General features: G+C 41.8%; 3 protein-coding genes across 14 annotated transcripts; 1 reads left to right on the top strand and 2 right to left on the bottom strand.

Moving 5' to 3' along the window:
- Positions 1 to 21,083: 21,083 nt before the first annotated feature.
- Positions 21,084 to 23,474, bottom strand: RHOB (ras homolog family member B). The gene has a single exon (XM_064707780.1). The coding sequence runs from the start codon at positions 23,157 to 23,159 to the stop codon at positions 22,569 to 22,571; it is 591 nt and encodes a 196-aa protein (XP_064563850.1). The 5' UTR covers positions 23,160 to 23,474; the 3' UTR covers positions 21,084 to 22,568.
- A 26,396-nt stretch (positions 23,475 to 49,870) lies between these two features.
- LOC135444804 (b(0,+)-type amino acid transporter 1-like) lies at positions 49,871 to 63,161 on the bottom strand. Its single transcript, XM_064706869.1, has 8 exons — positions 63,089 to 63,161; positions 62,423 to 62,518; positions 58,921 to 59,706; positions 57,222 to 57,355; positions 54,373 to 54,502; positions 51,610 to 51,734; positions 51,096 to 51,183; positions 49,871 to 50,104 (listed from the first exon to the last, which is right to left on the bottom strand). The coding sequence occupies exons 1-8, from the start codon at positions 63,146 to 63,148 to the stop codon at positions 49,871 to 49,873; spliced, it is 1,653 nt and encodes a 550-aa protein (XP_064562939.1). The 5' UTR covers positions 63,149 to 63,161.
- A 10,804-nt stretch (positions 63,162 to 73,965) lies between these two features.
- PUM2 (pumilio RNA binding family member 2) lies at positions 73,966 to 142,443 on the top strand. 12 transcript variants are annotated; one of them, XM_064707772.1, is made up of 21 exons: positions 73,966 to 74,079; positions 96,137 to 96,205; positions 101,835 to 101,940; positions 102,220 to 102,407; positions 103,029 to 103,201; positions 106,191 to 106,461; positions 106,758 to 106,851; positions 108,673 to 108,798; positions 109,959 to 110,098; positions 111,785 to 111,923; positions 118,880 to 119,023; positions 120,040 to 120,321; positions 125,015 to 125,251; positions 131,430 to 131,697; positions 132,247 to 132,376; positions 133,926 to 134,060; positions 134,322 to 134,459; positions 136,144 to 136,269; positions 136,790 to 136,911; positions 138,601 to 138,793; positions 139,522 to 142,443. In XM_064707772.1, the coding sequence occupies exons 2-21, from the start codon at positions 96,155 to 96,157 to the stop codon at positions 139,651 to 139,653; spliced, it is 3,195 nt and encodes a 1,064-aa protein (XP_064563842.1). In that variant the 5' UTR covers positions 73,966 to 74,079; positions 96,137 to 96,154; the 3' UTR covers positions 139,654 to 142,443. The 12 variants fall into 12 exon arrangements, with proteins under 12 accessions (XP_064563842.1, XP_064563844.1, XP_064563845.1 ...); XM_064707774.1 differs by lacking the exon at positions 73,966 to 74,079 and adding an exon at positions 74,312 to 74,330; XM_064707775.1 differs by lacking the exon at positions 73,966 to 74,079 and adding an exon at positions 74,671 to 75,236.
- Positions 142,444 to 144,179: the final 1,736 nt, after the last annotated feature.

Below are 144,179 nucleotides of genomic sequence, written 5' to 3'. Positions count from 1 at the left end.
TGGGCAGGTTATTGCATACCTGTAAGAAGGAGCCCTTGACATAAATGGGAGATTTCACACAAACTAGATATGCTTCATCCCATGTCACTGTTAATTATGCTAAATGCCATTCCCAGGGAGTTATCCTGCTGGGACTATGCCTGTCTAGATCCATATCTGAGCCCACACAGAGCACAGCATCCTCAGCAGATGGAGATAGTGCTGGACAGCTGAGAGAGTCCAGAGTGAAAATCTGCCATGACCTGCACTGGATGGGAATGTGATTTTCTGCTCTGCTAAAAGCACAGCTCACGTGTGGCCCTGCCTAGATCCTGTATCTGACAGCAGGGGAAAGGGAGCACGTGTGGGAGCTGTCCTGGTGACTCACAGAAAGGTTTCTTGCCTGTACTTTAGGGGAGGGAGAGCATTTTCTTGTGGGATAGGCAAGTTTAAAAAAGGGGAGGTTCTTTAAACCAAGGAGATTGCTGCAGCATGTGGGCAAATCTTGGTTGTATAACACAGGCAACCATTTGGAACAAGGTCATGACTGTTCTTAGCAACACTGGTACTTTTCTACAGCACAAACCTAGTTCCAGCAGTATCCTCCTGTCCAGTCACAGGCAAAGCATGACACAGAGCAGTATTTAGTGAATTTCTTTTCTAATAACCCCCAAGAGCTTGAAATCTGGTAGGGTAAGGGCTTACTACAGTCCTACTGTTGCTGAAGGGAATTAAAATGCTTGACTCAAATCCAGCCTAACAGGCAGCAGATATAATTTCCGTCTCCTTGCTGGAGGTACATCCAGCTGTGCTGCTCCTTTGTGTGAGAGCTCTCTTTGTCCTGCGTGGCCCATCCCATGTAACAGCAAAGGACTCAGACCAAAACCTTTCAACCAACTCAGTGATCAGCTTCTGCAGAGGAGCTATTTCTGGTGGAGCAGCCTTGATCTCCATGAGCTGTTGGCATGAGAGAGGTTTGACTGTGTGAAAAGGGATAAAGGATCAAGTCCTGAAATATTTTGTCTGAAACAACCTGGGAATGCTCCTCCATGCTGTGAGCAACCCTGCACTCAGACATCTGAAGTAGCTGCTCTGACAGGATTTAAGTCCCCATAATTAGGTCTTTCCCATATGAAAACCCAAAGCACAGACTTTCAGTTTTAAATAGTCCTGGTCTGTGTTCACCCTTCTGCCTCAGTTCTCAGAGGCTCTGCTTTGTGTCTGTGGAGGCTGTGTCATTATCCACCCACAGCAGCAGCAGGAAATTTTCCTGGGCCTGAACCTAACTTTTGTTTTTAGTTCAGTTTCTGACACCTCGCTCCCACTCCTGTCCTCAGGAACAGCTCCCAGGGAGGGTGAGTCACTTCACAGCATTGGGAAAGCAGAAATGAGGAGCTCATCCTGGCTCCAGCCCTTTCCTAAAGCAGTTTGCACAGTTTGCAGGTGCAGTCCCTGGAGGACTGCAGCCAGCACAAGAGATTTTTCCCTGTCACTGACTGGGGGTCCCAAAGATCTTAGAGAAGGTCTGGAGAATTTTCTCCCTTTGTCCCAGCAAGGCACACACAAACACAGCCCACATTCCCTCTTCCCAGCTCAGGTGAGACTGCAAACAAGGATGTGTTAGGCCGCAGGGATGGACAGCAGGCAGAGCAGCAGCTGCTGGCTGTGGGAGCTGCTGGTGCCTTCTGCTGTGCTTTCCAGAGACCTCCTTCCTTCTCCCACTGCTGAGCTTGCTCAGGAGGTTTACAGGAGGTTTCATCCTCTGTCTCTGTCCTAGAGGTCTCCTCACTGCTGTGCTCTGCATTAATTTCCTGGCACCACCTCAGCCACAGAGAAGCCCCAAGGCAGAAGTACCTGGGAAGGTGGTGGTGGTGCTGTGATCACCTTTACACCCCTGACATGGTGACAGGATAGTGGGGAATCTCTGGTGGCAGCTGCCAGCTGGGAATGTGCTCTGGACAGAGGAGGCAGAGAGCTGGCAGCTGACAGATAGCTCCACAAGCAGAAGTAAGTTGATTTTAGAGACTTTTTAAAGATTGGAAAGAGCTAGTGATAAAGTCTAAATGCAATCTAACAATCAAAGGAGAGCTCATGTTTAAAGCAGGAGATTTGGTCAACCAAAACAGCAAATAATCACAATTTTCATTCCTGACACAAAGGGGATGTGTCTGTATGAGTTTCAGAGTGCTTCAAAGAAAGGTGAGCATTCAAATGTCCTAAACACCCATTAAACTGATGATTCTTCACAGAACAGGCTAACCTCACTGGCTTACTGTGCCTGCAAGAGTATTTGTCTAGTCATGGATAATTGTCAGAATATTTAGAATTATGGTTTGGAAAAGCATAAGAGACCTGGAGATCCGTCTGAACCCTCTGAACCTTCTCTTTTGCAAATGCAGGCTGGCAGCCTCACACAACTGGGTTTTCCTGTTGAGTCCCCTGGCTCTGCTGTGTGTGTTCCTGGCTAGACATGCCACAGGAGAAACCTCTTCTGTGTGAACAGGGCGGCTCTTCGTGCAGTCTTAGCCAGGAAAGCAAACAAAACTGAAAGCAAATGTTATCTGACCACTTCTAAACTTCAAAAGCATCGAAGGTCAAGCTGCTATGTTGGTATATAGATATATGCTAAAAAATAGCAGCACTCGGAAGGGCTGAGCAAAGAAGCTTCCTGTGGTTTGCTTTTCTTTTTTTCAGACTGGATTTCCTGTCAAGAACACCCAGAATGAGGAGAAGGGCACAATTGTGTGGATCAGGAGGAAGAAAGTCAAAGGTGATCCCTGATGAGGAGGAATTGTGTGTATGACTGAGCTCCAGGGCTCCTTTCCCAACATCAGCCTGGCACCAAAGGTGCTCCAAGCAACCCATGGCACATGTCTGCCATGCAGCTCTCTGACACACAGGCATTTCCTCACAGGCACTTCCACAACATCTGTGCAACATAGACCTGCCCAGTATTAATGTTATACATGACTGAGTAGGAGAGACTGAAAAAAGCACAGTGAAATTGGGCACATGTGTTCAAATTGCCATGTCAGAGACTGAAGCTAATTATGGAAGTGTCACTTTTTCAACCCACCTACTTGCTTTTTTTCTGCACAAAGTCACAATTCAGGCATTCTTTGCCCAATGAAGCATTATGCAACTTGTTAGTTAAGGCAGGTAGAGATTTTGCAATCCTAAATTCTGCCTGAGAGGCTTTCCTATGGTACAGGGCTTCCCTGGGCTCCTAATGGCAAGCAGCTGGCTTCTGCCATGTCAGAAGTCAACAATTCCCATCTTCCACGGGGAAGATCTCTTTTACAACATTCCCAAATGGCAACAGAGGACTAATCTAATACATACACAGCAATCTGACCCGCAGAAGCAGGAAAGTCTATTTTGTGTGAGCTCAAACTTTTCTGTGCAAGTGCTAAGTCACTAAGGGGTGTGTTTTGTTTGAGACTGGCAATTTCTGTTTGCAAAAAGATTGTGTAGTATTTTTGAGCCTGTGGTGAGAGAAAGGCAACTGATCTCAGGCATGAGAGCACATGCAACTATTTGTCATAGAATCATGGGATCACACAATTATAGAATTGCAGAATCACAGAATCATTTGGACTAGAAGGAACTTTAAAGAGCATCTCATTCCAATCCCCCCACCATGGGCAGGGACATATTCTAGTGGATCAAATTGCTCAGGGCTCCATCCAACCTGGCCTTGAACAGTTCCAAGGATGGAGTATCCACAGCCTCTCTGGGCAACCTGTTCCTCTCACAGGCACATCCCCTCAGGAGCCTCTCAGAGCTCAGCTGGGGTGTGGGTGGCACCAGGTCAGTGGCAGCAGCCCAGTCTCCAGCCAGGCAGCACAGACAACCTGCAGCTGGCTGTAACCTGCCTGGGAGGGCCGGTGCCCTCCCTCAGTGCTGCACCAAGCACCCTCCACCCTCAGGCCAAGCTCTTGGCTCCTCCTCACATGTTAGCTGTGCTCACAGACAGGGCTCACAAGCACAAACAGCAGCATAAATCCAACAGCTCTCAGGGTGACTGAGGTGTCTGCTGCTCTGCCCAAGTGGCACATTGCACAGCAGAGCAGAGATCTGGCCGGAAAAGGCTGCTTGAGACAGTGGAGGGTCAGCGTGCTAGGGCAGCCAGCCCTCCTGCAGAGTCTGCAGGGAACCTAGAGATGGGGACAATCTGATGTAATTGTGACCACAGGACTGCTGCCTTTCCCTGGAAAGACAGGCCTGTCTGCATGCCAGGCCCACCACAGCAGCAGGCAAGCTCAACCCTTACACTGTACAGACAGCTAGCATTGGACTCGAGGGCTTTGTGGCCACCCAAAGGTGAGGATTCAGCCCTGAATGTATAAACCTAGATGTTGCCTTGAAAATAAAGCAACAATGTACCCCCTCCTCAGGGAAGATGTGAGCTTTGCCATGGCTGACAGCACTGTCTTGTCAGAGGGCACCCTTCCTCTCATTTTTAGCTGAGACTCAGCTCTGTCCCAGATGTTTGCTCCTCCTTGAAGGCTTATGGAGAATTGAGCTGGGAAACCTGTACAGTTCCACCTCCAGCCTAGAAATGCCAGAACTGAGACTGCACCAGGTCTGACAGCTTAGCAGGGAGCAAAAGCACTGAAAATCATTTCTGTGGCTTTTCAGAAGCAGGCATGAAGGACATGACATGTTTTAGGATTGCTGTCACAGGGGGAAAGGCTGCCTTCATGTCAGCTTAATGCTGGAGAAGCCTGACCAGGTTTTGTTGTTGTCCTCAGCACAGCACAAAGTCTGTGTTGCTCTGCCCAGGTGAGAGGTGGTTATTCATTCACCCAACTTCAGATGCTGCAGGAAAGTCATTTAGCCCCTGAGCATATGCACATAAATCAGCAGCCATGTTAAAGAGTATGAGGAGTTTTTAAAAGCACCTTCTCTCCTTCTTGGTGCACAGCAAAGGCAGCACCAGCCTTTGATAAGAGCAGCATAGAAAGCAACAGCTGGTACAGGCATTGAGTTAATTCTTGGCTACCAGCTTCAGCCCCAGGACTCCACCTTGAACACAGCTTTCTCCTTCAGCCTGTGGGAGCAGAAAGAAAAGAAAACCAAAGTGTTATCCCAGTTTTAATGATCTATTGCTTCAAGCCATACTTGGGGGAAGCCTCAGACTGAAGGGAAACAGCATGGAAAATGCAAGGTGCACCTTCAGGACAAGGTCCCCAGTGCATGTGTCTTACTGACAGCCTGCTCTTGGATTATTTGCCATGTCACTGCTAATGTTACTCCTGCTGTGTCTTCTGCACTGCAGAAAATAAGGGTGGTCGGCAGAAATGAAGGTCACAGATGGGTAGCAGATGTCTCTGACACTTAAAGCCTTGGTAGGTGTGAGTGGAGATGGCAGAGTTAGGTGGAACTACAGCATTACAACACTTTCCCTCATCCCACTCAGAACTTATCAGCAAGAATAGCCTTAAAGCTCCCTTTGCCTGCAGGGAAATGTAGCTCTGCTAAAAGGAATATTTTTTACAAGGGCCAACTGCTTTGGTGTTGTTCCCACATTGGACAGCCTTGAAACAAAGTGCAAAACCAGTTCCAAGAGAAAATTGTTCTGTCTCTGTGCACAATCCAAAGGCCCACTGCTGAAAGCAGGGAACCCCCCAAAAGCCTTCTGCAGATTCGAACTGAGTTATTCAGGAGAGAGAAAAATGGTTATTTCCATGCATCAATTTCTCCCTGTTACATGGGCAAAAGGTGACAAATAAATCTCCATAATGGCACAACCACCTCATGGCACCCCCTCTTTGAGTAGAAAATCATCCCTTATGGTCTCTGCTTTGTCAGTGGCTGAGAACAAAATAATAGAGACACAGTAGGATGTCCCTGCCACCCAGCTGGTTTATGGCTGACCAGGGCTATTGCAGAAGGGATGGAGGGTTTATGGATCAAATCAAATCCTGCTTCTCCTTACTCAAGGCAACAAACCATCCTTACTCTGAGTGACAGAGAGGAAAGCTTCCAGATGTCCAACTTTTTGGCTTCTTGGGAAAATTTTGCCTGTAGAAGCTCATTTTCCCACACAATTAAACTTATGGCCTTTATAGTTTAGGTGTCATTCCCTCTATGGGAATTTCAGAGGACTGAAGGGAATATGAAAATTGAATGAATCCCTTAGGCCAGGGAGGAAGCCAAACCATGGTTGTGTGACAGCAATTTTCTTGGCACTCACTTGGATGTGAGGAAGATCTTCTAGATAGAAAGCAAGAAGTGCTCTAATACTCTTGGCAGTGTTAGGTTCATGGTTGGACTTGATGATCTTAGATACTTTTTCCAACCAAAATAATTCTATGATTGTATGAGTGTAAGAATTTGGCATCTACTACTGCACCCCAGAAAACCTCAGCTCTTCCAGCTGGTAAACTGGCACTCATCCCCATACACAGAATATAAAACAGACAGCAAAGCAGACCCTTTCTGAGGGTAGATAAGGCTTTCCACACTTTTCTTCTTCCCTCTGTTGTCACGGAATCATAGAATACTTTGAGTTGGAAGGGACCCACAAAGATCACATGTCCAACTCTGAAATGAATGGCCCATAGAGGGATCAAACTCACAAGCTTGGTGTTATCAGCACCATGCTCTGACCAGCTGAGCCAATCTCAGTCATGAAAAAAACCAACTCAGTACCTCATCTCCATGGCTTCTGTGTTTGACATTAAGCATCTATCTACATATCTCAGCTGAAGAGAGGTTTTTCTTCCTGTCAGACTGGCTATGTACAAAGGAAAGCTTACCCGGGCCTTTACAGATCTTCATTTTTCTGTTACACTTGCAATATCACCAGTTTCATCACTAAACCAAAACCCAAGGCATTTCTTGTGGCATCCAAGCTGCAAATTGGAATGTCAAGTAAAATGAAGACTTATAGGGTTGTAATTCCCCAGGACAAAAGAGGGGCCGATTCTACAAAGCACTTCTGTCAGCTCCATGGAAATCCTTCCAGCAGGCTTAGCCTATGAAGGAGGAATTTACAAGCTGGTGGTGATTAAAAGCCAGAATTCTGAAAATGGCAAGCAGGCCTTGCTTAAAGGGCTAATTTGATCCAAGGCAATAATAGCATATCTAATGGAAAGGCAGTTTGTATTCAATACATCATTCCATCCTCTCTCAAAAATGCAGGGATAAGCTCCACCACAATCCTGGATACTCATTCTGATCACAAGTTGCAGTTCTGTCACTTCACATCAGCACCTATTACCTCTCAGATTCCCTTCCAAGGAACATTTAGGGCCTGGCACATACCTGGTTAACAGTGCGAAAAAGGGGAGAAATACAAAACAAATGTCCAGATTCTGCCTTCCTTATATTCAGGTCCGGTTTCAGCACTGAATAAAGGAGCAGAATCTGGCCTTGGGGGTCTCAAAGGTACTGCAAGGCAAGGCAGAGCCTGAACTGACTCTACCCACTGCTAGTTTCCTTTGCATGTGACTGCAGTCATGCAGTGTTCCCCAAATAGAAGTTCATACCTTTTCACCTTCAGAGCGGCCTATTTCTGCTCTCTGGTACTCAAAAATAAGTTTCTCTCCATCCCAGGAAGGAGCCATGCTATAAATATCTCCATGCAAGTTTCCTAAGTCCTAATGTTTCTCACAGAAGGGTGCAGCTCCTTGTGCAGAAGCGACAAGCCTGGCTGGCTTCTGCAGTGCCTTTATTAATGTCCTTGTGCTGCTGTGGCTGCAGAGTAGGAACGGAGACATGGGCAGGAGTAGTAGCATTGCTGTAGCCATGGTGGTTTAGACACCAGCAAGACAAAAGTTAGGAAAATCTCTTCAAACTTAATCAGCACTGGTGGGGCCACACCGAGAGCCTTGGGTTCAATTGTGGGCCCCTCATGACAAGAAAGACATTGAGGTGTTGGAGCATGTCCAGTGAAGGAACACATTGAGGTGTGGAACATGTCCAGAAGGGTCTGGAGAACAAGTCTGATGAGGGACCTGGGTGGGGGCTCAGCCTGGAGAAAAAGAGCCTCGGAGGGAACTTCCTCACTCTCTAGAACTCCCAGGAAAGAGGTTATAGCAAAGTGGGGCTCTGTTTCTTCTCCCAAGGAACAAGTGACAGGACAAGAGGAAATAGTCCCAAGTTGCATCAGGAGAAGTTTAAATTGTACATTAGGAGAATTTTCTTCCCTGAAAAGGGGGTCAAACATTGGAACAATACCCAGAAAAGTGGTAGAGTCATCATCCCTGGAAGTGTTCAAAAGTCACGTGGATGTCTGTAGGGGGATAGAACATAAGTAACTAAAGGTAGCATAGAAAGTAATCTTACCCACTAAAGAGTTGCAGCTGAACCAATTATTAAGGATTAGGAGCAGGCCTGATGTTTACAGGCCGCAGCTGCAGTCAATCAGCAGAGTGTTATAAAAGAGTGGGTTGGTTGGCTGAGGGAACTGGAGTTAGTTGCTGCTGTGAGGGCAAGGATGAGTCAGTGCCTGGAGGAGCTGCCTGCAAGAAACATCAAGGAGGTATGAAACTCTGGCAATGTGGAACCTTTGCAATGTAATGGCAATAGAACTCTTGCAATATAATGACAATAGATGTCCTGCATTCACATTAGGTTGGGAACATGGTTTAGTGTTGGACCTGGAAGTGTTGGGTTAATGGTTTGACTCCATAAGCTGAAGGGCCCTTTCCAAGCTTAATGATTCTATGCACTTTAATAAATCAGCTCATACAGGAGGAGGATTTGGTTGTGAAAAGTGCATTACCTTAGTGTTTTTAGCTGTGCCTTACATTGGCCCTTCAGAAAATAAGACACCAGTTTTCTTAAGAACCTGTTAACTGATGGAAACATTCAGAATCACCTGAGGGGAGAAGGAACCTGGAGGGATAATATGTCTTGCCCAGGGAATCAGCAGCAAGCTCAGGAGTACAGCAGAAGCCTCTTAACACTATGCAGCAGTGCAATAGTAGACCACACTGTTCTTGCCTGAAAGGGGCTTATTAAAATAATTAAGCAATATAGACACTGTAGAAACACTGATGCAGGCACATATGAGATTGTAGCCAGTCCCACTGGGGAGAGAGACCAGCTAACTGCTGCATGGCACCTCCACACTCTGAGACACACTGGTAGTGCTATTTCAGGGATTTCTAAATCACCTCCCTGCTTCAAACACTTTTCACATGAAGCTAATCCCAGTAGTATCCATGAGCCAGGCCTGCCAAGAGGGATGCAGATCAGAGCAGATGTTCAGGGTGGCTGAGGCTGTTAGACACAACCAAGCCAATAATGAGGAACTTTTATAAGGACCATTAGCCCTACATCCTTGAGATGTGAAGAGATTGAGGGGGCATTTCACACCCCACTTATTTCTCCTGAAAAAAATGTCTTCACCAGCAAACCCTTTCAGAAGCAGCAAACCCTCCCACCAACACCTCAGTATGTGCTGCAGTGTCAGAGCCTGTGACTCAGTGACAGCTCCAGAGACTTTGAAATCAGCTGCCGGCTTAAAGGGACTGTGTAGAAACACTAGCTTTGGGTAATTCCAAGAAATACAAGCTCTGTGACTAAAAAAAGATGTTCTCAGACTGTTAAATATTTAGCTGCCAGCTGGGGTTACTATGGAGAGAGGTGCCTCTGTTGGTAAAGGACACCAAGGGCAGGATTTAAAGAGCCTGTAAGAAAGAAAAGCAGGTTGGACAAAAAATACATGTAAGTGTAAGATGGATGGATGGGCAGTCAGAAGTTCAAGACCTTTCAAGCTGGTCACTTGATGAACATGGTGATATCTCCTTTGCCTTACATTTTCTGGGTCCTGTACATAGCAGGCAGTTGGCTTTCAAAAGGAGAAGAAATACTGAGAGAGTAAAAGAAATTATTTTGTGAGTCAGCTATAAAGGAACGAAAGGAGAGGGAGAAGAGTCAGGTGTCCCTGGGACCTCCTTGGCCTCATTTACTTCTTATCTGCAAGGGTGAAAACATAAGCAAGGAGAGCTGAGAGTCTCCTCAGCCGTCCAGAAACCACACGGGTGAAGGGCAGGCACAGTGCAGGGAATATCTGTGGCCAGATAAGAGCTGTGCAGAGAGTCAGATAAAGGTGACATTTCTTATCCAGTTATCAAGCAGTCTGGGAGTTTGACAGCCATGCTATGTGTTTGGTATGAAAGGAGGGGACTCCCCAATCTCCTCCACTCTGGCTGCTCACTTCTAGCTGATAATCTGCCCGGCCTGGGGGAAATACTGCTGCCTTTGGAGGGGCAGAGTATTTTCCTCTGCTAAAAAACCACATCTAGCCAAAGCCAAGAAATAAAAAAAAAAGCTTGTACAACTGCCTCCAAAGCTGATTAAACTGTTGAGCAAGCTTCAAAAAGCACAAGCAGTGCCCTACACACATTTAATCCATGAGCTCACCTAGGAAGAATCCCTTTGTTAGGCCAGTGACTACAGCCTGAGCAGGGAGAGGACACACCTCGGCCTTGACAGTGCAGTTTTGTAGGAGTAATTTGTTGATCTCGAAACATGAAGCTGAGTTACTGAAGGTGTAGGAGGAATAAATGTTCTGCAGGAGCAGCCCAGCTCCATCAGTTCTAATCAGTAATACTTGCTTGCAGACTCTCACCCCTGTTTTTCCTTCCTCACTGAAAACAGAAAAAAACAAAGCTGCTTTCCATAAGTGACAGCTGTGGAAAATAAAGTGAATTGTTTTGGCCACAAAAATGAGTGAGCACCGTCAGTGACTCAGCTCCCTGTCACCGTCCCCAGTGCAGGTTTGGTGCCGCGGCTGGCGAGAGGCACTCGGCAAGGGGCAGAAGCTGCAGGGGGCTCAGGGTGTGCTGCACCCTCAGATGGACACAGAGCTGCTCACAGGAGCCCTGGAGCTGTGTTTCCAGGGCTGTGTCCTGCCCTGCACGTGTCCCTGTGTGCCAGGGGGACAGTCTGCAGACCCCTCAGCTGTCCCCCAAAGCCACGTCTGAGCAGAGGGTGGTGGGGGAGCGGAGTGTGCTCTATTTGTGTCTGCACTGCTCCCCATGACAAAAGATTCATCAGGCACAGGCAGGAGGGCTCCACGTGAAGCCAAAAGAAAGGCTGGAGGAAATACTCAAAATTAGTAGTTCTTGCTCGTGATGCACGAGGAGATGTTGGGCACGTGTTGCTGCATCAGAGGAACCACTAATCTCTCCTAGTGATGCCCAAGAGAAGAACAGGGACTGAAACCTCTCCATAGGGAGAAATTTTCCATCTGTAAAGGTGGGAGCATTCACCAGACTCCAGTTTTTTTAAGAACATTTAGGCAAGGACAGAGGACATTTACCTTCTTTCTAAAAATGTCAGACTCATGTATGAAGGGTGGAATGGGGAACAACAGTCATGGGCACACAGGAATGACTGTGAAGTGCACAAGCAAGATGTGAATCCTAGCAACAAACACAACCTTCTCAGCACAGAGGCTTAAATGCTTCCCATTGAGGAACTGATTTGATCCAACAGCTCCTCACAGTTTGTACAGACAGGAAAGATCTGTATTCAGTAATGTAGCAATATGGTTTTCCTATACCAGGGAAAAGGTCCATTAATCTTGGCATATTAATAAATGAACATCTATTAGCAACAAATAGCCTGGAGATCAGATTCCAAGTGCAAGGAGGTGATGCTCAGAGCCGCTCTGTGATGCTAGAAGGAGAGGTCAGGAGAGCAAAAAAAAAGAACCAAAATCTGATGGACTTCCAGAGAGATTTGGGTAATAAGGGACAATCACAGGGAATTAGCATGCCCTGGGTGTAGAGAACACATAGGTACCCCTGTCTGGGTCCAGGTGGGGTCTGCAGCAAGGAGCAGGGCTCTCAGAGCAGCTGCAAATGCCCGTGCAAAGGGGCAGGGCCAGGGACAGCAGGGTCCACTGTGGCTGGGGAGGAACTTCCAGGCTGGTGTGCCCAGTGGCTTGGTGGGTGGGCTGGGGAGAGTCCTGACCCCTGTGTCTGCTGCAGGGCTGATATCCCATCTGATCCTGTCCTGCCGGAGGGGCAGGGCTGGAGCAGGAGCCACAGCTGGAGCACACGGATCTCTCTCCATCCCAGTGACAACTGGGGTGCTGCCAGCACTGCACTTTCACACACAGAAATCAGAATTAAGTGGCAAAGCAGAAATCAAGTGAAGCTCTCCTGGGTGCTTGGCTGCTATCTGGGAGACAGAAGCATTGTGAGCACACCTCAGTTTTTGAGCTGCACAAAGCTGCACAGAAATAGGTGCAAGACCACAAGCCATGGAGTCTCATACCCTACAGGTCAGTGAGGACCCTCCCAGTGCAGGGCACAGCCACAGCACAGGAAAAGCCCTGTCACTGGACAGAGCAAGCTTGGAGAAGGTCCTCTCCTCTGCACTAGCACCTCGGCTCACTCATCTCCTGTCCCGTGTGGGTGAGGACAGGATTCTCTTGTCACACCTATGAAACTCACTCATCATCCCTCAATTTAAATAATGCCCTCAGAGTCTAGCAGGATGGAAAGAGGTCAGTTTTGCTCATGCACGCTTGGTGAGTACCTGTGCAACTGCAGCGTGGTGGGCAGGACAGTCACTGAGACATCCAAGCTGTCCCTCAAAGAAGGGAGACCACTAAACATAGGTCTGCTCAGGAAATAACCTTTGAAATGTGAGTTTGACCTCCTCCCAACTTTGTGAGTGACAGCTAAGTTTTGATGTACACAACCAGTGTAATTTTGGAAGGACCTCAGGAGGTCCCCTGCTTAGGGCTGGGCTAACATTGACATTAGTCCAGGTAAATTGGACTAATGGCATTAATTTCTTTAGAATTCACAGACAGCTTCTGTTTGACCAAACCCCTGCTTGGTGACAAATAACACACACAGCAAAGAAAAAAGACAAACAACAATCCTGGCTCCCACCGTGGGCTGAGCTTTGCATTCAGTGCTCTGCTCCCCTCGGACACAGCCCCACCTCTGGGTGAAAGGGCTTTGGCTCACAGGGAAAAGAAGGGGTTAACAAACCCCTCAGCAAATGAAGCACCATTAGAAAAAGCTGGACTGCTACTTTCTAGGATCTACAACCTTCAGCCAAGGGACTCAGCTTCCTGGGAATTGTTCCCAGAGTGCCACGGTTGCCCAGACAGTGTGACTGAGTGCTGGCATGATGCCTGTCACACTGTGAGAGAACTTCTAATCCTGGATTTCGGGTTTGGAGTTTTTTAGTTGATAGTTTTGTTGAGTTTTGTTCTTGCTTTTTTCTTGCTATTAGTGATTTTTATAGCATTATTTTCAGGCACAACAGGAATTGTCTAATTGGAGTTGTTTTATTAAAAAAGGCTGAAGAGCTTCATGCGAGACATCAGGAAATTCTGCAGGATATTCATCAAAGCCACAAATTCTGGAAAATTGAAATCCTGCCAGTATTATGGATGAAATCCCATGAACATAACTATGCGCACATGGTTTTGCAGACCTTTTATCCACAAAAATGTCCCCTATCTGTGCTATCCACAGTGTTGCCGAGACACATTGATAACCCTATTGGCCACAGTTCCTTCACCCAGAAAGCCTCAAAGGAATACACAGTCCAACAAATGTTTCTGGACAGGGAAGCAGTCTACACTCAACCCTTACTTGAAGTTGCTTCAGTGAGAGGGCAGTAGGTTTGAGAAGCTGGTGCCTGAAGGCTGGGTATGGCCCCAGCTCACTGCAGAGCATGCAGTGATGCTCAGTGCAGTGATGCCAAAAGGCGAGTCACTAACCAGGGCTGGAAGGGCCCACTGGCCTCCCCCGTTCATTTCATCCAAAAAGGCAACAAATTTTGGCATATGAGCACCTTCGGGGTTGCTTTTCTTCCTTTGTCAACTTTTAAACACAGCCACAGGATTGGCTTGCAGAATTAACTTGTAAGAATGCATATTTTTCTTGGGTTCTTTAAAACCATTCATGCACAGACTTAACACAGCCTGTTAGTGGAAGAGCTGCAAGCTCTGAGACCAGTGTGTGACTGCTTTATGGAACAGTCATTTGGGAATGCCTAATAAACAATTGTTTTTAATTTTAAACATCTGTATCTATAACAATAGGAGCAGCTGACGTGGCCCTCCCTGGTCCCAGCTCTGGCTGTAGTTGGGTAAGGACTGGCTGCAGCCTGAAAGCGATCTCGTCTGGCCCTGCTGCTTCTCATGCTGTAATTCTAGCCCTCTGCAGCTTGTCCTGGCTGATTTTCCCCTGAAACTTGATCTTTACACGGATCAAAGGAGCAAAAGGAGAAACAAGAAACTTTTGCAGTGAAATTTCAGCCATGGCAGCTTGAGCTGTGTCTCCAGTTCAATCCCTGCCACCGGCTGCTGCCTGTGGAGTGTGCTGCTGTGTCCAGCCTCTTGTCCTCATCCTGCCAGCAGAGTTTGCCACAGCACAGTCCTGTTGGGAGAAAAGTAACCTGCCAAAGGGAAACCTTGCCCCTAATCACATGAGGAGTTTTACCAGTGCAACAAAAATCATGCTGACATGGAATGACTCTGCTGATAAACTGACCTTCTGAGACAAACCAGAATAATCCCAAAATTTAACCAGGGGCTCAGGAGATTAACATCACCAGCAGAATCAATGCGTTATTTACAATTTGTGTGCTCTATGGTATTAGGGAGACCATCTCCCTGCAAGGTGACTGTGCACCAGCCCTTAGACAGAGGGTGTCCCCTGGCAGGAGGGGGCTGGCACCAAACACACCCACCCTCAGCTAGCTGAGGGCAGCTGCCCTGGGCTCTCCACAGCATTTGCACACCTTCAGCATGGTGTTGGTAGCAGTCAGCCAGGGAAGAAACCTTCCTTCCATGGGCATTTCTGCAGGGTGTGCAGTGAAATGGGGGTCCCTAAATCTGCCAGGCACCTGTGCCCAGCTCAGGGGCCCAGCACAGACTCCTTTGAATGACTGTGGTCATTAGTTTCTTGTGATCAGATGGAAGAACTATGTCTGGCTTATTCCTTTTCCTAGTTTGTGAGATGTAAAATTACAGAAGTTTAGGTTTCAAATACATGCTAAGGCTAAGGAGAGTAAAAAGTGGCTGGAACCAATGTCTTGGAGTACATATTACAACTGCACCAGTAATGTCAGTCTAAGAGTGCAAGTGAAACATCCTGCCATCCTTACTTAGCTGCTTCCCTGGATTGATGAAGAATTAAGAGCATTTTTAGATGAAAAATGTGCAGAGGAATGGCTTTTTATTAAACCCAGAGGTACCGCTGGAAAAGACAGAGAATCCCTCAGGAATCAAAGCCCTTCTTTCCAGTCTGAAATCTTCCCGGATGAATATAGGCTGGGAACACTTGCTCTGAATTTCACACATTTCACACGACTCTGTTAGATCTGAGCCCACCCAAGAGGAGAGGCCGCCGGTGTCTGGGAGCCAGGGCTGTTAGCAAAGAGCTCAGGCATTAGGCACACCTTCGCTAAATTCCTGGCTGCAAGATAATTACTGCAATTTGCTTTCCTTGTCACCACTTTACTGGTGTGTGTCTGTGTGTGTCTGTGTGTCTTCTTCCAGCCTCTCATTTCAGTAATCACTGGGAGTGTTTTGAGTGAAATGCAGCAATCACTGCCAATGCAAAGTGTTCTGTCACCATCAAGAAGGAATGAGCTCCCCAGCTGAAGGACACCTTATTTGGGAACACGTCCATAAAGAGACACGCATCCTCCTGCCCATCCTCTCACCGTGGGAAGGTGTGCTGGTACACGGTGTCTTGACATGAGCTCTCTCCCATCCGGTTTCCTTGTGCCTCCAGATGCCAGCATTTTACTGTCCCTCCAAGGGGACTGTCAGAGAAAATGGAAATTAATTGTGAGTACCTTTAGAAAGCAGTATTTAGAAACTTGGGAGTTTCTTTCAGACACTCATGGTTGGTTGGTTTAAACCCCCCCCAAAAGATAAATATATATCTTTGTCTTTCTGGTGTTCTTACACTTGCACACCAGACAGTGATTCTCCTCAAAATTTTCCAAGCTGATCATTTGTCAAAAGTACAACAAGTGTCCAGATACTCTTGTAAGAACCTTGAAAGCAAAACCCTGGATTTTCATCTTTTTATACATTTACACAAGTAGTGTGACTACATCTAGCTTTGCACACACCTTATGAAAAAACCCTGGTCTAAAACTGTTTTCACCAGATGAGGAAGTTTCCTGTCAGCAGGAAGGGTCAGGCTGCTGCCATCAGACCCCAGAGAATCCAGCAAAGCGGGACCAGATCCTGCACTCCCGACTTGTGCTGCTGCACCCAGGGGGAAGAGCCCCACAGAGCAAGGGCTGTAGGGTCAAACTTCGTGGTATAAAAGCCCCGCTGCACAAAAGCTTAGGAGCAGAGGAAAGGCTCTTCCAGAGAGCCCTGGCAGATCGTGCCTCCCACTTCCCCATGCCCTGGGGGCTCCCCACTGCCACCACCACCCTCCTGTCCCTGCAGCCGGGAGGGAAGGGGACATTCGCATGCAAATGAGGGTGATTTCCCACCAGGAAACCCCCTTTGTTTCCAAATCCATATTTACAGCCCTGCCAGAGCAAGCTTTGAATGCAGAAGCGGATGAATGACCTAAAAACAACGGAACTAAGCATTTAGCATAAAATCCCACCCACTGGTCCCCTTTACTGGAAAGCAAGATTTAGCAACACAGACAAAGCCCACACAGACTGGCAAGTGAGGAGGGAAATGTACACACCGAGTTAGTTGGTGCTGTAGGCACGGTCTGATGCTCTTACTCTGCAGCTCCAGCTCAGTGTGAGGTACCACACCAGTGCCCCCGGCTCCGACCCCCCTGTAACAACTCCACCTTTCAGCACCAGTTTGGTGATCATGGAAGGAATGCAGACATGCCCACAGCTGTTACTACACCAAGTGGTAAAAACTTCTGAGTTATGGATGGATAATACACTGCTGGCACATACACCTCTCCCAGGTGACTTTCAAAGCCTCTCACTTCATGGCCCCCCTATGACAGAACTGGAGAGAGGTCTGTCTGTCCTGTGCACAGTGTGCATGGCCACAAAACTGAACTTACCTGTCTGCTACTTTTCACAGACTGTGGCTTACCACTGGCTTACCACCCAGTTACCACTGCCACTGGGATCCAGCCTGAAGAAAACTTGCTCTCAACAAAAATATGGACAAATTCAAGGGAGGAAGAGGAAAGTGCAACTCATTCTTTCCTCGAGTAGCATTGAAGAAAATGTCCACCCATTACATCAGGCTGCTCAAATCATGCACTTAAAAACATAAATCATGGAAACATAGGGTGGTTTGTGTTGGAAAGGACCTTAAACATCATCTAGTTCTGCAACCAAGGAATAAAATCTGTGACTGAAATACTGTTAGTGACACTGATTTGAGTAAAGCACTCATGAAGTCCCTTAGAGTAAATTTTTTTAAGTCTTTTACTGCAGGGGTTTGTGTCAATTCTTTACTTGATGCCTTGAGAGCCTACCTAGAACAGAGGCTGGACAGTGTTAAGGGAATAAAGTAGGTATTTATTAAAAGGCTTTCAAAGGATACACCTTGGGCAGTACAAGAGCCTGGCTGTGGCTCTGCCCAAAAAGGATTCCGGGTCATGTGTTTTCACACTTTTATAAGTTTTGGTCCATTTACACATTGGGGTCAATTGTCCAATTACAGCTCCAGGTTATGCAGTCCCATTCTCCCAGATTGTTCTCTTCAACTTGCTGTTGTTGATACTTTTTGGGCCTGAAGCTGCAATGGTGTCCTTGGTTCTTGGTTGGAAAAGGGTTGTTTTGTCTGACTAAACTGTGAGGAGAACTTGCTAACACTTTATATGAAGTTCAGAGTTATATACTAATGCAGTACAGAATCTGGAAAATATGAAAGCTAAAATTTAAGGCATCATACTGAGTTGCTAAAAAAGATTTGTAACCTATCCAACATAATGCAAGGCAAATGGAGCTAAACTAATTTATTGTTGCAAACCCAGAAAGCTATTGAGAGGCCATTGCTTTAAAGTCTGCAATTGCACTTATGCAAACCCCCTGGAGTGTGTGGAGTTATGTAAGGGTTAAAAAAATTAGCAAGCATAAAGAGCCTAACTCCAATGCATCACAAGTGCTTCAACAAATATTCTGCTAGAAGTACCAAGGAGATTTAATTACTTCTTTCTCCTCCCAAAGATGACTTATTCTGTGTTTGACATACCCTATGGAGCATGCTTTCTACACAGAGATCCTCTATTTGATCATGCAAGGGCTACTTACAGCTGCTGTGGGTAAAAAGTGAAGAGCAAAAGATGTTTCTGACCTTCCCTGGGTGGCTTCATCTTCAGTCTGCCCTGACAAGACACCCTCACACTGCCAGAGGGTTCAGCCTGGAACCTTGTGGGAGGGCACAAGTGGTCTCCTCTCTTGAATGGAGAATGATGGAGATGATGAATAAGCCTTTCAGCAAGGTGCCTCTGAATTTCCAGAGTTTGCTGCTAAGGAAGTGACAGCACCATCACAGGGTTCTGGCTTGCATGAGAAGAAACAACTTTAGCAGAAGCTGAACTCATCTTTGAGCAGAATCAGGGAAGGTACAACCTTCCTCAACTTAGTCATCTGTGTAGTGTGTGGACACAGCTGGCAAAAGCCTCTGTGCCCAGCAGTGTGCACAGGGACTGAGTCAATGCTTGACCTTCCTTTGATGCTCTCACTTGCTCAGCATCTCTGCTTCTCCTGTCAAAAGGTTACAGCAGACAGATGGGGATCAGATGAATATGAATTAGAGGGCCAGATGAAGATAACCAGATGAAACCAATCTTCTGTCTGAATACAGGGTGTAGGTTGTCAGACACCTGTCCTGAGCTCAGGTGCCTGCCTGGCCCCAGTGGTGCAGGATCCTCTGGGTACACTTGGGGGGATGCAGCTGTGGGGTGGAATTGGTCAGTGTGACATCCCCATGCTGTGGGGTGACAGCCTGGCCCTGTCTGGGTGTCAGATGGAGGTGGTCAGTGTGACACTCCCACATTGTGGGGTGTCAGAGGGAGGGGGTCAGTGTGACACTCTCACACTGTGGGGTGTCAGATGGAGGGGGTCAGTGTGACAATCATATTGTGGGGTGTCAGAGAGAGGTGGTCAGTGTGACAATCACACTGTGGGGTGTCAGAGGGAGGTGGTCAGTGTGACACTCTCACACTGTGGGGTGTCGCCCTGGCCTTGTCTGGGTGTTTGAGTCATGAAGGGTGGGACGTGCCACACCTTATGTTTCCCCTCCACCAAAGCAAGCCCAGCAATGTGACACAAATAAAGGAGTTAGAGCTCTGATCCCACCATCTGACCCCAATGGGTGGACTCCCACAGTGATCTCACCCTCACGCCTTACTCAGCATCACGGGTAGCACAGAAAGGTTATGCTCGGCTAAAACCAAAATGTGCTTTCTTGCAGCTTTTCCCCCTTGGGCCAGAGGCTATATCCCTGACTTGGGCAAAGATCCAATTGGAAATAATGAATGTAATTACCTTGTAAGCACCTCGGTGGAAAATATTGGTATAGTTAATTATACAGGGATGCAATGCTAACCCATTTTCCAGTGTTTAAAATACAAATATTAATGCTTTCTCCTTTGGGGTTTTGAGAAGATTAGTTATTGCTGCAGTCTAACTGAATTGATAAGGTTTTCAGCTATTGCAATAATTTTAATGAAAAGGTTTCCAGTGTAGGCTTACCATCAATGGCTGGCATCAGGTGTAAGAGTGTTACTCTGCACAGAGCTGGGGATTTGACTGCCCCTGAAAGAATGAGGGCCCCTTTGGTCATGGCCCTTTAAGCATCCAAAACTGAGATCTCTTTCAAAAGAAGTTTCTTAGTGTTCTCAAACTGAAGATAAGAAACTCACACACTGACTATCCAGAGAACTGAAATTTAAATTTGAGTATCAGGAGAGTTGAGAAGGATATCCAAAACCTAGGACTTCAGTACCTTTCAAGAAATACTGATTAAACTGGCTATGTGAAAATGAGTCTGTCTTTTGTTAAGGATCATAGGAAACAGTGTAATAAACTCACAGCATGGACTGAGCATGTACTCCAATATTTTCACATTATGGCTGATTGACTTCCCAGGTGTTGAACAAGGAACCTGTTATTTCTATGTCAGTCTGCCTGGAAAGCCCATCACTTTCAGCCCTCTGTGAGTAAGTGAGCAAAAGCCACTCCATGTTTCCCTTGCTTTGGGTATTTGTTAACATTTGTTAACATTTCTGAACTATATGTACCCTAGCAGATATTCATAGGTCAAAACCAGAAAAAGCTCAACTCTCTTCTCACATCTCTGCAAAAATAGTGGAGAAGATCTATGAAAACAGAAACCTGTTGAGATTTCCCTTGAATATCTCCGAGAAAATTTTTCCAGAGAAAAAAAAAAAAATAGGAGACATCAGTACTTTGGGCACAAATCTTATTGTTCAGCAACAATCACATTTTGCATGAGACCAACTCCTCCTGCCAAGAGGCAAAGCCACAGGCAGCAGCAGCACAGGGCCTTGGGCACCTGCCCAGGCAAGAGGAGGGGACAGGCACAATGCCCTGCTGGGGATCCCTGACACGGAGAGGCCCAGAGTTCTCTGGTTGCCACGGGAATTAACGAGGCCAGCAGTTGGGAAATCCATCCAGACAGCTCTGAGACTTCTGCTTCAACAGAGAGCAGTGTTCGCCCCCCGTGCCCTGCTGCAGCAAGTGAAGCCATGCACTTCAAGCAAAGGGGAGACCACTAATAAAAACTGCTTTTATCTAAATACTTCCTTGATAAATAATCCTTACAGCTGGTGCTGCTTTTCAGTTTTGTGCCCGTTCTGCTGCACCAGCAGCTCACTGGGAACCCAAGCACAAGCCACAGAGGCTGCCCGTGCTCAGAGCAACAAGGTTGGATTAGTCACCACCTCGACTTTTGAGTACATTTCCATATGCCACACACAGAAAAAAACACTAAGGAAGCAGCTCCCCCAAAGGGAACTAAAACCACCATCCTCTAAAAGCTGCCAGACAGGTATTTCAGCCAGTGGGAAAAAGCCAAATAAAAGCATGTGTAGGCAAGGGGCAAGCTCTGGTCTAGTTCAGCTCTATCCAGGGGTACTGCTGCAACCAGAGGACTGTCTCCATGAATCACAACACTGCTCGCACAAGTGTCAGCATAGAATCTTTTAATACTTTACATAAAAAACTGCATACACTATAGTTTTATGTAAACATCATATACATCTCAGTTTTTGCCATGTCAGTTTATTAAAAACAGTCTCAGTACCACTGTTGAGGGAAGAGGGAGAAAAGGAAACAAACATAAATGGATACATTTGTTCTCTGAACCAGAGAAACAGAAAATTATTTTCACCCAGGTTGGCCACCTTGTGAAAATAAGTTTTAAATAAACCTTGATTCTTTAAATTGCCCTTTAGTACTAAAGTCTGATGTACTCACTGCATAAGTAACAGTGCTTTCACCCATTTTTTTTCCAAGGCAAAAATATACAGTGGTTTTATTTTTTGTCTTGTATTGAAATCAGTTTTAAACAAGACCCAGATGAGGTTACTGAGTAAGAATGTTTCCAATGCTACAGTGTTGTATGCAGATGATGAGTGCATTGAGTGTTTAATTTAAACATAAAAAAAATCCACCAAGTTGTGCAAAGTAACATCTTTTGAAAATAAATTTTTAAATAAATCCAAATCAACACACTTGCAGGAGACAACATTAAAAGTAAGGAGCAGGCACCAAAATCATAATATGGCAATATCATCCCCTTGCTCACCCTGCCTCATCTGTCAGGAGGTGGATATCCAGCAAGCAGGACAGTTCAGCTTTACTTTCTGGCCTGGTGGCTTCTGCAGCTGGAGTCAGTTCATGGCTCCTGTTATCAGCGGGCATCAGTCACTCAGGGCAAGTTCCTTTGCACAACACAAGTCCCACCTGGGCACCCCCTCCCCACCTCACTTCAAATAAGCACCCCCTGCACTACCCCAGTTTGCACAAGACAAAAAAGGTAACATATATACAGGCTTCGCTTGGGATGACCCTCCCTTCCCCTCCCAGTCTCGGTCTTCAGGGCACTAATTTCCACAGCAGGTCAGGCTCAGGCTGAAACACGTGAGGGAGAAGCAAGGATGCCGCAGGCAGCCTGGGAGAGGCAGCCCCTTTCCCCAGCTCGCCTGGGTGGAGGCACATGCAGGCAGGAGGCAGAAGTCCCTTCGAGCATCTCCGCTCCACCGCCCTCCTCTTGCAAAAGAGAGGAGGCTGCCCGGGAGTAGGGAGAAGCAGGTGTTGGCAAAGGGGCAGAACCGGGTGCAACGATCGCTCAGTCCAGTCTCAGCAGCTTTTTGTTGTTGAGTCCACGACTAACTCGCAGGGGTCAGTGGTAGGAGAAAGCTTCTCCCCACTGTTTTCCCAAGACTCAGGGCATGCAATCCCCCCCTCCCTCCGTCCCCACCGCTGAGCAAGCACAACCCTTTTTGGCCAAGGCTCAAGGAGCGTGCTCCCTCCCTCAGCCCCCACCCCATGCACAGCCAGTCCCTAGCGGAGGGGACGGGCAGATGCCGTGTGCGTGTAGAACCCAGCTCCTCTCCACCTGCCAACAGGTGACCCGGGCGCTGTGCCCAGCGCCGCGCTCCAGACACGCCCTATAGCACTTTGCAGCAGTTGATGCAGCCGTTCTGGGTGCCGTAGCGCTTCTGCAGGGCTGCCCGGGTGGCAGTCTCGAAGACCTCCCGGACACCCTCCTTGGTCTTGGCCGAGCACTCCAGGTAGTCGTAGGCCTGGATGCGAATGGCCATGGCCCGGCCGTCCTCGGTGCGCACCGGCTCCTGCTTCATGCGGGCCAGCTCGTTCCGAACGTGCTCGTCGTTCCGCAGGTCCTTCTTGTTGGCCACCAGGATGATGGGGACGTTGGGGCAGAAGTGCTTGACTTCGGGCACCCACTTCTCCGGGATGTTCTCCAGCGAGTCCGGGCTGTCCACAGAGAAGCACATGAGGATGACATCGGTGTCCGGGTAGGAAAGGGGACGCAGGCGGTCATAGTCCTCCTGGCCGGCCGTGTCCCACAGGGCCAGCTCCACCTGCTTGCCGTCCACCTCGATGTCCGCCACGTAGTTCTCGAAGACGGTGGGCACGTAGACCTCGGGGAACTCGTCCTTGCTGAAGACGATAAGGAGGCAAGTCTTGCCACAGGCACCGTCCCCCACCACCACCAGTTTCTTGCGGATGGCAGCCATGGCCAGGCTCGCCAAGCTGGCCTTGCCGTGCAGCAGGACGATGGCAGCGCCCTCCTCCCCGCGGCCGCCGCCTCCCGCTCCCTCTCGCTTCTCACAGGGCACCGTGGCGAGTCGGCCCGCGCAGGCAGGCGGGCGCGCCCTGCTCTCTTTGCTCACCGGCACCGCACCGTCGCACTCTGCCTCGCGGGAGCGCTACAGCCGCAGGCAGCGTCGCTGGCCCCGGAGCTCTGCGGTGGAAGCGGTTCCGCCGTTCTCGCCCTCACAGCAAACACCGGCACAACACCGACTCAGCACAGCCACTGCCGCAAGCTGCGGCCCGGCGCCGCTATTTAAAGGCGCTCGCGACTTTCTTAATATAGCTGGCCAATGGGAAGGCAAGGAGTGAGGTCATCCCCGCCGGAGAGCGCTGCGATTGGCGTGCGGCCGCGGGCGGGAGGCGGGGCCGAGGCTGGCGGGGAGCGGCCGGGCTGGGCCGGGGCGGCGGGCCCGGGGTCGCGGCGGGGGCGGCCGGGAGCTCCCTGGCCCCGGTGTGAGCCCTCCGGCCCCGGGAGATCTCGGCTCGGCGCCAGCACAGGGCAGGGCCGGTCCCCGCCGCAGTCTCCCCGCTCGGGATGGCCGGTGTGAAGAGGCTGGGCGGGCACCCGAGAGGAACGGGAGGCACCGCTGCGTCCCTGGTGCTGCTTTTAAAGCCCGGGCAAAGTGAGCAGAAAGTATTGCAGGCGGCTGAATAAAATGCAATTAATGCGTCCGCTGGGTGCTACTGGAAAAGCGCTCGACTTCCTTCCTTAAAAGAATCATCATGTTCACCTCTTGGCCAAAAGGGAGTGGAGGAATTGTAAACCGGGAGAAGCAGGCTCCAGTTCAGGCTTGAAATGAACTGGCCTTTGGGTCTCGGTTTACAGGGAATCGGAAGTCACAGCAATGATAAAATGAAATGGAAAATAAAGGGGCGCAAAGCGCAGCAGAGCGGGGTACTGGGAGGGCAGGGTGCGAGTCCCTCCACGGGAGGAGCTGCCTGGGGCGGGCCGGGCCGGCCGCAGTGCCGGGGACGCACGGACACCGCGGGCAGCGACGCGCTCGGTCCCTGGTGCAGCTGTCGCTGCTCAGCCGGGTGTCCCAAACTTCTCCCCTGCGAGCTTTCCCACACAGGCGATGTCCTGCGGCTACTCCCTTTCGGGGCTGGATTCAAAGTGTCTCGTTTTCCTAGCCAGCACTGGCATCAGTGAATAGAACAAAAATGAGTGGTTTGTACAATACTGTTGTTATTAAAAATTGTATTTTGAAATACCCACTTGGAGAGTGAATGCATCACTGAGTACATCAAATTGCCTGACAAGTTACTTGCAGCAGACTGTTACAGAAGGGTGTGTGTCAATAGGGCAAAAGGTTAATTTAATCCTAGACATTGAAATAAAATTCATTTTCTGTTAGATTTTTGTAATATCTGTTACTCCCAGTCAAAAGAGCACATCCCCAGACGCAGACGGATGAATTTGTACCTTGATCTTACAGGGGTTTGTACAGCATATTTTATGTGAACACAATAAATTCAAACTGATTTTTTTAAAGAATCCAGCAATAAAGCGTAGACATAGACATGGATATTCATCTGCCCCTGTGGCCTTTGAGCGGGCCAAATTTCTGGCGTGCATCATCCCTTTAAATCCTGTCTCAGCTCACAGGCTTCAATTCCTCACAAAACTGTGTGGAAATCATCCCCATGCTGCCGTGTCCTCTAGCAGTGGTACACTGGGAGCTTGTGCCTACTTTCTCCCCAGTCCCAAGCAGATTGATGCCGCTCAGGGAGGCGGACAGAGGAAATTTGCCGTGCATTCCCCCCGCTCCACGGACACCCCACGGACCCGCCACTCCCGCCGGCTGCGCCGACAGCGCTCACCGCGGGGCCACAGCGCTCTCTGGCGGCCGCGCTGCGCCCTGCACCGCTCTGCGCCTGCTCCGTGCGGCCCGCAGCTGAAATAACCCACAGCCGGAATAACCCACGGCTGGAATAACCCACAGCTGGAATAACCCACAGCTGCAGAAACTGACAGCTGGAAAAACCCACGACTGGAATAATCTGCAGCTGCAAAAATCCACAGCTGGAAAAACCCACTGCTGCAAAAATCCACCACTGCAAAAATCCACCGCTGCAAAAACCCACAGTTGCAAAAATCCACCACTGCAAAAATCCTCCTCTGCGGCGGCAGCAGGAGAAGCTGAAACTGCTTCATCCGGCGTGAAAGGTGCTGCTTAAATATACTTCTGATTCCGCTTGTATTTGACTTTTGAATCACACCTGGGTGTTTGGTTTTGTCTTTTCAGGAGCAAAACGTTTTGTTAAATAGAAAGAGGAATAATGCAAATGACCAGTTACTTTGATCAACTCATCTGTGCTGTGCCACGGAAGGCAGGTAAATAAGCAGCTTATTCATTTCAAAGCACGCGGCAGCTCTGTTGTTGCCCAGAGTGCCGCTGGCATTTACCGGTGCCTCAAGTGTCCCACATTCATGCTGCTTAACTCTTTAAAGGCTTCAAAGCAGGGTGACCTCATCCAAATTGTCTGCTGGTTCCAGCTTCCAAATTGTGCAAAGCAATTACTCCACAAATGTCCAGCTAGCCCAAGTTAAATCCATACCATGATTTTTTTTCTTGTAAATGAGCAGTACACATATATTTGAAGCAACCAATTATGGCCTGAGCCCTAACTGATTCACTTTTAAGTGAAGTCTCACATCTCTAGTCTTCCCCACATTTGCACTGAAAGCAAAGTGCCTGATGTTTCATCTCTCACCTTGCAGGACAGACTTCAGCAAAGGCTGTGTAACTCCTTGACCAAGGGTTTCAAATGCTTTATATGTATTTTTTCCAGAAGCTTTATATTATGAGACTCGGCCCTGGGACCAACTCAGGCTGAGATCACTCATTTCACTCTTCTGGGGTGCACTCTAGCAACAGCCTCTGTGGGGAGCATCTAAGTCACTGTGGTTATTACACATCTGTAATTAGTGAATGTATCCAGCTCATGTATTTTAGGGCTGAATTTTAACTTATGTTGCAGCTTTTAAATTTTCTGCGTGAATCTCCATGATATGCTGAACTATAGTTCTTTAAGCAGACTGAATCTTCTCTTCTAGTTATCCCAAAATGTGCACTCTCTAAGTACAGCATTAGTTCTGCTGCACCACATAGATCTGTATGATTGATGAAGAAAGCATGAAGTAGGAGAAAGAAGACTCCACTTGTTTGCTTTTATCAGTTACTGGAGATTGTTTCCAGATTATATTCCCCCCTGCTCCTCTTCTAAGCAGATTTTCTAAAGGGCATGTGTGTAACTCAGATAATTTGTGTTCAAGCATAAATCTGTACCAAAAGCACGAAAGCTCAGTGGGGAAGGCAATCTTTCTCCCTTTTGTGAATAAGTAGGCAAGTAAGTACATTGCCTGCTGTGGCATAACTTGCTGAGGGAGCCATGTGTCCTCTAATGGCACACAAAGTCCTGCATGCTGGCTTGCAATGCAGGCATCAGGCATCCTGCAGTCCTCATGCAGGCAAAGCTTCTCAGCAAAGTGAGGAAGGCAGGAGGCAGTGACATATGAGCAGTTCACAGGCTAGTGAAAAAGCTCAGCTAGTGAAAAAGCACAAGAAAAGCTCTGGGTAGATGTGAGAGAACAGGCAGAAATGGTGAGTATCTGTGTCCCCAAGATAAAGAGTTTGTGGCACACTTAGGAACCAGACCTTGCTGTGTGTCACTGCAGGTCCATTGCTTTCCAGCGTTCCTGGAGAAAAGCAGAGTTAAACTCTCAGAGCCCCAGTGGGATCAGTGGCCTCAGCAGACAATCCAGACTGATCTACCTGGAAACTGGAATGCCAAGGCACAGCAGGAGAAGGTGAAATGAACTGTGTGTTTTCATGCAGAGGTTTATGCTAAGTACAGTGCACATGAAAGCACACCATCCCAAAAATGAAATGCTTTCATGACTAAGTGCTGTATGGGATCCACTGGCATTGCTCTTCCAGGGAATAAGAGAGGTCAGTTGGAAGCTATTGGTTTTATTTTTTTTCCAATTCTTATAGCGGGACTATAAAATTCATAGTTTAATAGGACTCAGGAAATATGTGTTGGCAGAGTAAAATTATACCACTGCAGTAAATTAAAATGGCCTTTTGTCTCCAGCTGAGTTCAAATTAAATAAAAGCAAGTGCCTCATCCTTAGGCTAGAATTTTTAGGCCTACAACCCCTCATCTCAGTTGAAGAACTCTTCTGTAGCTGAATGAAATAAATGAGCTGACCACATAACTATTATGGATACTAATCATGTTACATATCTACATCACCAATAATGCCTTTGGAAACAGTTCTCTCCGCCGAGAGACCAAACTTGTCACCCTCTGGTTCCCTTTGTTCTCAGATTTTACTGACTGCAGACACCTTGCAGTCTTTGTCTACCAGGAAAACTGAGACAGTTAAAATTGCTTGTCCAATGCCAACAAGATAGTGGGACTTCAGTCTCTCTATCTGGAGTTCAAGATAATATCCTTAACAGTGGGAAGTTCTTTGTCCTTAGACTCTCCAGTGGATGCACTTCTTTCCACTTCTTTCAGGATGGTCAGACACTGGAAAAGGCTGCCCACAGAGACTGTGGAGTCTCCATCCTTGGGCATATTCAAAACCCAGCTGGACACAGTCCTGAGCAACCTGCTGTAGTTGATCTGCTCTGAGCACGGCAGGGTGGAGCAGATAACCCCTCCTCACCTCATCCGTTCTTTGATTCTGCAATTCATGTATTTCTGATGCCTCAGCAGATCTGAAAAGTGATGTTTGGAGGGTCTCTCTGGCAGGTGTGCTCCTGTTTCACACTCCAGCACTGTCAGCCCACATTCCCACATTCCACCAGGGAGTTTGGCACACTCAGCTCTGAGGTGCTCACACAGGATGAGTCTTTCGCAATAGGAACAAGGAAACTTCTGAAGTAAACATGTTGTGATTTGTTAATGATTTGTGTAATTCCCACTTCATTGGCAGTAAAGTAGATTTCTTTAAAAAACAATGATGTCATATGGTTCTCCATGTAGATTTATTTGTTATATTAAGATACATTAACCTATTCCTTTCATTACTGTGGTGTTCTTTCAAGTGTGGTGGTCAGTTCTCTCTGCAGGGGAACCCATGACTTGAGGAAGCTGAGGCAGCAACAATATTGGAAAAAACTGATCTGAGGGAAGGCAGTTGATGGTGGAAATTACTATCCTGTAAGTAACAAACTTCTATTTCATATAAATTAACCATGACTTTATGAAGACTGAGAACACTTTCTTAATTCCCACCTGATCACTGATCTGTGAGCAAAAGCAGCATGGGTGCACACAGAAGAGCTATTGCCATTATAGAATTCTACTAACAGATCATGGCAGGAAAAATGTCAATAAAACCAATCTGGAAAATTATTCACTACATTGTTTTGCATTCCATCTCACTCACAAAATTAAGTCATTCAATCTAAAAAAAATTTAAATCTGTTATGGACTAGGCACTGACCATAAACAGTATCTGAGATGATAAAACAGAAGTATAGGGTACTGCAGGAGTCTTGGTTACATACAGATTTGGCTTATACCTTTTTTTTTTATTTATAATATTAGGCAAGAACAGGGTAGTCACAATGTCAGAAGAGTCTGATGTCAGAGAAATTAAAAGATGGAAAAAATAGGGAAGAAAGGTAAGAGAGGAGTATGGGGAGGAAAAAGCAGAAAAGGGAAATGCCAGACTAATGGAATTTCTCTCCTCTCCTCATTCTACCCTTCACAAAAGCTTTAAAAAAACCCCAAAAAACAACACATCCTGGGAATACATAATTTTGTACTTCATCTTTATTTTCAAGGAGTGGCTGCTTTTAGGAGAAAGTTAGCTGTAGCTGGAGATCACCCCTGTGGTAGAATGTGCTTCCTCTTTGCTCTGTGCCATGGACACCTTCCCAAGTGCTATGAGCCAATGCTGACACTAGTGACACAGAGATAGAAGGGGAAGAGATGAGACTCATTCTCTTGGATGTGCCAGGGAAGGACAAAGTGGGTTACTGAGACCTCTGCCCAGTGTTCCACAAGGATGTAGGCATCTACAGATGTTACTTTAATGTGCTCCTTCGTGGACAGGACTGGCTTACAGCAAAACATCCTTGATTTTTGGGTTCTAGAAATCAAAGTGTTCTGCCTCACAGTACCTATATTCCAGTGGCTGCCGAGATAGAACTAAGGTGTTAAGAAGAAACTACTCCAGGCAAGGAGACAATTAACGCCACAGAAGGAAAAGCTTAGGCTGCCAGTGTTGGGGCATATGCTTACCTGGGCTGTTCTGCCAAGACAGAAGAAGGTGATGATAGAGGCCTGGAGATCATTAACCAAGTGCATTACGTGAGGAAAGGAGGAGAAAAAAAACACTGCAGGCACTGCCAACTTTTGTGAGAAGGGAACATTATTTTGTGGTTGGATTTCATCATGTGGAAAGGTAAGCAGGTATCTTTGTTGCTGTTGTGTTTGTGCTGTAGAGGCTGCTTATGTGTTATAAGAGGAAAACATCCCTTATCTGCAAAGCATCGCACTTGAAAGCTGGATTTATTTCTTTCTCCACCTCCAATAGAGGCTGAAGAGAACAATTCTAGGTTTGAGATGTGGAACCAGCCCTGAGAAATGGAAATGACCAAGCTACCATTATCTATGGAGGGTTTTTTAAAGCGAGTTACACAGAGGCTAGGACAGAAACCTAAACCAGCACTACTGGGACAAGCACAAGAACATGTGTTTTAGTGAATCTAATCCCAGGTTCCTGGTAGTAGGACTCAGTGGCAAACAGCTGTGCTGACACAGTTTCCTCCCATACACTTCCTTGAAGGGTGTCCTTAGGGAAGGGAGTCACCACACAAGTATCCAATAGTCTGCTTTGCTAATGGCAGCAGGTTTCTGGCTGGCAGAGCAGGTCTGACTTTCTCTAGGATTCATCTGTAGAGCTGGCCCAGGCTTGGTTCCATATATGCATCAGGAATGCAATGTATAGCATAGAGTACAATGGAGGCAGTGCTATCTCCACCTCTCTTTCAGGCACAGGTGAATAAACTGGGGTAAATCAGCCTGGATCTGGGGTAGGATAGTCCAGTTCATGATTGAATTCCTACCTTAAAAGTAGAAGAAAAGACTAGACTTAAATCTCTACACCTCTTTGTTCTTCTAAACTGAATGTATGTTAAATTTTTTTGTCTTTACCCAGCACTTGCAGGCAGAGGACATAAAGAAGAGGGAATGCCAGCAACCATGCTGTCAACTTTGCAAGTCATTAACAATCTGGAAAGAGACTGAGACATACTGTCAGCTTAAGCAGAACATCTCAGAGTGGCTCAGAGACGGACAAAAATGAAAAGATTTTGGGTGCAACTCCCCAGTCCTCCCTTCTGAGAACCACTGAGTCCTGGCAGCAAAAGAACTGAGTTATGAACTGAGATTAAAGGCACAAGACTGGAAGCAGACAAGTAATGAGAATGCAGGGTTTGAAGTCACGTGCTGAAACACAGAAATGGACAGAGAAATATTCTAAGGTAAACCCCTTCTGATCCTGAAGTGAAGGTACAGCACTAATTGAGTGTAACTGTCATGAACTAGGAAAACATGGAAATCTGTCCCTTTTTTGTTTTGCTCCTTCCTTGATGCTGGTGTCATCACTCTGGCAGCCTGGTTAAAGTTTCCCAGGAGGAAACAAAATGAGAACAAAGACAAATTTCTAAACTGATTGTGCACCTAGAGCTGTACACTTTGCAAATGAGCTTTTCCACGTGAGAGACATGGCAAAATACACAATTAAGATTTTTTTCTTACCCATCTTCCCACCATTATTTGTCTATTGATTATATCATGGGTAGAAATGCTGGGGCTGGCCAAGTATTCAGTATTGGATGGATTGCTGCTTTCCTCCTACGTCACTTTTTGGTAGCAGTTTGAAGTCCACAATCACACTGTGCCATAACAACAAATGCTTCAAGGATGACATTTCCAAAAACACCTTTCTTCCAAGAATCTCTGAGTGCTTTTCAACATGAATTACCAGCCCATCTCTTGGTGATAAGTAGGTGTTATTTCAGTCTTCAAACTGAGAAACTGCTGCCTAAAGTAACTGTGAATCATCTACTTCCTGGAGTTTTCTTTTTCCTGTTTTCCATACCCTTTCCCTTTTGTCTCCTGGGCCATTCTTAACCGCAATTTCCTCTCCCCTCTGTCTATAATAATCCCCTCGATGCAACCTGATGTTGTACCTAAACTTTAAAACTCTCCCCCCCTGCCCCCTGCATGCAACTTGGGCGTGTGTGTGCTGTGCATAAGTGCTCTCCTCATTCAGGTAGAAGCATCAATTGAGCTGTATTTATGTAGATAGGTTTAAATTGTTATTTCCATGCTCTATGTGCATGTGTGGGTGGGGAGGATTAGTCTGCAGATAAGTTAAAGAGCGCAGGTGTCTCAGGTGCCTCTGATGCGGAGCACTGAACCGGAGAGAGGCAGTTTTGCAAAGATTCTCAGCACTTACTGCTCCCCCTGCTTGGAAAGTTCAGACCACTTGGGTGAATCAGAGCTCACACTACCTGGTGCTTAGGAGGACACTGGGCAGCACATTGGCTGGTGTCTGTTTTCAGTCTAAATAAACAAGTGCTTTCCTCCAGAAGGGTGTTTTGTTCAAGATAAGGGTAACTGGCTTCACTCCCAGTATTCACTGTACATATCTCTGAATTAAGCTGTTGTTACACTGACCTTAGTTTCTGTTTCTTAACATTAATCTTTTTATTGGTTTTTTTAAAATAAGAAATATAAAACTGGCAATCTGTTTCCACTGTATATTCCTCTGCAATTGGAAAAGAGAAACTCAGGGGAGGTTTTTCATAATGTTTTCTTAACCTGTATAAATTCTCTTTTTTGCCACTTCTATGAAAAAAATCAACAGTCTTCCTCTGTATCTGTCTCAGAGCACTTCTTCAAAAGATGTTTACTATGTGGCTAAGAAATTGATTTAGCTGAAGTCCATATTTTAGGGCATCTGTCTCCCAAGAGAAATCCAGGCTGGATAGTTTCCTGTTCTGTATTTTAGCATTGTTCTGTGATCCAGCAGTCAGTGTATTATCCTAAGGCTTCTGTATCTGGGATTGCTTCTCTATTCCACCTCAGGCTATGTCTGTGTGGCTGTACAAAATAGGATGTGCATGTCTGCCCTGCCAAGTAGCTGGAAAGAAGCCCCCCCCCTACCCCATGGCAGGAGGGGGCTAGCTCACTTTTCCCATGTAGGAATGTGGCCCCTGTGGGAGTCCCAGTTGTTGGTTTCTATATGTGTGGATTAAAGGCACTTGAGACAGTAATTCATGTTCGGACTCAGATATTTATTATTTCTTATCAGTAGAACAGCCTCACTACTGTGAGTTCAGCAGCTTTTCTTTAGAAGGCACAAAATGGCCAACAATCTCTTGTTACAAGGTCTTTTAAGACTAAACTATCCAATTAAGAACAGACACCTAGATTATTTTCCCTTTTAACCCAATAACTGATCCCAAAGAGCTGCAACGTGGACTTTTCTACCCAATTACAAAATGCCACCCAAACCCATGAAGAAGGAGGAAGAAGAAGCATGAAGAAGAAACCCAGGACAACACCCTATGCCCTCCATTTTACTTCCATCCATAACATACTAAAAATCCCCAAACCTAAATGTCTCACCAAGTGATACACCTACACTAATCTATATAATCTATTTCACACTTTTGTGGATTCCAGTCTATCTTGAAGTTCAGGAAACTTTCTCCATGGATGAGAGTCAAGGTCAGTGTTCCCCTGGGGGTCAGGGCACCCCAGAGCAGACAGAGAAATATTCCTGGTGCCCTGGGTTTCCACATCCCAGGACCCTGTGCAGCCCCCAGTGCAGGGACACCTGCCAGGTGACACTGGGCTCCCACCCACAGCCCTGCTGGCATGGGCATTGTGCTCACTCATGGGAGGAACTCAGGCTTTTCCTGTGGATGAGCTCAGCCATTGAAGGATGGAAAGGAAAGATCAGCCACTGAAGAGCTGGAAAGTCTGTAGGAGACCGATATTTGGAAAATGATACATGCCTGTATCTTAAGCTTGGAACAAAAATGAATAGTGATGAATCCATACAGAAGCAAACTGCCAGCAGTCAATACCCAGGCTTAGCTTGAGCCAAAGTGCTCTCCTCTAATGTAAGTCATGCTGCCAGTGTTGGAGGGGAAAGGAGAAGAAAGAGAGGGAGAGGAAACTGTTTTATTAACCTTTTTTTTCTTACTTTTGTGTATTTAAATATTAAACATGAGTATTTATTAGGAAAATAAAAAACAAAGGAAAGAAGTACTATGCAACAGAAGATGGAAATTAAATGAAGCTCATCTATCATTCAACAGGGCCATTTCTAAGATGAAAAACAGTATTTGCTCCCCATCACCACAGTTGTCCAATTGAAACAGCAGGGGAATTCATACTATATTAGATGAATATGATGTTATACAGTACAATTTGAGATTTCAGTGAAGCAAATATGCATATAAATGATATTGATGTATTCAGTCGAAATAAGACTAAATAAATAAATAAAGTACATAACAATAAGAAAAGAGTATGTGAGAGCAATTTTCAATTTTCATTGCGTAGATACTTTATTCATTCCATGAAATAGTGTTGTAGTAGCCTGCTTAAGAATGTCATCAAGGCAGGGTTTGTAGACAAGCTGACTTTGTTGGGAAAAGAACAAACAAGTTCTTGGACACTTATGTCTTCGAACACCTCCTCCAGATCCTGTTTGATAAAGGACATGACTTCCCCCATAGAGCCCTACAGCCCATGATAAGCCAAAAAGCCATGACAATCTAGAATGTGTTTTGTGCAGAGATGTAGGAGGAGCCTGTAGGCTTCAGAGACATCTACAAAGTGATGCATCAGCAGTGCTTTAGCAAAAACCTCCCTGCACAGCACCAGTGCAGGGCTTTGGAAGGAGGAGCAGTTTGGAACTAAAAAAGCCTCATGTGTTCTCTCCTTTTCATTGCCTGTTTTGCAGATGCAGTGGAGAGAGGGTAATATGTCTTGCTTAGCAAGACCAATCTCCATTTTGCATCAGTTTCTTATGTAAATAGTCTTCCTAGTAGACAATCTATCAGTCTACCTACTGATTCATCTGTTTACTCAAAATTATCTTCAGACAGGAAGCATGTTCTCTTTTATGAAAATAGATTCTCTTAGGCTTTTGTCTCAATTTTCTTCATAATGTCTTGCCACTCAATCAAATTCATTTTGTGAAATGTACTGCATCTGTTTTAAATAATTCATCATCTTGTACCTCTGCAATCACTTGGAGAATGTCAAAGTTATACAAGAACCTGGAATTTGTTATTATATTTTGATGGAGATACAGGGTTGGATCATGGTATTCCTCCACAGCAACTCAGAATAGCATATGAAAAGGAGGAAAGACTGAAAGTTTTTGCCAAAACTAAATTCTGTGTGTCTCTAAGACCTTGAAAGATTAATCTCTGCTAGTGGGCTTGTCCATCACTGCACTGTTGATGTGTTCACATTTCAATCTGCTCAGTTGCCCAAGACATGTTTCATGACAGCTACCTCCTGTGTCAGGGTGGCACAGCTTTTGGAGAGGACTTGTCCCAGCACATCCCTCAGGCTGTGCCTGTTGAGGGGGCAGATTGGTAGACAAACATTCAGCTCATGAATCACACCCATGACTGGTTTCTGAGCAGTTTGGTGCATTGGGAGCAACTTTGCCTGCTCAGGTGTGGCTGAGCCAAGCACTGTTGCAAGGTGTATATGCCTGGGTGCTGGAAATGGGGGATTTAGCTGCCTCCCATCATCCAGCCTTGACTGAGAGGGAGTTTGTAAGCTTGAAGACATTAAAAGGAGCATTTTTTTTCTCTTTCAACCCTTTTGCTCAGGCAGTAGGACAGTCTTAGCAGAGACTTTCCTTGGCTCCCACCTGACTGCAGGCCCAAGTGAACAGGTCACTATCACAGGCTGACAAATCCAGTGGCCCAGTAGAGGCAAGGCTGCTGCAGGTCCCTGGCCCCAGGGCCGGCTGTCAGCAGGGCTCAGTGTGTGTTCCCAGTGGGCACATGAGCACAAACACACACTCATATCTGGGTACTCACGTGATCTGGTCCACACAAACACTCACACACACACAAACACAACCAGTTCCAAGGCCTCATCCTGTTCTGCTCTCTGGCAGATCATGATGAAAGCCCATCAATTTAAAAAATTTATATTTATATTTATATTTATATTTATATTTATATTTATATTTATATTTATATTTATATTTATATTTATATTTATATTTATATTTATATTTATACAGTGTGGATCCCTCCAGCCACTATCCTGAAACACTCAAGTCTGCACAGTAGCTGGTCCCTGAATGCTCTCATCTCCACTTGGCTCTTGCACAGACACACACAATCAGGTCTCTCAGCTGATTCCAGGCTCCATAATACCCCCAGGAGCTGGCCAGGACCCCCTGGTCCTTCCAGTAGCCAATACAGAGATCTCTGGTGCCTCCAACATCCTGACCAGGCTTATGGTTGCTTTGGTACCTTGTCTGCTAAAGCCTTTTATCTGACTCACCTGTTATTCCAGATTGACATTCACCAGTGATCCCCCTAGACTCCCAACACACATGTGCACACAGAGCAGAGTCTCTCACCCATGAAAAGCCTCTGAAGTGGAGCTCAAGGAGAAGACAAGCCCTTGTGACCAGGTGCAGGGCATGGCCAGCCAGACAAAGCAACCAACCAACCCTTGACATGCCTCTGGCCCCTTTTATCCCCTTATCATTGTGTTTTTCCACCCTTATTCCTTTCCAAACCACCAAGATCCCTCCCTTTCCCCCTGAATTGTTCCTCCTCTAAAGATCCCATAGTAAGTCTTATGCAATTCCAAGATGCTCCTCCTCTGTGTCCCATACTGTGTCCTGTATCCCTTGCCCCTCTCAGTCCACACAGCCTTTCCCTTTAGCTCATGAGCGCCCCAGGCTGAGACCCCAGGACAGCCCTGAGAGGGGCTGCACTGGGGCTCATGTCCCCTACTGAGGTTTCTGGCCTGTTGGGGCCCAGAAACCTCTGACTGCCCTGGGTGATTCAAGATCCTGGCAGGGGCCTCAGAGACCTTGGTACAGTGTCAAAAGCACCTGTGCCTTCGATTTAGCCCATGGAAACAATTACCAACTTTGTGTGAAGATTTATAAGCCACAAGAGTTTGAGTAGAATGCTAGTTTATTTGTCACAGGGTGAAAAAGTAGAATTTTGGGGTTTTAGAATGAGGGTTCAAGAAGCAAGATGGAGAAATCTGGGCATGTCCTGTCCTTCTTCTCTTTCTTCTTTTCCTCTATCTTCTGCTGTGATGGTGACACTTTTTAATTGGTTTAGAGTAGAGACAGACTGTCTAACATAGGTGATAGATATTGGAAATTATTGTAAATAAAGTACACATAGTTTGTAATAGAAAAAGTTAACACCACCCCAAGGGCAGTCGTGGTGCCACAACCCGACCTGCTGGACAGATCCCAGCAGGTCAGAGGAACAATGTAATAGATAAGAGAAAATAACCAACCTTGAAAAGCAGAACCGACGAATCTCGACTTCTTCTTCAGTCGTAGCGCTGGGTAAAAAGAGTTTCTAATACCTTGGGGGTCATCTCAACCACAGAAACCCAAGACCTCCCACTGCCTCTGATCCATATGTTCCTGTGTCACACTCCCCAGCCACCATGGGAAGAGACTTTTGGGTGTGCACACAGGCTCTGTCCATCATGGACAGCTGCCTGAAAGCACTTACCCTGGAGGGAAATGAAATGTAGCTGTGCTTAAAGCCTTTGGCAGGTTAAAGCCTAAATAAATATTTATCAATGGCCAGAGGTAGAGGAGAGAGATAATAAAAATACATCTTTTGGAAGGCTCCCTGTCCACCAGTTTTCTGTAGGAAGGTAAATTTAAATTAATGTTGCACTTAAGCATTGCTTTGCTTTTAAAAACAATGAATGGGCCTGGGTACATTTCCAGTGACCTGCTGTAAACCTGGCACACACTGCATCAGTAGGAAATTGCCAACAGATTATGATGCCCTGAAAATATGAGGGAGGCAGCTCAGACTTTTTCTTCTCTTCATCCCAGTCTAAGAGCACACTGGCTTCTTTCCCAGCAGCTGGAAATCAAGACCCACAGGACTTGGTCTGTCTCTGCCACGGTGTTCAGAGCATCACCATGGTGCCCCTCACTAAATCAACACTTCAACCTCATGCAGGGACCACAGAGGAAGGGATGAGGGACTGGGGATGAGTGGAATCCCACATCACAAAAATAAGCTTGTATTTTCTTCCAATGCAACCCAGACAGCTGGATTTTCATTATAATTAGAGAGATATGGAAAAGCCTCATGGTAACCCCTACCAGCCTTTTTGGACACACTTCTGTGATGACTGCCATATGGATCAAGAGATGAGACTGCAAACTCAGCACTGCCTTTTTGTTTTGTGTTCATGCAGTGACAAACATGAGGGGTTGGACCATCCCAGAGCAGAGGGAGGTGCCCCTGATGGTGACAGTGTTTTGTGATGTCCCTCGCTTGTCTGGCCACAACCCAGCTGCTTTAAGACCATGGCAAATCATTACACCTGATAAACTCTGTTAATCAGAGACCTCCCCAGATTCTCTGACTGTCAAGAAAAGACAATGATACATTGCCATTACTACAGGGCTTCCCTATGTGGTCATCCACCAAGACCCCTGGGGAAAGAGAGAGCCCTGGGACAATCTTTACTCACTTTGACTCATTGGGAAGCCACCCACCCAGTGCAGGATCTGGTCTTGGCACTTAGTCTGCTGCCTCATCTCAGCTACAAATTGGTGTTAAACATAAATGTTATTTATTTCTAATTAATTATTAAGGCAATGTGTAACAGCACTTAGGAAAGATCATATTGGTGTGTGTCTGGATGCAACCCAGCCCTCCCTAAATCACTCTGAAAGCTGACTTCCCTTCTGCTGTAAGCAGATTACTTCAGTCTCAGTGTTGGTACATAAGGAGAAGATTTGTCACCCTTCTGGAAAATCAATAGGCTCTTGGCAAACTGGCTTCAGCGCTGTTAATCATCCTGATGGCACCATCTGCCCATCTACCAAACTGCAGCAGGAGAACCACCCTGCCTGAGGAGCCTCTCAGAGCCCTGGCACAGCTGGGTTTGCACCTCTCACTGCATTTGAAACAAGCCCAGCTGAAGGTACAGGAGGATCCAGGGACTGGGAGTGCAGAGTTCATGGAGGGCTCTGTCATGTCTCCTCTGTATTTCTGTTCCATGTCTGGGGGCAGTGCCTCTGCCTGGTGCCCAAAGCCAGCTGAATGTTCAGAGGAAAAACAGAGGAGTCAAAAATGCTGAAAATTCCAGCACTTCTGGTGTGTGCAGCTCCCCAGTGCCACATCACATGCAGAGGATGGAGAAATCCCATGGCAGAGCTCGCTGGCTATGGACTGTCACTTGTCACCATATGAGGCTCGGTGTGAGTGCCCCACCTGCCCTGTGAGGAAGGGTCTCCTCCTCCTCCTAACCCAGCTCAGTGCTGCTCCAACAGACAGGAGCAACAATCTGTGGGAAAACCTTCTGTGCAGGGCCAGGGCAGGCAGGAGAGGCTGGACCGAACTCCAGGAAAGGATGCAGCAGATGACAGACAATCTATAGCACGAGCAAAGAGCTCTGGCCAGGCTCACAGGGCATGGCTGCAGCACCAGTCCTGGCTGCTGCCTCTGGAGAGGTGCTCAGAGTGCAGCTGCTGGCATGGGGAAGGGATGGGGCAGGACCCTCACACTGCTGCTGTGGCTTCTCATCCTGTCTGCCCAGCCTCTGCATTCCTCCGGTGGGGAATCAGCACGTGGGGCCTGCAGAGAGCCAGGCTGGGGATACGGGCAGGGATACGGGCAGGGGACATGGGCAGGGGCAGTGCCCGACTTCCTCCCTCTCTGTATTAATCAGTGCTTTTCTGAATCACAGACCTGCTTTGGCTGTGGGATATCAACTATGAGATTCAGAAATTAATTCAGCTTGGGAGCTTTGGATGACTCAGACTGCTATGAAAACACCCCAGGGCAGAAATGAGAAGTAGGGAAAATTCGCCCTGGGGGTATCTCTCAATAGACTTTAACTGGGGACAAATTTAATTTGCAGAGCTGAAGCATATTTTATTTACTTTTTTAAACTAGCATTTTAAATTGAAATATTCAAATAGGTAATCAAGATGCTTTTAATGGGTTGCTTTTATTGAAAGAGAGTTTGTTTGAAATTCCTCAACCTTGGAGTCCCAGACATATTTCCTTCCCCCAAGTGAATTCTCTGTTGAATTTCTCTACTGCATTAATTATGAAAATCAGAATTCACCAAATAAACAGACAAGATGACACAGCACTGATGTTAGGCTGCCCACAGCCTAACCCGTGATTCTGCTGGAAGTTGTCTGTAAGTCTCAATGGAAAAGCAGTATGCAGTAGTCATATGTGCTTTTTAGGAGTTTGTAAAGACAGAGCTCTTTCTCATGCATCACTGGGCTCCCAAAGATGGGGCTAAGTTATAACAACCCTTAGAGTTCACTTAACTCTGCTGCCAAATGTCTGCCTGAGAGGAAAAAAACCATACATTTTTGTAGCTGGAAAAATATTGAGGCAAAGGATTTGAAACACTGAGCCATATGGATTCCTGCCTCAGCTCTCTTAGTGCAGCAATGCTTCATTGCAATCAATAAATGTTTCATCATCATTTCTGGTGCAGGGAGGCTTTAAGGAGCCCAGGCTCCATTCTTGGCTCCACTGTCTGCTCACTGTGAGCTTTAAGCTTCGTGTCATGTCAGTCCAGCAGGACTCAGTGCCCTGTTTTCTTCATGGAATGCAGGCTGTGTGCTGGGGACTCCCAAGGAAGAATCAAAATCAGAATCAGAGCAGTTTGGCCTGGAAGGAACCTTTAAAAGCCATCTAGTCCAACCCTCCTGCCATGAGCAGGGACACCTTCAACTAGATCAGGGTGCTCAGAGCAACTGTGGCTGCTCAGCTTGACCTGGGATGTTTCCAGGGGTAGGGCACCCACCGTCTCTCTGGGAAACCCGTGCCACTGTTTCTCAACAACTTATTTAAAAGCTTTCTTCTTTATAGCTGAACTGATCCTCCTTCAGTTTAAAACCACTGCCTCTTATCCCATTGCAACAAGCCCCTACTAAAGTGTTTGTCCTCATCTTGCAGTACCCTTTAGGTAGTGGAGGTTGTTATAAGGTCTCCCTGGAACCTTCTCTTCTCCAGGCTGAACAACCCCAACACTCTCAGCCTGGAGAGTTGTTTGAGCCCTCTGATTATTTTTGTGGCCTCTTCTGGCCTCACTCCAATAGGTTGATTTCCTTCCTGTGCTGGAGCCCCCAGAGCTGGATGCAGGAGTGTGGGTGAGGGCTCACCAGAGCAGAGCAGAGGGGCAGAATCCCCTCCCTGGCCCTGCTCCCCACTCAGCTTTAGATGCATCCCCGGATGTGGTTGGCATTCTGAAGTGGTGTGGGGTGTTCAGGACAGCTCAGGGTGCTCCAGTCCCTGTGTGTAGGGGATGACAGGCAGCAGACTGTGGCAATGGAAAGGAGCAGGCAAAATTTTGACCATGCCTTCACCCTAGGAATCCAGGGCTGATGACTGGCAGCTGAAGGGAAGCTGCTGTACATGATATGAAAGAAACCCTGACAGCAAAATCTGGGGAAAGATGCGGGGAAGCTCCTTCCAAAAGCAAGGCCCTGTGCTGGAGGACCCATCTGGATCCCATTTGTTGTCCATTGTCTCTGGAGATGCATCAGATTGTTTGAAAGCTCCCCATGACCCACCCAGCCTGTGAGACACAAGAGCTGGATCTGGCAGTGTTTTCATAGACTAAAGCCTGGGATGTGACCAGGGCTGAAATTCACTTGGGGGAAGGAGTTCAGAGAGACCTGTGTGTCTTGCACTGGAATTTGAGAGAACCTCAGCAGAAAGTGAGGGGCAGTTTGGCCACATCTGCCGCCAATATGGCACTTCTGCAACAGTGGGGGTGATTTTAAGGCTTTGTGCTTAATAATGCATTTTTTATATCAGGTTTATTTTCTTGCTTTACTGATGGCTGTGCCTGGTCCTCCCTTACACCCCTAGCCAGTCTAAGCCAAAGCCATCCCCATAATATGCTAAGGTAGTGTTATGGACAGTGTGGATCCTCCCTTGGAAATGATGGTCATTATCTCAGGGGCAACATGGGTCACAGGACACTGGCTTGAGAAAATCCAGATAATGGAACCTAAAATAACCCTGGAGAAATTGCTTCTCTCTGTAGTAACAAAGAGACAATTGTTGAAGCGACCTGCTAGTATTCAAAGTGCTTTTAGGAATTAATTAGCTATTACTGATGGCATTTGTGACTGACTACATCTGACTGGGATGTTGTCTGAGCCATCAGCTAAAGTTTTTGCCCTTCTGAACTTCATTTTCTATAACCTCTTACAAACTGGAGCAGGTATAGTGCTTTACATGTATCATTTCCTTTGAAAGATTTATGATATGGGCTAGATATCTTCATTTCTGCTTAAAACCATTGAAAACACCTCTGTGGCTGCTGACACACCATGAGCATGAATCCAGGTATTCCCTGCAGGGGATGCAGGGCAAGGAGATACATCCTTGTGGACAAGCCCAGCTGGTGGACTGATAGCTCTGTTTTTCTTCTGCCCCAGGAGTAATGTGCTCCCCTGCTGTCCTGCCTGAGGGAATACTGGAAAAGGAAAACTGAGTTTGTTTGCCAGTCCCACCTCTTCTGAGAAAACTCTCCTGGAGAGAGCACTATCCCACAAAGCATTTCCATGGGTCACACTTTGCAAAGGTGTTCCAGGGTGTAAACTGCATTTATTTAAAACACAAATGTTCTTCTTCTGCACAGTTCAGGCATTGTATAGCAGAGTTATGCTGAGATGGTCTCTGGCAAATGGTTTAATTTTAGAGGAGACTTCTGTATATGTACAGCAAAATGCAGGTCCTAACTCACAGTTACAGCATCTTTGTGTTAGGGACCAACACATCTTAAAGAAATGATAACATTCTTCCACCCTTACTCCATCTGCAGAAAAAATATATGTAATTAACCCTTCTCCATTATCCTCTGTGTTTATCTGTTTGCACTCACCTTGAATAATGGAAAAGCCATATTCACTTTGTGCTCAGTTACACAACTTGAGCCTTGAGTTTGACTCTGTGGGTTTCCAGCAGGCCCTGAGCTCAGCAGGGCAAGGTCCTGCCTGCTCCAGGAGGCGGCTCCTGCTTCCCAACCAGCTTTGCTCTTAAGACAAGACAAAGAGCCAGGTTCTTAAAATGCACTATAAAAGTACCTCTAGGGATATCCAACTGCAGCACAAAAGCATTTCATCCGGATTTCCAAAATGGCAGGGTGATGGATATGTTTTGAATACAGTGATGAATAATTCAGTTTTCATGTATTTGCCTGACTTCACAAGGACTCATCCTGATTTCAGCCTGAAAGCTGCCTTCTTTTCTAATCACTACTGCTTCAAGAAAAAAGCCATGGCCCTGGGGACAATCCCTGTTCCAGGGCAGTTGCCGCAGCCCAAGAGGAGTGTCCCCAGTGCTGTTCAGCAGGTGGCTCTGCTGGGTGCTGCATTGTGGACGTCTGGGGTAGAGACACAGGGACAGATGGACACAGGAACCAGGAGGCCACTACTGCAGAGGGCAGGACTTGTTCCCTTTTATCATTTCACTTCTAGCCCCAGGACTGCCCTCTCCCTTGCTCCAGAGCTGGCATCTGTCAGAGCTGTTTGATCTCACTCTCCTGCCCCAAAAGGAGCTTTTCTGTTGCCAGTGGAGAAGCTGGCTCTGGGTGGGCAGGGGCTGCATGCAGCTGTCCATTGCAGCACAGTGAAACCCCTCCCTGGGCACCACCGAGCCCATTCCTCAGCTCTTTGTCCTGCCCAGCTGCAGGGGGGGAGAGGCTGATGCTGCTGAGCTCTTCATCACCTGACTGCCACTGCCACCTGCCACCCCCGCGGTCCCCTGCCATGTCACCTCCCTGCCCCTCAGCTCACAGGACCCTCTCACCTGCCTTGGGCACAGCAGACACAGGAACTTGCCTCAGCTTAAGGGAGACCTTACTGCTCTCTACAAGTACCTGAGAAGAGTCCTAAAGAGATGTGAGTCTCTTCTTTCAAGTAACAAGCACAGGATGAAAGGAAATGGCCTCAAGTTGTTCCAGAGAAGGTTTAGATCAGATATTAGGACATATTTCTTCACTGAAAGGGTTATCAAGTGTAGGGAGATAGAACATAAGTAAATGAAGGTAGTATAGAAAGTAATCCTACCCCCTAAAGAGTTGCAACTGAGCCAATTATTAAGGATTAGAAGCAGGTGTGATGTTAACAGGCCACAGCTGTAGCCAATCAGAAGAGTGTTATAAAAGAGTGGATTGGTGGGAACTGGAGTCAGTTGGCTGCTGTGAGGATAAGGAAGAGTCAGTGCCTGGAGGAGCTGCCTACAAGAAACATCAAGGAGGAATAAAGCTCCAGCAATATGGAACTGTTGCAATATAATGACAATAGAACTCTTGCACTATAATGATAACAATCAAGCATTGGAACAGGTTGCCCACTGATGTGGTGGAATCACCATCCCTGGAGGGGTTTTTAAGAAGTGTAGCTATGCTTAGGGATGTGGTTTAGTGGCGGCTTGGCTGTGTTAATGGTTGGACTGATGGTAATGATCACAGAGGTTCTTTTCCTACCTAAATGATTCTGTGACTTTAAAGAAGCCAACCTTAAACTGAGGTTTCAGCCAAAAATGATTGCAATGGCTTCCCCACCATTCCCATATGCGCCAATGTCTGTTCCAAATCCCCCCATCCCTGTCCTTTGCCCATATTCAGGACTTCTGAGTAAAGTAATTTGGTGCTGTCTGAGGGTTATTTTGCATTTGTAAATCTGAGGAATGCTACTTTTATCAGAAAGTAAACTAAATGAGAGTAGAAAAACAGGCAGGGGTTTGGGGTTTGCTGGGCAGGTTGCCAGCACAGTCCTCAGGGCAGGAGGAGCAGGAAAGCTTGATCCAAGCGGACATGGGGTGAGAGTACCCTTTGGGAAGCTGATGAAGACTGCAATGGATTTTTAAGGACCATTTCTGCTTCCACAATGGCCTGGAGTCCAGGCAGCTCCAAGGGAATGAAAAGTCACCATATGCTTCTTTACCCATGTGTCTGGTACCTAAGACTCCCGGTAGGAACCTGCAGCAGGATCTGGTCCAAGCTTTTTGTCTTGCTCCAAAGGATACTCTGCAGGTTTTGGGGTTCCCAAGGGCCCTGGTACTTGGGGTGGTTTGCAGCATCACCTGAGTGTGCTCAAATACATCCATACTCCTCTGTCCTTTCTTGCTGGGCATGAGGCATGGCTCCTGCCTGCAGAGTGCCCACAGTCCAGGAGACTGGGAGCCATCCAGGGATACCAGCGGAGTGGCTCAGCTGGTACAACTTACAGAGTGGCCCTTCAGCCAGAATGACACCCTCTGTATTTTCTGCAGCTGCTGCATGCTTAATATAGATTGTAAAAGTATAGGTAAGAGGGACTACTTGGCCTAGGAAGAAAGAAGATTATTGGCATGATTTGATCCTCCTGCTTCCTCTTCAGTGAGATGCGATTACTTCCTTTTATTTACAAATGTGAATGAACTAAAATCCACAACAGCTCAGACAGGCTGAAGTCTCAACCCAATTTTAAACAGGGTGGGGTGTGAGTAGAAAACTGAGCACTCAGAGCCCTGGAGTAAGGCCATAGCAAGGGGAAGAGGACAGCAGATCCAATACCCTGAGAGATCCTGGGGACAGCTCTGGATTCCTAATTCAGGAACTGGTGGTTCTCCTTGTGCCAGGATCTGTACCTTCTACTGGAAATCTGTGTGCCGTCTCTTCAAAGGAATCATGATCTGTTGCTGATGTTTGGCAACCACAGACTGAGCAATGAAAAAAAAGCTGGCCCGTTGCTCTACTTTGTTCATGACACAGTTATGCTGTGGGCAAAATAGACTGTGAACTGAAGACCAGGCCCAGAATGTACAAACAGAAAGGAAATCAATTACTGCTAAGCAAAAAAAAAAAGTTTAGTAATTTCAAAAATTAAGGGCACATGTCTTTGCTGTTTGGGTATTGTCCATGTCTGGATTTTACATAGGTAATTCAGACAGATAAGCCAAGACTTATTACTTATAGTAATTCTCTTTCAAGCTACTTCTCATTTTCCCTGTCCTCAGCTCCCCTGCTGCCTTTCATGTCACTGCATGGAAAGCAGGGCATAGTCCATTAAATTAAACAGTAACAACTGATGACCAAGCTTTAGAAGGAAAAGATGATCATTTATCTGCCACACACTCAAGCCATAGGGTTCACTGTCTCTGAGGACAAACATGACATGGTAGCTTGATTCTAGAAACAGATGGGCTATTTCACTAGCCATTAATCTCACTGCTAGTTCACAAACATAAGACCACCCATTTATTGTATGACTGTGGGTGTGCATCCTTTTTTAGCAAAAGCACTCCTTCGTGAGGAATGAGTCACATACATAATGACCCTGACAGTATCCAACTAACTCATCAATAAATGGTAAAGTGCAAGATGTAGATCCCCCTGCACTGCTAGACTGAGTCATCCTGATGCTGGATTTATCACAGCCTAGACAAAGTTTCTCATAAGAGCATCAACTGTACAAAGTAAGGGTTTTCCATTGCCTTCAACTCAGTCAGCTGGAGCTCTCAGAAATGACTGACTGAAAGGGTTACATATAGTGGCCTGCATTAAGAAAGGTACCTAAGCAGACTAAGGGATGTCAGTGTCTCTATAGACTTGACACCTGTGAAGGCACACTTGGAATGTTGCATTCAATTTTCTGACCCTTTCCAAGTTCAAAAGGAAAGCAGAGGAACTGGAGGGACTTCAGCAAAGAGCTCCCAAGACAGAAGTCCAGAGCACTTTGCCTACATGAAAAGGCTTCTTGAGTTTGGCTTTTTGAGCCTGGCAAAAAAAGGCAACATAACAGCAGCCTATAGCTCCACAAAAGAGTTACAAAAAGGATAGAACCAACCACAACCACCTTTGGCAGTAGAAGGTGATACAGGGAAGGGCAACAGCCACAAGCTGTGGATTGAGATGCTCAGATTGCACCACTCTCTGGATAAAGAAATTTTCCTGAAGTTCAGAGATGGTGGGCTCTCCATCCTCAGTGTTTTCCAAAACATGAAGAGACAGAGGCACAGGTAAACAGCCTTACACGATAATAGTCCTGCTTTGAGAAGGAAGTTGGACACGAGACCTCCAGAGGTCAGTTCCAACCCACACTGGAGTTGTCTGTGATTCCCAAAGCTGACTGTATTTATTTCATCCCCTAAGTGTGATGACCTGGAGAGCAAGTTAACCCTGCTGAGGGAGTTCAGTGAGGTCTTTTTATTTCCCATGTCCCTGTAAAGCACAAGAGAGACTAAACACCAAATCCTCTGGCTGAGAACTGTTCAGATAAACCCACTCAGTCTAAGTGGGTGAACTGTGTTTCTTGAACAGAGGAAAATTAAAGTTATCTTGAATTCTGCTGTCCCACTCAATCAGAAATTTGTCCTCAATCACGACATATGGCAATCATTTGAACTTGGGCATATGAGTATGCCTAACTAGAAGATCACCAAAGGAGGATTTTCTGTGCTCTCTCACACACTGGACTGTCCTTTACTGTCCCTAGGTGTAGTCCATCTCTGATGCTTCTGAAGAAGTCAGGAAAAAGCCCAGAATACATTCAGCTTTGTGCACCAAAGTAAAGCTCCCAACAGGTTGTTGCAGGTTGCCAGCTGAAGGATGGGACTCAATTATACTCAGGGTCTAGAGGTGAAGCAGAGATCTTATGATTATCTTCAGGTCAATGCTGTTAGTCCATTTTTCCTCTGAGCCCATGAAGAAAGGGTCTAAGCATAGGTCACAGGGATCTGGAGCTTTGGAAAAAGACGGGACCAATAAGATCTTGTAGAATAACCTGTACAAGGTGCAGGTACAGAGCTCAGTCCACTGTCACATTGTCACTGTGCTGCAGGAATAAATGGTAAGGATGTGTTGCCTCTTCCTGGCACTTCCATTGTAAATGTCTCATGAAGGAAAAAGGGGTTCCAATTTACATATCCTGGGGTTGAATAGATAAGCAATCATTTTGAAAAATGAGTGTATGCACATATAAACACCCACGCACATTGTTAAACCTTCTGACCAAGGAGAGATAAGCCTGATGCTGATTGTTTATGATCATGCAGTAAAATTTCTGTGGAATTGTTTTTCTTAGGTGAGAAACAGAAACACACATTAACTCACTTCATTGTAATGCCCATTTTATTGTAATTATCTTTCAATTCTCTGAGCTTTCAGCATCTTGTTTTGGCAATATAAACACCTGCAAATCCTAGGCAACATAAATAAAAAAGAACATCTTGTTACAATAATATCTATAGAAAATGAGATAGGTGCAGAGTATGATAATTGCAGCTTTCCGGCTCCCCTATATCCATATACAAACCAATAACACATGAAGGCTATCTATTCAAAGTGCTAAGTCTTTTCATGTTCTTTATTAGAGCACAGCCTCATGTGATAGGCTTCATAAATAGGTAAGAAAATGATTGTTTCAAAAAAAATTATGATCAGAGAAATTGTATTATTCTAATTTTTAGGTAAGTAGCTGAGATGCAGCTCCTTTAAGAAGTTTCCCTGACATCAGATGAAGAGCCTGAGACAGTGGGAGGAAGGCAACCTAGAGCTCCTAACCTCATCAGTCCTTCTGAGAACATCCCCTCCTTTAAGAGACACATCCCAAGAATTTTATATTGTCAAGGGATTCAGGAGGAAAAATTGTCCCCTCACTAACCTTTCTTGGCAACTCCAGTAAAAATCAGTGGAAGGAAATCCTCCCAAACACTGTTTAAGCTAAGGATTTGGATGAGTGGCATCTGGCCTATCCATTATCATACCTAACACTCGGAAAAACAGACTGTGAGTGCATCCCTGTAGCTGCTGGTATCACCACTCAGAGGAGCAGGAGGGGTGACATTGCAGAATGAGATTGTAATCAGATACGCAACTCTGAGATGGGCTGGAAGAGGCCTGGAGGATCAAGTAACCTGTGTTCTAGGATCATAGCAGCTTAGGAAAAAGGTAGCAGGATTGTAGCAGGTTCTATAGAAGAATGCTGACAGAAAGTTAACTTTCAGTACTTTAACAAGGCATTTTAGGGATTAACTCCTAGACCTTTTTAGTCTATGACAGGTATCATCCTGGAACCATCTGGGAAAATGTGAAGAAAACAGCTTATAATACCTCTCCCTCCCTGAGAGCAGGAAAAAAACCAGCTGTGCTTCAGGATAATGGGAAACAAGAGTGACTTCAGTGTGTTAAGTGTGGGTGAGAGCACAGCCTGTGACTTTTGTGCTGTGCCTTCAGAATCACAGAAATTGGTGGAAATGGCTGTGGTAGAAAATTCAAGGGAACTGAGATCTCCCCACCTCTCTGCACACTGCTCCAACACTGCACTGCCCTCATGGGGCACATTTCCCTAAGTCCAGCCTGAACATCTCAAGCCACAGCTTGTGACCCCTGCTCTGAGCTGCCATTATAAAGAAGGGCCCAGGTGGTCTTCACAACTCCACCTTGAGCAACAGGGCCCAACACTAGATGCATGATTTCAGGGGTTGAGTCCAAAGAGACAGAGTGTTTCCTTGCTCTGCTGGCCACACTTCTCCTACATAGCTCAGTATGTGGTTTCTTTAATTCCTAGTCAGAGTATTTTGCTGGTACATATGCTCTAGGGTTTTTTGGTGGGTTTTTTTTCCCCCTCACTTTGTCACAAAATAAGGTTTTTCCTTCAGGGGGATCACAGGAAGGACATAGGTGAATGTTGGCACTTGAGTGATGTTGCCTGCATCCTCATAACGAATGGATGGATCCCAGATGACAAGTGCATTCTCAATGAGTAAACTGACAGAGCTTTAAAGCACTTCTTGTCTCACGTCAGAGGGTTTTCTGTGGGAGATGTGGGATGGTTTCTGAGACAGAGAAAGAACTGTTGTCACTGTGCGCCTGGAACTGGAAGAAGCATAATCTTCCCAGAGTGAATACCTGAGTGGAAAAGGGTTTATTTCTTGTGGCCATGGTGAGCCCTTGCTTTATTGATTTGAGAAGCTCTGCAGTCACAGTGGGCAGAACTAGGTGTAAATAATTAAAGGCATTGCCAGAAATGGCTATGGGACTCAGCCTGCTATAGGAATATTATTTCATTGTCTCTCTTCTGCTGCATTTTATCTTGAAATAAGAGACAAGATCCTGAGAAACAGCCCTTTTTGGGATGAAAAATACAAATGTAATGCCAAGGCAATGCTGAAAAGGAGAAAAACATGTCCCCAGAATTTTAGGGAAACATAAGGAGTCACAGCTGCAGTCCATCTCACCTGGACATTTAGTGTCACTCGCATTCCACTCATTGCTCTTTACAGAAGAATATTTTCTGAGCCTTGAAAACCAAGGGGTAAACCATGAGGTGCAGGCAGCCACGTGAAGGAAGGATGTTATCTCAGTTTGCATCCCTGGTAGTTGGAGCAACTTCCAGCAACAACTGGAGGTGCAGAGTGACTCTCTGTAGGAAGCGAGGGTGGTACTTGAAGTGAACCAGTGGGAAATAAAAAATGATGCCACTGAAAATGAACAGGACGATGTAGAGGATCTCTATTTGGGGTTGATCAATGATGGGAGCTAACACCAGGTACACAGCTGCCATCAGCACAATTATGGGGATGACAATTGGGACCTGTGAAAGCAAAACAGCAGCATAAAGACTCATGTAATTCTGGGCTTCTGTGTGTCTGGATAACCCTGGAACTTCTGCAGAAGGCTTTGTAGATGAAACCTTTTTGCAACTTAAGGTATAGAAATTACCTAGAAATACCAAGTAATCCAGACATCCTGTTCCCAGCCTACCCCCATCCCAAGGCTGAACATCCCTGCAGGAGCTACACACCACCGTATCACACATTAACCCCTCTTTCCTGCCCTCCTAGACCTGAAGATGCAAACTACTGGGTTTGTGCCAGGCCTGTTCTTGGTCTCCCTACTACCTTGCATCTCAAAGCCAAGATGTAGACAAAACACAGAGCATTCAAATCAACTGTACCTTAGCACCCTTGCACAAAAAGTTTTATCTGTGTATTGAAGGCAGGTGGACAGGCAATCTCAGAGGCAGTTTCTGTAAGCCTGGTCAGAAAGCATTTAAACTTCAATTTGAAGCCACCCTTCCTCAAAGGACGGTGGCTTGTGCATTCATTAATAATCCTCAGTCACTGAGGAAGCACTGAAGATCAGCTCACTCAAGATATCAGGGGAACACATGACTCCACCTAAGTTATTTTCCCTCTGCAAGATTCTTTAACCTGGGCTACCCTCCAAGGAGTTTGCCCAGAGTCTGTGAGCATAAACAGGTAATTACAATGTTGATCAGAATCATCCTTCATTTACCATTTAAATATTTTAGAAAGAAAGAGGATATGGTAGATATATTTTCATAGTGAGGAGGCAGACCATTATTAGCTTATCAAGGCAGAGAATTCAACCTTGACTTCGGCCTGTATGTTCACACTGTCTCACCCCTTGTTGACTTAGCTGACACAAAACTTGAAATTAAAAAAGGAAGGACAACCACATTGAATCTGTAAGCAACCAGCGCTCGCTCTTTTCTCTAAATGTTCTCATAGTCATTTGAATGATATAGGAAAATATTTGAGGGTTTTATGTTATTACTTTACCTTGTAAGATCTTGGCAGTTCTGGTTTCTTGATTTTTAAATACAGGAGCCCAGAAATAGTCATTCCATAGAAAAGCCATGCCATAAAACTCGAAGAAAAGAAAAAAAAATTAGATAGCATTAAACTTGGGGTGAGATCACCCAGGAATGTCAATCCTGCCTTGCAGATCCCAGATGTTCATATCTCCAATTAAAAAAGTGAATATTGATATAAATTTAGTAGTTCCTCCATTAATTTTCTTTCTAGCACAAACAATGAGAACTTTAGAATTATCTGAACATTACTGATTCAATGGGGATGAATCACATTCAGTTAAGTCTCTAGTGACAGGAGCATTCATGCATTGCAAAGTGCTGGTTCCCAATCTCTTTCTTTTCCTTCTTCCCTCCTCCTCTCCCCAGTATTGGTTAGAAAGCAATAGCCCAGGCTCAAAGGGATAATGCAAGAAAATACTTATAAACAATGTAAAACCCAGGAGCACAGGAGCACAAACAGAAACCCTATACACACATACCTGAAGAAGTTGACAATGCTGGTGAAGCTCCCTGATATTATCATTACTAAAGACATGGCAGATGTGAACAGTAGAGCAGGGGAGGGTGTGAGGCGTCGCACATGAGCCATGGACAGAATGTCTGGCTGAAAAACAGAGCAAAGCATCATCATTTCATGGACTCAGAGCTCCTTACTCATCCCCGTCAGCTGCTGGTGGGAGCTTTGCCTGCAGCCAGAGCCATTCAGAATCAGCAAATAAGCACTATATACAACCAGACCAACTCCAAGGAGTGTAAATACAGGAAACTCCTTCAAGGGTATTTTTATTGTGTCTCACTGGTTTCATATCAAACATGATCAGTTTGAGCAGGCGAAATGAGGTTTTCAAACTACTGATGTGACAGAATGAGTCAAATTAGAGCTTTCCTGACCACCATCAGGACCTTTTGCCATGGGCCCACTCTTCTGCCCTCTGTCATGTCTCTCTGGGGCTTGACTTCTCTTGGGATGACTGCAAAATGAGACAAGGACTAGTCCTGAAACATTTATGTGAACACAAATTACACCAGGATTTGTTTCAGGATTAGTAGCCTCTTTATTGTTTGTTTCATTGGCAAAGTTTAATGAGAAAGGCTGCTTTTAAAATTTTATTTAATTTTATTTTTAATTCCCAACCAAAATATCATGAAGGACCTTTGCTAGAGGTGAGTGTTTGAGAAATGGCGTAAGCATTCAGCTCATAGTCTGGTATGGTCAGATTCAGACCATCCGTGCACTTCTCAGCACAGAGCTCGCCATGATAGAGCAGGCATTATCCTCAGAGAGAGAGGTTGAGGAACCAGTAACCACCAAAATCAGGAACCACCAAAACCAGCAACCACCATTCCAGTCATTTCCACCAACCTGGTCAATCATATGCATAAAAGATTCCCTGCTATGAACCAGGAGCGGAGCTGGAGCTGGTGTGGAATCACGGATTCATAGAATGATTTGGGCTGGAAGGGATCTTAAAGATCATTTAATTCCAACATCCTGCTGTAGGCAGGGACACCTTTCACTAGATCAGGCTGCTCATAGCCCCACCAAGCCTGGCCTCAAACTTCCTGGGATTGGGCATCCACAACCTCTGTGTGCAACTCATTTCAGTGCCTTCACACTTGAGGACAGAAATGCCAGATGCTGTGGGTGGGAAGGACCAAAAAAAGCAAAGAGATTTAGAAGGAACACAAGAGGCCTGCTCAAAACAGAGGACAAATGTAGCTCAGCCTTTTTTCTCCTCCTTGTGGAGCAGTGTGGTTAAGTGTGTGTGGAGGGGTACCTGTGAGGTGAGGGGGGTCTGTATCAGCAGCTGGGATGTGGCAGCAACCTTGGGGGACTTGTTAGCCTAGACAGCAACTGGGGAGACTGGGATCCAGGGGCTGAGTATCTGAGCCCAGCTGCTGGAGGGACCCAAGCTGTACATATGTTTTATATGTATTTCTCACTAACAGACCCCTGATCAGCCAGAGAGGGAATGAAAGGCCCTTGGTGTTGTTAGTGCTGGTGTTTGTGTGAGCCCCAGCTATGTCTGTATATGGAGCTCTACGTTCCCTGCTGGCTCTGAATGCATATACAGATATACATGTATGTATGTATGAGTGTATATAAATACATTTGATACCTGTGTTTGTGTGTGTGTGGCTGCTGGGAATACATGCTGGACTTATTGGTTGGACCAGGGAGGGGGGAACTGCAGCAGCCTGACCTCCACTGGGTTACCAGATTTGGCCCACCTAACAAAACCAATGATAAACCCAAGCTAGGAGAGATGTAAGGCTTGGTATCACCTTGTAATTGCTATGAAGCTTGAAGAGCAGAGATATCCTATGCTGCATCTAATCTGGACTACCCATATGAAGGCTGGATCACCCCTGAGACCAACCTGTATAGTCAGTGTAACAGCTGCAAAGGCAGTTGGCTGGTGCTGGGCTACCCTCCCAGTGCAAGCAAAGGAGCCTTGTAACACACAAGCATGGCCAGGTGCTCCTTTCCTGGCAGGTATATTGACTAGCTCACCCCACAGCCTCTGCCTGGTGCTCCAATGCAGCCAGTTTTGAGTGGTTCATTTCAAAGCTGTTCTTAAAATTCAGACTAGATGTGAATATGTTATCTTTGTGAAAGCACCTGACTGAAAAAGAAAGCCCAGAGACAACATACACTGTGGTATTTTCGGGGTCCCCAGGACGAAGGAGCAATTGAGAATCTGACTCTCTGTTCTTAGGCGGCTATTATATTATATTATATTATATTATATTATATTATATTATATTATATTATATCTATACTAAAGAATAGAGAAAGGATCCTTACAGAAGGCTTAACAAAATACTGTAGAAAAACTCATGATCTCTTCCAGAGTCCCAATACAGCCAGATGGTGATTGGTCATTAAGTAAAAACAATTCACATGAAACCAATCAAACATTGTTGGATAAACAATCTCCAGACCACATTCCAAAGCAGCAAAACACAGGAGAAGCAATCAGATAATTATTATTTTCATTTTTCTCTGAGGCTTCTCAGCTTCCGAGGAGAAGAATCCTGGGCAAAGGGATTTTTCAGAAAATATGACAGTGACAATACACCTTACATTTGAAAGAGATGGGGATTAATGAGCAAGGAACAAACCCCTTGAAGAGCTATCACTCTTCCAGTTGAACATACACAGTGTTTTCCTCTCTGCTTTAGTGTCACAGGAAGGTGAAGTGGCTCAAAGCAAGCCAGAGCCCTTTCTTTGTGCTCACCATGTGGCCCTCCCTGGCAGCAATGTAGCACACACGGCCTCCGCTGAAGAACGTCCCATTCGAGGAACCAAACGTAGACAGGGCCACCGACAGGGAGATGAGCCATGCCCAGCTGCCCAGGACTTTGTCCCTGAGGTGGGAAAGAGTTCACAGCACAAGATGCAGTTCATAAATGTATTGAATACTCACTGTAGAACCAGACAGGTTATATCACTCCATTATTTCTGTATTGTACAGTATCTTTTTCTGAAGTCTTTCTAATGATTTAAAGTCTTCTTGCAATTCCCATAATATTTAGTGACTTGGAAGTTTGTCTTGTCTGACAGCTTTTCTTCCTGCTATAAATATATTCTGTCTGCACTGCAATGGTGTACAAAGAGGTCACAACAGGCAAAACCACCTTTTTTGTGTACTGAAGCTGTGGCAAAACACCTGAAGATACTGCTATCACAACCAATAATATTAGCTCGGAAATCACAGAAAAACTGTTCCCATCACATTGGAAGAAATATTCTGCATTACAACCTCTTCCTGAATATGCATAGGATTTTAACCCGTTAATCCCACATGCACCAATTACTGCTCTTCTGTGAATCTGACTTAAGCCAAAAAAATTGGTTTGAATTCCAGATGTTTGGTTCTATAACATATTCAAACATTACTGTTTCACTTTGTACTTAACAGAAGAAGTAGCAGAGTTACAGAGTTCAAGGTAAATATTTGGAAGGAATGATAATTTTCTCACCTAAAAGTGAAGATTGTCTTCTGGAATGAAGCAGCATTAAGAGTATTAATTGAGTAATAAATGCTGGTGTTTGGGGTAATTATCACATACACAAACACTGTTTATCTAATTGGCAAAAAGCCAAAACTCAATTTTTTTTTAGATCACTTTATTTACAAGCAAACTGAAACCTGTGGTTGCTGTTAAATCGCTGTGATCAAAGAAACGCTGGGAAGAGTTTCCTGAGCTCCTTTTGTGGCCACACCTCTCACCACTGAACAATGTTTCCTTCTTGCAGTTTTCCTCTTACATAGGGAATAAATGCATTTAAATGTGACAAGTCCTCCTCTGGCATCTTTATGCTCCTCCCATTCTTTCCTAATGGCCTGAATAGCTGCATGTCTTGCTTGTGAGGCACAAACTTCACCTCCTCCTCAGACTGGCTCCCTACCTGTTCCCCAGCCTTTGAGTGCCCAGATTTCCTGTCACTAGTTCAATATTTCTTCCTGAATTGCACTCTTGGGTGAAAAGGTTAATCAGACAGGAAAAGGAGATGCCTTACAAAGGAGGAAGCTCACAAATAACTAGTTAATTAGGAATGATGGGAAAGGAAGTGCAGAGGAAGTTCGTGACACTGCAGCTTAGTGAGGCTTTGTGACATGCTCAAACAAAACTAGATCTTTAAAAGCTCCCACTCATAATGATGTGAAAGGCTATTAGAGAACACATCCAGCAAGAGCTCAGTCAGATCTTCAAATGGGAGATCTTGTGAAATGCACACAGAAGCAAAGCTGCTGCTTTTTAGGAAGAGCAGCACACAATCTGCGGATACACCTTGTCATCATTTCTGCCTGACAACTCATTTAGTGCTATCAGGGATTCTGTGTCTTTGGAAATATTTAGACTAATGCTGGAAGATCATTGATGGAGATGATGACTTCTCATGATGGTCCCTTCCTTCTCTTCCTAAGTTCTTTGTCTTGTACAGAAACAGTTTAATGTCACCAAATACTTCAGGTTGAGGAAAGGTAGAAATTGTTTCTGTGCAGCTCTGGAAAAACACAAGCCAATTGAAGTTGCAGTTACCAAAGGCTACCTAACCTGTGTATAACAGCTCTCAAAGGTGTTGAGATCAGTGCCATTTTCCATTTCGCTACAGAAGGAGAAACTGAGACAAAAGACTCTGGTCTGCCCTAAATTCCAGGCGCCAAGTAGACAGGATTCAGCTGGTTGACTCCTGTCTCACTCCCAACCCACTGCCTCTGCATTAGCAGGACAGCACTTTGCCCTCTCAATTTCCCTGGAAATATCTAAAATGTGCAAAATTTCTCAGTTCCAAGTCTGGATATGTACCCTCACTGCATTCCCAGTGCCTGTGGGGAGATGATCCTGGTGTGACCTTCACCTCTCCCTTATGGACACTTTCCATGAGGTAAAACATGAGCTGGGGGAGTTACAGGTTCCCAGTGTAAACAAAGGGAATGGGGAGTAAGGAATATGCCATCTTGGCAGCCTAGATGCACCTTGGAGACCATGGCCAGATGGAGCTGGTCAGCTTTGGCCCTAGAATTATAGAACAATTTGGAATGGACCTTGAAGATCATTCTCTTCTAAGCCCCTGCCATGGGCAGGGACACCTTCCACTAAACCAGGTTGCTCAAAGACCCTCCAACCTGACCTTGAATGTTTCCAGGGATGGAGCATCCACAGCTTCTCTAGGCAACCTGTGCCAGTGCCTCACCACCCTCACAGTAAATAATTCCTTCCTTACGTCTAATCTAAACCTACTCTTTTTCAATTTGAAGCCATTCCTGCTTGTCCTACTTTTACATGCCCTGGTAAAAACTTCCTTTCCAGCTCTCTTGTAACCCCTTTAGGCACTGGAAAATGCTGTAAGGTCTCCCTGGAGCTTTTTCTCTCCAGGTTGAACAGCCCCAGCTCTCTCAGACAGCAATGTGCTTCAGCCCTCTGTGCACCTTAGTCACCCTTTTCTTTTCTGTAACATGGCCTGACCAATGCAGTGCTGCCATTCCCTCTGGGAATAACATTTAGATCTCCTGAAACTCAGGAGAGAACCAGTGTTTCTCAGAACTGCGTTGCCCATGCTGCCCCACGCAGAGCTCACCCCCAGGTGACGGCCACAGCTCCTGAAGACAGCAGCTCAGTGGGAGTCATGGCTGCCAGGTAGCTCACGTTTACCAGCAAATACAGGCATGTAACCAAAGGAATGGCAATCATCAGAGCTCTGGGAAGGGTCACCTGGAAAAGGGATGACAGCAGTGTTAGGTGCAGCACTGTGCTTTTTTTGTTTGATTTGGTTTTGCCACCACCCACATCTCTCATTGAAATTCCTCCACTTCCTAAACCTTTCCTCAGAACAAGACATAGATCCAGATTCACATGGCAGCTTTCACAGCAGTCTTGTACAGTTCCAAAGTTAGTCTGAAAAAACCCACAACCAACCAAACAAAAAAATTCAAACAAAAAGAACCCACCAAATCTTATTAAAAAGATTTGGATTTGTAGCTGCCTAAGATGCCTTTTGCATATTTCTTGATTATTTTAATATTGATTTATTTGTTATTAGTATGTTATGTCTCCTGGTGTGCTGCATCTCCCCATAAACACCTCACTGCCCTGGACAAAGTTCCACTGTATGTTGTATCACATTTAACTACTCTACGGTTTAAATCAAAACAGGGGTTTGATCTCAAAATCTCAAAGGGGATTTGCACTAGGAAGGAAATATTTATTTTTTCTTAGTGGCAGGATTGTGTCTTGGAACACCACAGGATCATTTTAAGACTCAATAAAATCAACGGTGTCTTATGCAACTGAAAATACTGGGAAATGGCAACTGTAGACATCTAAGAACCTGAAATATGAGTTTTTGCATTCCCCATTCTCAACACAGGACAAGATACAGCAATTCCTAATGGTGGTGTCTCCACGCTGGAAGGGCCTGAATATCAGCGCTCACAATCCTGTGGGAGAGAGTGGCCCTGGGATCTTTGCTGCCATATAGGTTAATATTTAACTGTGTATTTGCATTTCATCTGTAGGATCTTGTGGGCTGCACTAGTACAAAGCACACTCTAAAACTCGGCACTCACGCAACTCTTGCAAAATAAGAGTTGTTCACTGCTGCAGTGTTTGATCTGTGAAAATGGGTAATATGGCACAGAGAAGGTGATGTGAGATGCAGATGAGCTACTTCAGTGCCTATAGCATGGACTGCACAATGCTAAAATATAGATGTTTAAAGATGGGGATTGTTCACAGAGTTAGATTCCCTTTCCAGTGAGGTTTGGCTTGCTCTGAAGTTGCCCCTCGATGGAACAGAGAGAGATAAAGTAGTTTTCTAAAGCATAGATTATGGATCAAGTCTTTAAGAAAATACATGTTGTTAAGAATCCTTTATAGATTATAGCAGTGAGTGCTCTTCTGAATAAATCTAGGTGTCTACAGTGAGATCCTCTAAACACTAATAAAAAACTTCATCTCCAAAGCATCCAAGTGCTGCCTAATAATTTCTTTCCAGTCAATGGGTTATTTTAGGACTTTTTTAGGACCACAAGATCGTTTGGATTGGAAGGGACCTTAAAGATTATCTAGTTTAAATCTCCATGTAATGAACAGGGGTTCCTTCCACTACACCAGGTTGCTCAAAGCCCCACACAAGCTGGCTTTGAACACTTCTGGGGATGGGGCATCCTCACTGTAAATCCCTTGATTACCACTCTTAACACAATCACAGATAGAATCAAACATATTAACAGCAGGATTAAGTAAGTAAAACCCAGCTTGCTCACTCATTCACTCACCTCAGGCTTCTTCAGTTCCTCAGTTACATAATTTAGGTTGTTCCATCCATCATAGGACCAGAGCCCCTGGTAAAACGCCACTCCAACTGCCCCAATACCTGCAGTGGTGCCTTGAAAACCATTCTGAAAACTCTGAGTTTGTCCCTTGGCAAGCAGCACCAACCCACCCACCACGATTACCAACAAAGCCAAGAGTTTGGCAGCTGTAAAAACGTTCATAACAGATGTTGCCAGCCTCACGTTGAGGCAGTTGATGATAGTTAAAATCAGGATGCAGGCAGCAGCTGTACATTTGACGGCAGCCTGCGGAGATGAGCACCCTGGGTAGAACGGCGCAATGGCGTACTCAGCAAAGCTCAGACAGACAGCTGCCAAACCAGCTGGTCTCACCAGGATGACAGAAGTGTAGGCGAAAAGGAAAGCAGGAAAGGAACCAAAAATCCTCAAAATGTAAATATATTCTCCTCCAGACTCTTTAATTATTGTTCCAAGCTCAGCGTACGACAAGGCTCCAAACATGGCCAGGAGACCGCATGCTGCCCAGATCAGCAGGCTGCTGGCAGGGTTCCCCATGTGGTGCAGTACCCACTCAGGGGACATAAAGATCCCTGAGCCTATCATGGTACCTGCAATTAATGACACGCCGCTAATCAGGCCGACCTCTTGTTTCAGTCTTAACTTCTCCTTCCCTTCAGTCAGATCTGTGGATGAATGGAGTGGATCTGTTGCCTTCCTTTCTCTCATTGTGGAAATGTTAGGAGACAGGAGATGTTGTAAGGAGAGAATCTGAAAAAGGATTAAGGCATTTGAATAAGGACTACCTCAGGCTTTAAGGTTTAGTTAATAATTACAGAAGTCACACTGAACACTGTTGAGAAGCACAAACCTATCTTCTGCACTTCACATTCTTTCATTACCTATCTTATCTTGGTAATTTATTATACCAAGTTCGATTATCCCTGAATCTCATTGCAAGCAATAGTAATGGATAGTATCCAGCACGACCTCAAAATCACTCAGCACATTACTGGACTGTGATCCTGGTTATCTCTCCTTCAAATCATGCCTCAAACAGCATGTGAAATAAGGATCAGGTAAGCAAAGTCCCCATGCAAATCTGTACTTTATTCTTTGCTGAAAAGTCAATGTACAAGCACTTGCCTCAGTGCTCAATCGTATTTTCATTCTTCACATTCTTCATTCTTCATGATCAAACAAGTCTGCTGGCCATCATGCTAAGGCTTTGCTCAACAAGGAACATTTCAAAGATCAAAGAAACAGAAAGGTTTTGCTAAAAACAGTCCAGAGACACTTCTTCTGCACTGCAGTAGGGGGCAATACGAGCTGTTTCCAACTTTAGGAAGTGGAGGTGGAGAAAAGTGAAGAGGCTACAATTACATTTTCCAGGGTCTTTTTACCATTGTACATAAGGTGTGCACACTCCTACCAGACCACAATCTTCAGAGCACTTTGTCACAGCTCATTGTACACACATTTCAATGCACATGTGACAGAAACATGGTACAAGTTTTTGAAGATACCTCTGATCCTTACTTAGATACCTAACACATAAAATTCCAGACCGTGAGGCAGGTTCTGCCATAAATATGACTATTACAGTGCATGAGGGTGTATTTTGTGATCTGAGATGTGTACGAAGTAGAGTGGAAGGGAACTTCCACATGGATTCCTTGAACATGAACTAAACTTTACTGGACAGTTACTGTCCTTGGAGGTCTCTTGCAAACTTCTGTTGCCACAAGTACCAGCAGTGACACCTTTCTCTGCCCTTCACAGCAACCACAGATCTTGAATCTTTAAAACTATCTGTTCTCAAATATTTGAGCTAAAAAAAGCATGACTATAAACAGAGCGGTATTTATATTGTTTCTCTAAAAATTTCTTCTAAATCATTTAGACTTCTCTTTCTTTGCCTTTTTGCAAAAAAAAAAATAAATTTCTAACTAGCTTTGCAATTCTCTGCAAAAAGAGTCCAGGGTAACTCCTGGACCCTTAACAAAACTCATGGGTCCACAACAAAAGCAACAGATACAACTCATACAGTTTTTCATGCTAAGGCAAATAAAGGTGCTCAAATTTTACAATCAGGTTCAATGACTTTAAGTTCTCTAAAGAAGAAAAAAAGCTCTTAAATCTCATTAAAAAGTATAGGGATTTAGAGTACAAGTGTGATTATTAGATTAAGGAAACAATGAAAAAAGTTTGCTGGGTTTCGTAAAGGATTTCAGGAGCTATTCCTACATCACCTCTCTAGTATTCACTAGGAAATGGATACCAGCTGGTTTTCTCCTAATTTCAAAGTCCCTTATAGAAATTCACAGCTGATCAAGGGGTAGCTGCAACAAAAGTGAAAGCTTATACTTTATCTGTCAAGTAGGTTTTTTAAGCTTTCCCAGCAAAGGTGTGAGTTCTGAGAAAAACATACACCTTGTACTGCAAGGGTGCAAATTAACACATTTCAAGTTAATGGTTTGCAAAGTGGTTGAGAACTTGGAGGGAGGCATCCCAGTAATGCAGTGTATTTTGGTTTGTTTTTGCTAAGTGACGGTGCTCTTCTTGTCTGGTTTAGCTATTTGTAGTGTATTCTTCTTTAAATTGCAAATGACACTGTAAGGCAATGCAGGAATCCTCTGGGGGTTCAAAGGTCTAGGGTTTTTTCCTGCACTACTGACACTCCTGTGTGCATCAACACATGTATTATGTATACCACTCCTTATTGAAAACAAAGGCACAAAATATGGTTAAAACAACGCTAAAGGAAAATTTCATATGACTACCGCTAGTTAAGTGTCCTTCAAGTAAAGTTATCCTTGTATTTCTCTAACTCTTCTTCTGTTTTAATGAAGGAACTTCTGTTCTGAAGTGTAAATGCAAGGTTCTTGGAGGGGATTTTTCCAAACCTTTACTGTTCTTGCTCCTGGAAATTAATAACTTTTAGTCTAATGTTGTAGGGAAAAAAAATTAGAATGTCTTCCAACTTGATCATGTAAAAAAAATTCTGTAAGGCCCCTCATATAATGAGAATTAATTAACTGGTATGTCAATAGCCTCAGTCAATTCCTAGAGGGAAGTCTATTTCCAATCCCAGATACATTGTTACTGAGTTCTAACTGCTTCCACCTAAAGTAATAAGGAATCTAATTAATAATGATAAGAACTTGAGGCTATTCCTGTGGAAGCTAAGGTAGTCTAATAAATGCAGTCCAATGCTTTGGACTTTTTTTTCCCCATTGTCTTGTTCTTTTTTGACTGATATTAGCAGCAAGGAGCAGCGTCAGATGGTTTACTCAAATGAATTGTCACAATTATAATTTGTCAAAACTGAGTGTGGAAAAGGACAACTCACTGCTCCCTTCCCAAAGGGAGAGGTATAAGAAGGAGTAAAAAACACAAGTTCTGCCTTCTCCTCGTGTGGAGTAGCAGAGCTTTGCTGCTCAAGCTGTCGCCTAATACATCGCCTACCTGAACAATTCTCACTTACCTTTGACACTGCAAGGGGTGGTTGCCATCTACTGGTCCCGAGCAATAATGCAACATGGCTCAGTCCGCATTTGGGTTTGGTATTTCGCATTCCTGCCTGAAAAGAAAGCCCACTGTACATATTACTTCTTCAACATTAAGACAGCACAAATAGACGATATTCGAGCTGGGAATGAACAGTCTCCTTAATGTCTTTATGTTTTTTTTTTTTTTTGTCTCAAGAGTAACTATGAGGACTAATTTAAAGTAAAGGTCAATGTCAGTGGTAAAAACTAGGCAAAACATGTGGGCAAATATTTTGCAATATTTAATTTTAGGTCCCAGGAGTATTATTTGGAACACAGTTATGGGCTTAGTTTCCCTGTCCCACGCTTGGAAAAGAGTTACAAATCTCTAGAAGGGATTAAAAATAACCTGTAATCGGAGAGTGGAGTGGCCAAAACCATCGCCCGTAACTTTCTTTGGAGGTAGACACCAATACTAATAAATTTGTGCAGAGATCAAGATTGTTTCTTTTTTAATTAAAAAAGAAACACCAAACAACAAACATCAAGTTGGATGAGAGGTACTAATGGTTAGAGAATTCATTCAGGACATAAAAGTGGGTTTGATGGCCTTCTCTACTTAAGAACATGGAAACCCACAAATTCAGGTTGAATACTCTCACCTCCAAAATGCAAGATTTGAACTGCAGTTGCAGGCAGATCTTGATGCCTGTGCTTGCCATACAAGTAGAGATGCCTGACTGAAAACAGAGAGGAAATAAAGGCCAGGAAAGTGGAGTTCAGAAATGCATCTCAAGCCCAGAAGAAAAATTGGGGCAGACAGACAACATAGCCCAGATATCCTGTGTGAAAACAGACAAAGGAAAGAGGATTCATTGAGAGGTATCTGCCTGGGGAACAGGTGCCCCATGGGTTTGACTCTAATGCTCTACATCCCCAGTGCATCCTGGCTCTTCTCACACCTGAGCCTTGAAAGAGTGCAGCTTTGGGCCTCCATCCCAGAGGAGTTGGCCTGGACCCACCAGTTTCTTTCATGATGTGCCCAGGGGCCAGCAGGGTGTGGTTGCCCCCAAGGCAACAGTGCCTCTGGCATAAAAACAGGGCTCCTTGTGCAGCAGAGCTCTGGCTGGGATTTTAAAAATGCCAATGTGAGCTGCAGCTAGCAAAACAAAAACACAGCTTGGGCTACTGGGCGTATGGTGGTGGGGTAGAAATGACATTTCTGAGGATGCAGGATAGCCCTAGGGTTCACAACAGGAATCATCACTAAAACTGAGCTTGTTTGTATTTAGAGTAACTGCCTTTCCCTGTCATAATACAATAGCAGATCTGAAGTTGGGGGTTTAAGAGTGAATCTTAGAGCCAATAATTTACCATGAGCTGAGTTAGTGCTCCCTGTCTGGGTCTGCAAACAGCCTGCAGCTGAGCTTGAGCCTCCCTGCTCCTGCCAAGCAAGGGCTCAGCATATTCTGGCTCTGCAGCTATTAAACTTTGAAAGGCTTGCTTTTGTTTTATAGATATTCTTTCTTAAAATGTATTTCGTATCTCATGTTTCCAATTAGGCACTGAATATTATATGTTCAAGAGGAAGCTGCTAGTGTCATACTGAACTCCTTAAAAACAATGGGATTCAGGTAGAAGGAAATCTCAAAGGCTCAGGAGCAAGCTGTCCCTATGTGCCAAAAGATGAGTCAGTGGGAAAGAAACCAGCCTGACTGAATAGGGAGGTTTTGCTGAAACTCAGGTAAAAAAAAAAAAAAAAAAAAAAAAAAAAAAAAAAAAGAGAGAGTTTATGACCTTTGGAAGAAGGGACAGGCAACTCAGGAAGAATACAAGAATGTTATTGGGTCATGTAGAGAGAAAATCAGGAAGGTGAAAGCTCAGCTAGAACTCAATCTAGCCACCACTGTGAAAGATAATAAAGAGTGTTGAGGATGAGAGGAAATGGCCACAGCTGCATCAAAGAAAGTCAACAGTGGTTATCATGAATAATTTTTTCACCTTTTTGAACATGTGGTTAAGCATTGGAATGGGCTGCAGAGGGAAGTGGTGGAGTCACCATCCCTGGTGGTGACTAAGAAACAACTGGTTGTGGCACTTAGTGCTAGGATTTAGGTGGCATGGTGGTGTTTGGTCAAAGGTTGGACTTGATGGTCTTGGAGGTCCAGCCTTAATGATTCTATGACAATAGCTGCTCTAGAAGATACTGATGGAGTAAGATGAAACACTGATGAAATGAGAACCACAACTGAAAAGAAATATTTACAACTTGGGAAAAGTACTGATCCCACAGCTGCTTGCACAGGTCGAGATAATCTATCAAGGGCTATTGGTACTTTTTCTTTCAGCAACTGAAGAAAAATATACTAATTTCTTCATTCTGTATTTCCTGGGTTTATAGCTATATATATATGTATATACACACACACAATATGTGTGTGTGTGTGTGTGTGTGTTGTTGTATACACACACACAATCTGTCCTGTTTTCTTTTCCTAGCAATTTAGCCTTAATAATTTATTTGCATTAGTTTGTACTCTTAAGAATGCCTTTTAAATGTTGGAATTAAGTTTAATTTATTTTTTAAGCTTAATTCAAGATCAGATTTTCTTGTCCTATACAAAGTCTTTATCAAATGAATGCTATCATTACCAGAATACAAATAAACATTTTCATGAAAACTTTTTAGGAAACACGTTTAAAAATAGAACTTAAACATGCCAAAATTCTATTTTAATCACTGAAATGCATTCCTACATTTCTGAGTAGATGCACAATAATACCTTCACTAACACAAGATAGTTTTATTATTTTTAAGATAAACTTTTTCAACACATGCTTAGAGCTTAACCTGTTAATCTATATTCATTCTGTAAGGTAGCATTTTATAATAAAATTGTTTTCTCTGTACAATTTTTGTTAGAAACATCATAATAACATTGACCCAAATAATTCCAGTTTTCCTCAGGTGAAAAGGGGACATAGTAACTGCAGGTACTAAACTGAGTTCCTTAAAATCTTCATGAAAACTGATCCTTATTTTTGGGATCAGAAGTGACATTTAGGGCACACAGAAGGCAGCTCCCTTCCCCAGCCTGCCCCAATGCTGCCACGTCTTCCCAATAACCCCGAGGACTGAAGGGCTGTTTGCCCACCTGCCTGTTTTCTTCTTCTTAATCACAAAAGTGAGGGAAGCACCAGCTTTGGTGGTGTGGCACAGCAGAGGACCTGCCCTACTAGTAGGAGACTAGGGAAAGCACATGGAGAACAACAGCCAGGAAGGAAAATAGGGTAAGGTTGCTTGCAGCACTGGTGAAAGTTTTGTGAGTTGCCTCCACCTGTTTGCTTTCCCTGGGCCAGAGTCGGGAGTGCAGGGTGGGGCTGGGTGGCTTATCCCTGCCTGGCACTGCTGCTGTCAACACGTGTGAGGCAGATCACCCTTGCACTGCTCTCCCCCCACGCAGGGGTGGGATGTGCTTCAGCTCGCAGTCAGGGCCAGCATGAGGCCAGGGTTTGCCCCTACATGCCCAAAACAATTTCTTTGTGGAGTGGCTATAAGCTGTATGATGGGCTCTGGGCCATCCATGCTTTCAGCCCTGTGAAGTTATCTCCTGGGATAAGCTTAGTCAGGGTCACGGGGGCTCAGCCAGTGTCCAGTAACTGCCTAGCTTCTCAAAGAGCTAGGACAAGGGGGTAATTTTAATGCTGTTTAACTAAAACATCACTTAGACTGTCAAATATAAAGGGAAAACCAATGTTTGCCTGGAAAAGTCAAGTAAGTTATGGCACTCTTTAACATCTCTGGCTGCTGCTTTGTGAGGTTGCAACAAACATGTATTTTCCAACTAATGCTTCATCTTGTGCATTTTTACCAACAGACGAACTAATGATCTTGGGAAGATAGTGATGTGTTGAGACGAATTCCTCCCATCTGTATGCTTTGGTTAAAGCTAAAAATATATATAAATAAAAGGGAGAATGAAATGGATTAAGCATCTTTTCTTGGCCTTCCAGGGGAAGTATGCGTGGGAGATGGGAACCAGGTTTTCATTCCACTTGGTAAATTTTCACTTGAGATCTTATGAAGGAAAGAACTGTGCTAAAAGATTTGGAGGACTCTTCCTGGTCTAGAGATTATAGCTCCTTAATCACGCTTGTCAGTGATGCAGTCAGCATGATGTAACATGGATGTACAGGAATCACTCTTAAGTAGCACTGTTCCCTTGAATGAAAATTGGATGCATCTACAGATGATGTCCTCTAATTCTTAGTCCTTAGCCAAAATGAGTGGAAAGGCACCTCTTATTTACACATAAAAACTTCCTGATTTGCAATCCACTAACAGGATGTATTACAAGGGAAGAAGTTTTCCAGACAAACTGGATTTCTGTCTGGAGCCAGCTCAAGCCAGTAGGCAAAGCAAGCTGCAGGGTGTGGTCTCGTGCCTACTTTTCCTGTGCCTTTCCTGTGCCGGGGAAATGGGAATTGATTATTCCCATTTGATGAAGCGCTAATCTCTGCTTCCCACTTGCAAAGCTCTTTGTTCCAGGTGTCACAGAGACAGCAAAGGTACAGCTGGCTGGGTGGTGGAGTCCTCCCCCAGCAGCTCCCACAGGAAAACAAAGCATTTCTCTTCCCTCTCACCCTGCCTTTTCCATTTTCTGCTCCAGATGCTGGCTCACCCTTGGGTCCCCACCCCAGCACTGGGGGGTGCAGATGCACAAACAGCTGTTGGGCCCTGATAATAGATTAGCTGAAGACAAGGGTCCTATGCTACAAGAGGGAGAGCTGACTCACAAAAAGAACTTGAATTTTGTAATATTTAAGACCACGTTGTTTCAGCTCAATGAATTTCATATTTTGTTCTGTATTTGACTAACTGCCTAGGAAGAAGGGTGCATCAGAAACAAGAGAAGTACTTTAGAAGTCTGTAAAACCTGCAGATATAATTAAAGGTAAGCCCACAGAGGTATGAAAACACTGTTATTATTTATGTAATATGTGCATAACATTGGCACCTACTTTTCAGTATTACAGTGCTCAACCATTTGTTTATGCTCAGGAAGCAAGATGGAATTTCCCTTCCTCAGTCTGTGTCTGGCATTCTACACTCACTGTGCTGTGCCTTGCTGCTCTGAAGGCATATTTGGCACAGAAGGAGGTTTGGGTTCTCTCTGTGGAAATGGGAACCAGTGGGTATGTCTTCATGCTATAATGATGAGTCAGAACAGAGGTCTGAACTAGCTCTGAGCTGATATATCTGTGCTCCAGTTTGGTATTTAAATGACGTGTCCAGTCATCTGGTTGCTTGTGGTTGGGCCCCCTTGACACTGTATAAGAACAGGAAATTCTTGTGAGCTTCAGGTGCAGTTAAGATAGAAGAAAAAATTATAGCCTAGTGATTACACCAGAAGAGCAGAGATGACTGCAGATATCCAAATGTTACCCTAAGCAAAGTCCACTTGGTGTCAAGGCTGCTGGTTCAGAGATCTGTCAGAAGAACCTTTGGCAATTGGGAGGATCAGTATTTGATATGGCAAGAGGTAGAAGGGTGTAAATGAACCTAAGACATGAAATTATGTAAGTCAAAGTACTGTTGCAGATCTTTCTTCTAGTTTATCCTTTGCACTACAGCTTCGCATTTTTGAAGATACAGAGAAGCTCTAGCTCATGCAAGTTAGTGAAACTTGATGCAAAAAAATCCAAATTTGTGGATATGCTCTTAGGGTTCTTAAAATGTATTTCCCTAGGAGAGAGAAAAAAAATGCATTCTTCCCACTCTTCCTTGCTCTGATATGGCTGAATTATGTCATCCTAAGTGAGCAACAAACAAAAACTTCCCTATTACTCAGAGTTCTTGTGCTTGCTTCCATTGCTTCGGATATTTCTTTGAACTTTTCTCCTCCTTTTAGAAATTACAATGTTTACTCATTACTACTTAATATATGAAATGAGTGACAATTAATTTGATGCCCAACTCTGAGGTTTCATTCTTTGTACTATCATATTCAATCTTCAGCTCTAAGAGCCACAGACTGCTTCGATCATGGAGAGTTCCTGTAATTTAATTCTCCACTGGAAAGAAAAATATACTTTTATTGAGAGATGCAGGCTCTTTTTTTAAAGATAAGCATTGATGCCACTCTGTTGTGAATGAAGTGAATGTGAATAAAAAACAGCTGGCATTATTTCTGGCTTTTCTCTCCACACCTATTGACATTCATTCATGTACATGAGGGGATGCCATTAATGACTCTGGTTGTGTTACAGTAGCAGTCTCTGGTGGCTGTGAATCTGAGGTATGTTTATGAAGTTTGTTCAGACCTCAGCCAATTATGAGGGGATGAATGACTTGGAGACCAAAGCCATCCTTCAAGAGAAACAAGTCTCCTCCACCATTATAGCATAGACTTACTTAGCAAAGCATTTTCAGGAGAGACATTTCGTTCTTGGGACAAGTTCATGTGCTGCAGGGCTGTGCACGCCACTCACTGACACCTCCTCTAATGCATCTCTTTTAAATATCTTGTTCTTGTTCTTGCAGAATTATTGTCTTGCTAATAATGTCTACAGGAGCAATGGCCATGTGTGCGACAGAATGGCAAGCCAGCATTTTAGAACAGTAGTATAGTAATGAGTCATTCAAAAATGGGATTTGTGACAAAATTTACTATAATACAATTGTGAATTTTCTGTAGGTGCTAAACTAAAGTGCACTAGCTCAGTATGTTATGTCAGTTGCTGTCTAGACCATAAAAAACAGATCATGTGGCATTCCTTGAAGAAATTTACAGGTGCACATACAGGTAGGGGGAAACAAATGGAAATAATATCACAATTTTGAGGAATAGAGCAGACTGGCCTTTTCAGCATACTCAGAGGCTGGCTGTTGTCATATGAGTTTATGGGAATAATACTAGGGGAAGGCCTTTTTGTACCGGTTTTTGTGCTAAATGGGAAATTTGAAGGATAAGTAACTCAGAAGTGTTCTTCCCACATATGGGATTAAAAGCTTAAAACATGTTGTTTTAAACATTAAAACTAGACAATGGATGCAATTGCATAATGTGGGTCAAATGTTTCCATATCAGAAGAGAGGGCTGAGACAGGCTGTGAAGATAGAGGGAACTCAGACAACAGTATCAGTACAAGGAGAAGCTGCAGAACTTGAGGCTGAGCAGAGGCTGGGCAGGTTAGTGGTCAGTAGCAATAGAACAGAAGCTCAGCCCTGACTTAGCACATCAATGGCTGTGGCAGGGAAAGGCTGTGCTTCTGAAGCAATGGTGGGGCAAAACCATGCAGACAGGAAAGTCTCACTGTGAAAAGAGTCTGCAGCTCCTAAGCCTGTTTCTCTGAGGCTCTGGCTACAGATTAGCCAAGGGGGAGCCTGGGCTCACTGGGACAGAGCTCTTACTGCAGTAAATCTGCCTGTGTATTATGGTCACTGCCAGACTAAAACATGAAATACAAATTAATTCCTATAGCAATGCATCTAGCAGCATATCTAGTGACTGCAGCATTTCAGACTCATTGATTTTATCAATTAAGTCTCTTGACAAAATAGAATGCAGAACCCAATTCATTGGGTGCCTAGATTTGGTATGCAGTAGTGATGTAGGAAAGTTAACTTCAGGATGGGATCTGCTCCTGCAAATGCATGAAACATACATCCAGATCATCCTACTTTATCAAGATGTAGCTCACAAGGGACATGCTAAGGATATAAAGCACCATTCCAAGGCCCTGCTCTGGAACTTGGACGCACAGCTCCAATGGCCCCCGAGCTGCAGGGCTGTCCCTCAGTGAAGGTGTAGGTAGTTAACTGCAGCTGATGTTTCACAGACTCAGAGGTTCACACATCCATGACTGCTCCTCTTAAGATGTAGGATGACAGCCAGACTGGGGATTAGACAGCGGATAGTTAGATTTGGGGTTTGGACTAGAGGGTCATTAAATCCCTTCCAACCCAAACTCGATGCTTCTCTGACTGCAAGGCCAGCAAGCAGAAGATCTGAGATGAAGATCTGGACTTCTTCCCTGCAGAACAGACCAGCTGCAGCAGAGGGCAGCCAAAGTAGGCTGCTGATCTGGGGACTTTTTCCAAGGAAGTAATGCCTGTAAATCTTGAGCAAAGAAATCAAATCTGGGTGCTCCCCCCATCCTGGGAGTGAAGGATGTCACACACTCCGTTTTAAAAGAGTGCAAGCTGCATTTTTTGTGGAGATGGTTTGAGAGGGTCTGCCACATCTAGTTGTTTCATTTTCATGGCAGAATACCTTCGTTTTAATTAATACAGGTTAAATATTTGCTACTCTGATAGATCCAACAGCGCTGTTTGTCAAAACTGCTGGGGGACATAAATGTCGTGGCACAGCAGGATAAATTCTGTTTATGTCCAGAGTTTTAGGTCCTGAAGTTAGAGAATGTAGACCTCTTTATGAATAGGCACTAGCTGAGCAGGGATGGTTCGAGCTGCAGCTTTCAGTTTCTGTGAGTGCTCCTCAGTTAAGTGCCTTACCCAGGATGTCAGAGGAAGACTCTGGAGGAAGGCAATGGCATCCAGGCTTTCTATATCCTTGGCTACTGTCTTACACTGTAGACGGTGTATCTTTTTTAGTATTTTTCATTGAGGATACTTATTCACAGAAACCAAAGCATTACTGTGTTGGAGGAGTTTATCTGAAATGTCTGGAGTGTAAGCAGAGCCCAGACAACTGTGAATACATCCTTAGCAAGAGGAATAGCTACGAAAAACATTTTGTAATGGACTGATATCAAGTAAAACTATCTAAAGCATTAAGTATTTTTAAAGTTTCCACTCAGAACAAAGGTAAGAGAGAAAGGCATTTATTGAACTATTTTAGCATGAGTCAAAAACTTTAGTGCCACTATCAAATTGTGAGATGTGTCATGGTGGAATTGTTTAATTCTCTTTTTTAAAAAAGATACTTTAGAAAATAATCAAATAATTGTATTTATCAGATCAAATCCCAAACTGATTGCACTTGAACATTTTTCTGTTTCATGATCAGGTTGGGTTTTTCTGAGAAAAAGCACACTGAGAAGCCCACTGATGTGGAAATCATTCAAGCTTATGCTTTTCAAATGCACGTTGAGTTCTTTGTGAAGATTTGATGCATTATATAAACACTGATTATAATTATTGAGGACAAACAGGGTCCCCAGAAGGGTAAGAGCTGGAGAGCTGGTATAATGCAGACCAGCTGCTGTAAGTGTTCAAGATGCCAAGAGCATAACAGGGTTTCCTTCAGTCCCAGCTGGTCTGCATGAAGGGAAGGGCTGGCTTGGAGGCTGTGACTTAAAGGCCTTCTCTCCTCAGTAAGCACAGGAATTGGCTTTCCAGCCCTGCAGCCTCCCTGGAGACAGCCCCAGGTGGCAGTGGGATGGGACGCTGGGGATCACAGAGATTAGCCACGTGAGTGGCAGCAGGCTGCAGACATCCGAGTATTTAGCTGACTAGTATTAGACTCAAGAAATCATTTTCATTTCTTGCAGAAATGTTTCTATCTTTATCAGGAGCTGGGAACTTTTATGTTCTTAACCATGTCTATAAATACTGAAAACAGTGAGGATTTTCTCCTTTGAGACATCTCTATTTTTAAGAACACAGTTGGTAGTCACAGACATCTCATCCACACAACTGCTGTGCCAGCAGTAGCACCAGTTCAGGTGCTATTCCTGCAGCCCCGCTCGGGGCCTGGAGTCCCTGCGACAGCGGGGCCTGGCTCCGCCCTGCCCGCACAGCCAGGGGTGGGTCAGCAGCAGCGGCGGTGCAGTGCCCACGGCACCCAGGGCCACGTTTGGTCTTAAGGTTTGATCAGGGGATGGTATCTGTCACTGCTGCAATGGAGCATTCTGTAACCAGGCTCTTGAAGAATGGCTAAAAAGGCAAAATAGGGGATTTTCTTGTGAAATGCAGGTTTTAAAATGTCACTGACATGCAGAGATCCCTCTAATTTCTAGGGGCTGCTGAATATGCAGAATTTATGCTCATCATGATTGAGGTTATGAACACGCAGTGCTGGCAATGCCTACTAGCACCAGACCTGTATTTACCAACAGCACCTCCATGCTGTACAGTGATGCCATCTTTAACTCTCTCATGAGAAGGGAATAATTGGGTCTTTGCCCAAAATCACCACACAACAACTATTAGCACAGCAGTTAATAAATTAGTAACTGCTGAGATGCATTTTTGTTTGGTGTAACACACACATGCAAACACACATCCCGTGGGTGGTGTGGGGACCTCAGGAGTCACCAGGGGCCACTGGGGACCCCTCAAACAGGGCTCACCTCCCCTTTGTCTCCCAGGCCCTCAGGTGGGCACCACCTCCCACCGCCACATTTCCTGAAAGGCCTAAAATCACAGGATCACAGAACTCTTAGAGTTGTAAGGGACCTCTGGAGATCATCTAGTGCAGGCCCTGCCAAGGCAGGGTCACAGAATGTCTCCAGAGATTAAGATTTCATGGCCTCCCTGGGGAGCCTTTTCCAGTGCTCTGCCACTCTCAATGTAAAGTTCTTCCTCCTGTTGAGGTGAACTTCTTGTGTTTTAGTTCATTGCCACTGCTCCTGTCACTGGGCACCCCTTAGAGTCTGGCACCAGCCAGGCACTTCAGGCTGGAGGAGACTGAGGGGAGACTTCATTTCAGTCTTCAACATCCTCATGAGGGAAAGTGGAGGGGCAAGCAGCAATGTCTCCTCTCTGGTGACCAGGGACACGATCCAAGGGAGTGGCTCGAAGCTGTCAGGGGATGTTTAGGTTACATATCAGGAAAAGGTTTTTCACCCAGAGGTTGGCTGGACACTGGAACAGGCTCCCCGGGAGAGTGGTCACAGCACCAAGCCTAAGAGAGTTCAAGAAGCACTTGGACAACATTTTGAGGCACATGATGTGACTCTTGGAATGTCATCCTGTGCAGGGCCAGGAGTTGGACTTCTTGATCCTGATGAGTGCCTTCAAACTCAGTAAATTCTATGATTCTGAGCACCTGCCTTTGACATATTTATATGCATTAATGAGATTCCCCTCTGTTTTTTCTTGACTGAACAGGCCCAGTTCCCACAGTGTCTTGTCATATGGGAGATGCTCCCGACCCCACATCATCTTTGTGGCCTCCGCTGGACCCTCTCCATTAGTTCCTTGTCTTTCTTGCACTGAGGATCCCAGAGGTGGGCACAGTAAGTGAGAGTGAGCACACCCACGCAGAGCCGGACACTGACGCTGTGTGCCGGCGGGAAGGGCAGGGACGGGGACATTCCCCTGCCGCGGCGCCCGCGCTGAGGGGCGGCGGGCGGCGCATGCGCGGCGGAAGGGGCCGGGGGCCGCCGCCTCCTCCCTCCGCCTCCCCGCGGGCCGGGCCGGGGCGCGCAGGCGCGGCTGGGCCGGGGCGGGCAGGGGCGGCGGGGCCGAGCGGCGGCGGCGGCCGGGGGGAGCGGCCGGGGAGGTTCAGCCGCGCTCTCGCTGTCCCTGTCCCTCCGCGCCATGTTGTTGTGAGCCCCGGGCGGGCGGGAGGGGAGGCAGGAAGGAGCGGCGCCCAGCGGGAGCGGCAGGAGGAGGAGGAAGGGGCCGGCGGGCGGGCAGGCGTGTCCCAGCGGCCGCTCCGGCTCCATCGCCGCCAGCCAGCCCGTGAGTACCCCCGGGGGGCCGGCGCCGCGCTGGGAAGGCCGCAGGCGGGCGGGCGGGCCCCCCTTCCTCCAGCCCCCTTTTGTCTGCGGGCTCGGCTGCGCGCCGAGGGAGGGGAGAGGGAGGGGAGGGGGAGGAGGAGGAGGAGGAGGAGGAGGAGGAGGGAGGGGGCCATGTTGTGGCAGGTCACCGGGCGGCGCGGGGCCTGCGCGGCGGCCTCGCCGCCTTTGTGTCCGCCCGGGAGCGGCGCCGAGGTGGGGACAGCGAGCGCCGTGAGGGGCGGTGGCGCCGGGGGAGCGGGCGAGGGAGGGGCGGCATTGTGCGCTCGGGGGGGGCCGACCCCGGCCCGGCGGGGTGTGCGGGGCCGCGGTGGTGCCCGGGGGAGCCTCGGGGGCCCGGGGCAGACGGGGGCGGACGCAGCACCGGGGCTACAATGGGCTCCGGCTCGGGGGGAGCGGAGACGGGGGCGGCGCTCGGACCCCACGGGCCATTGCGTGGCTGGGATCACACGGGCTTTGTTCGAACGTACGAAAAACTTGTGTTATTTTTTTAGTGCTCTTAAAGGTAATAACCGCTTCCTGAGAGAGCAGCGAGAAGGCCGAATGCCTTTGGTAGCTGGTGGCACACAATGAAGCGCTAGGGTTTGATTCTGCTTCAAACCTGCCCGTGCAGACCACAAAAACAAAAAGTTGAGGAAAATGCCTCCTGTCCTGAGTGGATCGTGCGTACAGCGAACAGTTTGGGGTTAATTTCCGTGGCAGTTATTGTGCAAAGATTTTTGGGTTTTGTTTTGGCATTGTTTTCTTTCGTGTATTTCCTGAGGTCAGACCCTTATTTCTTTGAGAGAAAATATTTTGGGACGGTTTATATTCTTCTCGTTTACAGTTTGTAGCAAGATGGCTTAATACCAAAATGTGCAGTGTGTTTGAGATGTGATAAAGAGGTTCTTATCACCTGATTTCCGGATGCTTTTTTCTGAGCAATTGGATGCTTTTTTCTGAGCAATGTGAATCAGTAAAACTCTTAATTCGCCTAATATTCCCTGTATATGCTGCCTGTTAACAAAATACTTTGAGGTTTATTTTACTTTCTCTTTGTTGCATCTCCATCGAGAGATCAGGCCTTCGTAGTTTCAGTGAGCTGGTGGTGTAGCTCTTCAGGTATGTGGGATATGAATGCATTTGAAATATAACAGCTATGCCATGTTACCGTTTTTACACATAAAGCATAGTTTTGTGTTATATTTAGTGACGTCTAGATTTAGAACCAGATGTTAACAACAGTCGCAGTTTTGTTGAGAAGCTGAGGGAAATGTTGCCTAATTTGCTCAACAACTCAGTGTCAACACGAGTATAAATATGCTAGGGAAGTGGGAGAAGGAAACTCACATTAAAGGGGAAATGCTAATTTAGTGGCGGTGTAGTTTGGGTTATATGGGTGGAATTGACACCAAATCACCTGACAGTTTTCTGAAGTGTTCAGAGTTGAAAATTTGGAATTTGGCGCAGAAGAATGGTTAGTAGGCAAATGCATGTGAGAAACTGCTTGATAATGCACATTCTGCAGTTTATTATGTGGATATTGTGCATAGGAAAGTCCATGTTATTTGAATACTCTTTTTTCTGCATTAATAACAATGGTTTGTTTTTATTTTTTTCACGGAGTGTCACTCTGTAGTAAAAAATCTTCTGTGTTAGGGATGTTGGCACAGCGCTGAGGCAATTGTAATTGTATCTGCTATCGTGATTGAGCTAATGGTGCAAGCAGTTGGCTGAAAGAGCTGGGCTCGCCTCCCTTTTTTTGAGAAGATGCCTCTTGTTATGACAGTTTGTATTAAATCTTACAGTGGATTGTGGAGTACACTGAAGTCTTTATGTAGCTGTTTTCCTTGGGTGTTCCTCTGCAATGCTCTCGGTGGGCCAGATGTTGTGCATGTTTAGGGCAAGTGTGTTAACAGAACATCAGCTTGCTGAAAATGTAAACTAGATCTGATTTTTAAACAGCACTTTCTATCTCTTGCCCTTTTAGATATTGCCCCCTCTCCTTCATTTAGTGATATTTGAGTGTACTCTGAATAATCAGCATGTGTGGAAGCATTCTCCTTGATAATTTCGTCTTTTGCTTTGTACAGGGGTTTCCAAAATCCCCAAATTATTAGACCAAGTTTTTATACACAGAGGCAAGTAAGCCAGTAGAAGGTTTGAATTCCTGCTTGTATGTCTTCCTGCTTTTTTTTTTTAATGTGGAATTATATGAAAATCAGCTGTCTGTTGCACTAAGAAGAAACCTAAATTCTCTTGAATGTTTATTTGTTGAGAATCTCCTGTAAGATGAGGATTAATACATTGAATTTTCTTTTTACAAAGTTTGATAGAAACTCTACAGAGGAAACAGTGTAAGACAGTAGACATGAAGTGTAAGTGCTTCTCATTGTGTGTGTCAAAAGTGGAGGCATGTAAGAGAGTTACCTGTCTTCTTCCTCTTCGAGTAATTTGGGTGAGAATGTTTGCCTCATTGAATTGGGATTTCCCCACCCATAACTGTTGTCTTGCTTATTGCACATAAGCCAGTGCCCAGGCCTTTGTCTTGGCACTGAGGAAAGAAATCTTTTCTTTAAAAGCTCCTGTAACAAATAAACCAATTGTGTAGTGTTGCTAATAATGAAGTTGGAGGCACTTTACAGACATATAGTGGAAAAGCATTTTAAATAGCATCAAAACATGTAAAGAATTCCGTTCCAGCTGTTTCAGTGTCATTTCAAACAAGTTATATACAGTTTATACAATGGCTTGCATGCTGAAACTTTACAGCAAGATTTAGTTTGGATCTCACTCAGAGTACCTGCTGTGGCTTTTAGAATAGTAGGCAAGAGCTCATATGTGAAATGTTTAGTTTACAAATAAAGACTACTTTTCTCTAAAGATTATATTTCATTATTGCTTAACAAATACTTTTTCTAAACATGGTTATTTAAGAGCAGTTGTAGGTATGTAGAAGAAATACATCTGAGGAGGTTATGACAACCATCTTAGGAGTTAAGAAGAAAATGCCCAACTCCATAGCAAAAGCATCTCAGTAATGAGCCACACTAGATTTTTTTGCCAGTTCTCTGTGTATGCATCTCTTTGCACTAAACTTGAGTGGTGATATGATCTGCTGTCCTCTGCAGGCTATGCTAAAAACACATCTGCAGCCTTTCTAGGCAGGCTTTTTTTTTTTTTTTTTTTTTGTACCTTGGACTAAATAGTCTGGTTTACATTTTGTAATTGTGATTATTTTTAAGTTAATTTTTCATGCAACTCCAGGATAGGTTGCCTCTTGCTTCACTGAGGTGTTGGCAAAAGTCTCAGTTACAGGTAGTAGATCTGGTTATCTGTCTTTCCATATAATGCTTTCAGTATGTAAATCCTAGTGGAAGTGGAGTCATGTCAAATCTATGTGTTCATAACTTTGCTCTTAGATTTCATCCATGTTTTTTTAGGAAGAATTTTGGGTGATGGATTGAGCTAGTCATATAGTCATTTTGCATGGCTGATAGGAAGTTTCATGTAAAATTAGATCATAAATCTCTTCAAAAAGGAAGTGAGCTTTTAAAAGCTGCATTAATTCTGTAACTCTTCACATGTGTGTATTGATTAAATACAAAGCTAGACTTGCTGGAAATGACTTTGTGTAGTTGATCTAAAAATAAGAAGTCTAGCTTGAGTCCTATATTTCCAGTGTCTTCTGCTTGTCTCCTCTATGATATATATTGTTTAAATTTAAGTTCTGGCATGGCACAATGATGAGTTAATAGTCTGAAGAAATTGCAGAACTTCTGTCACTACAGTATTTTGACAATAAGCAAATACCTACTGTAACAGTACTGATAAGACAAAGTAGGTTTAGATCTTGCATTACTCACAAAACCAAGATTGCTCAAGATTAAAAAAAATACTACCATATAACTGTCTATGTATTATATTTTTCCTTAAAGATGTGACATTTGGTAGTCTGTAAGATTCCATGAAAAAGGTAGAACTGTGTAGAGGGATTAAAGGACTGGTTTATTTTGTCTGTATTTGGGATCTAAGTGTTGTAGTCTGATTAAATATCTATCCACATATGTTAGATTTTAATTGGATTTGCCATTTTCCTCTAGCATGAAAAATAAAACATTTCTAAGAGTTGAATTTTTTTTCTCCCTTAAGTACTTATCTGAGGTTGTAGGTGGTATTTTGTGCTTTATTTATGTCCATTCAGATACCAAGAGGCTGATAATACATCAGTTCTGGTAGATTAGGAATGTGTGGAGATCATTAAGTGTGGGTGTTCAGGCAGGGACAGGTGGTTTTTCCTGACAAGGTTTTGTCGATGCCGGAGTGTTTTGCTGCCATCATTTATAATTGTTTCAAGCCAAGTCTTAAATGTTTCACAAGAGAGCTGTTGAATTTAATTTTAATCTGAGTCTGAAATCTTTGTTTTGTGAAGACCCCCACATGTACTGTTGTGTGGGTTAGAGACCTTTAATGTCAATTACTATGTTAGAATGTTGTGTGGCTTAACACATTTGAAAGAACAATTGAGACTGTGGTGTAAGAGTGAGATGTAGTTCCCATAGAAAAGTTAGTTTTCTGTGCTACTTTGATACATAGTCTCCTAATTATAGAATCAGACATAGCAGTATAACAGAATTAGTGGTTTTACACATCATGAGTAATAATGTAAAAGAAACTGCTGCCTTTGTGATTGAAAATTGTATTTTGATTTTTTTAGCAAGGAAATACGTGGGCAAGCATTTATAATGTATGGAGCTCTACCATTTTAATATACTATTTTGTAAAAACCTCTGTGGTGCTTTTTTTTTTCTTGTAGAGTCGTAGTTTGGCAGTGGCATTTAAGATTTAAAGTTTAAATCAGTAAACATATTTCCCAATAAGTATTGTTCTTGTATTGCTTGGACTTCTTTTGGTTTTTTCCAGTCCTAATTTATTAGAGCTATATATTTAAAGATATGTAGGAGAGCCTTTTTTGTTATTAAAAGTTTTTCTTTTTAGCTTTCTATGTGGAATGAGCATTTTTTGTGTCCTGCTAGGCATGGATGAAGTGTCCTGGCTGGAGATGAGGGGAATGACGCATTGGTGTGGAAGCCAGTGGGGCTGCAGCAGGGGTTGCCCCACCTGAAGCAGCAGCTGCAGTAACAGCAGGGCCCAGTTCAGGTGCAAGCACTCCTCACACCGTCCCTCTGACTCTGGTGTCAGCTGCTTCCAGTGCCCAGGTACCCCTCAGTGAAGGTTCCCCATGCCACAGCTGGAATTTCTTCCAGCAGCAGGCTGGAGGGCAGCTGTGCCTGGCAAACCCTGCTGGCCCACAGGAGATGGGATTCATATAAGTCATCCAGGAGGTCGTAGATTTGTTTTTCATTGAAACAGTTGCTGTGTTTTGTGTCAAATCCACATCTTTAAGAACAAGATGTGTGAATTAAGCTGATTTTTCAATGCTGTAATAATACAACCTGAAACTTACCATTCATTTTGTTAAAGCAGTTATGCATTTAACTGCATAAAATAATTTTGAAATGTTCAGTTGGAACCATTTTTTAACTTGCATAAGCATATCATATTTCTCTGAGTGCCTGTTTTTTTTTAATCAGAACATGATAAAATAATTAGTTTTGAATTTATGCAAACCAATTGGTTCAGTTTGAAAAGGCATTTTCGCCTGGTGGGCTTTATGAGAAGTAATATGCATTTAGTACTGAGTCTTAGTTGTTACACTTAGAGATAAGAATGTTTTATTCAGGTGAAGTAGAAATAGAATTAAGTGTAGTTTAAAATGTAACTTCCTTTTGCATATAGTATCCAAGAAGAAAAACAAAATCCAGTCTTAAGTCTTTTGCCCTCAAATGTTTGACACAGCTTCCCAAGTTTCTTTCAAAAACTTTTGTTTGGATTTAAAGGTAGGAATTGCTTCCTCCCCCAGGGTTCTGGTAGCGTGGTGCAGTTTAGGTCCACAAGGAACTTCTTACACCTTCCCAAGTACTTAGGGACTGTACATAAAAAAATGTAGTAAGTACTGGAGCAAATGTAAATAAGCAAAATTTGCTGACCTCACAAGCAGGAATGCCTGTTGTGTCTTCATCATCTTCTTCACCTGTTCTTTCTCATTCTTTGATTTCTTTTGGCATTTTGTTTCTGGCTTTCCCTTTTACTACTTTCTTCCTCTTATATTGACCTACATAGCAAAATAGAAAACCTTTTACCTGACATCCTGCTTCATGCTGTATCACGTTCTTTTATTACTTGTGCAGAACTGTAAAGCAGTTTTGTAAATCTAAAATTTGACAATATTTTATTTGTCCATTTGGATGCACTGATAGGCTGATAGGTTGTGTAGGTAAAATTATTCCCAGATAAGTAAGTGCTGAATAACAGTTGCATCTCCCTTCTGCCATCTGCTTTCCATCCCTGGTGATCAGAGCCATGCCTTTATCAGAAGCTTTGTTTAGTTCAGTTAGGTCCATCCAAATACTTCTGGATGCCTCTTGCAGGTGACTGCCATGAACCTCATGTGTGTTTTCTGGTAACTTGAATGGGGGGTGCAGAGGAGCTACTCTTAATTTTTGAAGTGCTTCACTGGTTCTGTGTGTTATGAAGATTTGGTGAAGGGGAAGCTGCTCTTTGCTGTGCATTATCCATGTGGGAATAGTAGTTTTCACCTTACTGTCATCATCATCTTACTGTTGTGCCATTTTTTGACTCATTTGCTCTCCTTCTTCAGTAGCAATATAAACCAGCAGAAATCAAGGACAGATCAGGGGACTTCTCCATTTCAATTTTTTGAATTGTGTGTACCAGTGTTCTTTGGGATTTAGTTAAGATGAAGGTTACTGTTTTGTTCGAGGTGTTTCTGGTTTTTCTGGATTTGGGGTTTTTTTTGGGGGGGGGGTGTTTGTTTGTTGTTTTTGTTGTTGTTTTAGGGGGTTTTGTTTTTGAAAACTATAGAGTTAGATGTACCAAAGAAATGGGTTTTCTAGAATCTGTATTTATGCAAACAGTGGAAGGAGTTTAGCTAGGATTGTGTTCTCTGTCTACTACACAGACTGTGTAGGTTAAAATACTAAAAATAGAATTTTTTGTGCATTTAAAGAAAAAATGGAAAGAAAACTAATAGAAGCAAATATAGTAGATAAATATCTTGTAATGTCTGATGTTCAAAGAATCACTGGCTGGTTTGGGTTGGAAGGGATGTTAAAGATCATCCAGTTCCAACTCCCCCACCCTGCCATGGGCAGGAACACATTCCCCTAGATCAGGTTGCTCAAATGCCCATCCAGCCTGGCCTTGAACACTTCCAAGGATGGGGTATCCACAGCTTCCCTGGGCACTGATGCCAGCAGTGCCTCACCATCCTCATGGTAAAAAATTCCTTCCAAATACCTGCTGTAAACCTGCCCTCTGCCAGTTTAAAGCCGCCTACCGTTGCCCTATCCCTCCAGTGCCTTGGTCCAGCTTTCCTATAACCCCTCTGGATACTGGAAGGTGCACTAAGGTCTCCTCAGAGCCTTCTCTCCTCCAGGCTGACCAACCCCAGCTCCCCACCAAAACCCCAAGAACTTCTCCCCAGCATTGTGCTCCATGCAGTTTTTCAGGGATGTGTTGCAGGGTGGTAGAAGTGCTGCAGCCTTCTTTGAAGTGTCTCCTTGAGAAGCTGCTCAGAGTGAGGCCACAGGAGCAGCCATTTCAAGTCCTTGCACACACACAGGCCCAGGGAGCTCAGCAGAGGGACAGGAAGGATCCTGGTGTGATGAACTCCAGCCAGGTTTATTGCATCTGCAGCGCCAGAGGGAGCAGGGACAAAGACAGCAGGGTTATGTAGGGGGGGCACAGGGCAGTGGCTTACAGGGGAGACTGGGCTGGCCACCAGGGCTACGACAACCAGTGAGGAAACAGGGAAAAGAGAAACCAGGGGAAGTTTGGGGAAAGGAACTGGGATGGATCAGTGTTAAGCAGGAGTCCATGGGGGAGTCCTTTCTGTCCGCCCAGGTTGGGAAAACTCTATGGTAAGTCTTTCCAAGGCAATCCTCTGGGGATTTTCCTGAGGGGGAAGGATTCAGAGGATTCCACAGTCTTCTGTGAAGTAAGTCCCATGAGCCTGAGGCCTTAATTGGGAATTTCAAGTTAATAGAGAATGTGGAAAAACCTTATATCCACTTTGATACTAGAAGATACCTGATACTTTCTGAGTGACGCTGGGTGATACTTAGAAGTGAGTTGAAAGAGTTGTTGCAAGCAGTTAGACAAACAGGCCAACTTGGTTGGAGTCACTAATGGATTGTGAAGAATCTTCAAATGAGTTAAAATGCTAAAGATCTCTGTCGAAAAATAGGAAGTTGATAAATATACTTCATTAACTGCAAGAAATGAATTCCTGGGAAGACTACTGAAACATTATGTTGGTCTTCTGAAAGCCATCTGAAATAACTTCAGAAAAACTGAACATAAGGCTGACAATGTCTTTACTAAAGATAATTACTTGTCTACTAGGATATTTAATTTTTACTGTGGTTAAGACCGAGGAGTTACTTGTCAGTGTCCCTGATAAGGAGTTATTGAGGGATGAACTGTGGGAATTATCCCTGAAGTGTCAATAGTTGGAAGGCAGTTAATGCCATTAATAAGATGCTTTAACTTTTGGTCAGCTCTGAAGTGATCAAGTAGTTGGATTAGATTATTCCTTCCAGCTGAAATATTCTAAGTTAATTCACAGTAGCATTGTAGGCCTTTGATTGCTCAGAGAAAGATCAAGTGGGTTATCCTGGAGATCCATGGGAGTATTGAGACTTAGTGTACCTGAATTTGGAAATTACCAAGACTAATGAAAGAACTCCAGGTGGCACAAACATTTAAAAGAAGAGGAGGAAACTCAAACACACCACAAGTGGATTCAACACTTGGTTGAAATGGAAAATTCTTTTGCCAAGTGTCCACTTGACACATCGGTGTCCAAATTAACCAGCCGCTGGCTCAGAACTAACATCATTGTCTTACAGAACATTTCAGCATAAGAGGCACAGAAACATGCCAGTTGTTATTATTCTCAGTCTGATGTGTTCATCTATATCTGCTTCAGCTGCACAATAAAAATTGAAGTGGTAGACAACAGTTACTAATGGCCAACACTTCAGAGACTTGAACTATTTTGCAGGCAGAGGGTAAGTCTCTAAACAATAATTTGCAGCATAGAAGTGAGCAGAGGCTGGAGGAGCATGCTTTGCATGAGAGGTAATAGCCAAAAACCTTTGGACACTCAGTAGAGTAGTCGTGCATGCAGAACTCCTCAGTACAAGATGTTAAAGCCAGCATTGGTAATTTGAGTTTGGACACCACCATTGGCATTCTCCATATGAAAACAGCAGTGACCATCCAGTCACTGACAAGGTTAAGTATAAACTCCTTAACCTAGAGATAATCATCCCTGACTGCCATTAATCTTTCTTTAAAATATTGAATAGTGAAAAGAGTTATAAAGGATAACAAACTAAGTATGAAAGCTATTTCACTTGAGGCTTTGACATTTTTTTCTTTCCCTCAACATCAAAAAAGCATTTCAGTCTCTGGTAGCAGAGCATTTGAGGAAGACTGCTGTGTGCTGTGGCATCATCCTTTTGTTCACGTCCCCATGGGGCTGCAAATAGGTTAGTGATCTGTTTGTCATAAATTCACCTCATTTCAGGAATGAAGAATTGTCGAGGATAGAAAGGTTTAGTGATCATCAATCAGTATGTAATATTTGGATTTACAGAGAAGAAGTTTTTTGTAAAGTCAGGATATATTTTCTAGAATGTCAGACTACTTGCAGATGTTCTTCCACATGCTGAAGCAAGCAGCTACAGCAGTGTGATACTGCCCAGGCTGCTTGTCCTGTCTTTTCCTATTCAGCTCCATCTACTTCCCTCCCTCATGGCAAAGGTAGTTTAACACTTCATTAGTTTAATCTGAATACTTTAGGTTGTGAATTTTAACATAACCTGGGTGGTTTTGTATCTTGCTTTTGAAGAAGCAAGAGATCATAGGCAAGACTGACAGAGAAAAGTTTTGGCTGGTGCAGCCTTTTCCAAAAGTCCAAAGGGTAGTGGTGCTATAAACAAAAGAACATAAATTGTGTCTTTACCCAAAGTTTCAATTGAGCTGCAGTTGCTGCAACTCATTTGTGTTAGAATTGACAAACATCTCAAAGTTTTGTGAGTGGCTGCTGTAACAAAGAAAAACTCTTCCTTGGAGGGGAAGAGGAGAGAACAATGGAAAGAGTCTTACTGAGTTCAAGAGCTTTTTGGTAATTCTGTGGTCTGGAGGAGAAGCTGTATGTTTCAGTATTTGTAAGTATCCATCCTGACTTCCATGGGGGTCTATTAGAACTAATATAGCCATGAGGAAATGTGTAGATGCTGTTAAACCAGCAAAATGTGCAGATACTTAACAGGATGAAACAGACAATTCCTACCAAAAATTATGCCTTGATTTTTTAAATAAGATTATTTTGTTTGTTGTTCAAGTAAGGTAGACTAATATGTTTGTGCAATAGAAATTGGGAAAGCATTTTCCCATATGAGACCTCACAGCCACGTAGCCATTCCTTGAAACAGTGAACATAATCTCTTCATTCAGATTGAAAACAACATAATCTGTTTCCTGACCTAACAGTGGGAATTGCATTTCCTCAATCATTAATTCTTCCTTTTATAAATTTTACTTAAAACTGTCCCTAGAAATCTAAATATGCTTGCAGTCCATTTTTTTTATTTCCAATCTTTTTTGCAACTTTTATTTTAGCTTAAAAGTGTAGTTGTGAAATATAACAATTTTAAAGTGATTTCAAACAAATTTTCATCAACAGATTTTTCAGACTTTTTCAAGTGTTAATCACCTATACAACACACAAATACTTTGTTAGTTTTTCATTGTAATAGCTCAAGTTTTATCTTAGCTGATTGATGGGGTGGTTCTCCCTGTAAACATAACATCCCTCTGAAGCTGTTTGGAAGATCATTTATTTCTGTTTCTGCAAGCAAGAAGTTCTCTAACAACTTTTTTTAAGTATTATCTTTGCGTGCTTGGGTTTGCTCTGGTTTAATTTTGAGTTTGCCATTGTCATCAATTAGTTCCAGTAGCATTTAGCTCCACCAAACTAGAAACTCAGATTATGGTTGTTGAATGTATGATTTAAGCAGCTTCTCAAACTTGCAAATAACTAAAACTTTCCAAGCCTCACAAACTAGGAGAAGAAATCTTAGACTGGCAGGATTTTCCATTGTGCCTAGAGGAGAGCTGAGGGGGAGGGAATTTGATTCCTGTTTTGGAAAATCTGTTCCCTGTTAAAAAACCTTGTTCAATAAATTCTTGGAGAGATTTTTCTGTCATAGTAGTGTTGTATGAGATGGGGCAAATATTGTGAGGTTTTTGAGTGAATTGTAAGGTTGGAGGGTTTTTTTTCTGTTAAAATATTAAATGTCTTGCAACTTGATTAGTGAGCTGTCACCTTATTGCCTGTCTGCTTGTGACTGTCAGTTTGGGTAGCAGACATGGCTGGAAAGAGGAAATATGCCTGTCTTTCCCCTCTCTTTGATTTGAAGTAGCTGAAAAAGGAGTATTTTGTGATGTATTGCACGTGGTTTCATGTACTTGGACTGAAAGAAAAGCACTGAGAAATTTTTGGTGATATGCTTTAAAGCACTTCCCTAGATAGAGAGAGGAAAATTACAGTGCTGAATTTTGCAGATACTTGGGTTGCATTTTTAGTATTTTCCAGCATGTAGTGCATGGAATAGGCAGCTTAATGTGAGCTGTCATCAGGGCAAGGAAAAGGAGAGTTATTGCAGTCACCTGACTGTGCAAGCAAGTTTGTTCTGTGTGACTTCTGTTCTTTAGAGACTTTTTCTTAATCACTCCTTCCAGTCACGTTTGCTGGTTCTGTGTGTCTGCACAGTTTCTGACCTTTTCAGCAGCATTTCAAACTGCAGGTGATGGTTTCAGCCGTGAGTAACTTGACCAGTTTCCCCCCGCTGCAGATTCTCATGTGGTGTCAGGTGGTGAGCTGCTGCCTCCTGCACATGGACTTTGTGTTGGTTGTGTCTTTATTCAATAACTTCACCAGTGTCCTTGTGCTGTCCAACATCCTCCTTTAGAGTTCCACCTGCCTTGCTTGATGTCTCCAAATACTTGGCAAGAGTTGTTGAATGTCTTCATGTGAATGACTGCTTTATCTCACTTTTCCAATTTGGTTTCTTGTTGTATCAGGCTTAGTAATATGTCTTACAGTTCTTTGAAGCAGAGTCCTTCATACTTTAGTGCTTATTCATTAATTAGCAGAGGGAGAGCCTGGTTTGATATTACAGCAAACAAATGACATGTGGTCAACTGTGCATTATCTTATTTACATATAGATAAACTTTGGTGTGGGTTGTGCAGCAGTGGCTCTGCACAGAGTCCATTCAAGTCTGTGAGGAGTTACTGGCAGCATCACAAACCTGAACTGTAGTGCTGCTTCCAGAGGAGGTGTGGGCTGGGAGCGGCCTTGGAGCACGGCAGGGGAAGCAGAGACCTGAGCTGGTGCTGTGTGGAGCCAGCTGGAGTTCTTTTGCCTTCATTCCCATGTGCTCCAGGTTCTAGGTGAGATTGTGAGTGAGGCCTTGTTCTAAAAATTGTTATTGTGTAGTGGTGGAATTTTGTCCTAAAGTTAAAACTTGTTTTAGGCATTCTAGGAAAGTTTTGCATGACATCCAGGTGGTGGGAGCCAGAAAACCTGGGCATATAGGTGCATAGAGGCTTTTAAGCCTTTTGCATTTGCAGCAAATTTCTTGATAAGTTCTTATCCATTTCCTTACATTATTCATGGTGTCAAGAAAATAGAAATGTGGGTTAGTGTTAGTTCTTTTGCTTAATCTAAGTTCTTATCTGTGGGCTTAGAACGCTGTTTGCCTTTTTCAAAATGTGATTTTAAATTGGTGGTTTTGAAAAGACAGCACTGCTGTATCGCACAGAGGAGCTGCATTTAGCTTTCTGAACTACTTTGACTTGGTACCATGACATTAAAGTCAGGGTGAAGAAGGCCCTTGTGTGCCTTTGTGAAGAGTTATGTGAAAGCTTTTTTCTCTTCTGTGCAAAGATGAAGAGAAAAGCAAAGTGGATAAATAGTGAAGGGAAGCTTGTAGTTGGGTAGATGATTTCAGAGAATGCTTTATTTTGTGTGAAGATGAATAATCTGGAATTTAGACATCTAATCAGAGATTTTGCTCATAAAATCACCATCTGATATTTTTTTAGATGATAATTCAAATGTGGGTTGTTTCTATTCACAATTTCTGCTTTTGCCTGCCCTACATATTGTGTCTGTTCATGTACCGATAGCGGCATTTACCTGTAACTGCTCTTAAATTTTTGGCTTCTCAAATGAAAAAGTTGAAGTGTTTGGATTTAAATCCATTCAAGCACAGATGTATCAATAGCAGTCTTTGAAGCCTGATTTATTTTTTTACTTTTGTTTACTGTCATTAAAGGTATAAAGTCTTTGATGTTATTTTAGACTGTCTTGTACTTTCTTTGGAGGACTGTGCTAGCCCGCACTTAATGAGATATTAATGTCCAAAGCTAGGCTGCAACTCCTTGTGAATTAGAAGTGATGCTTACTGAGGTAAAAGTAGTCTCTAGTTGTGGTTTTTTAGAGTTGGCTGGGTTTTCCAGCTTTTAGGCAATTGTAGAAATCTACAGGTAGTTTAAATGCATGTTGTCCAAAGAGAACATCCTTAGAAGACAGCTGAAGTCATTGATAACAGCAATTTCTTTTAATGTCCATTCACCTGCTGTGGGCAGATAAGTAGAAGACACATATACTTCCCTGTAGCAAGGGAGGAACTAAAAAAATACACTAAAAGAAGTTAGTTTTACTATTCCCTGGCTCTTCTTGAAGTTATGCAGACTTTAAAAGCACAAAAAAGTTCAAGGTGGATTTTGAAGCAGACTGACACACACTTGAAACCTTGGAGTTTTTCACTGTTGTTTTATGCTGGGGATACAGAGAAGTTGTGTGTCATGTCAGCGCCTTTCTTTGCAAAAGCTGGTTATTTGTAGTGGAATGAGTAGTCTGAAAATTCCAGGGTTTTTGTTAGTTTGGGTTTTTTTTTTGTACTATCAGCTGTTCAGTTAATTGCATAAGAACCAAGTAGTTTCATCTCCGGTTGTAGCACCCACTTTGAGAAGATCAGAGTGTGTTGGTATCGCCTAGTTTCTTCTTGCCTGCTCAGGAGGGGGAAAAAGAAAGCAAAACTGAAAGGCCAGTATTTAGTTCAAATGGTACTGGATCGTGAGGGAGCAGAATTCATAATGCTGGAAACTTCTGAGCAGAATTACTGGGAGAATTTCAGTTTTTCCGTGTAGTGTTACTGAGAATGAAATCCTTGAGAAATTAATATTCTGTGTGGCAAATGAATCTTCCATATTCTGGAGGAAACAAAATGAAAGTAAATGCTCTGAAGAAGAGGATTGTCACTTGGCAGTTGCCGGAGGTGGGAGGAATGTTTGTGATACCAGCTCTACAATAACACAAAATAAAACTGTTTCCTGCAAATTGTGTTAGAGTCACTTCTGGGCTTTCCTCAGCCCCACTTTTAATAGGTGTGGTGTCCATGTGTATGTGCATAAAAATGAAATAATTTTCTTCATATAAATGATACTGTGTATAAATGAGTTCTATTGCATGGGATTCCTTAGGATCACATTAAGATAATGTTAAAACCCCATAATTTGTGAAACAGAAATTTAAAGTCTGGGGTTTTTTTTTAACTTTTCAGACATTTGTGTATGGGAGATGTTCTGTTTCAGATTCTTTGGTAATAAACAGAAAAGTGAAGATAGTTGAGATTTCTAAAGAAAGCACATCAGCAAAAGGACTATTGATTAAAATGTAGAAAATTAATTTTTGGAAACTTTACTTGGTTTGAGGCCTGTGGATTCCAGAGTTCCAGTTCTTGTTAACACATTTAAGACAAGCTTGTTGACTCTATCAGAATGAAAGCTATGTTTCATTAATCATTACAAAATAAGCAAGATAAATTGTCCCTAGTTCCTGCTTGTGTGTAGATATCTTTAGAGTTTATACAGAGTTTTCATCTTCAGAAAAGGCAAAGTTTTAAGCCTGTTTTTAATAGTATATAGCCTAGAAAGCATTCAAGGGTTTTTTTTAAGTTTTTTAATTTACTAAATAAAGTTTTTGAATGAGAGCAAATGATGAAGTAATGAAAGCTGATGTCTCAGAACAGCAGCAGATCAAATTAATGTCACGCTTCTGTATAGAAGTAGCTGGATTGTTATTACTCACTGACAGAGCCTTTCTGTGTAGAACAGGATAATCATGGTTAGAAATTTGGCTCTTAAATTCCTCTAAACTTCTGTTAAACCACTTGTAGCACTTGCTACTACTACCAGAAAGGGGATGCTGACTAACCAGCTTAACAAGAAGTGTAGATATTTAAAATAGGAAAAAAAGAGTTTAGTCATATGCATATAAGTAATCAGCACCAATTAAATTAAGCATGTTTAGACAGAAACTGCAACTCATATTTCATTTCACAGCTTTGTTTTCAAATTTCTGAATATATTTAGTGTCTTCCTTTTTTGTTTCTGGTATACTTATGAAGGATCATTGGAGTGAGAGTTGTAGAATTGTGTGCAGCAAAGGAGGGTGAAGAGTCTCACCAAACTACATGGAATTTGTACCTAAACTATTTCATATTGATAATTAAACCTGTATGAAAAAAATTTCTTGTAAGAAAAATAGTTCTTCAGTTTGATTTCTGAGCAGTAAGGGACCAGTCAGCTACTTTTTTAAAGAATTACTTGTAGCTCATTTAAATAATCTAAAAGGTGTATGGGAAATATTATTTTAATCACTTGTTCTAATTAAATTTTTAAAAATAATTTCCTGTTTACAGAAGCTGTCACTGAACAAGCTTTTATGGGCTTTTTCTTCCATTTTGTAAAATTATGTTACATTTTATCACATTTCTGGATTTTTATTTTGCTGACTTCCATTATCCTCCCTGCTGTGCTGTACATTTCTTAGAAACTCTTTTGAATGGATAGCTAAGTACACAGTTAAAAAACTGAGAAACCTGCCAAGGTTATTTAGTCTAAACTATATGCCCTGTTAATGTAGGAATATATCACTTCAGCTTTTCAAATGGTGCAAACAGTGTAACTGTTACCAATGGTTATGAAATCTGGTTTGAGTACAAACATATTAATTTATGTGAGCCTGGTGGCTCTGCCAGTATTTGGCTGTACAGATTAAAATCCTGAGCTTGAGGACATTTGACAGTAGTTTAGAAAAACTTGTACAAACAGTTCTGCCAGTCTTAGGGCAGAGCTTGAACTGGTTGGGTGGGAAAGAGAGTCATGAAAGCCTGTGCAAAGGAGAGGCAAGTTTCTTATGTGATGGAAGAGTTCATTTTTAGGGGGAGCAAGTGCAATTTCTTAGAATCCTTAGCTGGCTTTGAATGAACCATTGTGTAGTTCTGAAACAGGGGGCAAGATGTCCATAATTTTCCTCTGCTTTTCTTTGTGGATAGTGATGATATAATAATAATTTCTCGGTATCATCTGTTGGCAGAAGACTGTGCTAAGTGAAGACTATTTACTAAATAAATCAGTATTTTTCAAACTTGATGGTGACTTGTGAGATACTATCCAGCATACTTTGATATATATAACACATATATGCATTTTATACATGCTGTTGATAAAAACCTACAGAATTCATTTCTCTTCTGTGCAGGCTTTGAGGTTATTGATATTCCTGTTGGAAACAAACAGACAAAGAATGTGAGTTGGCTTTTTCAGCAGGCTGGGCTCTGCTTTGGCTGAGGGTATTCCACTGCCCCTTCAATGTGCTGCAGAAACTCCACCTCAAAATCTGCTCTTTTCTGTCATTGACAGCGTTCTCAGTGCTGCTAGCACAAGGAAAAAAGCACAAGAGCCTTAAGATCCAGAGTGATTGCTGAGCCAAGCCCACTAAACTGAGAAGTTTGATCTTGTTAGAATATTTGGATGTACTAGGAGTCATAGAGTGCAGAAGTGTAGTACTGCTCAGTCTGAGAATGACTTAAGAAGCCAAAAATACTGCAGTTGAAGAATTATTCACTTCCTTGCAAAAGTTTTGGTTGGTTTTAGAGCACTCTGTTTTAACACAGTGAAAATGGTTAAGTGCTCACTGGAGGAAGATGCACTGTTGAGATTGTAGCCATATAAATATATGTTAGAATTGGTTGCCTGAGTGCCATATACCTTCTGTGTTTGGACTGCTCAAGGAAGCTGGGCGTTTTGGAGTATTTTGTGAAATTTTCAGTTGTGTTACTCTTCCGTGTGGCCCTCAGCAAACCTTGCCTCTTATCAAAACACAGCACCTGTTGACTTTAAATTACGTGGGAGCAGCAACTTTCATTAACCAGCTTGGTAGTAAGTGAACCTCTGGTTCTCTGATGCTTCCAAGAGTTATGAGAAGATGCATCTACTGAAAAGCAGCTTTAATCAAACAAATGTCTTGTTTTCTTCTAATGTTACAGAAAATCGTTGGTGCTTAGGGGACAGAACAGTTCACTTGTGCTTCTCGTAGTTTCCTGTTCAGCTACTCAACAGCTTTTGTTGTCTGGGTGCACTGTGGCTTGGCCTCTTAATCACAGTAAGGATGTTTTATGTAATTGTGGCAAAAACATTATAGAGTAGAAATCTCATAACAGGTTTGGCAATGTGCAGTTTAGGCTGCTAATATAGTTATTCTTTCTTGTCCTTTGTTATGAATCTGTTCTGGATTTCTGTCTAATATTTGTATCAAAAATACTATTTTTATTTCATAATTTCAAGTTGGCCACCTATCTAAAAGTATTTTGTTGAGCTGTCTTTTTGGGAGCTTTTTAAATGTCACGTGTCTGACTTGGCTTTACAATACAGTGTTCAACTTCATGGAGGATGGGCAGAATTGCTATATATTGGGTATTCAAAGTAGTTCAAGTTAATCATAATGTTAAGTCTCTGCCATAAGCATATATATTGCATAAGATAAATGCTACAGAAGAACTACCCCTGTAGAAAGCTGCTGGAAAGGTATTTTGCATTGAAGACATTCAGTAAAACTAAGAAAAAAGCAGAAGCATTTGCAGTGTAAACAGCTTCCCTTTCTTTCCAGTCCCAGTGCTGTAATACCAAGTGTTCTGTGTTGAATTTCTGGCCTAGGACACAACTTCAGCTGCAAAATATTTCTTCTTTGTCACAGTGGTAAGAGTATTCACCTGAGAGGGGAAGGATGGCATTTGGCATTTCTTAATGCAGAAAAAGTGGGTTTCCTACTTTCTAGTCATCTGGTTTAACCACTTTTGATCTATAAAATAAACTCATATTTTTCTCTTTGATACTGTATTTTTTGTTACTATTTTCCACAGGCTTTTTTTCAAAGAAGGGGCTGTTCTTTGCTTTCGCAAGAAAATGGTTACAAGCTTATTTCTGGCAAGATTCAGGGTTATTTGAGAGAGTAGCTGTCCCAAGATCTGGATGTCTGGATTTCAGAAATGGAGATTACTGTAAGCAGTGTTTCTTGTGGTAGTCCTAGATGATTTCCTGTCAAGAGTCTGCCTCCTTAAGTCTGCCCTGAGTTATGGAGGGCAGAGTTTCATGTTTCTGGTTGAGTTACCAGGTCGGCAGCACTGGGCAGATGCTCCTGTCCCACCTCACTCCACATCAGCTTCTCCTTGTTGCTCTTGTCAAATCTAGAGTCCTCTTCCCTGTGGTGTTTTAGTGTAGTGGTCTCTTCTCTGGGTGATCTGGTGAAATTCTCATGCATGGAAAAGGAGTGAAAAAACCTTCTGAACCTGTTACCTCGATGGTTGCCAAGTTCATTTAGGGGAAGTGCTAAAAACTGTTGGGTGAAGGGTGGCAGGACTGTCCTCTGCAGAGTCTCAACAGAGTAAAGGAACAGGTTTTGTGTTGGTCTCTAGATTTATAAAAATATATTTTAAATTTCAAGGAGAGAGAGGAAGTGTAAACTTCAGAAAGAAAGAGTCTACTAAGACATAATTTTGTTTTTAAACAGAAATTTTGTGTTAAATATTTTTTACTTTTTTTTACCCTTTTACCTAAAGACAACTCAGTGTGTAATATCTGTTTGTGCGTAATTTGGGGGCCCTGTGGAATGATCTGCTGTGTTCTGGAAGTTTGAAGCCATTGTCCAACCCTCTGCCATGGACAGGGACACCTTCTCTTAGACCAGGTTGCTGAGATCCCTGTCCAGCCTGGCCTTGAGCAGTTCCAGGGATGAGGCATTGATGTAATCAAACAGAACCAGAAAAAAAACCTTGTAAATGTTGAGCAGTATGTTCCCCAGGCCTCTTTTGGACTTATGAATTATTCTGTATAACAGGGTATGAATAAAAATAGAAAAAGGGGGTGGGTTAATGTTGTGAATTTGTGTTTTAAAAAGTATTAAAATGTTTATTTCTGGAACCTATGAGTTAAGTTAATGCTGGTATTGAGTTAGAGAAGATAAAACTCCTTGGTAATACAGGTAATCCCAACCAAAGTTTCTCTTTTGGGAAAAGGACATATCTTATTTGTATAGGTATGTCTATTTTATACATAGGAGATCCAGCTGGATGTCATTCTGGGTGTTTTCTTCTGTTGCTGTAATGATAGGGCTGGGTTAGTGTTGAAGAAAGGCCTGGAGATACTGGTGCTGCCTGTGCTTTCTCCAGTTTGTAAACGATCTGTGAAACAGAAAATTGTTTTACGGGGCAGGATCTTGTGGGCTGTTGTTTCTGGTGGGAAAAAGGACTGTATTTTTTTCTTGCTGCTGGTTAGCAATAGATAACGCTAACTTAAATTTCATTTTTTAAGAAGGAGGCCGGTGAGCAAAATTAATGCTCATTGTGCTAAAATGTATTTACAGTTTCATAAAACTTCAGTTTCTTATGATGGTCTTGGGACAGCTTAGAGGACAAAAGGAGTTAGCTGTGCTCTTACCCTGATTCTTGGATTGTCTTTTCTCAGAGACGGGGAAGGAGGGGTGGTCATGGCTGTGGACTTCACTGAATTGGGAAAAATAAGCATTTCTTATTAGGTCTTGTAACACCAGAAAAATACAAACAAATAAAACCACCACCACTGAAAGTTAAAACCAACAAAAAAACTCGAACAACAAACCCCAAACAATCCACCCAAAAACCACCACAACCAAAAAAATGATGTCTCTTTCAAGCTTGGTTGTTTGTTATCTAACAGTGATTTGGGTAGTGTTTATGGTAAATATAACTTGGGAAGCTTTACCTGCATATTTGTTTAGAGATCATTAGATCAAAACTACATCTTGAGACAGAAGTACCTAAATTAATATTGGTTTGTAATTGAAACTAAAGTGCATGACCTCAGCACGAAAAGTGGCCCAGCTAGGTAAGATAATCAGCTCTCTCAGCAATCTAGAAGTTATGTTTTCAGAAACGATAATATTCAAATTCAGAAGTCTTCAAGGTTTGAGTTTCTAATTTTTCTTTTTAAGTAATTGCTTTTCTACTGTTATATTTTCTGTGTGCATGCACAAATATTTGATTATCCCTTGGAGCTAATAAAAGTTTTGCATAAAATATGAATCTGTTTTTTAAAACACTAATTTGAAGAAAAATTTTAGCTTTTTTAAGGCTCTGTTAAAATCTGCTTTCAGTTTCCAAAAAACTAAAATCAACCTAATTAAGTGTCAGCATTACTGGAATAAAGCCAGTTGCTGATGTGCCTACCCCATAATTCAGTCTGAAACTAAATTTGCTCTTCAGTATCTCAATGAAATTGTTGAAAAGTGATTTCAGACTCCATCTTAACTAAAATATTGTTCTTCTTGAGGGAATCTTTGAGCTAAGAAATTTCTTTGTGAAAACCAGAGAGACAGTCTCAGCAGTTAATGGCTTAGAATGATTGAGGCAATAACAATAGTTTGGGAGTAAACTTTTGAGAATGGAGTATCTGTTGGCCACTTTTCCAATCCTAAGAATGAGTTGCTTGTGCCAGAATGTTGAAGGCACCAGATTGTTTGTTTGCCTAGTATTTGAGCATCTATTGAAAAGTGTTAGGTATGTGTTATCAGCTGTGTGGAACAACATCAGTTTGGTTTATTGCTGGTGTAAACAGATGGATTTTCTGGTGAAAGTAATTCCTCAAGAGAGTGGTGCAGGGAGGGAAATTCATTTTACTTTGAACTTGAATAACTTTGCCTGCTGGATGTCACTATTGGGGGTGAAGAGAAGGGAAAGAAACAACTCTGAATTTCCTTATTTTATTTATTTTTCTAAACTTATCCTGGCTTTGAAAATTCCTTATGGAAACCATTTTCTCAGAAAAGAATGAGCCCAGTGCATTGTGTATGTGCCATTGAAAAAGGAGGTAGTTTGTTGCAGCAGCAACTCTTACTTTAGTAAAAATCCTTTGATATTTACAACAATTAAAAAAAAAAAAAAAGCAAACACCAACCTGTGGTGAAGGAAAAATGTGATTTCCTGGAAGAAAACATGAGGAATTGTGATAATGCACTCAATTACTAGATTTTAAAAGCGATGCATTGCTAGTGGGTTTTGTGACCTGCCTTGTGAGCTGTTCTTTGTTTGCTGCCAGGTGTACTCAGTAACAGTGTGCAACAGTTCCTCTCCTTTCTGAAGGATTTTATATGGCCAAATCTTTAATTTCCCCTCTTTCTTTCACATTCATTGCAAAGGTGCTATTGGCTACCGTTCCTATAGTGAGCAGTATCTGTGCAGATATGTGGAGATTAAATTGTTTAAGTCTCTTGGAATTTCTTGCATGTTATTATATTAGCAGGGTACATTAAATTGGTCACTAACTGTATCTGGTAATGAAATCCAGACTCATGTTCAGACTGAATGGGGAATCACATTTTTTGTGTGCTTTCAGTATGCAGAAATCTTCAGGAATACTGAAAAATCTTAACTTCTGTAAAGATTTTTGACTAATGGATTTTTCTTTTGGTTTTTCCTCTGCAGGTTCGATCTGTGGATGAGATGAATCATGAGTTTCAAGCTCTTGCCCTAGAATCTCGGGGAATGGGAGAGGTAATTACTGAGGGCTGAAAATCCAGTTGGTGGTTTGGAATTGTTGGTACAGTTTAAGAAGTCTAAATAATACAACATGAAGCAAAGAGCTTGTCTTAAGAACAAGTTAATTGTTTCTGTCTTAGGTGAAGGGAAACTAATTACATTAAAAGAATGTTGGGATTGTTATTGACTGGTTCTGCTGTTCTATGTCAATTCTTGTTAGATGAGTGATAGTTCTAGGGAACTGAAAGGGTTAGTTTTTGTAAGAGTGTACAATTCTATGAAAGGAGGCATGTTTTCAGGCTCACTGTATCTAAGCTAGTGGAACTTGCTACTCCTGAGAAGCCAGGGAAACTGGGATTTGGAAAAAAGATTTGGCTCCAGAAAAATGAACTGGCATACCCAGCAGAAATGTGTGGTAATTTACTATTTTTTCACTGGTAATTACTCCTTAAAGATTTTAACTAGGCTGAAGAGTGCTGTTACGTAATTTAGCTGGAGGGAAGAAGGAATATTTCTTTTGACTGATTTGATTTGTTTGGGTTTTTTTAAGTCAATGTACTTTAAGGTTGGGGGAAGGAATTTAAGAACATGCAGGATGACTTTGCTCCTTCAAAAGCAGTTCCTTGAACTGTTTAGGAGGTAATTGACAAGTATTAGAATTATTTGCCTAGTAAAGAACCTAGGAAAGAAATTCATGTTGAACTAAGATTTCTGATGTGGATCCTTTAGTCTTCCTGGGTATTTACCTAATTCAATTGATGGTTGAACCAGTGACAATATTGCAGCCTCACTTTCTTAAAATGATGGTAGGAGTCTTTATGGAAGCCACAACTACTGATGAAAAATAAGTGTTGTACTCTAGTTGTTAAGTGTTTCTGAGCTGACACATGGCCATTTCTGCTTGATTTTTTTTATTTTAATGAAGCATTCAAGCAATCACTTGGTTTTCAGCAATTTTTGCTTCATCCAGGGTTGTTTTTGCACCATCTCCCATTTGAAAAAAATAAGAGATGGAGCCCTGTTCTTTAGAAACCTGAGTAGCCACACTGCTCCCCTCCTAGTTCTTAAAACTCCTTTTGAAAAGTAAAAGTGTTAGTGAAGTATCTGTGATAGTACCAGCAATGTGATAGAGTGGATGGGTAAAATTCATGGTGGTACTTGGTCTTTTGACACCCACAAAGTACTGTAAAAAGATTGAAAGATGTAAAAAGTGAAAGTGAGGGGTGGCACAAATGCCTGGGAATTAAATTACAATATATATTCCTCTTCATACCAGTCTTTATTTTAGGTTATCTCAGATGGAGGGAGGTGTTTCTGCATGATTATGATTCTGTTGGTTTGTTTTCATGGCATTCAGTGAATCTATAAAGATGTTTAAAAAAAACAACACACAGAGTCAGAGTTTTGGTACAGTACTGCAGCATCAGAAATTGATACTAAATTGTGACCCTGCACTCACCAGGTTATTTTGTCTTTTGTTTCAATGGTGTCTTCCAGGTATCTTGAGGTAATACAGGTTCATATAACTCGGTTGACTTACTCAGTAATTTTCTTGATGTATTGCACAACAGTAAAGTAGCTCTGGGATACATTCCATGGCTGTTTTAATCTTCCTTTTGATTATAGCCTTCTAGAATATTAAAGGAAACGTCCTTATAAAGTAAGCTGGAATTGGTGAAGGCTCCTACATGCTGTCCTCCATATGCTTTGAAAGGTGTCAAAGAGAGGTCAAGTCAAGTGAACTGTTTCTAGCTATTGGAAAATTATGTTCCTTGTTTTCTTTGTCTGCCAGGATTTTTCTCTGAACTGAAATTAATTTTTTTTTCATAATTCTAATCCTTACTGATACTTTTCTTCCAAACTGGATATCAATGCCTAGCTGTGAAATCTGTTGCAGACATCTTTCTCTAAATGTGTTTCACAATTTTAGCTTGGGTAAATTGTTACATTTATTATTCACAGATGATGCTTCTGGCTCCAGCTCCCAAAATCTATGGTGACCTGTAAGGTCAATTTAGTATTCTGAAGAAATAAGAACACGTGGTGCTGTTTCTCTCTAGGCATCTGTTTGCTATATCAGGGCAAGCCAGAATGGTCTGCAGGACTTTAGTGTGACCCACTAAGCCACACAAAACTTAGTGCCAAACAGCACAGAAAACTAAATCTTCTTTTGGTAATGTCTGTTGGTTTAACTTACAGGGTTGAAGCACACAGAGTTCATTTTAGGAACAAAGTATTCATTTCCAGTGTCAAAACTTCTTTTAGAGAAATTCAGCTGAGATGTTCGTTGAGCTCTGTAGGAATAGATAAAGATCTTAAAGATAATATTAAAAAAAAATTTAAAAATCATTCGAGAGTCAGTAATGGAGACTGTGCAGTTTCATATCAGAGAGCTGGTTAAGAGACAGCGTTAGCATAACTGCTTGTTATTATTTGTGTGTAGTAAAGGGCTTTGTCAGTCTTTGTCTGGCAAACACCTAACAGGGATCAGTGCTGGTACTGAAAAGGACACATTTAGTGTACTTTTGGGAGAGTAGTAGTAGTAAGAAATACTACAGCCTACTCCATTATTTTTACTTATATATAATTGGATGTATCTTTGTAAAGTTTGTGTTTTATTACACTAAATGCAGGAAATGTTGAGGAAAACACATGATAGCAGGGTAAAGCACAATGATTTTAACTATCTGTATTGATTTGAGATGACTTCTAGATGAAGTCTTTTTTGGTACAACTAATCAAGCACATTGTTTTTCCTGTCTGTTTCATTTTTCTGAAAAGTACTTATTTTATTTGAATTCCACAATTAAAAGAATTGACAACTGATAGGGTTGTTTATTTGACAATTCAAGAGCTAATACCTTCATTTAAAAGGAGCATAGTGCATGTCATACCCATCTGTCAAAATAAATAATAAATGTAAATCAGTGGCTCTCAGGGAGTCACAGTATTGTTAACTTTGTAAAACTGCGTTTATTTAAATATTTTAGGGACTTTGTTGTGTAGAAAGTTTGTGAAAATCATTTCAGTAAATCAGTTTAATCTTCATAGTTTAAATTTAGCCTCTCAGTATGGATCATGCATTATGTTTTGTGTTAAGGATACTTTATATTCTTTGTCTACCAAAGTACGACTGAAAGCAGTTGAATTTGTCTGTTTGAAATTTGAGCCTAGGTAGTTTAAAAAAAAAGGCAAACCTCCAAAAAACCAAATCAAACCTTAAAAAGCCCACACAAACAACAACAGCAGCAAAATCCCCCCCACCAAGAACTTGTACTTTTGCAGTGAGTGTTATTGCTTCTTTCTCCCAGGGGACAGTTTTCCCTCTCATACAAATCGCATCAATGAGTTTTTATATCAAAACCAGTATTGCAGTGTGTTCTGCTCTAAATTTGCTTATTTCTTAACACTGAGTTGTCTGAACATACCTGTCTGATAGTAGAATTTACTAATTTCTGGGTGAGCATAGTTCAGGTAATTCTCATTTTATGGCACTTGAGATATTACTAGATCTGTTTTATTCTGACAGGGTTGTGTGAGGTGGTGACACCTGCACTTAGATGTTTCAAAGCTCTCAGCTGGACACATATTTGAAATTGGCTTAGGCAGCATTTAAAATAGAACATGATTCCCAAAAGCAAGATTTTGTAGATAACATTAAATGCTTGCTTCCTGTTCTACCACTCTCCTACAAAATGAAAACTAAGCAGTATTGCAAGCCTGTTACAAATAGAAAGCAAAAAAAGATGTGTATATTCCATAGGCTGATCTGGATTCTGTAATCTGCTTTTAGCTGAAGAGCAGCTGTAAGATTCCATTAATCTATTTCTCTGCCTTCAGATGGCTAACTTCAGCCCTTAAATTTGAGGTAAACTTATATCCTGCTGCTCACCAATTATGTTTGGTTAACACCTGGTGGTGATTCTCCAATGCATTTGGGAGTGGGCATCTCTGTCAGGGCAGATCACAACAGTACAGCACTTCTTGCAAGCATAACATTCTCCTGTGGTTTTATTGAGCTTTGGCTCTTGATCATCTTCCAGCGTGAATCCTTCTCTGTTAATGAATTTCTGGAAGGAACCCAGGGATTTGAGGTTAACCAGTCAGACACCTTCATTTCTGGTAAGAGCTCTGGGCAGCACAGAAAACCAGCAATCCTCAATTTGTCCAGAGGAGCTCTTGTCACCTCTGTTGCACTGTTAGTGCTGGGGGCTGCAAGTGGCAGTCTTATCCACCTCCTCTTGAGGCTGTTTTCACAAGTGCTTTCAGTGTCATACTAAGAAATATCTATATTATATACTGACTCCTGGTACTAGATTCATCAAGGCTCATACTAACCAGCTGTGAAGTTCAGTAGAGTTTTTAAGTCACTTAAGTTACAGAAGAAGCAAATTTCCAGAATGTATGCATTTATTGCAGACAGCTTCATCTGATTACGTTTGGTTTTTTTTAATTTCAAAAAATTTAAAATTCTAAATACAGCATTACATTATGCAGAATCTGATGGAATGTGCAGCTTTCTTCTTCCCTGCATATTGCAAGTTGTTTTCACTTTCCTTTCAGTTTATGTACCTTGTAAAGTACCTATTCTGTCTAAGAATACAGTTTTTTAGTTACATATAGGGAAAATGACATGTAGGGTTTGGCAGTTGTACTGTTACTGATGGGAAAAGGTACAGGAATAAACTAGTGAAATCAGAGCAAAAAGGATGCTAGTATTTGAGGAATTCTTGTTTGTGTGGTGCTTCTGTCATGTCACACTAAGTGTTTCTGCTGTTGAAGACAGTACAAGAAGTGATACTGATTGAACATGACACTTTGTTTTACAAGTAGGAATGAAAAAAACCATACATCTAAATAACAGTGTTGGTATGTGGAACTTCACATATGAATGTCACAGATTTTTAACAGCCCTGTGGTCTAAAGGAGCTGACTTGCTACCATATGCATTAGTCACTTTCTAAAATTTGGAACATGATGCATTTCCAAGGGAAGAGAACTTCACAATGAACTGCAGTTCTTTCTGGTTATCACAGTATTGGTTAACAGCCAAACTTCTGAGTCTTTGGCAGGAAGGCACTGTTAGTTAAAGCTTCTGAGAAGACTATCTTGACTTAACACAGGGATTAATTTGATTTGCTTTTTTCACAGCTGCTTCTATATTCTGTATTTCTTCCTCATAACTTCAGAATTTCAATACTGTTGGAGTTATTTTAGCAATTCCTTTTTTACGAAAAAGGAGGCAGAGCAAATTTTTACAAGGGCAGATAGGGGTAGAATGAGGGAAAGTGGTTTTAAATTAAAAGAAGAGAGATTTTTTGATTAGATACAAGGAAGGAATTCTTTACTGTGTGGGTGGTGAGGCACTGGAACAGGCTGCACAGAGAAGCTCTGGCTGCCCTATCCATGGAAGTGTTGAAGACCAGGTCAGATGAGGCCCTGAGTAACCTGCTCCAGTAAGTGGCAGTCCTGCCCATGGCAGGGAAGTTGGAATTAGATGATCTTTAAGATCCCTTCCAACCCAAACCATTCTATGATTCCGTGATGTAAAACTAATTACTTGCATATCCTCTTAATATCCTCCTGCTATTTTTGCCCATCTGTAAGCATATTTCAGTAAAACCATCATCTTCTTTTGTAACAGCTTTTACCTGCCAAAAAGTTTTGGGAACCTGATGATTCAGCAAAAGATGGACAAAAAGGGATATTCCTTGGTGACGAGTGGAGAGAGACTGCGTGGGGAACTCCTCGTAAGTGATTGTTGTATATGTACTGAAAATCAGTCATGATAACTGAATGGTATTCAAAACAAATTTTGTAACTGAATCTTAAATTTTATTTTCCTTTCATTTTAGTTGTGAAAATGTAAACTGTGTGGTGATTGTATTTCAATAGCACTTTTTGAAAGTTTGATTTGGAATTTTTTTTAATGTTTTGTTTTAATACTTCTGTTATGATGAAATGCAGAAACATTACAAGCTGTGTTTTAAAAAATACTATAGTTTTATTTATTTGTTTGTTTTTAACAGACCATTCTATGTCCCAGCCTATTATGGTACAGAGAAAGCCTGGACAGGGTTTTCATGGAAACAGTGAAGTAAATGCTGTATTGTCTCCACGATCAGAAAGTGGTGGCCTTGGAGTGAGCATGGTAGAATATGTGTTAAGTTCCTCTCCAGCTGATAAATTGGATTCCCGGTTTAGGAAAGGAGCTTTTGTAAGTAATACAGTGTGTTAAGCTTGCCTGGTTACCTGCTATGGTCTTTGTTACATGGTTATATTTTCAGTTCTCTTTGTCTGTTTTTAATTTTTAACTCTTTAGAAGGAAGTAGTTGCTATCTGTCTGTCTTCCTTGGTTGGAGGGGGCAGAAGAGGGAAGTGGTTTGGGAATTTTAACTAAATAGCTGTCTTAAAGTGCTTTCCTAAAAACCTTATTTAAAGGTAGGGGAAAGACTGCAAATTGCTTAATTTATAATGTGTGATGAGCTTTATTCTAGATCTTCTATGTTTTCATGTGGGTTTGTTTTGTAACTGGATGTTTTAATTGTATAATATAAACTTTTCTCTAATTCAAAGTGTTACTGCTTTAACAGCACCGCTATAGTTAAGGTTGAGTTAGCTCTTCCATTATAAATCTTGGCATTCCTTTTCACATTTTGGCAGTTATTAATTGCATGTGGTTGAAACTTGATGATCAAGTGACCCACCAAATGCAATTTCATTGACAACAAACTGTTTGTGTTGTTTACGTGCACTGTAGTGTAGAATTAGGTCACCTTGTGGTGCTCCTATTGTGTTCTGTTCAATATTCAGAATCAAACAGATTCTTTTTCCTCAGGGCACTAGAGATGCTGAAACAGATGGACCTGAGAAAGGAGATCAGAAAGGCAAGGCTTCTCCATTTGAGGAGGACAAAAACAGAGATCTTAAACAAGGAGATGATGAGGATGTTACTAAAATAAATGGCAGAGGTTTGCCAAATGGAATGGATGCCGATTGCAAAGATTTTAAGTAAGCTTTTAACTGTTTCTCAAGAAGACAAGCATGTCTCTTAAGGGCATTATTACAGTTCTGGTTTGTGTGTCAGCTTTAAACATTACCCAGCTGCAGACTGATTCTTCTCCTCTCAAGTCCTCCCTTTCCCACCGTGCCACATGTTTCTTAGGATGTCATTAATGTGTGTGTCACTTCTCATGAGACAAATTCATCTTAACATAGTAACTATTAAAAGTAAATGGGTACCTTCTGAATGTGGTGCATTAAAGAGGGATGAAAACTTTAACCCTTTTAATGTCAAACTAAATTTCTTTCTCTCTCTGCTTCTTTTTAATGCTCTTTTACATCTGAGTGTTGTAGAGAGTAAGTCATACAGAATTTTAACTTTCCTTCTGATTTTGCTAGTGGATACCACAGCCTAACACAACTAATCATTTCCCCATAAGTCTTTATAGAAGCCATATCTTTGACTAAGGTGGAGCAATGTATTTTCCTATTTATATAATTAAATGTCACCCATGGAATGGTGTTGCGGTTTGGTTGTTTTTTTAGGGAAAAATAGATTGGACTAAGCTCAAGCTTTTGAACAGTCAACTCATATATGACAGCACAGCCAGTCTGGTTTTTTTTTCTAACACTAAACTGCATTTTAAATTGAGTATTTTTTAAGGGCTGATCCTTCTTGCTTGAATGACTATGATGCATTTGTAAGTGTCATACAGAAGAATTAAAAAGATAGAGAACTAGAGTGCTGCTCATAAATTTATATTAATGTGATAAACATGACCAGATAGTTGTGGTTTCATTAGTTCATTACTGAGCAAGTATAATAAAATGCATGCTTGAATCCCATACGTAAGTATTTCCTACCCTTTAAAAATGTGTTTACCTGAGGCTAAAGAGGGATTCTTGAGGTCTGTTTTTCAAGCCATATCATTGAAAATAATACAATTCCAAGCATACCAGAGAGCTCACATTGGCTCCTTTCAGTTGTGTGCTGCAATATACACAATAAACAAATTACCAAGTTACCCATAGCAAATGCAGAATAACTTCTGTCCTGCTTTTCTTTACCAGTATCTATTTCAATTTTGAAATAGGTGTTTGTGAAGTACCTTCTGTATTATTTAAAGAGAGAAGTTATTGAAAAATACACAAATGCAAAAAAGCATCCAAAGCCAGTAAACCTCTTAGAAAAATAAAAAAATAAGGCCTTCTAAATGAAATGGGCCATATAAAGTGGTGGTATAGAGCCCTCCAAACTGAGGTTTATAATTGAAGTATTGACACAACTTTAACTATAGCAACAGAACAGCACCAATGTAAGGAGCAACCTGTATTAGCTAACCATAAGTATTAACAAAGAAACTTCATCCTGTCCTCCTCATTGTATTTTTATTGTACTTGTAGCATTTTTAAACTAAGTATGTACTGAAATAACTGCCTTTCTTCCTTTTGTTCTTCACTTTGTTTATGCTGTATTTCACTTGGGAAAAATAGGGAATATTAAATGGCTTTAAACTCAAGTTTTCAGCAAGACATGGTTGCTTGCTAGGATACTTAGATGGTAAGCCAGCATGTTATATGCAATCCTCATGGGGTTGCTTTTTACACTAAAAAAACCTCTTGGCAAAAACCTCTTCCTTTCTTTGACATATTTTGTCCAGAGTAATAAATCATACCATGTTGCTGCAATAAACTCCCTAAAAGGCTGATTTCTAGCTGTACAGACTTAAGTGTTGTTATCAGCCATTACATAAGTGCTAGTAGATTTCTTTGCATTACACATGGGCTTCAGTGAGGAACAGATACTTTGGCTCTGGAGCCCTGAAGAGGAAGCAGAACAGGTAGTACTGAGGCTGTGTCTCTGACCTAGAATTAGCAGTACAGCAGACTGGTCTGGCACTGTACTGCTGGAATAAACATAGGTTCTTCCTGCAAGATGGCATTTGGTTTTTGAGCCCAGTTTTCACAAGTAAAGCCAGCTAAACTTCAAGTTCTGCAGTTCCTGAGAAACAATATATAATCATAAAGTTCTGCCAACACAATAATGTTAGTGGATCATAGATTTTCTCACACAACTCTTTCTTAGAAGTTAACTTGGATTTTTGCCTGTAAAAATTGATAGTCTAAACAATATGGCCTCCCACAGAAGGTGGGATACCACTCAAGGTGTGTCCTAAATCTAACCAGATAGTGTTGGGAATCTCTTTAGGATGTTACTCTGTTGACATCTCACCTCATCAGTTTGCCTATAGATGTTTATAGGTGTACAAAAAGTCCCCTGTAGACTGCCAGTCAGATGAGAAAGGAATTCAGCTTTTATATATAATACTGTATCTTTGATGCTGTATATTCTATTCAGGGTTATATTAGGAACCCTTTTCCCCCACCTGTCATCACTGTAGTATACGCTATTAAATCAGTTGTGTAGAAAATGAAATGTTTTAGTCATATGCTAAATGAAGTGATTATTACTTCATTTTACTCAAGGTAAAAATATATTGCTTGCTTTTCAGATGTGAAAAATGGTTACTGTATTGTATGTTTGTCTTTTCCAGTTGAAATTTTGCTGTGTCTTTCTGTTCTTTGGCATGAAATGCCCTTAGCCATTTCTTTTTTTTAAATTTCTCTGCAGTACCTTTCACATCACTACCAAAATACAATAAAGAGACATCCCAAAATTCGCAGGTGACCACAGTTCACTCCATTTGACTCAAAACAGCCTCACAAATCAGTTTGTTTTTCTCACAAATTATTTGAAGAGCTCTGTAGTCAATCTTAAACTTGCTGAAAAACCAAATAAAATTATGCTTTAGAGTTAAATGCATCCTTTATCTTGAGCCATCAGTGCATGCTGGTTGAAAATGATAAAATTAGTCTGTCACTTCCCTTTGTAAAGTCTCTTGAGTTCAGAGCTGCTTTGAAAGTAGAAGTACTGTTCTCTGTCCATGGACAGCTTTATTTAAGACTGAAGAGTCTGTCTTAAATTCCTTCTGAACAGTCGTACCCCTGGAAGTCGACAAGCCTCCCCAACAGAAGTAGCTGAACGCCTGGGCCCCAATCCCAGCACCACAGAAGGATTAGGTCCACTTCCCAATCCTACAGCCCACAAGCCTCTGGTAGAAGAATTTTCAAATCCAGAAAATCAGAATCTAGATGCCATGGAACAAGTTGGTCTGGATTCTCTACAGTTTGACTATCCTGGCAATCAGGTACAAATGGACTCTTCAGGAGCTACTGTAGGACTTTTTGACTACAATTCTCAGCAGCAGGTTAGTAATGGACTGTGGAAAATTGATCCTCTAAGTTGTTGATTGTCCTCTTGATAATCCGTCATTTCAACATGCAGTGCATTGAATATTATTTTGTCTGTGACTTAGTCAAGGGCAAATAACTGCATAATTAGTGTAGAAGAATATTATTGCATAATTTTCTAGTTTAGTAACTTGCTATTACGGAAGCTTGGTTTGACATATTTTTTTTTTCCGTAAGCAAATCCAAGTATATTATAGCCCTGACTTTGGAAAACTGAAATGCATCCTTTTTTTCTTTTTTTTCTTCCCAATAGCTTTTCCAGAGGACTAATGCTCTGACTGTTCAGCAGTTGACAGCAGCCCAGCAGCAGCAATATGCACTGGCTGCAGCTCAGCAGCCACACATAGGTGAGGTTTCTGCACAATGCAGCAAGTGTCCCTGGCAAAAGTGGATGTGTTGTTTTGATAGACTCCTTTCAATTTACCCTGTCTTCTCATTCAGATAGATACTGATCACTTGGCCCGTTGCAATGGTTCTCATGAAAACTGCTCAGAATGACTGCTTATGACTGTACTGTCCTTAGTGGATGTTTTCTGTTGTAAATCTCCCCCTTTGGACAGTTGTATACAAAGAAATAAAACTTGTATTTTTGCTTCTGTAGCATAACAGTTCAATGTTGGTGGGAGTAGAAGTTAAAAATGCTTACTGCTGTAAGCAGTAATAGAAACACTAGCTTTATATACTAAAATCCAGTAAGCAATTCTAAGATTCTATTGCAGTTTAATATTTTTAGTAATCCAGTTAAAAACCATGGCACAGTAGAATTTTGAAATCATACTGTTGTGTTGATTAAGTTTTAATTTTTTCTTGTTAATGGCACCATTTAAGCAGCTCTTTCTTCTTGCAGGTACCCTAATGAGCTAATTCTTTAACAGGCATTTTTTCAGTGCCTTTAGTTCAGTGAGTTAGTTAAATACACCAAGTTCTTCAAGTGCTGCAACTCATCAAGGAGCCTTCATTTCAGTGACAGCAATTTTATGTTCCACTGTGGAGAAGCTGTTGGTGTTTAGGGGAGGGAGGTTGGAACACACATGGAAGCAATTCCTTGTTTAAGGAAGGGAGGTAGTTGGGGTTTAAAGATTTCTACCTTCTCCACTGGGCTCTCCTCTGAGAAAAAAAGGATTCTCAGGATCAGATGGGCAGGCAGAAGTAGGAACTATCTCCAGTGGCTTGTGTGTATGCTCTCCTGCAAATAAGTTTTCCCACCAGCTTGTTGTTTAGGTGGGTTGTGAGGTCTGCTTAGACTGGGATCAGCAGCCTATAGTTGGGATTGAAAAGTGACAGCTCTTCACAAATACAGCTGGAAGCATGGCACATTGAGATGTTTGTGTGAGTCTACAGGTCCTGTCCTTGGCTTCTAAACTTTGGAGAAGCCTCTACTTTGTATGAAGTGCTGACTGAGTAGTCAGCTGAAATTTTTCTCTTTAAAATGCAGCCTCTTCTCATGTGCATATTAATAGAAATTTATCAAGAAATATTTGGAAAGAGTGACATAGTTTGATGTGCCTTGCTTGCTGCAACAGTTGCTGACTCAGTGTTGGATAAAGTGCGTGAATCCGACCGACTGGGGAAACTCTGGGTAGTGATGCTTTGTTTGCTGAGTTTCTGGAATTGTCTCTGCAGCTGTCAATTCTGCAGTTGGAATTCCATTGCAATTCCTGTATCAAATTAGGATTCTTGGGAAGTAAGATTAGCATCTCATGTCTGGCTGTTTAAAAGCTAGGTATCTGACTTAAACTATCTGGTTACATTTTTTCCTAATCGTCAGTGAAGAGATTTTTGTCTCTAGCAGGTGGTTTATTTCATCTGGCTGATTCACTTCACACACTAGATGACTTGCAAGATTAGTTTAACTTTCAGATAGTTAAAGTTGGGCAAGATAAATTCCACTTTGAATAATCCCTTCTGTGTAAGGATGGATAGACGCATATGAGATAAAGCTCCTTGGAGTCTTACAAAACAAAGCTGTTAGGCTTTGGGATTAGTAAGAAAGGACTGATGAGAAGACATAGAAGTGTTGATTTATGTACTTATGTACCTGGTCTTAAGAGCTTCCAAAGTACAAGCAGTTCTGATTTTAACAGATAGGCTGTGTGATTTGGGTGGTGTGAATATGATGGTGCTTGCTAAGAATGTTGGCTGTAATGAAGCTCTGTTTGTTACTGCAGCAGGCGTGTTCTCCGCAGGCTTGGCCCCAGCTGCTTTTGTGCCAAACCCCTACATTATCAGCGCTGCTCCTCCAGGGACTGACCCGTACACCGCAGCTGGATTAGCTGCAGCAGCTACCCTGGCAGGTAACTGAACACTGCAAGTGTCTGTCTTGATAATGCAACCGAACAAAAAGAGAAAAAAAATTGAAATCTGTCCTGTTTATTCTCTGCAAATGTAGTTCTGGGAAGGAGAGACTTGTAAAAAAATGAATACTGCCATTTTGAAAATTCTTACTACAATAGAAAGATTTTCAGTTTGTTATATATGGATTCCAAGTTTCTCTTGCCGCTGGACTTCCATATACAAAATTTAGGGCTTTTTTTCTGTTCTAAAAGTGTTTATCCTTAATAAGGTGAATCTGACTTTGACAGTATGTATTGTTTTCAAAAGATGTGACAGCTAGCCTTTCCTTGTATATTTTTACTCAGTGCATTAATTTTCTAATTCTAGCTTTTCTCATTCTCAGTAGGCATGAGAATAAAGATGGTCTCCAGCATGCTAAAAGGCCCAGACAACAGAGAAGCATAGGAAGATCTCTTAAGTTACTAGATACCACTGTGCAACACCATGACTGAGTATTCCAGTCCTAGCTAGTGCTCAGACGTGTGCATACCATTAAAAAAAAAACACACTCCTTTGTTTCCACATGGTGTTTCACGGGAAGGCAGTAGAGAAAACTAAAAGACATGTATACATAATGGTTTATATGTACAGTCCTACGATACAGAGAGATTATTCCTCTACAGGTTCCTCAGCAATAGACTGGAAGAGTTAAGTGTGCCCACTTTGAGGAGCATCATGTATATGCAGGGGAGGCACAGGCAATAGTGTTTATAAGCAAGGGCATCATACAGAAGGGTGGAATCATAGATTATCAAAGTCTCAGTACATCACTATCAGGAGGATAAATTTTGTTCATACTATGATGTTCTGAAATGATCTTTTCTTCCAACATAAAAACTGTTTTTGAGTGTTCTTCGGTACACAGACTCTGAATGCTTTAAAGTTTTTCTTTGTCATCTGAGTCTCACAAGGGAATTCTTTTTTTCATAGAGATATGGCTTGTTGTGAATTTTTAAAATTCACTCATTTGTATTCATGTGTCATTTTAGCTACTGTGGGATTTTTTTCTTTTTAATACTGATTTCTCTTCTGTAACTGAGAAGATGGATCAATGAGGGATGCTACAAACAGTATTTTAAGCAGTTGCACTAGATGGAATAATCATGCTTTCTGGTTTTAGGTCCTGCTGTGGTTCCACCTCAGTATTATGGTGTTCCATGGGGGGTGTATCCAGCCAATTTATTCCAGCAGCAAGCTGCAGCAGCAAATACCACAGCAAATCAGCAAGCAGCTTCCCAGGCACAGCAGGGACAGCAGCCGGTACGTTCAGCATGAAAAGCAGAGCTGTCTTACCTTAACATCCCAGTGTGTAAGGGTCAGCTGCTGGAAAATTGTACATCATTCAGATGTTGCATTTTATTGTATAATAAATGAATGTTAAAAACTCTCAATTTTCTTATTCATTGTCACTGTCTCACACCATGTTAAAGTTATTTTGCAGTCTCGGTTCTTGAAACAACAAGCATTTAAAATGATTCCTTTCTTCCAGTTTCTATTATGTGTGTAGGTGATGCTTCCTGTGTAGTAAATTAATGTAAAGTTTAATTTAGAAAACTGACATAAAGGGATGAAAAGATACATTCGGGTAATTTTAGGAGGATATTATTCCTTTTAAGCTTGGGGAAAAACAGATCTGTGTTTTCATGAATTAGCTGGAAGACTGAATGTTACACATTTTTCTGTCCCTTTAAAAAGTAGGGAAATAAAGCTGTTACCAGTAGTTTTGTTGCTTCACAGGAAGGAAGGATTGCCCAGCTTATTTTTCTGTGACATTAATTGTATTGCAGCATCACCATGTGCCATATGGTGTTTTTGTCTTGGTGAAGCAAGACTAAGCAATTGTCACAACAATCTGTTGAAAATTCAGTTTCTTTAAGTATTTCTTGAAAAATGCTAATTTTCTATTGTTCCTCTGGATACATTTTTAAACTATTGTATGAGTTTTCAGTATAAATGAATGGCAATTTTGACAAAGGAAAACCCCAAATTTTACAATAACTTTACACTTGAATGAATGCAAGTCTTTCAAATTTTTTACCAGCAGTATGGTTAATTTCAATGCCATTCTTAGAAATGTAACTTAAGGAGTCTGAGATACCGTTAATTCCAGGGGTTTCATCACTGTTTTATGTTCAAGTGGATATTTCTTTCTACTGATTGTTTTTTATCAGTGACCTGCATTGGTAACTGAATATATATTGTCTCTGCAGTTTCTTTTTGTTTTCTCTATAAAGTTAATACTGATTTATGCAAATAACATATACAGTTCTTTGTGGGAATATATTGTGAGTTGTATTTTTCGCTTATTTCGAACCTGAAAAAGCTGATTTTAACCAAGAGGAATAGAGTAGTTGCAAGAATTTAGATTGCTTTTCAATCAGATTCCCGGAGATTTGCTGTCAGAACATAATAAAATATGCCTGTGTTGCATGGTGATGGAGTGTTATGTGAATGTTTAAAACTTAGTGGGTGCATTATTTACAGCACTGTTGGCAATGGAGTGTTAATTATTTAGACAAGTTACTACAAGTGCTGAAATACTCAGATTTAAATCATTCAATTGCCTGGAAGTAATGTCAACAAATGTGTTTATCAAGGAAGGAAGGTCAGGTGTTCAGTTAATAAATAATGTAGGTTGTAAAATGTATCACTCTTACAGATTTTCTGCCTTCCTGTATACTCATTACCATTGATGGAACATACCTGAGTCCTGATGTCCAAAGCAGGGCAGATATTTTATGGTCTCACTGGTCAACAAAATGGTGTATACCTTTTATTCTTTGTATGTGTATATTCTGGAAACCAATGAGGTGCAGGATTCCCAAAGTGAAAATCAGGGCTGAGAGGCATCAGATGCTCAAAGCAACTGTTCTAGACCTTTGTTAGCACATAATAGATTGGCTTCCTTACCTTTTAAGGAAGGGGTGTTGTGTTGGCCTTTTCCAGGTCCTGCGAGCTGGAGCAACTCAGCGCCCGCTCACTCCCAACCAGGGGCAGCAAGGGCAGCAGGCAGAGTCACTTGCAGCAGCTGCAGCAGCAAATCCAGCTTTGGCTTTTGGTCAGGGTCTTGCTACAGGCATGCCAGGTATGTATGTTATCAGTGGATTAAGAGACTCACAGAAAGTAAGAATATTGGTGGTTTTAGGTAACAGATTGACAAAGTGCTGTTCCATTTACAATGAGCTGCTTAGAATTGAGTTTTATAGTTTTGTGTTATTCAGTTGGTTTAAAATACTGGCACAGTCGTTTTAGAGCACAAGAAGCTCCTCTAGTATTTGTTATTTGGAACATTTTCTCTGTGTTTGCTGTTGTAAATGTATGCACAAGAAATAAAGATTTTTGCAAGGTAATTTCATATATAGTGAAGCAACTACATGCTGTCTTAAAAGTCATTTGTTCTCTGGTTCCTCTGCAACAGGAAGTATTACGTTTTGCTAGAATAACTTTTTTGGGGGGCATAATATCATCTAAAATTCAGAATCCAAAATTAAGACATTTTTTAAAAATTACTGCTTGATCATATCTGAAGATCACAAAATGCTTGGAAACATTCCAAATGTTGGAGCCTCAGATTCTTCTAGTGTTCATGGCTTCTGACTTCCTGAGAAGTGGTTCATGTGTTGTGGAGTGGTTAGGTTGAAGTTCAGTATCTAAGTGTTTGGTACAGTTACCTGAGCAAGAGCAGTTTCAGTATACTTGGCCATTCCTCACTATGAAGGTTAAGGTTTTTGCATAGTTGAGTTAAATCATGTTGATCCATTCCTTTGACCTGTGCAAGTTCTCTCGTTTGTCGACACCACTGTGAGATGTCCTGCAGCCTGGAGCCAGAATCGTTCGCTACGTGCTCTGGGGCTGCATCGTGCACTTGGCCTCCCATTAGCACGTTTTTGATTCTAGCTGCAGAGCAGACTGGCTATGGTGTTTTTCCTGTCTGTTTTCTTTTATAACTGCAGTTTCTATTTCTTCTCATGCAGTAGTTATCTTCAGCTTTTAGCATCTTTCTCCTAAAAATGAGGAATCATCAAAGTACAGTCCTGGTACCTGCCACCTGCCAGGTGGTACTTCTGCACCTCACCGAACCAGTGAATAAGGGTACAAACACTAAGGCATGTAAGAGATGTTATAACCATCTTTGCACAAGCCTCAAAGGCTTAGCTATAAAATTTTTGTTTTTGAGAGGGGGTGTGGTGTACATTTTTTATGGTTACTTGTTAGTTCTTTGGATCTGGAGTAGTAGCTGTCTTAAGAGTAGTTCTTAAAACCCGTAAACCCCACCCAGATGGATGATTGAAAGTAATACTGAGTGGTCAGATACATAACCTCAGTAGTGCAAGAGCCTGTCCTTTGAAGAAGGTACTGGAAGACTTTTTTTCCACTTCCACAAGTCCTAAAAGGTTTTCCATGAGGGCGGGAGCCTTTTTATTCAGTTTCTGTTGTAGGCTCCTGCTTTATCCCATCTGATGCTTCAAGCCTGGATGGCCAGAGAAGAACTTCATTCTTCTGAATATATTTCAGACTGTTGTATAATAGGAATTGTGTGCAACTGACTTAAGCTTTACCAACCACACTATTACAGGGAATAGAGCTGAAAATATAAAGACATTTTTGCAGTCATCATCAGATGGATTTGTAGTGACTCAGGAGTGCTGGTGATTCCTCTTTTTAGCTTAAGAAGAATATAAAATGAGGAAATGAAATATGTGGGAATCTTGTTACTTCAGCTCTTCTTGAGAGAGATGCTCAGGCTCCATTTATAAGCAAAGAGAAATAGGAACTTTTACTCTTGGTTTGTCTGCCTCTATTTTAGTTTCCTGATTTAGGATAAAGTGAGTTTGGCTCTAGAGATACCTTTTTCTATTACCTTACTATAAAATTGAATCTGGATGACTAAATAATACCTAGATACCAAAATGTGATTCAATGAATCCCAGATAGCAACCACTGAGCAACACCTGTAATAAACAAGATTTTGTGTGGAATTCATTTTTCAATGGACAAAGATGTTTTACAAGAATATGAAGGTCCAAATTGAGTTTCAAGCTTTTAAATACTCTTTACAGAAAGGATATTTGTAGTTTGCTTCACTGTGAACCAGCAAATCAGAATATATTGATCAGCTTGTCCGTGCTGCTGTCTTGAAATTATTTTAGCTGCTTTCTCCTTGTCACAGCCTTTGTGTTGGATGAAATTCATGTTATCCCAACTATTTGAAGGCTTTATTTTGAAATTTGATGTTTCAGGTGTTTTTTGTTAGCTGTTAAGGAAGATGTATTCCTGCATCACTTAAGGTACCTATCTCATTCTGTGTGCAGAGAGAAGGGGCCTGAAATCCAGGTTACTTTTTCACATAATGGTACTGTTAGGTCTCCTTTCAGAAATCATGGAAGGATAGAATGGTTTGGATTGGAAGGGCCCTTATAGATCATCTCATTCTAACCCCTTGCCATGGACAGGGAACTTTCCACTAGACCGGGTTTCTCAGAGCCCCATCCACCCTTGTTTTTGAACACTTCCAGGGATGAGGTGGCAGCAGCCTCTATGGGCAACTGTTCCACTGCCTCACCACCCTCACAGTAAAGAATTTGTTTCTAATATCCCATGCAAAACTGCACTCTTTCATTTGGAAGCCATTCCCTCCTGTTCTATCACTTCATGCTCTTGGAAAAAGTCTCCAGCCTTCCTGTAGGCCCCTCTGGGTACTGGAAGGCTGATAAAAGGTGATACTTGAGGTTCTTTTTTAAAACCACTTAATGTGAAGTGTACTTTGCATTGAAGTTACACAATACCATTTTAAATTCTTCCTGTCCTAATATTGAGCAAGTCATTCAATAACAAAGATTCTGAAAAAACAGAGTGTTTCTGCCTTAATATATGTGTGCAGAAAGTATCAGAGGGTATTCCCAAATTCATAGGGCAATTAGTATACATTCTGCTTATGAGTAGAACCAGTTCTCATCACAGGCACCTTCTGGACTTGACTTAATCATCCAAAGTCGGGAGTCTGCTTGAGACTTCAGCTGTCTTAAGGAGTCAGTGGAGATCTTCCTTGTGCAGTTGCTGTAAAGAGACTGCAGAGCTGCTCAGCTTACCCAGAAATAGATGTCTGTAACAGCAGGTCAGCCAAATCCCACCAGAGGCTCCACTGACTGCACTGGCTAGGTCAGATACAACTTGGTTTTATGGAGCTCACACAGTAAAGCTGTCGTGGTGCATCTGGCTTGCAGGTGGACATGTAAAGTGAGTAGTCTGGGAAAAAACACCCAAGTAAAAAGCATTAAAATCAACAGTTTCTGTCCATTGGCATAGCACTTTTTGGTTTTATTACCTAGAGGAATTTGGAGTGTGACATTGCAGTGAGAAGTATGAAATAGAAGTCAGATTTCATTGTGTCAGATATACAGTGTAGGCAAAGTTACAGTGGTTACAGAAAGTATAAATGGGTTACTACCTGGATAGTAAGTTCTGAATTTGATTTTTGTGAGGATGTGCAGAGATAAGGCTGAGCATGTCTTCCTCAGTACAAGCAAAAGGTTATAGGGGTTCAGGTTTTGGACAAAGAGAATTGGGGAGGGTAGAGAATGGAATTTTTAAAAGGAGCAGATAATTGAGTTGGCAGTAAGGAGTGTCACAGCTGTTAAACTGTGTAGAGACAAGTGGCAAACTGGCATATATTTGGATGTCATCACTGAGGGAAGTTGCACTGCTGGATGGATAAGGGCAGTACTAAGGATGAGCTGCATGAGCCAAGAGAACAGATTTCATTTCCTCTCATTCTGTAGGTATATTCAAGGTTTGTGTGATAAGAATCAAAAAGTTTTTCAGAGTCTGGTTTCTGGAGACATTCAGAAATCATTTCAGCAAAACACCAGAGTTTTAAACTAGATTGTTTACTTTCACATTCCCTGCTGATACAGAGACAGTATAGATAGAGCAATTGAACTCTAAAATAAAAGGTGCGATTAGGAACTGATTAGGAAACAGTATGTTTTAGTTTTCTTACTGCATGGGAACACCACAGAGAACTTGAATATGAAGGCACTGAAGTAAGATTGATAATTGTTAATTTTGAGGGGAAATTGCACAGCCACAGGGACAGATGATTATGTGATGGAAGGTAATAAAATCTGAAACAGGAAGAGAGGGAATTAGAGAAGAGATCTGCCAAGTCATCACCTTATCTCTGATAAGAGAGAAGGCAGGGGAAGTTTCTAGATTTGTGCTCAGATTTCTGGGATGAGGCACAATTTGTGGAATTGTGGAAAGGAAAGGAGAAGCTCTAAGTTTGTTGTGAGAGCTCTTCCTCAGTTATTTAATTTTATCTTGGATGGTCTCTCTGAAATCTTATTTTTGATATCAAAGCAAAAAAATTTATACCTTTGAGGCTGCAGATTCACTTAGCAAGGTTTTAGCAATTTCACAAATAGCCAGTCCTATATTGCTTTGTTGTGGTAGATTTCAGTAGAAAGCTGAGGCCTACTTTGGTTCAGAATGTATTTCAGAAATTGGAAACAGAAATGAACCCATCAGTTCTCATTCATATCTTGACCCTTCTGTGGCAGTATCTGGATGCTACTGACCTAGCTTATCATGACTTATTTTAAATGTACTGTCTGTGGGTGGATCACAAGTTCATATAATGTCAGGGAAGTATCAAGAGGGCTTGGTCATCTTGTAATGTAAAGAGCAAGGGCAAATTGCTTCAGGTTTTAAATTTAGCAGTCATATGAATAAATTATTTTAGAAAATCCAACATTAATTAGATAATAATGCATTAGTATTAATTTCAGTAAATTTAATTGATGCAAAGTGGAAGTTATCTCCCCTGCCTCCCTCCAGATATTTTGCATTGGAAAATAGGCTTGTTTACATTGTGAGCTTGAAGTCATATAAAAAGCTGTATGTTAGCTTCAGATGAGTGGAAGGGTGTAAACATAAAATCAGTGGGTGTTTTATGCAGTTATACTTCAACAGTTACAGCATTATCCTTAGGTTTGTGCATTTGAAGAGGGTAGGTGGGCAGAGTAAATACTGCTAAGCATTAGCGAATTCTGCGTTCTGAAAAAGTGGTTTTATAAGATACAGCAGAAACAAACAGCAGAACCAACATGTTATATCAGTTCAACCTGCTACAAGTAGAAGCAGAAACTATGTAGGTATTAGTAATTAACATGGCTAATGTGTGCAGGAACATGTGTTATTATAATGAGCTTTTGTACTGTGTCACTAATCCCATATTTTGTGTTATCTGCAGAACTACAGTGAAACAGACAATAGTTTGTCACCTTTCCCTACCTTGGGAATGTAGCAACTTTTCTTAGTAGTGGAAGGGGTAGAGCAGAGCACGTTTTTGTAGGTGGAAGAGGCAGTGGCACCTCTAGCAAAGTATTTCCATCTAGTTCAAGTGTAAGAATGTGTTTTGGTTGGTTTTAACTGGCCAAATTTTCAGACAAATTATGTGGAAGGCAGCTGTCTTCTTGTGCTGTTGGTGGGAAAGAGAAGGTAGATGTGCCTGGAATGCAAAGCGAGTAGTGAGCAGTGAGAACAAACAGGTTTAGAATTAGAGCAATTATGATTTTTCATAACCAGTATAATGCATTCACTTCCAGAACTGTGAATTGAACCTAAAAATCTGGATTTTCATTGCTCCTGTCCTGTTCAGTGCTGCCTGAGTCTCCTTCATATCTTCATATTATCTTATCTTAGTGTGTGAGAATTTGGACCTGTGTATCCATCTTCCCTGCAGAGCACTGCACCCACCAGGCCAGAAGGCAGATGATGTTTCCACCTCTTTTTTTGGATTGTATCTAGGCAGAGGAGATCAGAGATGTTTTAGAAATTGAGGATGAGAAAATATGACTTGGAAGGCTGGTGACTATGGTACTCACCTTAAATCAGAGGTCCAGTTATGTTCAGGTCCATATGTATTTCAGAGAGAAATCTGCTAGACCTAGTTCTGAACATACAAGGCAACTGATGGGAATAGCTGACTTAAAATAGAATGCAAAATCTTTGTTCTTACATAGAACAAAAATAGATGTGTGACTTTTGCAATCTTGTCTTTTTTCTTAATACTGTTAATATATATTTGAACATGGGAGGAATATTGAAATTCCATTGGGTTTTATTTCATTGCTTCATAAGAATACTCAACCTAACAACTAGAAATTGTTGTATTTTAAATATCAGCACCCTTTCTTAGATTGTCGTAGCTTGTCTTCCATTTTTGAGAGATTTTTATTCCAATTCATCTACCTCACGATAAAGTGTCAAGAGCTTTAAAATTAATTCTCGTGCTCTAGTTCTAAATAAAGGGTTGGTTTTTTTTTGCTTGGCTTTCTTTTGGATCTTCTGCTTTTCCTCATTCATATATTGTATCCTGTATTCCTTTGAACTGCTTGCTTTTCTTCTTTTTCAACTCCTCCTCCCTTTCTTCATCAATTCCAGTTCTTAACTGTCAACTGAATGAAGTGTTATGCTTGCATTACAGTCTTTTTTATTCCTGTGAAACTGGCTGGTCCAAGGTACTCCTGCACACACAGCATTCCTTTCCTAATGTGTTTTTTGCAGATGGACTTGAAGTGTGGTTAGGTAATGTGTGGAATTGCCAGACTTGCATTTAGCTTAGCCTTTTAATTGTACTCGTCTCAAGAGCTTCTCCATGTGCAGAGGAGTACAAGAGAAAAGTATTTTAAACTACTGAAAGAAATTGATTTGATAATGGTTCAAATCTGCCAGTTGTGTTGTACCTGTACCTTCTCACTATGGTGTTAGAAACTTTAACCTTGACAGTAAGTTCAACTTTAGACTACCAATTTTAGCAGTTATTTTAGTTGTAAAATATAGCTTGAAGCATTTCTAAACCTTATTTTATCCCAGTATTTTATGATCTTTATTGCATTTGCTTTGATGTCCAGTTGATAGTCAGAGACTGTGGCAGGAATGCTGGTTTGTAGTTTGTGGTTAGAATATTTCAAGGAGAGAGGACATGCTGGCTGTGTGAGCCTGTGTGTAGCACTGATCCTTGTCTCCTGTGTGGTGCAGGTTACCAGGTGCTGGCTCCCACTGCCTATTACGATCAGACTGGTGCCTTAGTCGTAGGCCCTGGAGCGAGAACTGGCCTTGGCGCACCGGTCAGATTGGTGGCCTCAACTCCTGTGCTCATCAGTTCTGCAGCAGCACAAGCAGGTAAATATTTAATCCTGCACAGAAGTTTCTTTCACTTCTCTATTGAATCTTAACAGTAATGTTGATTAATATTTGACATTGTGTTTTCCTGTGCATCTGTGAAGTTTTCTAGTTGTGAGCGATATACTGTGCGTGCTTGCTTTTTTATTCTGTCTTCTGTTCTTTCTCACAGATGGGATTTTCCATTTTTAATTGGAATTTACAGTCCTCTTCCCATACATACACAGGCATGTTTCTGCAAATGTTACTTGTCAGATAGGAACATTTTCTCCTTCCTCTCCCCATGCATTATAACATGCACTTCTCATCAATCCCCTAAATGGTGTCCTCTAGGTAGCATCATTTCATTGCTTCGGCCTGGCAGAAGATGGACTGCCCTGGAACCTTGCTATGCTTTTCTCATGAAACTTCTTTTCTCCTGAAAAATGTGGCAAGGAGAAAGCTATGTATAGAATGGAAAGCAAAAGAGGAGAATTAGTTTTATCAAAACTCTCTAGTTTCCCTCTTTTTTACCAGTTGTAAGATCTAGTATTACTTTACTGAACCATTTATTGCATTTGTTAAATTAAAATCTAGAATATTAATCCTGGATTAATTAACTTAATCTGTTCAGAAAATTAGATTTTAAGTTAATCTATCTGCTTCTTTCTCTGTGCAGAACTTGCTTCTGACAGTAGCTGAAGATGTCTTTGAATGACTCTTAGCTGCAATTCTGCTACTGCAATTTTGGATATAAAAAGTTCAGTAAACAGTAATCTTACATGTTTACACTGGAAATTCCCTCAATTACATTAACAGTTCTGCAGCCTTGATTAGCCTAAAACATGTGTTGTCTTCACCCTTTTTCTTTGAGTAATTAAGATTGTATAATACTATTAAGTCTCTTAGTCCTTTAATATGTGAATTTCTGCTTGTTTTAAGAGGGCTTCAAGAAAATACAATTTAGTTCTGAATAATCCATTTTCAGTCAGCAATGTTCAAGAGAGTAATTGTGATTGAAAACGTGTGTTTTACAGCTGCAGCTGCTTCAGCTGGAGGAACAGCAAACAATCTCGCGGGAGCCACGAACGGTCTATTTCGGCCACTTGGTGCCCAGCCACAGCAACAGCAACAGCAAACAAATAGTAGCCTACAATCCAATTCATTTTATGGCAGTAACTCTTTGACCAATAACTCCCAGAGCAGTTCCCTTTTTTCACATGGTCCTGGCCAACCAGGAGGCACATCTCTTGGCTTTGGAAGTAGCAGCTCTTTAGGAGCAGCTATCGGCTCTGCACTTGGTGGATTTGGCTCATCAGGTAGGTTGTTAATATAGTGAGGACATTCTGTGAGACTTTTGTGCTAAGCAAAAAAATGTATCTGTATCAGGCATCATATATATACATACATTTCTAAAAAGAATGCAAAAATAGATTACGTAAGTTTAAAGCAAATTAGAGGGAGAAATAAAAGAAGTTTTAAAAATTTACTTGGGTTCTGTATAGAAGATGCATTTTTGAACAATATCTTGTAGTCACAGGAATCTCCAAAATACTTTTCCATACTGATCACTGAACTGTGCCCCAGAAGTTTGTTACTGTTTTCTGTAAGCTGCTTTTGTTTTCAAGAAGGTCTTCATTCTATGGTTAAAGTAACAATTGATGATAGTGAAGATATACATTCTTTTGTTTTAATAATTATATCAGAAAAATTCCTAATTTTCTTACAGCCTATGACTTTCTAAATTTGATCTAATATCAAAGTGCTTGTTTCCATAACTTTTTTAAAGGATTTATAAAACAAAAATACCTAATACCAAAGAATAGTCCTTGTTAGCTCTAGCAGGTTTAATCTTGGTTACAGTTAAGCTAAATAGTTCTGTGCATGTTTGGGGCCTTTAATTATTTCAGCAGATACTCCTAAATATTACCAACCTGTTTATATTTAAAAAAAAATCATTCTGTCACATTTCTGCTCTAAAGCAGAAATTTCATATTCACAGTTTTTAAACATGCAAGGTAGGTTTGTTATATTTCAAATTCAGTTTTAGTAAAGCGAGATAAACATTTTTTAAGAAATTGCCTTTTGCTATTAATCTCAAAGTTTACAGCACTGAATTGCTTCTTATTGCTAATAATATTTTAATGAAATCAAGGGAGCATGTTTGATCTTGCATATTTTGCAAATGGGTAGAAATTGGGGGAATTTTATGCATTCTAACAATTCTTTGCAAAATTAAGGAAAACTAGTGCTAAAGAAAGCAACTTTTATAAAATGACAGAATGGCCTAATATATGGGGGAGAAAAAACAGAAGGAAAAGCACACCCTTCAGTGTTAAGTCATGGTAGTTGTTTGGTAACAGTGTGACTAGTGACATCAAATATGTTGCATACCAACACAGTTTTTTTGTCAGTGTTAATTTTCATAAAATAACCAGAAAAATTATTTACTTTAACACAACTAATGTTAGGAAGTCCAAAATCAGGTTTTTACACTGATCATGTCCAGTATCTGATTTTAAAGAGGAGACCGGAAACATGCCATGTTCAATTAAAAAAAAAAATAAATTGAGGCTTTTCAGTAGTGTAGGTTTTCTTAATTTTTCCTTAATTTACAGCAAGTAAATTTTATTTACAAAATTGTGCTATCCAATATTACATAATATAACTTGTCCAGAGCTATTTGTAAGGTTTCAGTGAATCCTTAGCAGCTGTGTTTCACTCTAGGGACAGTTTCATTACAGTGGTAGATAGTCATAATAAATATATATATTTAATACCATGCAACTATTTAAGGTCTCTAGATAGAATAGATATAAGTCATAAAAGTTCTTATCCTGCGTTATCTGAAGAACTTCCATAGAACACAAATTTCAGTTGTGTATCTACTTAAGAAAATCAGCATAGCTTTTTCTGGCACAGGAGATTAAGCCTTTTTCTTGTAGCAAAGGTCAATTACAGAGCTTTATCCAAAGCCCTCAGCACAGAGAGCACATGCTGAAATCTTGGAGCAGTATCCAGGGTGATTTAATTAGCATGGTAGTTTGCACAGGGAAGCAAGAACCCTATGCTTTTGCAGTTTGAGAAGTGCTGATGAAAGGTGCTATCTAAACCTGAAATATTTTTCATCGTATTATTAGAATAAAAGTATATTGAAAGTGCCCTTCTGCCAAGTATAAATTGTACTTGCCCTAATAGCCACTTAAAAAATGCTTCCTGATTATTTATTTATTTTTTTAGAATTCTGGCCTGTGTGTATATATGAACTGAGTTTCACAAATGAGCACTTCAACAATTGGTATTCATGCATATTGAGGCAAATTAAAAGTTTAATTTTTTATGTGCCATGGTTTTAGCTTCTTTATAACTCCCATCAGCGTGTTGAAAATGTTGAATTTCAGTTAAAATATAGCCATGAAGACTGATAGATGGCAGAACACATTTTGCCCTATGTTTTCAGTTTTTGCAGGGGGCAAAAATAGCTGCAAAAAATGTGAAGGTGAGCATGTTCTAGCTTGAATGACTGAACAAAGTAACGGCTGAAAGCAGCAAACATACCATATAAATGACTGTATGTACTCACAGTCTCTGTTCTTTTATAATCAAGTTATTCATACTCCATTTTAAAGGTTTAGGTACATGATGATAAGTCACTGCAGCTTAACAGGTAGCCAAGAATTAGATCAACTGTGGCAGCTTTCCAGATGCCGCCTTCTGGCTTGTAACAACTGTAAAGGAATTGCATTAGATAGGGAGGGGGGAAGAGGAGTAAGCCAATGCAACTTCTGTGTTTTGTGAGCTTTGCTTGTTTTGTGTGTGAAAATGCAGCTCAGCTGCTTTGTGGTAACTTGTTAAGCTGCAGTAATTTAGCTGAATAAGAAACACTGAAAGATGGAAAAATGGCAGTCCCTCATGTAGCATTGTATTAACATTGATATGGTTCACTGAGCCAGAGCCTGTAGAGCTGGTCTCAGAGCTTGAGACTTCTTTCAACTGTTGCCTTAATTTGCTCTTCTGGTTTCTTATTCTCAGTCTCCTTGCCTAGTTAGTCCAGTATCTTTTCCTTCTGGTTTCTCCTCTAGTATCTCTTCCTTCCCAGTTTCCAGGCAACATTTATCTCCTGCTTCCCTCCTAAGTATGTTTCTGTTTCTACTTGTACTGTGTGATGTTCCCATCATCAGCTTACTATTCAGTCTTTTTGCCCCACAGTCACATACACCTTCTGCAGCCTAACTTTTCTTCAGATCTGCTTTCTTCTCATCCTCAGTCCCACTGAAAGTGCTTGCCACTTTTTCTTGCAGTCTCTTTGTTGGCTCCTTTGTCTTACCTTTCTCGCTTCCTTCTGTTTTCCTTTTTTCTCTTTCCCCTCTCCCTAGTCTACTTCTTGTGTTTGGCTTTTGTCTCCCTGCCACTTGAAATAGAAAACTTCCTTTCCTCATTGCCTCATGGGCCTTTCCAACACAAGGTGGAATCTTGGACAGCAGTTTCAGTCTGTTTTTGACATGACATACTTTAGTTCAATTGCAGGCACAACCTTAATCAACCATCTCAGACGTGCTGTGTATGGTCAGGAGTTTAAGTTTTCAGCCATGAGTCTGTAGCAGATCCATGCTGAACTTGGGTGAACTATGATTTTGCAAAGATTTTTAGTCTAGTCTAAGAGTGTGAAAATAAAGGTCTCCTGTTGCTGGCATATTTGGTCTGAGTGCATGAAAGCATCAACTTCTCAAAGAGGTAGCTAGATTATTTTGATAAAGATAAAGCACCTTTCTTTGCCAGTATTTCTGAAATGGCAGTGTTTAGACAAAAGTTCTGTTAAAAATTTTATCCAGGCAAGTTCCTGCCATGAAAAATATTAGCCAAGTTGTTAATGTTATGAGAAAACAAATTAGTGTCTTAAAAATGGAAAGTTTCAGGCAGCCTTTATATTGTTCTATGCCACCAGCTTCAGTAGGAAAGTACTTGAAAAGGACAAAGGTGATGGAAGTAAAAATTGTGACCTTTCCTTTTTAAGTTGAAATAGTCAATAGTAGTAATCAATTTTCCAAATTCAGCTAAGAAAGATATTTGTTGTTAAAATAGCCATAATCTTAGTTTGATTCATGATTATAATAATGTTCAATGTTTAAAACAGGGACTCTGGTCTAATACTTCACTAGTATGCAGCAGATACTAGAATTTAACATTTCTAAAAGCTTTTTATTGTTCTCCTAATTTGTCCTAGACTGTTCATCACCCGGCTGAACGCTGCTGTGCAGGATAACCAGTCCTTCACTAATACACTGTTATCCAAAGCCTCTAGTCTAATTTGACTTTCAGAAACAGTGATAGCAGTAAAATCACGTTTTTAATTTCTCACTTAATTTTCCTATCTCTGCTGTGCTTCTCATCTTCTTTCTTGGCCTATTCCCTCTTTATAATATCTTTTCAAAACACTTCTTTGAGAGCCATAATTCTCATAGGGAATTTAAAGTAGTCATTTTTTTCCTACAGGTGAGGGGTTCACAAACAGGGAAGTTCAGAAACAGCTGAACATCAATATAAATTATTTTGTGAACCCTTAAACAACAACAAATTTCCTCTAGACTTTTTCCTGAAATGAGCATCACTGTCTGACTAATAATTTATGGTGGAAAAAAATTAACAAATAATTTAGTGGCAATATTTTTAGAATCATTTATCCAATAAAGTGACAGTGTAATCTGATCTTATAAATTCCATATTTGTCCCAAAGCCTGAAGTCAGGCATTTAAAACAGAGTACTGCAATATTACTGTGAGAAGTCTAGTGTGAAATGTTGAAAGACATGGACATTGGTGAAATTATTTGCCAGTGGTATGTTTATACCCACTTAGATTTACTTAAAAGCATGTGTGGTTATCACAGTGATTGTCTTTGTCATAACGATTGCTGTAATTATTGTGATCGCATCTGTTGTTGCCCAGCTGTAGTTGGGGATAGGTTTTATTCAGTTGACACTGTGTAATTAGGGTCTTTTTATTTCTTCTTCAGTTGGCAGTTCTGCAAGTAGTAGTGCCACAAGGAGAGATTCTCTATCTACTAGCTCTGACTTGTACAAAAGATCTAGTAGCAGCCTAGCACCCATAGGGCAGCAATTTTACAATAGTCTGGGATTTTCCTCCTCTCCAAGTCCAATAGGCATGCCTCTGCCAAGCCAAACGCCAGGACATTCACTTACGCCACCGCCATCACTTTCATCACATGGATCCTCATCCAGTTTGCATTTAGGTAAAAAAAAACAAAAACAAAAACCAAAAAAACACTTTTTGTTTGTATGTGTGTATGTATTTCTATGTGTAAAATATATGTTGCATAAGAGATGTCACATTACCTTTGCTGTTAAACAGTTTTGTAATGAAGAGGGGCCATTCCTGGTGGTGAAGAGCATGTTCAGATGCTCAGTGATTTGACAGTGGAGGGCACTCAGCTTTTGGCAGTATCGGGCCAACAACTGATTTTTCTTCCCTTGTAGAAGCCCAGTAAGAATTATTGGTCCTTTTTCTATTATGTTTCCACAGTATGACAAGCAAAGGTGCATTATTTTTGTTTCTCCTCCACTGTGTTGCTGCTTTAAGGACATTGTAGATGATGTGTTCAACAGTGAAGTGACTTTCATTAATGCCCCTTGCCATGATAAAGTAGAAAAGTGAGCAGTGCTCTCTCTCAATGTAAAATGTATTGAAAGGTGATTTTTGAATCAGTCAACCTCATGGCCCAATTACTTTGCCAGGAAGACAGTAATTTATCACCAGACTGATGGAAGGAGACAAAAAAAAAAAAAACATTTGTCAAAGAAGTAGCAAAGGCATTGTTAGTGGTGGCTCTCTGTTATCAGATGTATTTTTTTAAGGAATGCTGAAAATAATTTCTTGAATTTTTTTTTTTGGCTAGTAAGAAAACATGGGAGCTCAACCTTTCTTTAAAAAAAAGTTTAAAAAAATAAAGGATCTAAAGAAACCCCACCACCGTATACAGTATATTTAGAAGATAATGCCTCTAACCCGAGGTTACCTGGTACAGTTTTTCCTTTTCTGCTGCGAATATTTGCAGTCATTTAATTTAGATGCTAAAATCATACAGTGGAACTGGATTTAATTCAAGATTGAGTTGTCAGTTGCTCCAGTAACTGTTCAATGCACAGTTCCATGCTTGCAATAGGCAATCCCCTATACCTCTTAGTGCAAATAAAACAGGAAACAAAATTTTTAAATGCCTACCATAATACACCTTTAGTGAAAAAAAGTACGAGTAATTTGTATAACAAAGGTAAATAATTAAAATATATTACATTTGCAGTACAGTATCCCCTTCAAGGTTAAGTGCTGAATACCCAAAATAAAACTGGGCAAGGGGATGTTTCAGCACATTTTATTTTTTTTTACTTACCTTTTTTCCTTTTTCAGGTCTACAAAGTGCACCTTTGGGCTGAGACCAAGCATGGAAAGTTTCAGCCCAAATGGAGGCTTTTGAGAAAGTTCTGAACATCTGACAATGGGGTTATCATGGAAATCTTTTTCTTTCTTTCTTTTCAAAGTACTCTCACCATAGTTTTCATATTGCTGAAAACTATACTTAAACCAAATTTTGGAAGGCATTATCTAAAATTTAAAACATTCAAAGTTTTGTTTGTTTCACATTTGATAAATGTTAAAAGACTTTTTTCAGTTCTGAGAAAATAGGCTGTGATCAGTACAGAGGATTGCCTCTGTCAGCAGAAATTGTTAAATACTGACTTTGACCCATTTTGAACTGTTTGGCAGTGTCAACTAAGCCTAATACCTTGTTAAAATCATGTACTAGATCAGTGTGTAACTGCCAGAATATACAGTTGTACTCTGAAAATTGACACAACCTTGTTGGCTTCCATATGTCCTCTTCATCATCCAAATGAAGTGGACCTTGATTACTGATAAAAACTTTTTGCTATATTACAAAATCAGCCTGAAATTTGGAAATGGAGGACTTTTGGATATTTGCTCTCAGAAAAATACAGTAATCTTTTTTAGCCTTTCTGCCCTGTGCCATATTTTTGCACAGTTGCATGCAAAGTGTACCATGTACAAGTTTAAGGTTATTTCTGAAGTCAATTGTCTGTCTTGTTATATTTATTCTGGTGTGTTCATCAACCACTCTTGGAAGCATGTTTTGTTCTCACATACAAAAAATAAAAAAATCAGAGGTTTCTCACCAAGTGAGAAGTTATACCTGAAATCAAACAGGGAGTCTACTTTAATAAGGGGTATGGTTACCATGTAGTCACTTTTCAGAGTAGAACAACATTGTAAGTTCATGTCTGCATGCAGTTTCCATTGGTATTCTGATAATGCCTGTCAAATGCAGCTCTCCCTCCACCTTCCAAACTTGTCCTGCCTGCTTGTATCAACAGGTTCAGCTAAGTTTAACTCTTGTTTTAAAATGGGCATCAAACTCAGTTGCTCCTGTTTCAGCCACCAGAATCTAGAGCACTATACTGGGAAAGGGTGCATGGTTTTATAACCCCTTTGTCAGACACTGCTGCAATTTGTAGCTTAAAAGAACAATTTCCCTTTTACAAGAAATTTTGTGATATTTTGCTGTTTTTCTCTTCTCACCAACTTTTATCCAACATCCTGAAATAGGAATGTGCTAATAACTTTGTGCTAGTGTCAGTTTTCCTATATTTGAAGGGATTTGTCAGTTGTCTGTAACTGCTTCTTTACTGTAATCAGCTGGAGCAGTAAGGTCATGAATTTGAACTACCCTTTCACTCCCAAGTACAAGGAACTGCAAGAGGAAGTGGTTTTCCATTGTCATAAAAAATCCTTTTAGATTTGTTGTCCTTACCCTGTTTGATGGTACATTGCAGCAATTTGAGAATAGAGTTCTGGTGTAGAGTAGGATTTCTAAAATCTGGGCTTTTGGAGGTAATTGTTTCCTGTGTGTTGGGAGCCAGTCTTGTTAGCAGTTGGGATTGCTGTTTCACCTGCAGAGATGGTCATTCTGGGTAAGAGTAAAGGCCCCTTGGCAAAGCAGTGTGGGGAGCTTTGCATTGCCTCAGCTGTGCCCCTCCTCTGTAGGGCTGCAGGGAACCACTCATTATAAACACATGCATTGATTCCTGAAATATACATAGATCTGTGTAATTCTGTTTTCCATATGAAGATGAAACTTTAAGCTTAGGATGAGCTGAAGCTGCTTTTTTGCAGATGAGCAGATACTTAATAGAAATTAAGTTTAAAGCATTTACATACGTGTATGTGTGTTGCTAGAAAAAACTGCTGACCCATGTAAATAAGTTACTCTGCAGTAGATGTATTTTCTGTCTTTATTAGAAATAATTGAAAAAATACTTTGATAAATACTAACAGACTAATGCTGTCAAAATAAATGTGCCTGGATCTAGTTTTTAATGTTTTTTCATGTTCTCCTTAACACTAAATGTGTTAAGGAGTCAATAATTTAACATGCTTTGTGTCCTTGAAACTAGGCTCTGATTTAGATGTTCTATATCCCCTTTATATCTCTCTGCCTTTTCCTCCCTATGGATTAGCCATGGGGGGTTTAAGTTAAATTAAACTGTAAAACCATCTTAGTATTACTCAGTGCTTTGGAGGTCTTTGTTTTATGAGATCAGAAGTGGTAGCTAATTGATTATCTGAAGAATGAACGGCACACTGCTTTATTCAGTAGGGTATGTTCCCCATATAACTGACAAGATACAGGCTATTACTTTCCTAGTTTGGTGAAGAAAATAGGCCATTGTACTCACAATTATATCTGCATGTAATAAGTATCTGAGACAATATGCCTTTATTTTGGGAGTTTTGCTGTTTTTCAAATCTGCAGAGTTGCCACTGAGCCCTAACATTGCTGTAATTAAAGGTTATGTGAAAATAAAAGCTAATTACTAATTAAATTACTCTTTTTTATAATAGTATCCGGTGTTTTAGAAGGTTCTGCTTTCTGAGTACCACAGGTTTTTCTGGGCACAATGGATGTGCTTTCTTAGTACAGCCTTCCTGTATTATTGTCCTGCTTAACATGATTGTCTGAAATAGTCTCACAGGCTAGACAGGAGCCTCCCAGCTGCAGCATAGTTATCTTACAAGTCTTAAAAAGTGATGGTTCCCAAATTAGACTGAAAAAGGCTTTAATAATTCTCAGCAGGAAATGCATATTACACATAAATAGCACATTTGTTAAAAGTTACCAAATTTCTATTTTACTTGCTGGATAAATTGTTTCATTTAATTTAAAGAAATGAAGGCTCATTAAAAAAAAAACAAAACAAGCTGAAACAATTCCTGATTCATATGTTCATTTCTGTGACTATGTATGTTGACTGAGCATATGATCAAAACTGCCCTATTAGTTTCTGGCACACAATTGAGCATGTGATCAGTGAAGTAATAGTGATCCTGCAACAGGAAAGCAGCCTGTAAGTTCCTTTCAGCAGATGGGCTCTGGTGCCCTCTCGTGCTATTAAATAGTGTTACTGCACAGCACCTACAGGGGAGCCAGGATTGCACTGCTGTGCAATGTCTACATAGTCCAGATGAGAAATACCATCATTTCAGCTGCATAACTTTTTTTTTTTTTCTGTAGAAGTCCATTCCTAGAGGAAGAATTATGGCAGACCATCACTCTGCACACTGCTTCACCTGCAGAATGTTGGGCGTTTCTTTTCTTTTCTTTCTTTTTTTTTTTTTTTTTTTTTTGTTGTTGTTGTTAGTACCATAGTGTTTGTCAATGGAAACTAAAAACAATAGTTACAAAATTTTATTTTTCTGGCTGTAGAGAATTAAGAGGCCTTAATTTAAAAGAAAACCTAGTGATTTTTAAAAGGTACTATGGGACATAAAGTATTTATTGATGTTTGTCACAGAATTTTGAAGACTTAATTATAAAAATAAGTACTAATTATTTCTATTTTAGGGCATAGTACTATATAGTGCAATAAATGTTATGCTTGATGTGTCTTGCAGAGCACTAACGTTTCAGATTCTGGTACTAGAATTTGACCTTTTGAGAAAGATAACTTCACCATCAATACTTTGCCAGTCCACTGTAACACTGCTATTGCCTGGCCTTATAAATACTTGGAACCAAATGAAGGATTGGCTAGGGCACAGTCAGCTGGGTTTTTTCTTTATTTTTTCTTTTTTTTCCTTTTCCTTTTTTTTTGCTTTTTTTAAAAATTAAGTTTATACTAGAGCACCATTGAAACAGCACGTACTGCAATTTGTTTTAAATTCAAATGTAGATATTCATTCTGTTGACTTTGAAAGGGCTTTGATTACAATGTTACTTCCTAGACAGGGAGACACAATGCTTTCCTTTTCCAATTCATAGTCAATACTTTCAGTGAGTGTTTGGTTTTTTCTTTCCTCAGTTTGGTTTTAGTAGTAGAATTGAGGTTTCTATGTGGGAATTGTCTTTGAGTATTTCTGCTTGTAGTATAGTAAGAGTATTTCCCTAAAAAATCATACAGCAGTTGGGAAAAATGCTTTGGATGCGTTTTATGATAATTGCTGCCTTTTGTAGAGTGGAGGGAAGAGGCATGCTGGAGGAGTTCAGGGTGACCCACACTGATCAGAGAGCAGGGTGTGAGGGGACATGCACAGGACTGTAGAGTGACAGGAGCTGTAGGTGGAATCACTGGCAAACAGGAGCAGGACATAGACACAGGAAGGCAATTCAGTTCTTAGAAAGCGAGGAAGGATGAAGTGAGAGTGTTTGTGCAGTGAGGTAAGGACTTGATGTTTCTAAAAGGAGTTTCACTTTGATATATCTGTGGTTGTTGGATAATTAAGTAGAGCATCTTAGTTACCTGGTTGGAAATGTGACATATTTACTGCTGAGGAGAGGTACCACATTGAAAGCTTAGGATGCTGAAGTCATCAAAAAACCTGCAGGACAGGTACAGCTGGCAAGAGGCACCACATGTGCCTCCCCAAAAATGCCCTTAACGTGCTGTAAGCTGGAAAGGTATCTCAGTAGGGACTGAAGGGTAGTTCAGATTTCATGGTCCATTTTGACACAATTGGCTAACTTCAAGACTACTAACAAGGGTGTAAGCCAGTATGACTCGCGAAGTGGAAATCTGCCCACTAAGCCTAAGGCCCACCCAGTTCTAAAGTTTCTGTAAGGCTGAGTGGGTGCTCACTTTACCTACCTTGATATATTCTTCTAATGACATTTCTTTTCCTGGTGCCCTTCACAAAAAAATGAGGAGGATAATGGTTTTATTTATTGCAAGATAAAGCTATCTAACTCCTCTGACCACAATGAGGTAAATACAAATAACAAGACAGCACTGTTGTTTTCTTTGGCTCCAGGGTGTATCAGTAGTTTTTAGTTCACTTGCTGTTTTGCTGTTGCTTACTTCCCTCTCATGGCTGTGACTGACAGAGCTGCTTCCTTGTAGGAGGACTGACAAATGGTAGTGGTCGCTATATTTCTGCAGCCCCCGGAGCCGAAGCCAAGTATCGCAGTGCGGCCAGCACCTCCAGCCTCTTTAGCTCCAGCAGCCAGCTCTTCCCTCCCTCGCGCCTCCGCTACAGCAGGTCTGACATTATGCCTTCCGGACGCAGCCGGCTGCTGGAAGATTTCAGGAACAATCGTTTCCCTAACCTTCAGCTAAGGGACCTTGTTGGGCATATTGTTGAATTTTCCCAAGACCAGCACGGTTCTAGGTAATTATTATAAGAATAGTTAATAATATTTGACTGCTTTGATATTGTTTTATTAATATGAAACTTTTGAATGAGGTGCTTGTCATCTTAACTCAAAGCATCTTAATTGGAGCACACACTCTTAGGCTGACCTTCTCTAAGAAATTTCATTGTAAAAGTAGTATTAATTTAGCTGCCTGTAGAAATTTTCAGTGTAGAAATAGCCTCATAACTAGACTTGTAAACTCAAGTATTAAGGTATCAAAGAGGCCTTGATTAAGAAAACAAAATATGTGGCATCTGGAATGTACAACTATTTTTTTGTCAGTACATCATCAGGTACTTAGTTGCTGTTATTCTTTTCATCTTTAATGCTTTTCAAATTAAAGTTTTCAAGTCTTAATTTTACTAAAATGTATCCTTTTATATGCAGAGGCACTACTTTCATTTTAATAAATTTTATAAATGTTGACTGCTTGCTTTAGAGTGTTGAGGTGTCTCATTGAAACAGTGTTTGAGAGGTTTTCCTGTTGTTGATGCAAAGCATAATGTACCTTTTTTTGCACTTAGGTTTATACAGCAAAAGCTGGAGCGAGCTACTCCAGCTGAGCGCCAGATGGTATTTAATGAGATCCTGCAAGCAGCCTATCAGTTGATGACTGATGTATTTGGAAACTATGTAATACAGAAGTTCTTTGAGGTAAGCATAGCACTAAGTGTATGGATGGACGTGCAAATGAGATGCTGTAAATCTGATTCAGTTTAACTGGTCTTTCCTTAACACCATAGCAGAATTCTGCATGGCTTCCACAGAACTCAAGTGTGTCATCCTGCATGGGTGTTTTCTGTTCTCTACCCAGTGGTTTTTGCCATAATGGACACAGTTTCTCCTGATACTGGTAATGCATGAACACTGTGCACATTGAGGCTTCACAAACCTCTGAGGACAACTTAGATTTAGAGAGACTTTCAGCAGATGAAAGGGAACATAAATATTTGAAAAATGCTTTTTATTGGTTACTGCATCATGGTACAGAATGGTTTGGAAGATGCACTTGAGCTCAACCAGCTGTGTGAACTTCATCCCGTGCTGTGTATGAGGAAACTCCCATAAAATGTACAAAGGCAGAAGAATTTTGAGTAAGAGGTATCCATCATAAGATATATAACCAATATTACTACAACTAGTATTTAAAACAGATTTGTCTTCTCTTAAAAATGATGTGGTAAAAAAAAAAAGGCTTCATCAAAGAATTACAAGATTTGGCTTGCAGAGAGAAGAAAAAAGTAATACCTGTGTCCTGGGAAAAGTTATATGTGGGAAAGGTATCTAGTATAATATACTTTAAATCAAGGGCCATATCAAAGACTTGAGGCATGAAGGTGATGCTGGAAAATGTCCAGTAAGAAATAAGATACTTGCTGTAAACAAGAATGTAATTTTTAATCTATAAAATAATGTCCTCATTTTTTTACTTCTTTTTTAATAGCCAGTCAAAATATCTTCTGTAAAGTGTCACTGACATATGATATACAAGATCTTGATTTTGCTTAAGGGTCATCATTTGCTATTTTTTCCATATGTTAAGGTGGATGAATACACAGTTAATCATTGTTAGCTGAGTGTTTTCATCTTAATTCTGCAGAACACTTCTCAACAAAAGTGCATGTGACCTTACATGTGATAGGGGACCTGATTTTACTGTATAGGTAGGCAGGTGAAGTTGTTGGCCAGGCTTTCTACAGAGCTGACTACAGGTGTGGAGTTTGACCATTCTCAGCAATGCTGCAAGAATATTGCTGTGACATCAGCTGATTGTCCAGCTGGTCACTTCTGTGTCCTCTCTTACAAGATGTGAGATACATTACACAAGTTTTGAGATAGAAAATTGGTTTGGATTCATGCATAATAGTGACCTGTGATCAGTTTGCCAGTATAATTTATTTGAAAAAGTGGTTTATTGCACTTAAATATTCCTACAGACAGGCAAATATAAACTGTATTATTTCTTCTGTTGTCTTTCAAGGTCATGCATTTGATAGCAGGTATGTGAACTGGATGTGGAATATTACAAAATGTTGCATTTAGAAAAGAAAAGCTTCTGGTAAATATCCCCACTAAAATACAAAGTGAAAAATTATTCAAATGTTACAGTCATGTACATCCTGACAGTATTTACTCTGACATGTAAATTCCAGCATGCTGCAGCATGTCTTCATTTGTTAACAGGATATTTATTTGCTTTCAGTTTGGAAGCCTGGATCAGAAGTTAGCCCTAGCAACACGCATCCGTGGTCACGTCCTGCCCTTGGCCCTGCAGATGTATGGCTGTCGTGTCATCCAGAAAGCTCTCGAGTCAATCTCACCTGACCAGCAGGTAATTGTAAGTTAGAGCAATGCTTTTTTCATTTTATTTATTTTTATTGTATCCCTCTTTTTACTTGATTAAATTGATGATTATTCCCTTCATCATGAAATATGCTGGGGGGCAAAAATAGTTGTTTAAATGAAAGTACTGAGTACACAGTTAACACCAGTGAATATGAAGGTTGGAGTCAGGATGAAATTAACTTTTTTCCCATTTAAAGAAGGCGGGGTGGGGGAAATACCATCATAAAGACAAGGATAATCTTTGTTTTTCCAGAATGAAATGGTGAAAGAGCTGGATGGCCATGTTCTGAAATGTGTGAAGGATCAAAATGGAAACCACGTCGTACAAAAATGCATTGAGTGTGTTCAGCCCCAGTCACTCCAGTTCATCATTGATGCATTCAAAGGACAGGTAGTGCCAATTGTTCATTTCCTCTTTGCAGATTGCTTAGATTTCACAGAAGATTTGCAGGTTTTTGTCCACCATTTGCATGTACAAGATAGCATTTGCCGCTTTGCACTCAGCTTATTTTAAGTAGAATGAAAAAGGGAATGATGGCATGGAAAAGCTGTTGGAGAGGTAGTTAACATACTGTAAAAAAAATTAATTTCTTGGATATAAGGCTCTAGAAAGACATGTTTGTATGCATTATAAATAATAATAAATATTTATGTAATAAAAATACATAAAAGGGACTTTGCATGCCCAGGCTTTGTGTTTGTGTGTTGTGATAGCACCATTTCACATTTCCTTCACAGCTCTTGGCAGGGCCATTTTTTATACAATAATAACAACATACATGCTTTCTAGTATACATTTTTCATTAAAAATTACATTTTCCTGTCCTGTTGCACGTGTGTCTTTCAGTGTTTCCCAATGAATGTCAGTCCTTAAGGAACTGCAGTGATGAAATTCACTAATCTGTTCCCTACATATGGGCTAGTGTGAAGGAGGTGTAGTATTTGTTTACTTCAGATGGAGGTTTTTGTTTTGTTTCCCAAAAAGCATTATTACCGTGAAATTGATATTGTGCTGCAGGCTAGTGAATGTGCTGCAGCTAAACAGCATTTTAATCCTCTGAGACAAGCGTGTACTTTTATAGTCTTGAGAAGAATTGTAAATGGAATAGTAAAAATCTTACTAACTTGGCTATATAACTAAATTTTACTTTAATGGATGGCCAAATGTATTTCCTAATAAAATCTACAATATCTTTCTCATTTTACACAACAGCAATACCTGAATTATTGTTGTACATAGTACCGAATTGCATACCAAGGTTTCTAGGGTTTGGTCTTTTTGCACCAAAAGTGTGTTATGAGGGTGTAGGAGGTACATGAGATGCATTTTTTAAACTGTAAATAGAGCCCCTTGACTAAAGTATGAGTTTATGTACTGAACATCCATCCTAAGCACCAAGTAATTAAATGTAGAAAATAGTAGCTAATGTGAAATGGCAAATGAAAAATGTTACACTTGTGACATTCCTTGTAATTTTCTCCTGCATTTTGAGTTGATGCCTAATCATACAAGATTCTGTGTTCAGTTCTGACCAACAATGAAGTTTTTGTAATTAACCCCCAAATCACAAATGTAGCTTCAGGAGAAGCAAGCAGAAGGAATAAGCAAGATTTGGCTGTATGTTTTGAGTAGTTACTTACAAACTTTGTATCTGTAACTGGGAGCTTATTGTGTGTACTGGAACATGAAATTGGCGAAAATCAGCTACTGTTACTGAATTCCTTTTTATAAGTGTCAAAGTCTTGAAATTTGATAAGAAAGTAAAAAGGAAAGCTTTAAATTCAAACAACAGTTACCTAAGGGTCATACTTCCAGGTTTTCCTCTGCAGCTATGTAGGCTAGAAACATTGTAATGAGCACTTGGGTTCTTGTATGTTTTCTGGAGTCCTTGACACACAAAAACCTGCTTTTTCATCTTTTCCTGACTTTCCCTGGAAATGGAATTCTGGTCTGACCAGACAAAACTTTTTTTTTTAGTAGTAGTTGGTGTGTTCAGTTCCATTTTGAATGCAGCAATATTGCAATAGATGTGAGCTTCAGTTGGTTTAATTCAGTTTGCAATCCTGTTTTCAAGGTATTTGTGCTTTCAACTCATCCATATGGTTGTAGAGTAATCCAGCGTATTCTGGAGCACTGCACTGCTGAGCAGACTCTGCCAATCTTAGAAGAGCTGCATCAACACACAGAGCAGCTGGTGCAGGTCAGTGCGTGTAGGCTCATTGTCAATGCACCTCAGAGCTTTTTGTTATCATCATTTACTCCTGTGTCCTCGTTTAAATGCATTTGACTCTTTTTAGTTTTGTAGACATTGTTTTGGTTTTTTTTCTTTCCTTCTGTAGTTTTAATGAAAACGAATGTGGAAGTTGGGAGGCAAAGAAGATATAAAAAGCATTTTTCTTACCCTTTGACTGTAGCTTGGTCTTCAGGGGAATATTACAGCTGTTAAGAAAGTATGTTCTTAAATTTGAGGACTTCTTTCTTTAAGAGGATAAAAGATACTCTAGCAAAACACTGGTTTTACAAATTAATTACATTTTTCGTGTGAAATTTGTGGTCCATTTAGTAATTGTTGATGAAATATTTCTTACATCACTTTGCTTCTGTAATTTTGACGTTACTGTGTTTTCCTTATATCCATGCAAAGAGTAATTTCATACTTTATGTCAGTATTCGTTATTTGGTATGAACACAAGAGAAAATGTAAGTCCTCTTATTTTCAGGATCAATATGGAAATTACGTTATTCAACATGTACTGGAGCATGGTCGTCCTGAAGACAAAAGCAAAATCGTTTCAGAAATAAGAGGAAAAGTTCTAGCTCTGAGTCAGCACAAATTTGCCAGGTATTGCATAACTTTCATATACTAAAGATTCATTAACCTTGTGAAGTTGTAATACTGGATTTATTTCTTGTGTTACTAAAGGGATACAATTTTTTTTTATTATCTTACCTCCTGAAATTCCATATTCTTATAGAGATGAATGGTAGTGATATTTTTATACTAGGTTTGGGGAAGGGAAGAGACAAATATTCTGTAGCAAAACAAAGGGGGTTCTGTGGGTTTATGGGATGGCTTTTGTTCGCTTTGTGCAAGTGCAGGGAACATGTTCCAAGTTTTCATGTAAGGATGCCCAGAGCCAGGTGAAAAGCTCTGCTGGAACTTGAGTGATTTGCTGATGACGATGAGCTGGGACCTGCTGACTCTCAATCCTGCCTAGCAATTTGCAAGTATAACAAGGCTAGCTTTAAAAACTGGTAGTTCAGTCTGACAAGGATTTTCTGTATTAGAAAGTCTGAAAGACTGCTGTAGGAGAACTCAGCTCTTCTGAAATTGGAACCTACAACTCCTCCTTTTGTGCTTTTTGCTGAAATATGGATTATGTGCCTTTTGTGAAGGAAAAATACACCTGAGAATTCATTCTAGGTGATTTAGTGAGAGTAACCTTATCATCAAAATGACGTAGAAATGCACTTTGACTTTATGGGGGCATTTGTTTTTAAAACCGCTAGTGAACTAGTTTATTTGGAATTTTTTTTTTTTTGGCCTGAATAGAACTCTTCAAAACGCTCTAACTTGCTTAATTTCTAAAGCACAGATTTAGGACTGGGATCATTTTGCTGTGTTACAAGCTTTGATGGCCTTTCCTGCTTCTGAAATAAACTGGAAGGTCAGAGGCTTGCTCTACAGAAGAATATTTGATGGAATCTCTGATGTAGGCATGCTCTTGGAAAGTGCCTTTATTCACAAAGCAGAAGTCTTCATACCTGGCATTCTCTGTTGGGTCTTCAAAGGGCCCACAACCAAAATAGATGTGCTAGAACACATCTGCAGCCTGAAGTCCAGTACACCTATGTAGGTTCAGTGGAAAAGTCTCTCCTACCAGATAATCAGAAAATAACCCTGTCACATGGATGAAGTAATAGTGATGTGGTGACTGACTTCCTCAGTCATTAGACTGGAGATTTGGAAATGAGGAATTGATGCATTTGCAGTATGCTCTTCACTGGCATTAAGAACCCTGAAGAACTGATAAACTTCCAGAGAAATTGATAGTAGGTACCTGAAAAAATGTTACACCTCCAGTCCTATTGGAAATCGAGGCAACCCCGACAATGGGAGGAAATTATGCATCTGACTCCATTGATATCAGAAGGCTAAGTAATTACTTTATTATACTATACTATTCCATACTACATTACACTACATCTAAGCTGAATCTGCACAAGCATTCAACTCAACTGCCCAGAATCTGTGACTGTCAGCCGATAGTCCTAACACACACATGTGGATTCAATAGGTCAGTGAATCAAAACTGATCCAATCACCAATTCCCGTCAGGTAAACAATCTTCCACAACATTCCACATGTTCCAAAACAGGAGCAGTAAATGAGATAAGAATTGTTTTTTTCTTTCTCTGAGGTTCCTTGCTGCAATTCCCAGAACTTCTCCTTGGGAAGCTGTGCCTTGCTTTTCTCTGTGAGGAGAAATGCAGCCACACAGTCCCACCATGGACTTGCCCTCTTTTTCAGCAACGTGGTGGAGAAGTGCGTGACGCACGCGTCGCGCGCGGAGCGAGCCCTGCTGATCGACGAGGTGTGCTGCCAGAACGACGGCCCGCACAGTGCCTTATACACCATGATGAAGGACCAGTACGCCAACTACGTCGTGCAGAAGATGATCGACATGGCCGAGCCCGCCCAGAGGAAGATCATCATGCACAAGGTATGGGTGTGCATGTTTGCAGGGATTCAGAGACACAGCTGGGAGCTGTTCTGCCACAGCACCTTCCCCTGCAGGTGTAAAACTCAACGCTTCTGTCATCTAGAGCCTGATGGCATTTACCGAGCTCCTTGACATTCAGTGGAGCTTGGTAAAGGAGAAAACATTCAGGTCTCTGAGCACTGAGCTAAAAAAGGAAAGTTTCAGTAGCTGGATTTCATCTTCTGTCTTCATGCCAGCTTTTATGTGAAAATACTTGTAACAGGAAAATGTAGTATCTGTCATCTCTATTAATATAACAGGAGAAATACTGTTTTCTCTTTTTATTTCCTGGTTGTGGCTATAAATCCACTCTACAGTTCCCCCAAAAAGAGATTGCCACACTTCCTAGCATACAGGCACATTTCTACTTAAGAATATCCAGACATGGAGAAGTGTGCTGTTGCCATAATGGCCAGAGGCTATTAACACAGGGCCCAGAATATTCCTGCAGGAGCTCTGCTTCCCCCAGTCACCAACAGGGCTCTCCCACAAAGTACTGCCTCCGTTTTCCTGCAGTAGGAACATCAGTTATTTGATGAGTCAAAATCACCAGTTTTACATCTTTCCAGAAACTTCCAGCACTTTGAAATACAGGCTTCTGACATCTTTTTGCATCATTTTTTCATAGTGTAGTCACCTCTACTTAAAAGTCTGGATGTTAAAAAAGCCAAACATGTTTCTTATTACAGATTCGACCCCACATCACGACTCTGCGTAAATACACCTATGGCAAACACATTCTGGCCAAGCTGGAGAAATATTACCTGAAGAACAGTGCTGATCTGGGGCCAATTGGTGGACCACCAAATGGGATGCTGTAAAAGACAAAGAGAAACAGAAGAAAAATTAAATTGTGAATTATCAAAACCTACAACTTAACTCTAAATGTTCTGATTTTTTTAAATCTATTTATTGACTTTGTTCATCCATTTGTAAAATTTTTATTCTTGTGTATATTTTTGGGGAGTGAATTGTTAAAAAAAATCTCCAGCCCTGATCCGGAGACCTATCAGATTGGATGGCTGGCAAAGCACAGAATGCCTGTATATGATGTAATTGTATCAAAATAGCTGTCACATATTTTGTAAATTTTTACCTTGTAAAGTCACTGAAATAGTTTTTAAAGGGAAAAAGTACAGTATTCTTTTAATACACTGGCTGGCAATCTGGTAGGTCTACCCAGCATCATAGCACAACAGGTTTATAGAGTTGTATATAGAATTAATCCTTATTTTTCCCTTTTGTGTGAAGTCTTTTATACCAGATTAAAATTGATCAGCTGCATAAACATCATTTAACATGTTGAAAAGTTAAGTTGTATTTTGGTGGTTCACAACATCCTATCCAAATAACAAAAAAGGACACAGCAAATTAAAGTAGGGAAGAACAAAACGACGGAAACTTTAAAAGACTAGGTTTTGGCACTTGCTGTGGATACAGGTTTTTTTAAATCATGCCCTAAGGTTTTCTCTAGCGATGTATTAAAAATAAAGTGCTGTATATACTTATATATTTAATTGTTGTACAAGGTAGAGGGATTAAAATGATGGTGGTACTTCCATTCAGCAAAGTACTCTGTTGGAAAAGGAGTGAACCTGTATTAACTTTACAGTCAGTTTTACAATGCAGGAAGAGTAGAGATATGTATTTTTTTATTTTGCATATAGAATTGTAAGGATTTGAAAGTGTTGAGCATTTATTTTGCTTTCTCACTGTAGATGCAAAAAATAGGTAATGATAAAGAGAAGGGGCCACTGAAAAGTAAACTTGATAGCTCAACATTTAAGCATGATTGATTAAATATTCAGATAGCTTTTTGCTTCCTATAAATATATGCATTGTATACGTGTAGTTAATAGGTGTAAGTTTACAGTTTGAAAACAAATCTCTCGTTTCGATGTTTATTACAAAGCCTTGCTAATTTAGTAGTGATGCTTACCTTGGTTGTACAGATGTACATTTGTAAACCTTCATGCTGTAAATGTAATTTGTTTTACTCCTTTTTGGGACAAAAATTTGCATTTTAGTGTATATTCATATCCTCATTCCCTTCTTTCCCCCAGCATATAGTGTTGTATAATGTAAATTTATTTCAGCAAATCAAGAGTGATTTTTTTAAAATTCTATCTTTATATGGTTTCAAAAATATGAACCGGCTTTCTTTTTATCTATTGTGAGAAACATTATGTTTTGTTTATAACATAGCTGTTGAATCTGTTCATATGGACACTTTGGGAAATCAATCTGTTCAAATTTTAAATCAGGATAAATAAGCATAGTAAGAAGTGGACTGAAATATTTGGTTATTACAGAAACCAATGCTTCTTCCATCTTAATAAATGTGGCATGAATTTTTTGTACAGAAGAGTACTGTATTTTTGAATAGCCTTCTCGCAGCGTAAAGCAAATATGTATGATACTGTCGATTTTTTTCTCTGGACATATGACATTGTAACAGTAACATAAAGATGATGTACATATACAAGCGGCCTTATGTACATTTCCCAATGATCTTTTTAAGGCAGAATTGTGACCATATGTGTATAATTAAAATCCTTTTTAATCCTTTGCCTATGGAAATATTTTGGAAAAAGCTTACTTTGTATATTCAGTTTCTGAAAGATAAAGAAAGTGCTTTGTATGTTGTTGAAGTAAGTATTTTGTGTAAAATGTTCATTTGGATGGCTTAACCTAAAGTTTTGATCAACGTGGTAGTTTGGAAACAACGTCTTGAGCATTGATCAAATAAAAGGCTGTTTTGGTAGGGGTGTGATCATGAGAAAGAAAATAGTAGTGGTACAAACTTGTATGAGGAATTCTGTCATGTTACTGTTGGTACCAGGGTTATATAACTGCTATCTAGCAGACATCTGAGGCGCTGCGTTTCTAATGGTAGTGAGAACTCCTTAATAGGCAAATGGCAAAGTCTCTTCCGGCCTACTTCCAGTGCCTGCATGAAGTGAAGTAGGAGGCCTCGTTATTTTGAGTAAGCACAATTCTAATTGCCAAGTAGTTTTTGCATGGCAGTTCACAAAATTCCTCCCCAGAGGTACCAGCCCAGTCATTGGAGCCAGAGCTTTCCTGTAGGCACCCAAAGGATGGCTTTGAGCCACTCCCTTGGACACATCAATTCTCAGTGACTGTCTTTACCCTGTGAACCTGTGCCGTGTGTTATAATCCACAGAGCCGGCATTCCTTCAACACCTAAGACAGTACAGCAGGCTTTTGGGGATGTCCAGGCAGAAACTGAAAATATCTCTGTACTTTGTCCCTGCAGCACTCATGCCATGGTTGAATTTAAACAGTCCTGTAACTGTCATCCTTGGTGCTTTCAATATCTTGAGTATAATCTTCCACTTGCTCTCCTGAGATCATTTGTGCACAAATTCTATCCAGGAACATGAAAATCACTGGATTTCCTTTCAACTATTTTAGGGTTTGGGTAGAACCACTAGACTTTTTGCTCAAGTATTGCTTTTTGATATAGATTGTTTACGGACCAGTTTGATTAGGTTTGACTCCAGGTGGCTCGTATTGAATAATGTAATGCTCACGTGTATATACTGTAAAAATCAAAATGAAAATGTGTGAATAACACTGTGTGAAATATATCTGGTCTTGTGTTTTTCCTGTAGGAAACCAGCCATATTCTCATGTGACTTACTGTGTCTGTGGAGCTCAGCTTTGGGAAGGTGCTCGCTCGCTTGTTCTGATAGGAACTGGGCAATTATTGAAGAACCCTGGATTAGATCATTAAATTTTCAGAGGGCACTTTTGAGCAGCTAAACCTTCCTATTTTATGCAATGTGTTTACTGATGCCTAGTGAAGGCTACAGCCTCGTGACAGTTTCTTTTTACATCCCTGCATTCAGGATGAGTTCAGGAGCATTTGAGGGGGTTAGCTTTCAAATGAGAGAAGAAATTGTTAGCTCTCTGTGGCATCCCTGGATCCACACTCATTTCTGTTACTGCCCAGGAGATTTTTCATAAGTCCATTTTTAGCTGAAGGTGTGGAGTGGACTGACAGCACAGGAAATGAGCCTGGTGGGAAATAACTCACCTAAGGGGCCCCTGTGGACAGAACAGTCATAATGCCCATCCCTCCATCCCTGACTTTTCCATCAGAGCATGGAGAAAATTGAGGTTTTGGGGTCATAATGCTTAGACGTTTTAAAGCGCTGATGCAAATTCAGAAACCAATTTAGTCACTGTTCTCTCTTCTCTAAGGGACGTGCATTTGGAGAGATGCTTACGGCTCAGCACAGCAGCACAACAGTGAGGTTGGGCTCCATGGGAGTGTTTGATGCTCAGCATTCCAATAACTGGGAAAGTGGGTTAACAGTGGGGTGATGACAACTCCCACCATGTCCTCCAGGGAAGCTGAGAGAATGCAAAAGTATTTTAACATCTAGTGACTGGTCATTGAAGCTGCAGATTGCATGCAAGTCATGCACCTGGGGGGAGAACTCAGGGCAAAGGACAGAGCAGCACTGCCCCTGCAGCCAGGGTGGCCACAGCACTCCAGTGAGGAATTCTGCATGGAGCGGTGCCTGAGCATCCTGTGTCCTGAGAGTAGCAGACCCTGCCCCCGTGGTGACACAGTTCTGCTGCTTGAGGAAGGAAAGGGGAGCGCCATGAGCTGTGTGGTCTGAGCTGTTGCAGCCCACGGCAGGGCAGGAGTGGCTGTTGGTTTGTTAACACAGCGGTTCACGTCATTCCACCCTGCCAGGACCACCTGAAGTCTCATTAGTCTGTGGGCAGCACTGATGTGATGAGCTACAGGCAGTGCTTTACTCAGCCCAAACAGTGTCAGATATACAGGCACTATCTGTGCCCAAAGGATGCTGATTGAAGCACCCCTTGGCTTGGGAATGAGGAAGCTTGGTTCCTGTCAGGGATATATCCCTCTTGGGGGCTCTGCTTGGTTCCTGATGTTGGGCTAGGGAAGTGTGGGAGAACTTGGCAAGTGTAGATCCTGCCACCCAGGAAGAGACAATCTGAGATGCTGCAGAGTGAGCCTGGGGTGTTTGCTCTCCTGTGCAGCAGAGCACCCCAGGCCTCCCCCACTCCAGAAGGGATGAAAAACCAGCACTGTCTTCACAGAAGGAGTCACACGTGGAGAGGATGAAAGGATGTCTGTCCATCCAGTGTTGATAGTGCTCCAGAGCTGATACAGGACATGGGCCTTCCTGAGCTAGTGCAGGAAAGGCAGTAACTGCTTTGGCCAGGAGAATGAACCAGATCCCAACATCGCACATTAGGTGTCAGAACACAGAGGCTGTGGGGTGGGGGAGCGACCACCCTGCACCGAGGCAGGGAGGGGTGGGGAAGACCAAGCTTAGGGATT

The sequence above is a fragment of the Zonotrichia leucophrys genome, chromosome 3 (genome assembly GCF_028769735.1).
Source record: "Zonotrichia leucophrys gambelii isolate GWCS_2022_RI chromosome 3, RI_Zleu_2.0, whole genome shotgun sequence".
NCBI classification, from domain to species: Eukaryota; Metazoa; Chordata; class Aves; order Passeriformes; family Passerellidae; genus Zonotrichia; species Zonotrichia leucophrys.
The sequence above is the reverse complement of the archived record's forward strand: the minus strand, read 5'-3'. Positions and strand labels throughout refer to the sequence as shown.

What these genes read in the sequence shown, in the direction of transcription:
- LOC135444804 (XM_064706869.1), bottom strand. Translation starts at nt 63,148, where the DNA reads ATGGCAAGCACAGGCATCAAGATCTGCCTGCAACTGCAGTTCAAATCT. An exon ending in CACCCCTTGCAGTGTCAAAG is followed by an intron (nt 59,707 to 62,422) that starts GTAAGTGAGAAT and finishes ATCCTTTTTCAG; the next exon opens with ATTCTCTCCTTACAACATCT. An exon ending in CTGCCAGGGAGGGCCACATG is followed by an intron (nt 51,735 to 54,372) that starts GTGAGCACAAAG and finishes TCTGTTTTTCAG; the next exon opens with CCAGACATTCTGTCCATGGC.
- PUM2 (XM_064707767.1), top strand. An exon ending in ACTACAATTCTCAGCAGCAG is followed by an intron (nt 106,462 to 106,757) that starts GTTAGTAATGGA and finishes TCTTCCCAATAG; the next exon opens with CTTTTCCAGAGGACTAATGC. An exon ending in TTCTGCAGCAGCACAAGCAG is followed by an intron (nt 119,024 to 120,039) that starts GTAAATATTTAA and finishes TGTGTTTTACAG; the next exon opens with CTGCAGCTGCTTCAGCTGGA.
- RHOB (XM_064707780.1), bottom strand. Translation starts at nt 23,159, where the DNA reads ATGGCTGCCATCCGCAAGAAACTGGTGGTGGTGGGGGACGGTGCCTGT.